The 123706-nt window shown below is 42.8% G+C and overlaps 1 protein-coding gene across 1 annotated transcript; it reads left to right on the forward strand.

Moving 5' to 3' along the window:
• The first annotated feature begins 21328 nt into the window (after positions 1-21328).
• PLCXD3 (phosphatidylinositol specific phospholipase C X domain containing 3) lies at positions 21329-115295 on the forward strand. Its single transcript, XM_039567631.1, has 3 exons — positions 21329-21503; positions 70945-71653; positions 113966-115295. Exons 1-3 carry the CDS (start codon positions 21401-21403, stop codon positions 114120-114122), a joined length of 969 nt encoding a protein of 322 aa, XP_039423565.1. The 5' UTR covers positions 21329-21400; the 3' UTR covers positions 114123-115295.
• Positions 115296-123706: the final 8411 nt, after the last annotated feature.

The following is a 123706-nucleotide window of genomic DNA, read 5'->3' on the forward strand; positions in this document are numbered from 1 at the left end:
TTTTGGAAAGGCAAGAAAGGCTGGTAGCGATTTGTCTGTCACTCTGAGACCTGTTTCCATTCCCCCCAGCAGCAGCACAATCCATGACTAAAGTCAGTCTCTCTCTTGCTCCGGTGAATGGTAGTGTGGTCACCTCTTGCCTCTGTCGTTACAAACAGAGATATATTATGCTCCAATTATAAATTGAAGGAAATTTTTAGTCAGTTATCTGATTTAATTTTTTTTTAAGACCTTGTGGAATGTGGTAGAACAATATTATGTCAGAGAGGAGATGCATGCAATAGTGCTAGTATGCAAACTCTAACATACAGAACAGTATTTAATAATAAGCTTAACATGACAGAAAACAATAAAATTATTAATAATGTGCAACATTAGATTTAGAATTCCTGCTGTTGGCAGTGACCAACTGAACAAAATGTCCCACCAGTGATGTTATCCATCTTTCTTCATTCTTTCCAAGGCATGGTGTATCTCTTCTATACCAGGATGAATGGTGATTAAGTTCTGTGTCCATTGCTTCAGACTCTACGTTTCAGCAGGTAATACAGGTTGTCATGCTGTAGTTGTTTTTTAACCAGTTCAAGGTTCATTCCAGTGGGGGTGGGCAGTAAATCTTGACTGGAAGTGTAGCTAGATTGCAGCAATTCGTGGGTTGTGACAGAATAATCTAATTTAGGTAAAATTACGAACGCAGATGTTTGCTTATTTCTGTAGTCTCTCAATATGGAATCAGGAATAATTCTCATACAAACACATCCCTTTCCAATGTATACAAGCACAGTTCCAAGGATTTCATCAGGATGTATTATTTCAAACTGACAAACATTTTGTTCAATGTCAAGACAAATGTCTTGGGCCTTAATGGTGTTGTTTTCACCAATAAATCCTTGTTGTTCCCATGCAATGCATGCATCAACATGGACGGGTTGTTATTTGTTCCCATTTTGCTGGACCCATACTCTGTGCTATATCAGATAGGGAATAATTCCACAACAATTTAACCCCAGGACCATCATTGGGTATGTGATGCATGCTGAAGCATTGTATATTATTAGAATAAAACCTTTACTAGCTGGTAGGGTCATAGGTGAAGTTAACTGGATGCTACCAAGATGGAAATTCTCTTTGAAATTTATTTGCATTATCTCAGATTACTTCACAAATTTCAGTGGGCAAGGTACATTGCCTTCCCTTATAATTGCTGCTGCAGGAACTTGTATCCACAATTGAGTTTGGATACAACTAACAGGTATTGGTACAGGCTGTACCTAGAATAGTCATTATATAAGTTGACAATCCTTTTCATCAATCCTTTCCCATTGAGGCAATATACCTGATAAGAGCAATTGGTTTCAATTGGTATAAAACACTTGGTACTGAGTTTATTTTGTTTACTAGGACTTCAGCATTCGTGCTCTCTAACAGTCCTAATGCTGTCCCCAGGATACCAGTCGCATCTCCCCTTGATCATTTCAGAGAGGTGAGGGTCAGTCTACAGAACAATGATAACCATCCTGTGTAAGATGTGCTCAGGAATGACAAGTAGACAGGTTTAATTGCAGATATTAATCTGCACTGATAATTCCACTTGTTTGAGGGACCACAAAGGACTAAATAACACTTTTTTTCAGCCTTTATATTTGATCACACAGGGTTCAGTTTTGAAAATTGTGGAGATAAGGTTTCAGCACTCTTAAGGGGAGTCTTGAAAATTTTTACTTTCAAGTAAGATAGGTATGAAGAAGAATTTTGTCAAAAGATAGAGGTGATCCAAAAAATTAATTACTGGACCACGGCAAACTGTATTCAATATTTGCATTGAACTACAGTCATCCTCAACTCTGTACTCTCTTTGTGTCACTCCATGACTAGGACTGTCACAGAGCAGAAGGATTAGGATGCTGTCATCAAGGAATTCACATTAGGATCAAGTTTCACTCACAGCACTGACATACAGCAAGTTGAATTAATTGTATACTGTGACTTGACAAGCACTGGGTAAAACTATGGTCACATGCAACACATGCTATGAAAACATACCAATATCTTTGGGGAGATGTTTAACTCTATAGAGCCCTCATGCTTTCAATCTGCTTGTTAGTGCGGTCACTGATAAAGCCCTCAGAAGCAAAAAGTCACAGATTCATGGATGATTGACTTCTACGAGGCCAACATGACTCTTCATGAGCATAAAGAAGCATTGAAATCTTCAGAACCCTGACTTAGCTTGCACAAGTGTGCTTTGAGTCATAGAATCACCTCAGGCTGAGGTGAAAAAGGACCTCTAGAGGTCAACTGGTCCAACCTCCCCTGCTCACGCAGAGCCACTGAGAGATGGTGGCCAAGGACCACCATCACACAGCTTCTGCGTTTCTCTGAGGAAGGAGCTTCCATGAGCACCCTTGGCTAGATCTGTGAGTTCTCAGTCACTGTGATGGCAAAAAAAGGTTTCCTGATGTTCAGAGGGAAGGTTTTTGATTTGCAGTGTTTTGCTTTGTGCCCATTGTCACTAAGCATCCCTGGAAAGAGCCTGGCTCAGTCTTCTCTGCACCCTGCCTTCAGGTATGGATATACCTTGAAAAATTACCCCCTTTGGAGTATTCTTCAGGTTGAACAGTCTGTTGGCAGCACTTCCAACATTTCTTAATAGGGGAGATGCTCTAGTTCCTTCATTATCCTTGAGAACTTTCGCTGGGTGCTTGCCCATATGTCCACCTCTCTCTCGTAAGGGGGAGTCCAGCAATGGACACAGTATATCAGGTGTGTCTTCCCCAGTGCTGAGCAGAAGGAGTTGGATCAGACCTGCAAAGTCAGCAGAGTAAGAAATGCCTCCAAATGGTTTATTTCTAACAAAACATAGTACTGGGTATGAATGGTGAAGCCCGTGACTTTATAGAAAAAATACAGCAAGGGGATTCTGCTTAATAGCAAGACAACCTAGTGAATCTGGGAAGCTTTTGCTCCCTGAGGCCAGAGCTTGTGTCTTCTGTGTGTAGTTCCTGAAAGCCCTGTGGTGTCATCAGAAGGTCATTGTGACATATGACATCAACCCTTTTTGCAGTGTGGGGCAACCCTGAAGGGCCAGAATGCCTGACCTCCTCCACTGGGGAAATCTACATTTGGGGGAGAATTTGCTGTGCGGCAATAGTGGCAGAACCTGGGGAGCTGATCCTAGTCTGATGCACTCCCAGGCTTCAGCTGCTCTTGCTGAGAGGCCAGAAACTGCTTTCACACCTTCATAATTCCCGCTTGCGTATGTCAGAGAGGTCAGTCAGCTGCCCTGCCCTGAGAGCTGTCACAGGCAAAGACAACTCTGGTGTCATTTGTCTACCCCAGGAGAGTCCCTGGTTCTTGTGGCAACTCAAGCACAGCCTCGAAGTAGAAGAGGCAGCTCTTCAGTGCTTGATGTGGACAGCTTGGCTGCTGTCTGCAGACTGCATCTCTGGATTGTGTCTCCAGGGCAGGCCAGGAGCTTTGTGTCTCTTTGGTTAGCAGATGGCGTTGGAGGAAGGTTACTCAGAAGGCAACACCTCTTCCTCTGCTGCCAGCAACAACCAGGTGCCCCTGGCCATCCCTGGAAGAGGTTTTGACTGCCCAATCTGCCTGGACATCATTGAGGATGAAACCTCCGTGAGCTGGTGTAGACACACATTCTGCTTTCCTTGCATACTGGAATGGGCCTGCATCAGACCTGTTTGCCCGATCTGCCAGGAGCCCTTCCAATACCTCTTCCGCAAGGTGGGAGACAGTAATTATGAGGTGTACTACACCCGCTCCCCCAGATGTAATCGAGGAAGGAGAAGTCATCGCCACTCTGCAGAAAGGAGGAGGTATCACTCTGCAGGGCACCGGCAGCGCAGCTCTTCCAGACGACAGCATGGCAGTGGCCATGCCAGGGACTGGGAAAGGGACCGAAGCAGGTCCCAGAGGCAGAACCATGATGGTCACAGCAGGAGTCAGCAGGCCCAGAGTTATGACCACTCAAGAAGCAGGAGATGGCAGCACAGCAGTGCTCAGGAAACGGATCCTGAAACTTCTCGTGGTTGGGACCAAGCTTCAAGGCATGAACAGGATGTCCCAGTCCGCTCGGGGAGGAGTGAGCACCGTCATCGGGCACAATGGGTCCCCTCCAGGGAATCGTGGGCAACAAGGAGCCGATCTTGGAGGAGGTCCCATGGCACTTGGCACCAAACACAGAGGGAAGAGCAAAGGAGGAGGGATTACAATGAGGGACAATCTGCAAGGCCTGAATGGGATGTCCCCGACTCCTTGGGAAGGAGCGAGCACCGTCAGCAGGCACAACAAGCTTCCTCCAGGGAAGCCCAGGCAACAAGGAGCCGATCCCATCGATCCCGGCAGACATACTGCAGCCCTGAAGGGCACAGGTACAGGTAGCACACCCCACCAAGAAGGGTACTACTGTACGTCCTGCTACTAATGTCACAAATTATACCACTCTACACCAAAGTGGGTTCTACTAACAATTTCAAAAATAAAGTCAGTTCCAACCATCAAGCTTGGAGCATAGAATCTCTTCTCCATCATAGAACACATCTAAAAATCTAGAGACCTATGTAAGGGTGACCAAAGTTAGGAGGATAACAAGCTAGAAGGTAGAAGCTAGAAGAAACACCTTGATCTGGTTTATTCCTAAACCAGAATGTAGTGCTGGGTATGAATGGTGAAGCCTGAGACTTTATATAAAAAAACATGGCAAGGGGATTCTGCTTGACAGGAGGCAGTCTAGTGAGACAAGCTACCTGGGAAGCTTTTGCTCCCTGAGGCCAGAGCTTGTGTCTTTTGTGTGTAGTTCCTGAAAGCCCTGTGGTGTCATCAGAAGGTCATTGTGACATGTGTGACATCAATCCTTTTTGCAGTGTGGGGCAGCCCTGAAGGGCCAGAATGCCTGACCTCCTCCAGTGAGGACAGACATCTGTGGGTGGGGGAAGGATGGACCTCCATCCCATTGGCTGCCTTCTGAGGGCATAGAGAGAATTTGCTGTCCAGCGATAGCAGCAGGACCTGGGGAGCTGATACCAACCTGCCACATTCCCAGGCTTCAGCTGCTCTTGCTGAGAGGCCAGAAACTGCTTTCACACCTTCACAGTTCCTGTTTGCACATATCAGAGAGGTCAGTCACCACCCTGCCCTGAGAGCTGTCACAGGCAAAGACAACTCTGGTGTCATTTGTCTACCCCAGGATAGTCCCTGGTACTTGTGGCAGCTCAAGCACAGCCTCGAAGTAGAAGAGGCAGCTCTTCAGTGCTTGATGTGGACAGCTTGGCTGCTGTCTGCAGACTGCATCTCTGGATTGTGTCTCCAGGGCAGGCCAGGACCCTCATGTCTCTTTGGTTTGCAGTGCCAGATGGCGTTGGAAAAGGGCTTGGCTGAAGGTGGCTCCTTTTCTTCTATTGCCAGCAACAACCAGGTGCTCCAGGCTGAGCGTCCACATAACTCAGAGAATCTAATGTGCCCAATCTGCTTGGACGTCATTAACAATCAAGTCTCTGTGAGCTGGTGCAGACACACTTTCTGCTTTCCTTGCATACTGGAATGGTCCTGCAACAGAGCTGTTTGCCCAGTCTGCCGGGAGCCTTTCCGATACCTCCTCCGCAAAGTGGGAGACAATAACTATGAGGTGTACTCAATAGGGCACTACATCAGCTCCGCCAGATGTAATCGAGGAAGGAGAGATCGTCGCCACTCTGCAGAAAGGAGGTGGCATCATTCCACAGGCCACGGGCAGCACAGATCTTCCAGCAGAGAGCGCGGCAGTGGCCATGCCAGGGACTGGGAAAGGGACCGAAGCAGGTCCCAGAGGCAGAACCATGATGGTCACAGCAGGAGTCAGCAGGCCCAGAGTTATGACCACTCAAGAAGCAGGAGATGGCAGCACAGCAGTGCTCAGGAAACGGATCCTGAAACTTCTCGTGGTTGGGACCAAGCTTCAAGGCATGAACAGGATGTCCCAGTCCACTCGGGGAGGAGTGAGCACCGTCATCGGGCACAATGGGTCCCCTCCAGGGAATCGTGGGCAGCAAGGAGCCAATCCCATCGATCCCAGCAGACGTCCCACAGCCCTGAGGGGAACAGGCACAGGTAGCACACCCTACCAAGAAGGGTACTACTGTATGTCCTGCTACTAGTGTCAGAAATTATTATCACTCTACACCAAAGCGGGTCCTACTAACAATTTCAAAAATAAAGTCAATTCCAATTTGGGATCAAGGATCTATTGTCTGTTACAAAATACATTGGAAAATCGAAAGAGACCCTTGCAATGATGCTGAAGGTTATGAGGGTAACAGGCTAGAAGATTGCATGCTGCTTTTCTCACCCTGTTCTATCTTACACTTACCTGTAAGTATTGAGTATTTCCTATGTGTCTTGGTTTTTGAGACAAAACTTCAGGAGGAAACACTCCGGAGTGAGTGTCTCTTCCAAAGGAAAAAGGGCCTCCCCTTTTCCTCCGCCAATGAGACAAATGTGTCACAGCAAGTGAAAGTGGGAAAAAAACCCCAAACTGTTTATTAACACCAAACAAAACCAGGGTAGAACAGGAAAAAAAAGAAACCTCAAAATATAACAAATTCCCAGAGACGGAACAGACACCTGGGCTCGGACCAGCCGGGGCCACCCCTGCAGGCTGCCCAGACCGGCGAAGAGGGAAGGGAGGCAGTGAGGCAAGGGGAAGGAAAAGGAAAAAAGAACAAGAAAAAAACCAACAGAACCTTTTCCCAGCTAGCTGGAACACAAAGGAAACCAAAAAGCAGCACAGTGCTCCCGGCGCGCTCCCTCCCGAGCCCTGCAGAGCCCCTGGAGCCCTTGGGCCGAACCGTTCAACGCCCCCTCGGGTCCTGGCTCCAGCCCCACCCCCCAGGTCCATCCTAAAGGCACAGAGTCCTCGGGCATTGAGTGGCCAGTTAAGGAACAAAGCGGCTTCATAACGTCACCCCAGGACAATGTGGCTGTGTCTTTTCCCGCTATATTGCATTTCCATACTATCTTCAGCTGAAAAGAAAAGGAGAATAATCCTTTCTGCCCTGGTGCCAACAATGTCAATGTCTTACTGGAAAGCTTCTTGTCCCTCCACATTGCCCATCTTTTACACTTTACCCTAAATATTGCCCAGAATATCTTCTCCTCCTACCAGTCTTCTCTCAAGGTGGCAGTGAAAAGTGAAGTTGGTTTACAATTACTCTGCTGCATCACAGACTACCTGGTATGCTCTGTGTAGAGCCTCACCTTTAATGCCCTCAGTGGCAGTACAGTCTACATACTCCAGATGATATCCAAAGACTACCAAAATCATTGGAAAACAATGGTGGACCCAGAATACTGTTGTTTTCAAGTAAGACAGAAGTGATCCAAAAAATTAATTACTGGGCCAAGACAAATTGCGTTCAATTTTTGTATTGAGCTAGAGTTGTCCTCTGCTCTGTACACTCCATGACTAGGACTGCCACAGAGCAGAAGAATTCAGAATCACACAGCAGAATTCAGATCAGGATCAAGCTGCCTACTCGCTCACTCACAGCACTTACGTGCATGAAATTGCACTGATTGTGAGCTGTTTACTGTTGCAGTCACTTCATCACAGAAGGTCACCAGAGTGGTCAGGCACGATCTGCCCTTTGTAAAGCCATGCTGTTTGTCTCAGATCACCTCCTTGTCTCCTATGTGATTTAACAGTGCTTCCATGAGGATCTGCGACATTATCTTCCCAGGCTCAGAGGTCAGGCTAAGAGGTTTGTAATTCCCCACATCTTCCTTACTTCCCTTCTTAAAAATGGAGCAATGTTTCCCTTTTTCTAGTCACCAGGTACTTGGCCTCACTGCCATGACTTTTCAAATATGACAGGAGGTGCTTGGCAACAACAGCACTCAGTTGCCTCAGGGACAGGATTTCCCTGGGATGCATGTTGTCACTCCATAGACTTGTGGCTGTTCAGTTTCATCAAGTGGTCCAGGACCTGCTCTTTGCTCACAGCTTCAGTCCTCCAACTCCCACCTAAAGTTCAAGAATTTGAGAGATGTGTAAGCCTGACTACAAGCCAGTGAACACTGAGGTGAGGAACTCATTGAGTACTTCAGCTTTCTCTGTATCTGCTGCTACCAGTTCTCCATTCTCACTTGTAAGTGGCCGTTATCTCCTTGTTATTCTTGTTATTCTTCACATGCCTTTGCAAACCCAGTTCTATCTGTGCCTTGGCTTTCCTTATGCTGTTCCTACACACCCAAACCATATAGCAGTACCCTTCCCAAGTCACCTGTCCCTCTTCCACTGGCTGTGCATTTTCTTCTTTCTTCTCAACTCGAGGAGCAGATCTTTGCTCAGCCATGCAGTTTTCTGGCCTGCCTTGCAAGATTTCCTACACAAGGTGATGGCAAGCTCTCATGCTCTGAGAAAAGCGCTGCCAGCTCTGGTCACCCCCCGGGTCCTTAAGGACAGTTTCCCAAGGGATCTAATTCACCAACTCCTAAAACATGTGGAAATTTTCTCTTCTAATGGTCAGGGTCCTGATGTTTCTCCTTGCCAGGCCCACAATCCTGTGATCACGAACTTCACCAGGGCATGGTAACCACAGCCCAGGCTGCCTCCAGACTTAACCCCTCTAATGGAGCTCATCCACATCAGTGGGCACCAGGCCCAGTAATGCTTCTCCTCGGTTGGTCTGTCCAATACCTGGACTAGGAAGTTGTCCTCTGCACACTCCAGGAGTGTCCTGGATTGCTTACAGCTGGCTGTATCGCCCTCCCAGCAGATGTCTGGGTGGTTAAACCCTCCCATCAGGATGAGAGCTGGTGACAGTGATGTACCCTGCAGCCAAAGCAAGAAGGCCTCATCAACAGGCTTCTCCTGATGAGCAGCCTGTTGTGACTTCCACCACCTGGTGTCCTTTCTTGGTCGCCCTGCCCAGCTTGTTCTCCTACTCAGCCCACAAAACTCACCACTGTTACTGCTCCCCTCACCAACAGAAGATTCCTGTGTCACCGAAATCTGCCGTGGTTGCCCGTGGCAACATCCTTGGCACGTCACCCTGCTTGAGAGAGCTGCCTGCAAGTCTCTCAGCTCTTCAATGAACTACACAATCTCCTCAGTTGGAAGGGACCCATCAGGATCATTGAGTCCAGCTCCTGGCCCTGCACAGCCCCATCCTAAGGATTGCACCTGTGAATGTTGTCCAAACACTTCTTGAACTCTGTCAGGCTTGCTGCTGTGACCACTTCCCTTGGGAACCTGTTCCAGTGCCCAACCACCCTACACTTGAAGAACCTTTTCCTGATACCCGACCTAAACCTCCCCTGACTCAGCTTCAGGCCATTCCCTCGGGTCCTGTCACTGTCACCACAGAGCAGAGATCAGTGCCTGCCCCTCTGCTTCTCCTTGGGAGGAAGCTTCAGGCAGCTATGAGATCTCCCCTTCGCTAGGCTGAGCAAGCCAAGTGAACTCAGCAGCTCCTTGTATGACTTCTTTAGGCCTTTGCTTGGGTGTCCTTGACTCCAGGAACCCCCTGCCCTACTCATTCTCATGCTCAGCCCCCAGAACTTACTGTAGCCGCCACTGCTGTCCCTGCTGTTGCTTGTGCCTCACTGGCTGTCCCTAAGCCTTCCTCACTTTTACTTCTTCACAGTTACTTCCTGTAACTTTTGAGATACATTTTACACTTCCCAAGCTTTATCAGACACAGCACAAGAAACATTTATTGCCTCTTATGCATCTTTTAAAGACATTAGCTTAAATGCCCATTGTTTATCATTCTGAGAAATTTTGCCTTCCAAATTCAGGAATGGAGCTGGGTTTCACAGGCTTGATCAGAATATCTTCCTTTGGGCAAAACAAAAATGTTAAAAAAGACAAATATTTCCAGTAACTCCTCCCCTCTTGTCCAGGGCAAGGCTAGTGGTCTTGAATGGCTGGTGCTTGTGATGACTGGCAGAAGGTTTAGCATAGTGGGTTCTGCAGCTCTCCCCACCACAGGGGGCTTGGGAGTTGTGGGAGCCTATGGGAGACACTATTTCAACAGGAGCCACCAAGCTGAGATGTAGAAATTGAAAAGCAAAAGCCCACCAAACACATGCATGTTAAACACATGCATGTTTAACCACGTGAATACTAGCATGTTAATAATTCCTTCTTGTTAATAACGTCTATTGGGTTGATGAGTAGAGGTCCCTATTAGCATGTCACTGTGAACAATACCTGAGTTGAAGAATTCACTACTTTAGAAAAAAAAGTGAATTACAAGGAAATGGGAAAGTGAGGGAACAGTAAGGGTACTTATTTCTGCCAGAGCATCTGCCCAACCATTGCAAGGTGTTTTGTAGGTGCTGTGCTGTAAGTAAATGGATTACAAGAACAATTTGAAACAAATTACTGTTCTTTCTCCTTCCTCCTGCCCTCTTATCTCTCACAGACACAGACAGTTTTAGCAGAGAGATTCATTGCCTTTTCATACTAATGTTTTCAAACATTTTTTTATGTGTGTACATGAAATGCCAGATTTTCCTTCTGCATTTAGCAAGACTTCCTTTTTTTCAAGTATTGGGTGCACAGTAAAAGGACGTTCAGATTATACCAATCTCCTTTTGTGAGGATTTTTTTCCCCGAAGGCATTATACTTCAATCAGCGAACCATTTATCCACTGCTGGCACACACACAACTTCTGAAATCCTTATATTTTTCTTAATTATCCTTCTTCTTTGTCCTACAGTTCCTCTGCATGCAGCAGAAAGAAGGTGGCACTTCAAACCAATCTCAACTAAACTTCTCTAATTTACTGAAAGTTGCTCAAACAGCTTCTCCCTACAAGGAGAACTTCTAGAGTGTTTTATACAAAGAATTATTGGAAAATAGAGTTGTGGTGGTGACTAATAGGTGTTACTCTCTCAGAGTGTTGAAACCCCTTTAGTGCGAGTGGTGAACCACATCTAGCTGGACTTCCAACTGCATGCGTGTGTGCCTGAACTATGTTTTTCAAAATGCTCTTTCTGGCTTTGCTCTTCCTGGGGGCAGTTTGGTTTCAAAGTTTTTCTTTCATTTCATGTATTAAGGACATGTGTCTCCACACACACAAGAAAATTTTCAACCTGAGATCCAAAGTCTGGTTCCAGGGAAGAAAACTGATGTAGATCAGTATTTCTGACTGTCATTTGCAATATACAAAGTAGCTCATGCTTTTCCTCCTCCTTCCACAACACTTGGTCTGTTTGGCAAACAAAACTATGTACAAAGCTCTTGCAATATTGCAGGGAAAGCCAAAACAGCACTTGTGCAGGTTGGCTGTCTCGTATTCAGGCACAGAGTCTCCCATCAGCTTCAGAGGGGGGAGGATTTTAACCACTGTGACTCCTCAGGCTGTGTGTGAGTCAACTTGTTTATCATCCAGACCATTCACAAACCTCCCACTGCTACTTCCCTTTCAGCAGTGGAAAATTCTTCCAAAAATTGAATTCTAAAAATGGGACAGAGTTTTGGTGTTTCTTTCCCTTCATATGGCTTGTGGAATAGCACATCAATGCTTGTGTTCCTCAGATTGTATAAGCTTAACATAACAGTGAGGAAACTTTAGCATTCTACCTTTAAAATTTAGCTGCTGCTGAATCATTTCCACACAGAGATTTCAAACAGAATACTTATGCCTAGAATCAATGTACATTTTCTTCTACTCATAAATACGTGTTTTCTGATTTTGACATGATTACATATGTACACTTGCAAAAATCTGTTGGTTTACACAGAACTGCACCACACTTCAACTGACAAAGAATCCTGTGAAAACGAAAGACTACTTAATAATCTTCAAATTGAACCTAGAACTAATTAAGTGCAATAATAAATACTTTGTTATGTTCTGCCATTGTGCTCTGCTCAGAAAGGTTTTTTCTTTTGTCTGGAGAGTAATGAAACCAAACACTGGGCTTTCATCTCCAGCTTCTTCCACTCCTCCAAATCCATCTGAGCCTTCTTTGTTTCACAGTGCCTTTGCAGGCACTGGGGGGGGTTGCAAAGCTGTTAATTACCATGAGCAAAATACCTTGGATCTCTCCCAGGTGAACAAAAACAGCATGCTCACTGGCTGAATTAAGTTTCTCTTTTCCACAGCAGCAGAAATTGGAAATCTGTTGCTTCACACACGCAAGAAAGAATATTTTAGTGAGGTCTGTATGTCTGTGTGCAGATTCCTGCAGAATTCTTTCGCTTTTCATTGTGTTGTCTGGCTGAGCCCCTACTAACCTCCAGAGGGCCTGGAGCCACCGTGAAGAAGAGTAGACACTGCACATTATAACACAGTCATGTTCTGACCTGTCCAGCCCTTGCAAAAATTCATGTTAAAGCAGCTGGTTTGTGGACAGGACAGGGAATATTTATTTCTATAAAGTACTGCTTTTCTCTATTGCCCTTAAAACTTGTAACTAGAAGACTGAGTATGTGAAAAAAACCCCAGAACAAGTCAGATTTATATTAAGGCAAAGTGATGGTACGCTGAGTTCAGTCTATGTGTCAAGCAAAGGAGCTGCCCAGCACTGTTGTGGGAACCACTGGGGCTTTGTTTTGTCATCGGGGTGATGCTCTGGATTTGCAAGTGAGCCTTGAAACTCAGACTCCACTTTTGATGAGAAATCCTTGTCCCTTAAAAAAATACAGTAGATGACCCATAGTGCTTGCAGTGGTTGTTGTGGGGATAAGGCAGATACAGCCATGCTCCCAGCCCCACACTAGTCTTGCTGGCAAGGGTGCAAGCACTGTTGTTTCCTCCAGCTGCTCATCTTGAATGGCCTCATCCCTCCCTCTGTTGTGCTGCTGGGATCTGTCCTCCCTGTTACCTATTTGACTCAGTTCATGGCCAAAGACTTTTAGTTTGGTCAATGTGTATATTTCAACAGGACTCAGGACGTCAGGAAAGTGCAACCATACTTTAAGGTCTTGAAGTCAAAAAAGCAAGTGCTGAAACCCTCTTTGCTAGACTATAACCACAGTAGGTGTTTCAGTGGATGAAGGCATTATTCTGATTACTAAGCTACTGCATCCAATGAAAAAGGGTAAAAAATTTTTTAAATGAGAAAACACTGCTAAGATACTGTCAGGTTGTCAGAAGCAATGTATTAAAGCCGCAGCCTTTATGAGCTGCTGGAATCCTGCAGCATATGCAACACATAGGAGGGTGAATTGCAGGCTCTCCTGCCTGCTCATGAGCAGAAGAAGGAGGCTGGCCAGAGAAAGACTGCTCCCTCTGTCCTTTGCATTGGTTTATGGTGCCTGTGGGTTACCTGGGGAGATGCCTCTGATCCTATTTAATCCCTCAGCCTATTTAATCCTGATATTTTCTCCAAGAAATTTGGGGAAATACTTTATGGCCTAGAAGCTAAAATGTTTGACTTTGTATTGCAAAGAATAATGAATTTTAGTCTTAAGGGGATTGTACTCGTATTAGGAATTCCTGATATCTTTTATTCACTCAGTGTCATATGGATCATTACAAACTTAATTATCTTGATAATCCTGAGCTGTGCTGCATTTAATGAAACTGTTTTTAACAAGAAGAAAGTCGCGATGAACAGCAACTAGGGCCCAATCCTGCTGGCAGAGAATTCTTTCAGAAACTGATGTCTGATTTCCAATCCCTAGCTAGAAATATTTACAGACTTTTGGGATGGTTCACTAGGTACAGTGCAGACATGAAATTAAGGTCTTAGGTGCATAATTTAATTTGCCATGAAGGCCAAGGGTGAGGCAGCAATTCAAAGCAGAGAGATGTGGAGATGAGTCCAGAAAAACCAGAAGGAGTTAGATGGCAGCAGAACAGACACTCTCTAAAGGAAAAGCAAGACCAGCTCCTCCACCCCATTGTCCCAGAGAATGGATGTTCAGGGGCAGAGATAAATCCCAGAACCTGGTTTCTACACTCTGATTCCTTTCCTTTCTTTGTTACCACCCACATTTTCTGTTCTATTGTTCTGTCTCCTCTCTCACCCTATGTTCTTGGGCTAGAAGAAAAAAAATCCCCGGTTTCAGCTAAGAAGTTTTATGTTGTTGGACCTTGAGTAATGACCACATAGTGTTGCATCACATCACAAAGTGGAGTGGAGAAATGTAGACCATGCAAACGCTGACTTCTCACACATAATTGTCATTTCTCTTTCTCTAGCGTTTGTGCCAACCTCATCCTGCCTCTTGCCCTACAGAAGTCAGATGCACCACCCTTTTGTTTGGGGTTGAGACACTGCCCTGTACCCTGTACTACCCAACCTGCAAATGCCAGGCTGAAATAACTGCACTGCTCACAGTGATCATGGGTGCGTGTAATTAAAAAGGAACATGACCTCTCATCCACTGAGCAGGCACTGACTGCAGCCTGTGAAATGTGGCTGGCATACTGATTTGAGCCATGTGCTAAGATCTCATTAGTCCTGCTGACTATTTTCAACACCTTTTGAGAGTGCTTCATTACCATGCAAACAGCAAGAGCTTGTTTGGAAAGCCTCATCCGGGATGCAGACATGCATCTTTCATGAAACATGACTCCAGTTGCCAAAAGTAGTGATACACAGGACTCCTTTAAACACAGGACTCCTTTAACATATGAAACATAGAACTCTTTTAACATTAGCGCTTTAGTATAAAGTATAGATTAATAAAAGTTGGCTGTTGGCTGCTATACTCGACAGCAACTGCTTTTGCAAGACAAGAAGCCTGGCCCTGGAGGGGGCTGTGACGATAACTGAATAGGAGATGCTATGCCTAACACTAACTGCTCTTGAAAAAAAACAAACCCGAGTGGACTAGGGTGATAAGGGATTGGAATGCGAGCCAATGGGTTTGTCTCACCGCTTGTCTGCAGAGCAAGGGCCTAACCCCTACAGGCTAAGAGACAAGGGGGAAGACGCATGCTAACTGCTGTTTTAATGGCAAATATAAGAACTGTCACAAAAGGGTAGAAAAATGTAATAGGAGAATAGGAATATAATCAATACACAATTATAAATGAAGTATAACAAATATAGCAACAAGTGTGTAATAGTAAAACTAAGTGTGTATTAGCAAAATAGATGTGAAATGTATTAAGAATAGCGTACTGTGTTTGTAACTCTAAGATAAGGAAACCAGTCATGTGAGACCCCTTAGGGCTGTAACTTTAAATAAATGACCAAAACAAGGGCAGATTATGAACTGGTAAATGTATAATTACAAACTTGTAAACGTATAAAAATCCTCTGTAAGATGGCCATGGTGAACACGCACATGGAGGTGTTAACCCCTGCATGCTCCTGGCCTGACCAATAAAGGTGTGCTTTACTTTATAGTACCTTGCTATGGAGTAGATTCCTTTGAATCAGGAGAACTGACCACTGCTAACACTCTGGAGTTCCTGTTGGAAAGTCTCTGTGTCATCCATCATCTTTTCTATTTAAAAATAGAAAATACTTTTCATCTCCAGTGGCTTAGAATATAAGTAGGTGCATCAGCTATTAACCAACCAATACCAGTTTTGCATCCAGTGGATGCAAATTTGGTGGAGTATTTTCATCATCTCACTGATTTTGGACTATTCTTCAACAGGCACAGAAATAAAAATACTTAATTATTGCCTAATATTATTGCCTAATACTTAATAAGCCTAATACGCTTAAGCAGTCATTATACTTCTATTTGCTTTCACTATTTTCTGACTTAATGCAGTTCCCATTTCTTTAAGCATGTTTTAAAAAATGTTTACTGCAGAGCATGAACTGTTTAATTTACTCTTTTAAAAGTAATCATATAGCAAAGTGATGGGAACTATGTAATAGTACGTATGTGCTGCTAGCCATATCAATTACAAAATGCCACTCTAAATATCTTGATGGTAAACAAACTGTTGTAAAACCTGAGAGTTTCTTTTTATAGGAATTAATTTCCATACCTCGACAAATTAAAAAATACTTTAATATCTATTCAGAAACACTATTTTCCTCTTTTCTCTCAGTTTCTAAATACCGTGCATGGTAGTTCTGAACTACATCCTAAATGGCTCACACATACAAGCAGATTGCATCTTCTGTTTCTGGTGGTCCATTCTAAAATCCCGCAAGCACTATCCACTTCTGATTATCTCATCCATTTAATTCCTGCTACTTTCATTGATTTTTCTGTGTATGGACTTGTTTTTATTTACCACTATGTGATAGCCTAATAAATAGTCAATGAAAATAACTTTTTTATTTCACTTGATTTTTTCTTGCATTTTTAACAGTTTTTACCCTGCCTTGAACATTCCTAATCTGTCTGTGCTGGTTACAACCCAAGGGAGATCAGACATCATCTGGACAATCTTCTGGAATGTTTTGTCTATTATTACTTTTTAGTGAAGATTTTAGTTAGACTAAAATTTTCTATTCATACAAAGGGCTGTATTTTCTGACAAAACTAAGTAGTCATGGGAATATCCAACTGCCTCAAAAACTTCACATACTTTTTTGATAGGGCTAGAAAACACAGGAGGGGAGAGGTTGGTTTGGGTCTTTCAATTATTTTTTTTAACCAGAGTAGATATTTTCATATGGATAAAGTCTTTTTTGATCATGTCAGCACTATTTTGGGAGGTTACAAGGATTATGATCAGCACTGAAGCTTCCTTCTGCATTGCCAGTGGTAAGCCCACCGCTAAACTATCTTGTTTAGCTTTTGTTTTCAATAAAACAACAGTTTTCTACCAAGAGAATGTGCTCAAACTCAAATGCTTAAATCAAGATTTCTCTGCAAATTCTTAACCATGTCAAACATGGGACCTTCAAGCCTCAGAGATGCTTATTCATGACAAAATGTTCATGACCTTCTATAGAAACCTTTTAAATGTCATCAGGTTGGTCTAGAAATAAAAAGCAATCCCTTTCTCACCTTTCCCTGTACCAGATTTGCTGACTTTGCTGTGATCTTATAGCACTGGCTATGAGAAAATAGGGTTTTTCATGTTCTGCCACTTCTGCTTTTGGTAATGCCAACACAACCAAACTTGCTTGTTTTTAACCAGGTAAAAAAGTAGCCACTGGTGTGCCTTTAAGCAAGTATTTCGGGTGAGACACAGCAGGATTCTGCTTGACAAAGTTAAAAAAGAAAAAAAGATAAAACAAACCTTCTTCCAGATACCTGAAAAATACTCTTCAGAAAGAAGTAGCTAAGGTGAAACTGATTTTCACCAGAGGACTGGATACAAAGACTCGAATTTGCCTTTTATCCTGTTTATTTCAAGTTTCCAGAATTTCATTAACCATAACAAACTGTCTTGTCAAACACTTTAATTATTATATTTTCTGTATATTTTTGTAATGTCTTTGCTTTAGTTATAAAGTATACAAGTAAAAACATGTCCTGTACCTTTATATTAACCCATCATCTTCACAGTCATTGTAATTTACCACAAGAGAGTTGGGATAATATTAACATCAACCTGACATTTGTCAGCTGCTCAGAGCAAATATTGTTTCTTCTCAGATTCATTATTGGCACAAGCAAGGATGCTCAGGTTTTCTTAGTAAAGAATAACAAATCAGAATACAGAATAAACCACATTTTCTTCTGCTTGAAATTCAGAAACGTTTATTCTTTCAGAAAAAATGAAGCAAATATTATTTTCCTGTTTCCACAAGGTTTCTCACTACTGAGGAATTTTGTAATCTGTTTTGACAGGACAAATACTGCTAAACAGAAATTGCTTAATAAATGCAGGGTGAGATTGTCACAGTAGCCAGGCAAAGTATGAAATGACAACAAAATACCTGTCACGGCTTCTATTCACCCATATGGATATTGATTAAATTATCTCATTCGATCAATATACTTTGACTCCTTGAGATTTTTCATGCTTTTCCTACTTATTATACCTCTTAGCCATGAGAAGTAGCAAAATTGAGAATATCAGGGATCCACTGTGTTCTCAAGTAACAAGAATATAATTGGGAACCCAGCTGCAAACAACTGGAAGGGCTTTACAGCCCAAATGTTACTGATACAATCCCTGAAAGCCTTGAGAATTGCAAACATGGGATGGCAGCCAAGATTTGTTCTGAGAAACTTCTATAACAATAATAGAAATGGGTAGTAAGAAGAAGGAAGAAACCAAACTTCAGAAGAAGAATCCACTGAAAAAGTTCAAGTAGTTAAACAATATTAATTCTTCAGTTCAAAGCCTCATTTTGAATTCATTAACAATAAATTTAAAGTAAATACATCAGATGTAATAGGAAAATCACAGAAATACAATGCCCCATTAAGTATTTTTTTCTTTTACCTTTCAGAATGGAATGTACTTTATGGAATTTACAGGAAAAGATCCTGTTAGTCCTTTGTTATTCACATGATTAAAATAGATGCCAAGAACATATGAAAAAGCAAAGTATCTGACTGTTGAAATGAAAAAGTGTAACAGTGAATGTATACTGTTAAAATGTTATTTTTTTAGGAGAATAAAAACAACAGTAAGTCTTTTTTAATGGTGTAATTAATTTTGAATGCTGAAGGAACATTCCTACTGGCTAAATTACTCTTTTGCCATTCCAGGGAAGCAGAGGTGTCTCTATTAATCCACACTGCAGACTGGAGAGAACACAATACATGATGAACAGATAGCACAACTTCAATTTTCCATCTCTTCATGGCATCTTCAATGAGCTCAGCATTGCTGTGAATAAAAGAGCAAAGATGGTAATTTTTTGCATCTTGGCTCTGCTTTTAATTTTCATTTTACTTGGTATTTTTAAGCTCTTAAATTATTTGATTCCTGGAAGCTACTTTCTTTAACAGTTCGGACTTGTTATGTATAAAGATTTCAGTAATATATCTGAAAATGTGATTTTTTGTTTTTCACTGTTTTTAAACGGGAACAAAAGTTTTTATGGACACTCTGACTTTGATTTACAGGCCGCCATTATTTATAAATCAGTGAAAATTAGTAAAATGACAGGTTCAAACTAAACCACAATGAGCTGCTCTTCAACCAAGATAAACGGTTTGTTTTTTTTTAATTATACAAGCAGATACAAAGACAAATGCTGAAGTCTCATACCACCAAAAAGCTAAAAAAATTACCTAATTATTTGAAGTCAAAGCTTCAAAGTCAGTGTTTCTTAGTTTGCTTGATATTTCTGACTTTCTGTCCCATAGAAGCCTTCTTTCCTATTCCACTTCCTTCCAAATTATTTAAGCCTGTGATTCCCAAATTCATAGAGACACAATGACAGATTGTTATGCAGTTACATTGCATTAGGAACACAGGCAAACCTCTTAGAACATGATTAGTGTGAGACATGTTAGAGTGGACGAGCTTTTATGAAGCAGAGTATCCATGGTTTGAAAATTCAGACGATGAAGAATCTTACTTTGGGCATTAAGAAAAAAGAAGATACAAAAGCTCTAATTATTTGAGAAAGAAAATGCAAACGAGTTTCTAGTCAGCACAGAGAAGGATATTTACAGTTCTTCAGCAGAGTAGAAAGCATTATTGAAAGGTTTTTTTAGATATTATTATACATATTAATACATTTTAAAGTGACAATGAGCTTGCTGGTATTTGTTTTATTTTCCTCTGAGGTATACCCAAAGCTTCAGAGACCATAAGAGATCAACAACAGCATTAACAACATGTTTAACCTTTCAAAAAGATGTATACTTCAGTTTTCCCTCAGAAAAGGTGGGCCACATAGTGAAATGGACGAAAATTTAGCAGCAATTTTCCAGATAACCAGTGCAATCCATGAATCACTTTGCCCCTTAAATAAAAAACCTGAGTTTATTCAAATGTGTTGATAGAAATATTCATTGCTTCTTACTGGAATGCTCTTCAGAAATCTTGAAATTTTTACTAAAATGTCTTCCTGTTCTTAGAAGATGATGTAATATAACATCTTCCACCTTTACGTGAGTAACATCTTCCGCGTTTTTAGCGAGGTCTATGTCTTCATATCCAAAATATGGATTTGTCTTTTTTTTTTCTTCATGTTTGCTAGTACCAGTGATTTTGGGGCAGATTTACATCTTCGTACACAGGATGCAATACTGCAAAAACCTGACAGGCCTTGGTGACTGTTTGCGGTCTCCTTCCCCTTTTTAATGTATTGTTCAAATCAGACTCAACATCGCCCCCAAGGTCAACCATCTGATCACATTTCCCCAGTCAAATCCCACCTTAAGAGCTTTTTTTATTGCAAAAAGCGAGTCAGCAAAATTTCCTTCATTTAAATACCTCAGAAACAGTCACTCAATTTCCAAGAAATCGTGGCTGAAGGAAGAGCTTCTCATCATACTTGCTATGGAAACTTAAGACACAAAGAGAAGGGAGGGCTGTTATTACTCCTTCCCTGAAGTTTTATTTTCAAAGCCAGCTATTATAGAAGCATTTGAGTAAGAACACAAGCTACAGGACCAGAGCTGACCCTCATAAGAATTCAAGGTGAACTGATAAATTGAACCTGTCTCAATTACGGCTCTCTCCAGGCACTGCTTTTGACAGCTCTACCATGTGAACCTCTACACATTTATAAACAACTTTCACGAAAATGGGTAACACTAAAGTTGAAAAGACCAGGCTTGTTCTAACAGTTCAAAATGGTTCACATAGCTTTATCAGGTTCATTCATTCATCCATCTGGAGGCAGCCACACAAATACTTCATTACTGCCAACACTAAGATGTTTCTCCAAAGTCAGGCTGGGGATGAGAATAGAAGATACTACTTTGGATCGTCTTCAAAGAAGAATAAAAAATTATTGCCAAAAAATTAGATTTCCATGGCGTGCTCAACTAAGGCGCACAGTTTTTTTTCATGTGAGTGACCCATTGCAAAAAGAGACGTTCTTAGCAAAGGCAGATGAAGCTGGCAGGGATGCGAGGGATGCCGGGTCCAGACGCGGGGCACTCAGCCGAACCATCGCCAAGGTCAGAGAGATTCTGCTGAGGCCCAGGGACACCAGCCGCCAGCTGGGGCCCCGAGCGCCATCCCAGGCACGGACGCCCGGCCAGCGCCAGCCCCGCGCTCCCGGGGGTTCTGCTGCCGCCCCTGGCCCGGGCCGGGATGGTGGGGCCGGAGCGCTGCGAGCCCGGGGTGCCCGGGGCCGGGGCGGTGCGGACCCGCCACGGCCGGGCCGTGACGCCGCTCCCTCCCCAGCCCCGCGGTAGTCGGGGCGGGATCGCCAGCCGAGTGCCCGGGCCGAGCCCGCCGCTGCCGTCCGGCCGCGCAGCGCCCGGTACCGGCCCCGAGGGCTCTCACGCCGCGCCGCGGGGAGGCGGCGGGGGCTCGGCGGGGCGGGGGGAGGCGGTGCCAGGCGGGCGGGGCCCGGGCTCGGCGGGGCTGTGGCAGTGGCAGTGGCCGGGACTGGGCGAGTTGGAGCGAGAGGCGGCGGTGGCACAGCTGCGGCGGCAGCATGGCTTCGTCGCAGGGGAAGAACGAGCTGCTCTTCGCCGACTGGATGGCAGCGCTTCCCGGCAGCCTGCACAGCACCCCGCTCACCAACCTGGCCATCCCGGGTGGGTGCTCCCGGCTCCCCGCCCCGCGGCCGCCCTGCGCCGGGAAGGGGGCGCTCGGCGCGGTTCAGTGCTCCACGCCGCTGGGGAGGCGGCGCGCCCCGGCCGTGCTGCCACGGGGCTCCGCGGAGATCTCTACCGCGCTGCCGCGGGGCTCCGTGCCCGTCCTTTGCCGCGCTGCCGTGCGCTGCCTGTGCGAGGGGGGTGGGAGCGAGCCGGGCAGGTGCGGACACAGGCGCCGGCGGGACGCGGCTCCCGCAGCCCCGCGCTCTGAGCGGCTGGGGGCGGCGGGTGCGGAGTGCGTGGCTGTACCTGGTGTCGGGGTGAGAAGGGGGCCTGTTCCTTCCTCTACCGCCGAATTGGCCGATCAGTAAACCTCCCCTGACTTAAATGCCACATACTGCCCTTTTCCCCGTAAAGTTGTGCGGCGAGGTCGGTCGGAGCGGGAACGGACGCAGGGCTGCGGCTGCGGGAGGGGAGGCAGGCTGCGGCAGTGTGCGGCTTCATGTCATGTCGCTGTCAGAAAACGCTCGATCTCAACACAATTTTAAATAAGATCAGGGGTGGCAGGTGATGATGCTCAGACTATGAACTCTTTCCTGCCCTCTCAGCATTTCTTTTTTTTTTTTTTAAGATATTAACTACGGTTGTAGACTTAGGCAAAACACATGTTAGAATGCAAACCAGTAATTAATTCAGATGATCTCTGGTTTGAGGGAGCACCTCAAGGTTTTGCAAGACCTCTTTACCAGCATCCTTCCTCTCTGAGGTGTCTTACTGGAATGAGGTTTTGGAGATGCTGAAGCTCTAGTGTCTTTTAAGCTTCTTATGAGAACGTTCACTTCTTGCAAGTTTTGTGTAGTAGCTGCTCATGTTACACCAGTTTTTACAACGCTAAAGATACTTTAAGACAATGTAGCTGATATTTGCAAAAATGTGTTTTCTACAGTTGCATTTAGACACAGGTGTGCCCTTCTAAAATTGCCTCTTAGTTTCTTGCAGTTCACACAAGCTGTGTCTAGCATTTTACTTGCTACACGGAGTGCTGCTGTTGGTTGAATAAATCCTGTATAAAATTCTGTCCCTCCAAGGCATAGGAACCCAGCATCTGCAAGTGTTACATCAAATTCTATTGGATCAAAATCTTTTAGTTTTAATAACTTTTCATTAGCCCACACACTGCAGAATGCTCTTATGGAATATTGGCACGATGAGAAATGAATCTCTTTCAGATGCATGGTGGCTTTTCAGGTTAAATGTATTGTTTTAGAGACTTTTTCCTGGTTTGAGGAGATATGATGAAACATAACTTGCTTCCAGATGCAAAAATTGCCTTTTTAATGCATCACCGTTAAGTGGCTTCCTTTGCTGAAGGAAGCGTCAGGAGGCTGTTACAGGTACATCCATCTCACCAAGATCTCTCAGTTACTTTCTCACAGCCTCTTTCTAAAAACTGTGCACAGTTTTTTGCAGTGGACATTTCTCAGAGCTTTCACAGTAATAATACAACCTTTCACACCTTGTTAACATGTTAAATTAAAAACAAACAGACCAACATAGAGCAGGCTGGGCCAGTTAATCCTAATATAGCATTATGCAGTGGGCAACTTCTGCAGGCTGTAAGTGCAGAGACTGATCCCACGGCAGCACGATTTTGTTCATGTAACAGCCACACACACAGTCTTGCCTTTGGTGAAATTAGCAGAAAAACTTACATGATTTGAGCGGCATAGTGTTAAGACCTTTGAAAATGGTCCTTCTATTAGTGTAAATTGACACAGACCTCTTACCTACCTGTCTCACTTTTTAAATGCCAGGTTTGGCAAGTAGAGTCTTATGGGGAGGGTGGCAATATAGCCCATATGAATTTGTCAGCTAGGGAGCATGGCACACAGATTATAGGTAGCAGTGCAGTTTAAATACTACCTTTTAACATCATTATTATTATTATTATTTTAACATTATTATTATGTTCAGCATACAATGTAGACATACACAATATTAGGTACAAGGGCTAACATGGGATTGATTTAATCCTTTAAGAAGAAATAACCTTTCAGACATTCATAATATTTATTTGAAAGTTTTCTCCCATATGTCTACAGGTGAGCATCAATGATGTGTGCATCATAGCTGTTAACATATAACTAGAATTCAAGAGGTTAATGCAAGGACTGTGTGTAATCCAAACCTTCATGTGTCAAATCTTCATAGTTTTAACTTGTGAATTTTTCACTGTTTGTGAAGCTAGTGTTTACTACTAATGTACTCATAGAAATACTGTCATATCATGTGAACAGCATTTTATTTACATTGCCTTTTATTTCTCTTTACCAGAAGAAGTTAACAGTGCATTCTTTATTTTTTTTTTCCAGCAGGATTTAAACTTCCCTTGCACAGTAGGAATACTGATTTTGACCTTAATTCAGCTGGATGAAATTCAGTTCTGGAGCCAGAGCTAACAGTCAGTCCAATGCTAATGTTGAAGAAAACAAACTCTTAGCTTGAAAATGTTAGAATGAATTTTCCTTTACAAAGGGTGATCCACTGTATTAGGGGGGAAAAGTTTTATTAGAAATCATCAGTACATTTCTCATTGTCTAGAAGGAATGCTTGGAACTGAGGTGATACTCTCTGTTGTCTTTGCACAGATATGCTTGTATCATTGTAACTGTTGCAAAGAGAAGCAAAAACCCCCATAATATTCTGTCATGACTGTATTTAAACAATATTGTTGAAGGAATGTTCTGTTCATAATATTTTTTAAAACATTGATCACACCCTTTTATTGTTCAGTTGCTAAGCTTATGCAGGTACAAATTTATACTACTTACCACCCCTTATACTTTCGTAAATAACAAATCTGTGCTGGATTTTGCTAGTATTTCAGTTAAGTTCTTCTACTCATTTCATTCTCCACAGTTCAAGCTAGGTCCTTTTGTTTTCCCAACTTCAGGAACCTGCGAGATGAGACAGAAATCTCTAATATAACACGTGCCAGCTTTGTCTGTCAGAAACTTTTCCATTTGAATTTCTTCCAAATATGAGGATGATGCATATTCTATGAGGTTTTCTTCTTTCTTTGAGCTGACTGTGTCTGTGTTCTCTATGCTGCAGGTTTTCCTCAAGTGATAATAGTAGCAAATAACACCATACACTTTTTGGAAATAAAATAATCTGTTAGTTTCCAGAAAATGCCACACATATTTAATCTTCTATTGCTATGACAATTAGAATAATTAAAGGATATATTCTTAGGACTTTGGGCCAAGGTGTATGTCTTCTAGTGTTTGCAAACTGCCTCTTATGTTAAAGGATCTGCCTGGCTAGACTCTCAACTGTTTGGCTAATAAAAGATGGAGGACTGTGGATTCTGGTCTTTGCAGGGGGGATGTCTTTCAGTAGTTGGTAAAATGGGCTTTGTCGGTGCCTGTGACACTTTGACCAAGATAAGAAGTAGGTTTTCATAGATACTGCATGTTTATAGGACTGAAATCTTTGTGCCCCCAAGTTCTGCCCCCAGGTTGAGGCTAAAAGGTGAGGTATGGAGAACCTGTGTATTCTGCTGTGTCAATGCACTCTCCTAATCTGAGCTGAGCATATCAGTTACATGCAGTGCAGTAAATAGACATCAGTAGGCAGTATTTCCTTATGAATTGTTCCACTTACTGGTCAATAAACTTTCTTATTGACAGTCTTTAAATATATGTCTAGTTTAATATCAGAGTTTTTGTACAAATAATTTGTGTAATCTTTGTTGCCTTTTCTCCTGGTGCTAATATTCCAAGATTCTGAGAAGTCCATAAGAATAATTTATGATGGAAAAGAGTATTTTCTCCCTCAAGTAATTCATCCCTCAACCAAAACTGGTGCTAGCCTAAGATCAGACGTATGAGCAGTCTTGATGCATGCTAGGGACATGTCTGCCCTACATATAGTGTAGTTAAAATCTTCTAAATGGATTAAAGACCCAGAATATCTCTTGAGTGCATAACTTTGACGAGCTGTGATGCTTCAGGCATTTGTTTCATAGGAGAGTTTCTGATATCCTTGTGCAGGTGCGACCTCTGACTTCAGCAGATGTTCTTGTCGCTCAAGGGTGCAAGATGAACAGTACAATTTTCACGAAAATTATTTGCACAGGACCTCATTGGCTTTCGTTGTTTTTCAGATGAGTTTTGGGGGTTTTTTTGCATTTTTACATATGAAGTTCTTTGTCCATCACCTGGAAAGCAATTTTTAGACATAGCAGAACTACCTTGGCTCATCTTTAAGAAGCAGTTGTCAAGTGAAAATTTTAACATTATCTCTCTTTAGAAGGAGACTTTGAGGCTTGACATTTGTATTTCCCACTATCATCACACTTTGAAAAGAAAGAGCAAGACCTCATAGGGAGTTACTTTACAAAGAGGAGGATGTGTTTTAGTGTCAAATGTCAAAGATGTATTGGGATATTGAACATGGTATGGAGAGACTTGGGAAAAGCAAGTTAATGCAGTTGGAATATTTTAGCCATTTTTGTGAATGATAGCACTGCTGCATTACCATAACAGCTCTGTTTCAAATATTTTAACTTCCACTGTAATAGCTTGCAAATGTTCAAGTGATAATTTTGTTTCTTGGACAGGCATGTCTCATTTTCAGCCCCATGGGGAAATTCTTTCGTCTTAAAAAAGGCTAGAAATTCTTCCTTGTTGGTTATGCAGATGCACAGCATTTTCACTGTTTAAATGTTCTTAGGAAACTCTTTAATTTTGAGCTTGAATAGCCGATGATTTGGACTTGGTTTAAGAGTGAAGGGTGATTGTCTTTGAGAAGTGGGACCTCTTTCACCCTTGTCTTTCTGCTAGCGGTCAGCAGAATACCTCTGCTTCACTTGCCTGGGTCTAATTCTGTACAAAATTAGCTTTGCCTAGAACTGTAAACGAATGATGAAGGTAAACTTATAAATAAAACTATAATGCAAGTTGCCCATTAGCTTTTGACATGTGTATGTACCTAGGAGAGTTCTTTCTTTTTCCGCTGTGCCTTCCATTCCATTTTCAGTGTTCTTCTACCAGAAATAAGTACCTTATGCTTTCTTTTCTGATCAGAAAATGAGCAAATATCCTTATAACTGACCTTCTTTTAGGATAGCTCTTTTTAAATTTGTTGATGGTCTTCTTTTTTACATCAATCACTTTTATCCACAAAACAGTTTCTCACTGGCCTTGCACATGCTAATGTGTGATTTTCAACCCCTTCAGAAACATTTCTGTGTGATACAGTTTCCTGTGGCATTTGCCATTAATTTCTCCTGCTGTGACACGTTTCTAGCACACACAAAATAAAACTGTTTGGTTACTCACACTGCCGTAAAAATCAAACAGTTCAAGCCCTTCGGTTACTTGCCCATCTGCTACCAGAGGTAATTCGAAACTGCCTTTGCTTGGTTTCCCAACAGGGGCTGTTTATTAATCCAGCAGTCTCTGTCCACTGTGTCTCCCGTGGCTCAGTTCCAGCAGAACTGCCTTCTCCGACCTGCCTTGCATCCTGCCACTGTGGCAGGTGTGGCAGAGGGAACAGCTTTGTTGCCATCTGGAATTATTTCTGTCTTTCCAACTCAATGAACTGCTGGGTTTTTTCCTCTCATCTGAACATTTCTTGACTGTTCTGTGTATCCAAACTGCCCTTACCTTCTGACAGTCTCTAACTTTGTGCTTGGTGTGTGTTTTATGTTTGGTAACTTCCTACAGTTCTTACTATAGTGCAACTTGAACTCCTGTCTTTCACGCAGAATGGATCTTCCTTTGAAGATGCTCAACTGTGAGACACACTCAACTGTGTAAGTAGTTTAAAATGCAGGTCCCAAGTAGACAGAGTTATGCAGACTGCAACTTTAAGTCCCTAAGAGTGCTATGCAATCTCTTCTACAGTTCTGTATAGAAAAAAAATGAAAATGTTCACTACTTTTTTAGAAATTAATTGTATATAATTTATAAATACCATTCAGATTTAGTAGACAGATTTGTGTTTAATTGCTCTACTCCTCAAAGAGCAGCCAGTTCCAGGGAAAATGACTTTCGTTCCCATTTTGTCCTTTCTTCAAAGCAGGTTCGAATTATAGGTGCTTAATTTGTGAACATACCTCCTTGTGCAATCTCTACAGTATAGCCCATGGGACACTGCAAACAGTATAATTGGGAAGAAATGTGGTTCAAAACTTGAAGTTTTGGATTTTAATCTAAACTTTTGCAAAGTTGAATGGTTTTTCATTTGACCTACTGTAGCAAACCTTGGTTTAATCTTTTCCATTGTTTTTAACAGCTATATAGTGTCAGCTAATAACTGTACAGAAAGGCTGAAATATATTATTTCATTTTAGAAAGTCCAGGTTTCTATTTTTCTGTCTATTTTAATACCATCTCAGTTTTCACCATAATCTAATTTGGAACAAATTGCTAAAACAGTTTTCAGATGCTTTGCTGTCCTTTAAAATGTCTCTGTTCATATTAAATAAAGTTCCTCTAATCTCTTACCTGGTTAGCTCACATACCTCATGCTTAAATACTTAGTGTTTCAACTGAGAAAATAAAATACTGCAGAATAGATGAAAAAAGATAGAGGATGGAAAGAAGAAATGGATTTCCGTTGTTGTGGTTCCAGGCTTTGCTCTCCTCTGTGTGTGTCACTTAGGATGTTTCAGATGATTGGAGATACATGACACATGCTGCTGCCATCAAGGCAAAAACCTATCCATGAAGTCTGCTGGATTATGAATTTTGCTTGTAATTTAAAAAAGCCCAGATAAAGGGTACTGAACTAATGTAGCCTTCAATAAATTCTGTAGCCTTTTTTTTTTAACAAAACAAACTCCAGTTAGATGAATACTATACTTCATGCTTTACCTTGTTGTCATGCTATCATCCATAGTGTTTTTGTGTTTGAATAGAAGATTTTTAAAAATCCTATTAAACATTTGGCTTTTATTTATACATTGGCAGACATGCAGCTTGGTTTTATAATTATGAAAGATTACCAAACTGTGATTTAAGTTAGAGTGGGAAAAATGTAGAATAGATGAATTATGTGTAGTGCTGTGCAATCAAATTGATGCTTTAGAGCTTCCAAGGTTATTAGTTTGTTAGTTTTGCTAAATCCTTCTGTTAGAACTTGAACCTTCAAAATACACCCTTCAAAAACACATGCTTCAGGCTAGTCTGGGTGTTCACACCAAAACCAAATGGCATCTTTGTACATCTCCTGAACCACCATGTGACTGGAACTGTCTTCTGCTATTTCACTCAGATGCCTGCCATTAAAAGGTGAAAGAGAAATGGAAAAGTTTGACACATTTTCATTAACTGTGAAGCTGCTGAATGATCTTAAGACAGCTGCTAGAAATCTCTGCCATGTTTTCTGATTTGTAGACTGGGTCTGGTAATCTCAAGGAGACCACTGATACGGAGGCTGGCCTTGCTCTTAGGAGGAGAGCTGGGTTAGGAAGTCTGCTCAGTGAGTTACAGAAGATTTCACTGACCCCTGGACTGTGCTTTGGAAGAAAAGGTGCTGTTTTACACTTCTCAAGCTCTAAAAGCTTTTGGTGGAGTATTGCTTTCCATCCATTGTGAATGCTACCCAAAAGTTGCTTTGTCAACTGAGAATTTTGAGCAGGTACTCATTCTAGGTGCTAGAACAGGAATTGCAGGAGATTTGCTATTTTGGGATTAGTCTTCTTTCTTTCTGTTGAAACCCTAAAATTTTGCAAGACTGTTCTAATTGCATAGATCATGTTCACAAATACTGTATCAGAAGCCATGCAAACTGGGGTAGTGGTGTCCCTTCTGTTTCATTTGTGAGGATGCATGTTCCCATCATGTGATCCAAAAATGTGAGACGCTTGGATGGGTTCCCTCAGACTTGAAGTGCCAGCATCTCCAGAGGGGCTCATCTGTGTGTGGTGGCCAGATCAGGAGATCACTTTGCAGCTCCTGCAGGAGGCACATGCCAGTTGCTTTTTCCATTGCTGGAAAGCAATGAAGGCTGTGTTGGCACTCTGCATGGCACTGCAGTAGCCCAGAATCATTCACTGGGGTAAACAGGGATTGGATGAACCTGGTTTTAAACAGGAATTCTGCAGTCACTCCAAGCCACAAAAAGGAGGAGGAGGGTATTGATTGGAAGAGGCAAAAATCTAGCTTGGACACTGAGTAGCGGATGTTGTCATTGTTTGTATTCATCTGTATCCTCAGTGCACTAAAAAAAACCCTTTTAGGGGGGTTGCATTAGTATGTTTTTCGTATAGAAAAGACTTGTATGTTTAAATTCAGAACACCTATACCATGTATGTGTATCCAAATCTGGAATTGTCTGTTTTGGGCCATGTTTGTGTATTTGTTTGTTTGTTTTGTTTTGTTTTGTTTTGTTTTTAATTCTTCAACTTCTATAGTTCCACCTTGTATAGTTCTCTCACCATTTCCATGGTTAAAGCAAAACTTTGCCAGTAGTAGGGAAATATTCAGTTTTGATGAACTGAAATCTGCAAAGCATTGCTCAGTGGGAGTTCCGGCTTCCTCTGCTTCTGGTGAAAAATGGACAGCCGTTCTTTCAAGTGGAGAGATCACCTCAAAACAGCTGCTGTCCAGGATGGGAATGGGGAACACATGTCTAGACATGCTTCAAGGCTTATCTAGGAGTGCAGGCTCTTGCTGTGAGAGGGAGCTGGACGCATGCTGCTAGCCAAGTGTTATTTAGTGCATGTGCCTAGTGAGTATTTTGAGAAACATTTTATAAGTTGACAATACATAAGGAGAAAACAAGCCAGCTTCAGTAATTTTTGGATGTAGCTGTATTATAGGGGAAACAAGCCAAGGGACACTGTGAAGGACATGTACAGCACACGTACAAATGAATGCTGTTGCTTCTAGTGTGCATGAGGCAGGATTTCCTTTAGAAATTGTAGTGTGAAATATGGAGAAAACTGGGATTTCTAAGACCAGTTTTAATGAACTGGCTGGGAATGCTTCAGACTCTTCTCTCTGAAAATAGAGTATGAACCAATAAAATGAACACTGACTTCTTTGAGAGCTTAGGATGATGTGCTGGTGGTACTGCAAAGAAATGATTGGCTTTTGTGCCATTGTGTATTTGGCCCTGCCACATCATCCTGCCCGGCAGGGGTCAGAACAAGTCACTGTAGAGTTGGGTGGTCTGGTCCATGTTAGGATTTCAGTTCCTAGCTGCTTTTTAATATGCTTTGTACCACAGAATTCTTACAGTTTCATTGGAGGCTGCATCCTTCACAAAACCAAAAGTAATCTCTGCTATTGGAAAGTGACTTCAGTTTGCAGGCAAGCCCTGTTTGTACCTGGATAAATAAACACAAAGAGGATTGAAACAGGGTTAAATTCGGTGATGTGAAGGTGGAGGTCTAGGGCCAGGGGGAGAAGTGTTGTGCTGAAGGGCGATCAATGGTGCAGTTAGTTCAGTGCCCTAGCTCTGGTGTCATCTCTGATCTGTACCATGGAAAAGGCTCAAGGACAAAGTGAGAATAAATGAATATTCCCCCCTATGTGTATACATGTACTCTTCTGGCCTGTGTAGTTTTCAGAACTGGATTTTATCTTTATTTGGCATTGCTTTGCCAGATGTACTAAGAGAGACAACATTTCTTAATCTTCAAACCATCTACCCTAGGCTGTGAATGAGCTTGAATTTTCCCATGGAGAAAGAAGATGATGGTGTTTTGTTGTCATTTTTAGGTTTAATTAATTGTTTTTGTATTTCAGAAGGTATTCAGAAGTGCTGATAAAGAAACTAAATTCCTTGAAAGCAGCTTCTCCAAGTCAAGTGAGAGATAATACCTTTTCATTTTGAAATTGCTATTGTCTACAATAGCATGCTGTTCCTGCAATGCAGAAGCCAAGAAGCAAAATGCAATCCCTTTTACATCTCACTTTCCATCAGGTGTTACTTCAGCTCTGTCTTAAGTGTGGGATACAGGCCAGAAATAGTTAGGGGATTTATAAAACCAATAGAGACATGGAGAAATATTCTATGTGGAAATCGCATTTGAAAGTAAGTAGGGACAGGCTAACAGACCTGGCTTTCTGCCTGCTACATTAAAACAGTGCTTACAAGTTACTATGTAAGACAAAGTAATGTGTTTTAAAAATTCACTCCAACTTACAGGCAAACCAGGAAAGATCCAGGAGGAGAGAAGGGAAATACTATGTTTAAAGTGAACTTTTTTCCCTAAGTTCTACTAAGTTCATTGTTCTGGTGGGTTCTTTTCCTCTAGTTTGGTTCTCAGCAGTTTATTGGATAACAGGATTTACTCAGTGAGAGGAGAAATTTTAACAGGAATCTAACTGAGTCTGGTTTCCCACTGCCATATACCATGTGTAAATGCAGATCTGTATGAAATGTCACTAAGTCAGAGCAGGAATGGTATTTTTACTTTGTACACTATGCAGGGTGGAATTGAATCTCCCTCAGTTAGCTCTTGATGAATAAATTGCTCTGAGCAGCTGAAGAAAGCAATGCGGACTAGATGATGAACTTAAACATGGCCCTCTAAACCACCCAATGTAATGCATTTGTCAGAAAGAAGAGTACCAGTTTATGTTGTTTATAGTTTTTAAGTGAACCATGATTAAATAGCTACATGAAAGAAAAAATAATCTATCTTCAGAGTGAAAAAACCACAAGCTTTATAGTTCAGCTTTATCCAAAAATTCCATTGTCTTTGCTTATGACCTAAATATAAATCAGGGAACAACAAGAGAAAAGCAGGTTCTGGGATTTTACCTATTGCATTGCAAAATCAGCTGACATATACACTGTGGTGACTAATGGTGCTATATCAGGCCCTTGTCTACAGAAGAGGAGGAAATAGCATATAGTCTAATTGATTATTTTGAGACTGAAATACCACTAAGTAATATTTTGGGTTTTATCTGTACTGTAATGGTGTTTGAGCTAGGAGGCCTTTCACAGACTTGCTCCTTTTTACTGTAGAAAATACTGTGTATTTACATTTATTTAATAAACATTTATGTAATAACACACTTTAATATTTAGCCCAAAGTATTTCAAAAACAAGCTAGCTTATTTTCGAAGTCTTAACATATCTTTTAAGATATCTTTTAATTGAAGTCTGGAGAACTCTTGGAACTAGAGTAGGTAAAGGTTAAAATTTCTGGGTTTTGTCTCCCAATGCAGATGTAGTGATTTTTTTTCCTGAAATTATTATGGAATTGAGATAGACATTGAAACAGAAAATACTCTTCAAGAAAGGGCTTTAAAATTTGGGTTATTTGAGGCTGTGTATAGTTGTTTCATAACAGCAGTATTGGTCTGTTTTCTGAAGCCGTGGATCACCAAGGCTCATCATGTTTCTTTTGAACAGCTTCTTCCAAAAGACCAGTCCTCTTGCTTTGGTCTCTGATCTAGGCTGGATTTTCATGTTGTATTGCTGTGTGATGGCTTGAAAACATTAGTTTAAGTTATGCTGGGGAGAACAGAAGAGTAGCTGTCAAAAACACTGCATGGATTTCTGTACTGCACTGAAGGTAAGGACTTACAGAGTTTTTGATACCTGGACTGGGCACAGAGAAGAGTAGTAGAGCTGAAGATCCTTGAGACATCACAGTGCAAGTGGCCAGACATGGTGACTTCGACATTAGGCCAGGCAAGTAGACACAGCTCTATACCAGCATGTAAAAACACTGGTTACTGGTGGTGTGGCTGGTCCAGGACAGGGCTTCTGACTTCTGGCTTTTGCTGATGCTTGAGCCAAAGACATAGGCTTAAAGCTTGTCTGAAAGAAATGGTCAGAGCATGGAAAGTGTGTGCATGATTTAACCATCTCCATAGCCTCCATACTAAACACAAATTATAAAGGATTTATTTTCTGTATTATGACAGGATGTTTTCCATGTTTCATTGACAGGAAAACTAAATTACTTGATTAAAATGGGGGATGCTGAGGCAGGAATAGAAAATGAACCTGTGTTATATAGATCTTAATTTAGTGACTTGACCTTTAAACCATGCATTTTCCTAAGCATAGAGGAGAAAGATGATACCCAAAGCTTCTCAAGACAGCAGACACATCTGATTTTTATGCCTTGTACATGACATTAGTGTGCTTTGCACTATGACATAGCAGCAAGGAAAGGAAGCATTTTTCACAGGAAAGCAGCATGTGTTCATCAAATGTGATGGCATACGGAGCACTGCATTGCATCCCGCCTCTGAAGTGGTCTCTGAAAAGAAGGACCAGTCAGAGGTGAGACCAGGCTGTAAGCGGTTTGGCAGATCTCCATGGGTTAGAGGGTGAGCTGCAGGAGATAAGGTTTCTGGCTTCACTTGAAAAGCAAATAAAGGGTTACAGCAGCTCCAGCCAAATGGGAGGTTTGCAAGCTCTGCAGAGAAAGGGAGGCCAGTTAGCAGCACATTCTGAATTACATTAAGGGTGCATGTGGTGTCTTGGAGTTCTATGCAAACACTGCCTCGGCACTGCACTGGATGTTCCCTAGTGCCATCCGGCAGCACTTCTTCCCCTTTCAGTCTGGGAACCACAGACAGCTGGTTTTATCTGTGTCCTTCAGTCACCCGTGCAAAGAACCAAAGTGTGGGATTGTTTCCTGATGTGAAGGTTATTAAGCAAGTTGCATATTGCTGTAAACTTTAATGTATTCTGGTGGGGAGAGAGGCAAGGTGTGAGCACTTGGAAGCCTCATAAGCATTGCCTGAAAGCATGAAGGCACCAGTAGTTTCATCCGTGCTCCCAAAATGATGCAAGAGAGAGAATAAAGTTAAAAAAAAAAAGGAAATAAATATTCTGAAGGCTGGAGGATTGTAGATGAGGCATTTAGGTTACTACTCTAAATCCCTGCCTGGACACTACAGGGTGAGCACTGCCAGATTTAGCTTCATCTCTTTGCAAAGCATTGCTTCAGAAAGCATCTAGAGCATAGCCCAGGAGTCTTTTGTTGGCGGGTTTTGCTTTGAAGACTTCAACAAAAGTTAAAGAAAATGTATGCTCAGAAAGAGGGGACACAGGTATTAATTACACTGCTGTTGGGGAAAATAAGTGAAATTTACGGTAACAGGGCCCACATTTTACTGCTAAATAACAGGATATACCCAGGCATTTCACCAGCTGCTAAGTTTTTTGTGGGCTCTGAAAAGACTATTTTACTTCTGCTGTTCTCATGTGTGTTCCAAAGACATGCATTGCTGCAGTGCCCTTATCTAGTAAATTTTGTACTCAGGACCCCTGTTTGGAGAGAACTGTCTGTATACCATTGCTGCCCAGGCCTTTCTTTAAAAAATATGAGTGTGAGAGAATTTGCTGTGAAGTTTTAGTAAAGTGAGTGATAAATCATGCAGGTAAAAGGTTTTTGCAAGCTCACAGCAGAATGGGGCTGTGTTCTGACAATTTGGTGCTGTGATCAAGCAATATTGCAGTATTGAAATGCTTCATGAGTGCCAAGCTAGGATATTTAAAATGAAAACTGTTGACAAAATTTTTTTATAGTTTGAAATTTTTTATAGTTTGAATTTAAACCAAGCTATCAAATTACTGAAGCCCTAAAATGATGTTTGCCAGGAGGCCTATGCCTGCTGTTACATACTTCTTGCTGCTCTTCTTGGCAGTGAATTCATGATGACTTTTAAAAAAATACGCTTCAAGGAATTTCTTTGGGGATGAAGGGTGGGGCTGATTAACGACTTTGTCAAAACAACAGGTTAAAATTTCTTTATAGTTGTCCTGTTATGTATGATACTTGCTAAAAAATCCAAAATAAATCTTGGTAGCAGTGTTTGAATCCAGTCAATCTGAATGGCTTGCTGGTGAAGGCAGCACTGAACCCGTAAAACTGGGTAGTGAACAGGTTGCTTCTTCATTGCTACCATGTTTGGGTCCTGTTTCATTTAAAATTTAATATTTTAATTTTTAAATTAATATTTCACCAACAACCTAGATGAGAACAAGCTCATTATTGAAATAATACCAATATAAAGAAGCACATGAAAACGGTGGCCTGTATTGCATCACAGAGAAATGAACTTGATTTGGATAAAAATAAACTGAAAGTCAGGGGTTCTTTTTAGAAGGAGGATTTAAAACATGTTAAATCCAGGAAGAGACTTGGAGGGTGGCAGAGGCTGGGATTCTGACAGGTGAGGCAGCTGGGAAGAAATTACCACTGCTGGTGATTTCTGAGCCACATGCTCAGAAATGTGATGTTTAACATAGAGGTGGTGGATCTGGTGCTGCTGCAAATGAGATATGGTATTCACAGAATAAGCTGGGTTGGAAGGGACTTGCCAGGCCCTGCACAGGACCATCTCTAGGAATCACACGTTACACTGCGTGTGGATAACGTCAGATGGATTCCAGGAGCACCGGTCATTGTCTGTTGCAGCTGATGCACCTCTCTGCTGCAGGTTGGCAGCATGTTGGTGAGGGATTACTTGTGAGGGAACTCTCCACGAAACACTTCCAGAGACTTCTTAAGCAATGAAAAATGTTCATCCATTCCTCACTGGTTTCTCTTGAATTGAGATTATGTTCTGGCAGAAAGCATTTAGAAGAAGTAGTTTAGAGAGTAGCAATTAAAATGCATTTATATTTCTTCATCAGGGACAAGTTTGGAAGGGTAGTGTAAATTTAGTTTGCTGCTAATCCATACTGTGGGTGAGTTACCACAACTGTTGTTGTATAAAACTTGGTGCTGTGAATGCCTTGGTTAATGGTTTTCCCATGCTGTATGAAAAGCCTGGGCAGGCACTGGAAGACTGAGTTTTTTTACACAACTTGACTTGCTCCCTGAGCTCTTCTCTGCAGGGGGCATCTTAAATGCTGTCAAAATGCAGTACTCTTTTATAGTGAGTTTTGTGATGAGTAGCTGGTAAAGAGTCTGGTGTCTGGTGATGAGAGTCTGGTAAAGAGCCAGCATCTGTGAACTTGGAGCCTGTGTCTAGGTTGCTGTGTGTGTGGCAGAGTCTAAACTAATTGAATTACAGCCTGATGATTATGCAGAAGTCACTACTTACCAAGCAGCAAATTTTGGATTCTTTGTCTCTTACCAATGAGGTCTTTTATATGAACCAGCCTGCTGATAGCACTGTTCACACTATAAGAAACCTCCCCTAAACTGGAGGAGCGTCCAGATGGGCCTTAATTAGTCATTGGTGTAACTCAGGTAAGAAGTAAACTTATATTTTTGTTATTTGCTGGAGTCAAAGCACATTCTCTTCTAGAAGAAAATGTATCACAGGGAAGACACCAGGAAATACATTAACACTTAAAAGTAATACTACTTTTCAATATACAGTGATACTTTGAGGTTAGCTGTCCCTGACCCATGGGACACACCTGACCACATGCTGTATCAGGGCAGTTCCTTAGCTGTTGTCTGTAGCTCACTTTCCATCAGATTCCAGCTAGGCAGGCTCAACTATTATTTTTGGGTACTGCCTACACTGTCATTGCTTCTCTGGCAGCATTTCATCCTTAACCTCTACAAGATCCAGGCAGAAAATTTGATCTCTCCATGTGTTGTTCTGGGGTGCTAGTCATGTCTTGTGTTGTAGAAATATTCCATAAGAGGAAGACAAACAAAAGGTCTGGTGATGTGGAAAAAATAACTAGTGTCTCCCTTTCTGAAGCTTTTTTTGTAATATGTACTGAAAAAAATTCCTGTTACTTTCAATTTGGACAGTTTCTGAAAATGTGCATTAAAATGCTGGGGTACATCTTGGGGAGTCCACATGATACCAAATTATCTTCTTTTTTAGGCAGCGATGCTGACTTTATGAGCTGTCCCTGTATCTGCAAAAGAAAGAAAGAACCAAGCCAAAACCCCACAATCACCACAGTATTTGTTACTCTGTTCATTCTGCTTAAACAGCCCTTCCACCCTTAATGCAATCCTCTTTTTACCCTCATAAAGGCATTATGCTTTTGAAGGCTGTTCAAGGTTCATGTATGTGACAGTGCCATTCTGTATAAAAGTATGTTTTTGACTATGCTGTTCTCCATAATCTACCCTAGGAAGAGGGTATTACTGTTTAGTATGTCAAAGTTGAATTTCAAAGCCTCAAAAAGAGCAAATGATGAGGAATTGCTTACCCCAGTCATAGGGAAGAGGAGGAAGCTGGCGATACCAAGAGAAGATGCTGAGGTCTTTGCTCTGCCTGTGCATTTCAGCCTCTGTATCCTTAGCTGTCAGTTGAAGATGATGTCCCATAAGTTATTCCATGAGCTGTCCCTTTAAAGCTTTTAATGACACATTTCATTCAGATACTAGAAATTATGAAATCCTGAAGAGACCATTTGCTACATCAAGACCATGAAGAAAGTTGGTGTTAGAGATCCTGTGAGAGTCATATTTTTGATGGAGCTGTCTCTTCCTAGAGGGTATGAAAATGTTTCTGAGTCTGATTAAAGAATATGAGCAATGATTTTTCAGAATGGCTTTCTGGTAGGAATATAACTGTCACAGCATACTCTGGGGGTAGTCAAGAAGTGAAATATAAATGTCATTTTTCTCCATATATATTCAGCTTGAAATTAAACTGCATGTTTTTACCGATGAGACTGCTAGAACAACTGATAGATTGAGAAATCTGTTAAAAGTGAGATCAGAGTTCTTTCCAGAAAAAGCACTCCATCTTAGTATGAGGTTTCAGAGTTGCTGTAGGGTCTATTGAATTGAATTATTCCATGGCTTGAATGGACTTCCTCCATGCAAGGCAACAGTCCAGCATCAATAACCATTACCTATTGTGGCCTTAGAGGTCTGTAAAGAATCCTTGATCTGAAATGCCCTTACTGTTGTTGTCTGTTTTCCAGGAAATGCTGGAGGAAAGGAACTTGGGAAGTAAAAAATGCATTTCTTCATCGGCAGTTGATGAAGGACAGCAAAAAAAGAATAAGCCATTTGGGATGGAATGTAGGCATTCTCTCATTCAAAAATGAAAGTTTTACTTAAGTCATTTGAAAGTGTATTGTTCCAGTAATTGCAAGATATATCAACCCCAAAGTATTTATTTCAAATGAAGACATTATGTTTAAAGTGACATATAAATAGTGTACTGCAATCTCCCCATTGTCCTGCACTCCAGAAGTGACCATATGCAGACTTACAGGGAAGAGCAAGAACAGGGGGAAGCAGATCTGCTAGTTGTTTTGTATACTCTTGCCATTTCCAGCTACTAAAACTGACATAAATTTTGCATTTGTTTCACTGAAACACTTCTAAGTCTTTTGGTGCTGCTGGATGGAGAGATGCATGCGTCTTCAGGACCATGGAAAATGTCCATCTAGTTCTGTTCAGAAAGCCTCTCAAGTCAAGCTCTAAGGATTTTTATTCTGTGAGGTTTTCCATACTGTGAGGGTTTTCTAACTTGTGTCTGGGTCATTTTATGAATAGTGCATTTTTTGTAAAGGATTCATTTGCAGGGAGCTGAATGCCCTGTACAGAATGCTTAACTTTACTGAAAATACACATATTAAGATTTTTCATTGAAAGCTTCCCTTTCTGTGATATCTGAAATACAGATTTTTTTTTTTTTAATTTTGGTTTTAACTGCTTATGTTATATATTTCAGTTTTTGGTGAGTATGGACTTAGATCAGAAACAAGATTTGTGGGATGAAAACTCTTGGCAAAGAGCCAAGATGACCTGGAAATACTCAAGAATTAAAGAATGTTCCAGTTTCCAGTGTTTTAAAGCCACTTCTCTGGTGGAGCTGGTTGTTGCAATCTATGTTTGTTGAACAGCCTATTCTAATATGATTTTGGTGTGAATCTTTAGATGCTGCCTGTTAATCCTGTTGGGTTTTTCTGTTCTGTAAACCAATCATGTAAAATTACTTTCTTATAAAATACTGACTTTCAGGCACTCTTGAACAATAGAATGTGTAAGCATAGATTGATAGTTGAACACACATAAAAAATTAATATTATTTCTTAGTGACTTAAATAATATAGGAAATATTTTATGAAATAGACATGTCTTGTAATTTAGGTCTAACAAAAAAAAGCCCTTTCTGTTACCTGCATGACCTGGAGAGTGTGGTAGTCTCACCACTTTGCAGAGACCTCTGTCAGAAACCAAACCATTATCACTTCTTTTTACTAAAAAAATAAAGTTTCAAAAAATTCTTCAAGAGGCAGAGGCTACTTCTGACAAGGTTATGAAAGGATATTTCACCACAATGCCAAGTTTGCTGTCTGCTTCAGGAAGAATTTCACCTGAATGGCTAAATGATTGCTTCACCTGTATGTACCCTAAAGCACTGAATAATTTTTTGGCTTTTAGGAGCAGAAATTTGGTTTTTAGGAGCCAGAAGCAGGCAGCGATATGTGAAAATACTCACTTAGACATTATATAGAGAATAAGGGGGTGGGACAATATTGCTTTCCAGACTGAACTAGGAGCTATAGTTGTGGCATAGTTAATGAAGGACATTTAATCATGGCTTCAACAATTTCTTATAACTAGATTTTTTTTTCTTACTTTATTTCTTCCCTTCATAGTTATTAGACTTATTTGCCTTACATAACAGATAGTGCAATCACACTGACTTGTAGAATTTTTGCTTTCCTCTTACTGTCTTTTCACATTAGTTGTGATATTTTTCATCTTCAGTATTTTAAAAATCATACTTTTATTTTGTAGCATTAGAATTACATATTTTGTCTTCTAATCCATTTTTGGAAGAAACAATAATGTTTGGTAAGGGTTTTTCTTTGGATATTTACATTTCCTGCAGCAGAATAAGATGTCAAATATGGACTGTTCAGAATGAATTTATAAACATAGACTGTAGTGGGGTAGATTGGGTTAGACAGAACAAGGTGTAGGAATAAGGTAACACATTGTTTTCAGCAGTACTTTATTCAGTTTTTCTGTCTAAAGTATAATCCTTTCATCATCAGAATTGCTTAGGTAGAGCTTTGTTCTCAAGGTGTTTTATAGAAGCTTAAATTCTGAATGCTTATTCATATGCTCAAAACAGGAAAAGTCAGAATGTGAATAGGGTGCAGTGTGGCTGTGACCCTGGTTCAGTAGCTTACAAACATTTGGGAAATAGTAAATTAAAATTACAAAAAGGTTGTTCTTGAATGCACTGACCAAGTGAACTTCCCTGAACGCTTGCATAACCTTTCTTACACAAAGCAATTATGTGTGGGAAAGCAATTTGCGGGAGTTTACTCACCGCTACTCATAGGAGGATAAACTGATGAATCTGACTGATAAATAGGCTGCGAAGTTCAGACAGTACTATTAGCCCCAGCCAAATTCTCTGTTGCAAAGCAAACTGTGGACTAAGATACGTAATATGAATAGTGAATCCTATACTTGGAATATGTGTAAGGACCCGACGTGTGAACAGCTGAGCTTTAACATAGTGAATAAAACCATACAAGCAATATAGAGACAGGGAGCCTTTTCGGTAAGTGATCAGCAGAAGAGTAAAGGTAATGAAAACATTTTAAATTCCTTGTTTATGAGTAGCACTGGCCTCAGAAGAAACAAATATCTGTATATAGTTTTCAGGCTTCCACATGTTTAATGTCAAGTGAAGATTAACAGAATGCAAATATTTTTCTGTGATACTTGGCATATATTAAACAAGTGCTTTTTGGGATTTTGGCTGGCTTGCTCAGGTAACATGGATACATGATTTTACTTCCATGGGAACTGGTAAAAGTTTAAATTTGAATTTCTAAATGCATCTGGAATCCATGAAACTGTGCTCTCAGGAAGTCAGAATTAGGTCACTGCTAAGGTCCACATACACATTGCCCTAAGCTGATCCATTTGAACCTTAAGTAAATGCATGTGGGCTCCCCTGTGAACAAGAAGTTTTTTATACTTTCAAGGCATTTTGAAAGTGACCCCATTCTGTGACCATGTTCAGGGTGCTTCCCTCTTCCCTAATGCGGGGCAGACTACTTGAATTCCTGGAAAGGGCAGTGAGTGAGATTAGTATGCAACAAATGATTGCAAGGATCCATCCCAGCCTTTTGAAGGTGTCTGTGTACGTGTTTCAGGGTACTCTTTAGGCTCACATTCAAAGGAGTCTTGCACAATTTTTAATTCACATACATATATAAATACATATGTATGTAGGAATATTATTTTTAATCTCTGTGTGTGTGTATATATATATATTTACATAAGTGTGTGTGTATACATAATTCATTTGTTCATGACTTTTTCCAGCTGTCAAGTTAGGCTTTCACCTATAGTGATCTGCTCAATTAATTATCCTCTGTGTACAGGTCTTCAGGGTAAAGAGGTTAAAACACAGTATGGCTTTTCTGCTCCGAGTTCATCAGTATTTAATTGTTATACTGGAGCTGGCAATATTCAGTGTCCTTACCCTTGTGTTGGACACCAGCTGTGCCACTAATCTGAGAGGTGGTTATTGAAAGTACCAGAAAGATTAACCTTCTCTTCATCAAATATTGTAACCAGCTGAACACAGAGCTTTGTAGCTTACTTATCTCCTTGAATCTGAGTGAAAGGACTAGCATCAGTCATTCTGGGCTTCAAGACTACTCGCTCACTTTTACTACAAAGAGATGCTTTAGTCACTGGTGTTTCTTTCTTGAATTATAGAAGTTAGCTCTTTGAAACACATTGTTAAAAATGGACTCAGGACCAACCTGCCCCTCTGTCCTCTGAGAAAACTTGAGTATTCTATCTTGGGTGTTTTACTTGAGGGCTTGAAGATCAAAGATCTGCACTGTATTTGGGCACAGGCCTCGCATGCTGAAAGGAGTTATTTTAAATCTTGTTGAATTTGTGCAGTTGCTTAGAACTGTAGAGCCACAGAATAGTTTCATTTGGAAAGGACCTTGAAAGCTGATCTCATCCAAACCCCCTGCAATAAGCAGGTGCATCTTCATGAGCAAACACTTGCCAGAGATGAGCATGGTCTCACTTTGAGTCAGGTCCTCGTTAGATCATCCCTCCATGTAGGAGAGCTGAGGAGGGTTACTCCTCCTGTGTGGGGTACAGGTAGGCCAAACCAACATCAGCATTAACAGAGATTTGAAATTTCTCTCCATTTTTGGCTGCCACCAGTAGTTTTCTTTCTCTTCCTTTGCAGTGTTTTTGTCCGTCCATCTCTTGTCCTTGTAGACTGTAAGATGTCCAGGGCAGACACTGCCTTTAGCTTAGCAAACTTAAGTTCTACACAGGGGTAAGTTTAGTAAAATTTCTAATTCTTTAAAAAAATCTCAATAAACAACAAAACCACAAAACCCCCATGAAATAAACCAAAAAAACCCAAGCCAAAGCCAAACAGGATAATGAACCACACTTGGTGTTGGACTGGTTGCTGGCCTTGTTTGGATGAGTGAGTGAGAGTGGAGATCTCAAGAACTGAAAAATTATCCTGGGCTGAGTCCTGATTGTTTCATAATCTGCTGTTTTGAAGATGAGATAAAATTTTTCCTCCTCAGGAAAGCAGATTTCCCCTTCAACTTATAAAGAGCAAGGTTTCACATTATGTAAGTGTAGCGGGCAGAAACACCGGGCAGAAACACCAATTAGGTGTAGTGGTTCAGTTCGAAATATCCATTACTTACTTATTTTGCTTCTGTGAGATAAGAATTAGGAGAAAAACAAAGCAGGCACAAAACTTAAAAGAATATAAAGAAGTTTATTAACAGACCTAAAAGAAAGGGAAAAAAGTCAGACTAAACCTTCAGAACACTTCTCTTTCTCCATCTTTCTCCCTTCTCCCACTGACAACGTAAAAAAGACAACCCTTGAGATTCCCAGTCAGTTTACCACCTCTATAATAATCTCTTTTTCAGTTCACTTAGGGAGAGTAGTCTCTCTTGCTCATGCTGTGGAGACATCTCCACAAGAACAGTTCCCTTATGGCTTCAGTGTCGCAGCGAGACAGCCGCCCGCGTTGGTTCTCTGCTCACATGTGAAAGTCCCTTCCCCGGACCTAACAAGCTTTCCCCACAACTGTTTTCGAGGGTCCAATCTTGAGCTACTGGGGTACCATTTTAAGGGTGAGCTGTTCAGAAGCAAAGGTTCTCTTCACCTATCTCTGGGAGCATCTTCAGCTCCAGGAACAGAGGTCTTCTTCTTCCCTGGGAGCAAGGGTCTTCATCACTTTCATCTCTCTCTGTTCAAGCTTCTCATCAATTACAGCTACTTCAACATTTGCTTATTTCAGCACAGATACTTTTGCTGACAATTGCAATTTGAATGCTCCACCCCCCATGCTTTCATGAAATTACAACCGGTACTCTGATGTATCACAGTCCATCACCATAGCTTTACAACAGAATTTCAGCTTCTAGGTTTGAAGCATGTCCTCCTTCTCCTCCCTCAGGGTTTCAGCTCTTCCTTCTTCACTGGCTTTGGTGTCTTTATGGTGTTTTCTTCACTTGCGTCCACCTTTCCTCTTCCTCTGACTTGGGAGAGGATTGATGTCTGCAGGCTTCATCTGTTCTGGAGGAAACTTACAAGCACTAAAAGGATTAATCTCACCTGGTCCTGCAGCTGGAATTTGCTTATCGCTGTTGGTCACATGAGCTTTGCCAGGCAGCAGCCTCAGATGAATCTACGGCTGCACTGGAGGTGGGAGGGAGCCAGGCTGCGCCACCTGCACGGAGCAGGGCTGCGGGGCTGCCCCGCATTGAGGGCTGTGGGTGGAACAGGGCTGCACGGCTCCAGGATGGATGTCTCCCGGCTGGCCTGGGCCGAGCAGGCCCCACTGGGCTGTGCAGGCCCCTCAGTTACCTGTCCAAAGGCCAGAAGCAAGAGAGGTTTCCCGGGCTCTGTTTGTTCTTAAACGTGGATCACAGAGGTGTGTCAAGCTTCTTAAGTGGCTTAAAAAGTTGCCAGTATTCAAACTAGCCAGTTGATTTGTTCTGTCAGGTCATAGAGGAAGCTGTAAGCACCTCTTTGCAAGAGAATCACTTCCATGGCTGATGGAGCCTTCTTTACCTATGCTAAACCATGACAGTAAGGTAATCACTTGTTTAGTAGATATAATAATTCGTATTAATCATTGCATTGACTCCACTGGATGTGTATGGATGTGTTTGCATATGTGCACGTATATTTTTCTGTGTTTTTTTCCTTCAGATGACAACTCCCTTTTGAAAGTTCATAAGGGATGAAATTAAACTTTATTTTGCAAGCTGCACAAAGAATATGGGACAAATTGAATGATAGATGAACAAGCTACAAAAGGAAAACCTGTTTAGAAAGTTTTTATGTCTTTGTAAGAAACCCTGAAAAGCTCAACAGTCCTTTTTCAGAGTAAACATTACTACCATTTTCTCTAATTCTCTATTCCTCTCTTTTCTCTGTGTGTGGCAGTGTTGGACACATGGGTGCCCTACACCAGGTAGTGCAGATGCAGTTGAGTGGCAAGAACCCATGTGGGACCTCTCAGAGAACATCCATAAGTTGTGCCTGTTCAGGTATATTATAGGGATTGCTGTACTGTTGGCCAGAAAAAACCAGCATATTTGTCAAGGCAAATTATTTACTAGATAATATCTTTACCTCTTCACCCCTTGTAAATGCCAGGGAAGTTAATTTAAATTGCCAGATCCCATAGTGTCTGCATAACTCTCATTTAAAAGATACATTACGGTTATTTCCTTTCTCTCAATTTATGTTTTCACCCCAACACCTGTGCATGATCTATCTGATTTGGCTGGAGAAATCTGGTAGGGGGAAGAAAACTGGATATGGGAATTGTGTTTTGCTGTGGGGTGGCTTTAATTCCCCAGAAGTTCTTTGTGTGTGAGGTGCAACCCACTTTCCTGCTGCAGGTTCGTACCAGGCACTTAGAACATCCCCATGCTTTGAATTTACATGTTTACAAGATTACACTTCAGTCCAGTAACCCTGTCAGAGACATGTTCCCTGTGAATGACTTGGAGTTGATGCTTTGTCTTTTGTGATGAAACTCTAGGATTTAGGGCCACCAATCAAATGCCATTTGTCTGCTTCCAAGCGTCCTTAGTAGCTAAAACATCGCTTGGGAAAGCACTGTCTCTGTGTGGTCAGCAGTGCAGGGTGAGCTCCTTCAGGACTTCTGACCAGCTTCAGAGGTAACCTTCTGTGGACTGCGTGAATTTTGTCTGTAGACTAAATTGTGTCCTCTGAAGCAACATAACTTTTAGCAATGAAACAGGCCATAGCTTTGGAGGCCTTAGGCAAATTCTATGCCCTTCTAATTTCTTCAGTTAAATGCTTGTCATGCTCTCCAGCTTTGCAGTGTTTTGTAAGGACGTGTGCTGAGGACATTCTCTACTGAATGGAACCTAATAGGGCATTGAAATATTGATGAGTGAAAGGTCAATTTTTAATTCCCCTTCTATCTGAACTGATAGAAATTCAGTGTGCTTCTGTCCAAGAGAATTGCTGACATGTGGTTTAATGCATATGTACGTTAAACGAGCATGGAGCTACAGGATTTTACTTTGCCAAAGGCCGAGGGGTGCTTTGTTTAATAGAAGAAAATCATGGAATTATTTCAGTTGTAAAAGACCTCTATGATCATCAAGTCCAACCATTAACCTAAAACTACAGATTCGCCAGTAAGAGATGTCTCTTAATGCCATGTCTGCCCATATTTTAAATACCTCCAGGGATGCTGACTCCACTACTTCCCTGGGTAACCTGTTCCAATGCTTGCAACCCTTTCAGTGAAGAAATTCTTCCTAGTACCCAATCTAAACCTCCCCTGGCACAATTTGAGGCCATTTCCCCTTTTCCTTTAATTTGTTACCTGGAAGAAGAGGCCGACCTCCACCTGGCTACATCCTCCTGTCAGGGAGTTGTAGAGAGCAATGAAGTCCCCGCTGAGCCTCCTCTTGTCCAAGCTAAACCACTCTACTACCTCAGCCACTTGTAACAAGACCTATGCTCCAGACCCTTTACCAGCTTTTTTGCCCTTCTCTGGACATGATCCAGGACCTCAAAGTCTTTATTACCATGTGCTATTATTTGTAGTTGTGCCAATGTCCCAAATTCTGCTCTTGCGTACCTTTGATGGTCACCATGTAATGGTGCACCCATTGAGCTAAACCAGCTATAAGGCCTTCAAAAGCTCATGCCAGAGATCATATATTAATACATTATTATTGAGCACATCTGAAGAATAATATCATGTAAACACAGATATAAAACTTATGTAGTTGCACGTTCGTTCTTTGTGCTCAATCAGTGGCCTGCAGTCTTGAATACTTGCATTTCTGGTAGTGTCTTGGGAGACCTGTGTCAGCTGGAGTGATGATTGTCTCACTTTTGTCCTCATTTGTGATGGTTTTGCCTGATTAAAATGCATTAATTTTTATTATGTTTGCATTTTGAAATACATGATGATGGTCACAAATCCTGATTTTTATTAGTGAGATAGAACTTGAGAAAATATAGTGGAAAAGAAATGTGAATACCTGCTTTTCATGGTCAAGTATTGTCTCACTGAAATGGATGAAACACAGCTAAAATATTGGAACCTCTTCATGCTCCAAGATAAAGTAACACTAAAAGACTAAAGGACAAAGAACTTCAGAAGGTAAGGAAATGTTTCCTTATGCCCCAGGAATATATATTATTCAGTGACCTCCCCTGTGCCTGACTGAGCCAAAATCCATCAGACTCAGTGGTCAGGTTGTGTTTGTGTTTGAGAGAACTTGGATTGCATTTGCATAAACCACAGACTCTCAGTAGGATTGGCCACAAGGAGAAACTGCTAATGGTAGGTCACCAAAATATCTGCTTTACTGGGGGCTGTCCAAAAGATTGGTTCCATTTACGTATTTGCCATCAAAGCATTTCTGTGAGGCCATCTCTGGCATTTTAAGTTTAGCTACTCTGCTGCCAGAAGAGATAAACTTGGACTGTTTTGCTCTTGCCTTCTTAATGTTTTGGTTTTTTTCCTGCAAAACTGGGGAGATGATTGCTGGTATATGCACAGTAATAAAGCTTGTCAGACACAGACAGTCAGAATTCTTCTGAATTCACATTTAATTTATTCACAGCACAGCATGCAGCAGAGCTGATGGCAAGTTAATGTGCTGCACTTTAATGAGATAACTGTTTGCCTCCCAGGTTTTGAGGTTTATGCTAGTTTTATTTGTCAACCTGGCCAAGGCCATAAGGAATCACAGCTCTACACTAAAATATTTTATTTACTTAGCTGATGCTTTTGCCAGAGGAGAAATCGGTGAAGTAATTAAATAGCACTGTTTTTATTTTAGAATAGGAATTGGGTTTTTTTTGAGTTTACAATATGTCCTTGTTATAGTTCTGGCTCGCAAATACTATCTAGATAAAAATATTCTATTCAAAATTTTTTCCAGTTTTGGTGGAATTAAATTTCCACCTGTCTTTGAATTCATCCCCTCTTCTCATTTCCTTTACAGGTGTATATTTCTGGGGTGGAGGGGCAGGGTGAAAAGTAGTATCAAATGCAAGTGCAAAACCTTCAGTGTGACAGAGAGCTGCAAGGTCTCCCATTCAACAATAGATGATACGGCTCCACTCAGGTTTTGAAATCTAGTTCATGCCAATTGAGTTATTGTGTTACAACTTAGTCTTTTAGCAATGGCTGTTCCTCCACATTAACTAATTGCTGCATCTATAATGAAAAGATGAACCCTAGTCAAGCAAAATGAGGTTATGATGTATCATTAATGAAACCATTTCTGTGGCACAGTGGGAACATGCAGGGGTTGGGAGGCACCAGGGTGCACCACCCTGCAGGTAGCTGTGGGGTTCCAATCCCTGCCAGGATAGGTGGAGAAGAGCACAGTGTGTGGACGCAGTGTCAGTCAGCAGTCCCACAGTCTGAACTGCATGTACTAGTGTAGGTGTCCTCTGAGAGCCTTGCATTAATTTATCTAAAGCCAGTTAAAATGTAATTTGAATCTTGCTTGCACTCATGCCTCTCTTTGGCGGGCTCAGAGTCCATCAATGTATGTTGTTGGATTCAATGATCTTAAAAGTGTTTTCTAATGTAAATGATTCTGTGATTCTACATAGAAACATTGCTTCTGTACACAAGAGTGCTTGGAAAAGGGTCTTTGAGACAGAGCTAACATCTCTTGCGTGTATTAACCTTTAATGTCTTAAACCTGTCAAAGTGAAGGTCAGATTGACCTTTCAATTCACCTTTGCATTATGTTTTCTGCAAAGCTAAAGCCACCTTTTGCAGGAGGAATACAGCCAGGTTAAGAAACTGTATAGTTATCTGTCCATTTCATGCACCCTTTGTGATACAAACCATTGTCTATTTGGCTAAGAATGCATAAATAAATAATTACTGGGAAATAACTGATAGATTTATGGAAAAATGTTGTAACAGACTTCAGTTGAAATAAACCTGATGTTGGCTATAATCTCCTCTTGTTTCTTTGCTGCTAACAGAAGGTTGACAGAATTGAGAGGGATGGGGGGGAGTGTATAGGAGTGGATATGCCACAGAGCATAATCAGTTTTGGGAAGAAGGAAAATCAAATTTTGTCCAGCCCTGTGCTGAGACACTTCAGAAAAATACATGCAAGGTCTATATTTGGAAATATCAAACCATGTTTGGCATTCGAGTCAGGTAATACAATCCATAGAAATCAAAAGATCGAGCCAACCTTGTGGGTGTTTCTTTAAGCAAATTAAGAAAATGTTAATTTCCAGTGCTGTGCAGGTGGGAAGATGCACATAGATGAAATATCAGCACATTTACCAATGTGTAGTGCTTTTTATTTATAAATGTATTTCTCTTCTGTTGGACCATGAGGCTGTGTCTCCCCTTGGATGCCGATAGCGTATCAGAGTGAAAAGTTGGGCATGTGAGCCGGGAGGGCTGGTGGAGGTGACTGGGGGAGAGAGGCTCTGCCTCCCAAAAAGTGCCACCTCTGTACCCTGAGAGTTCACACATCTTCTGTGATTTCTTTCCCATCTGAAAAATGGAACCTTTGATATCAGATCAGGCTTACTTCAGTAGTTATGAACTTGGCAGAGGAAAATGTAAACTTCTACCACAGATTGCTGGGTGTTGTTACCTGTATTGTTAAGAGCTGGCAGCTGAGTTTATTGACCAGGTATTAAGAGGATTAGCTTAATAAAGAACTTGCAGCTAACAAAAAATATTAAAGGCTTAAGATGTGTGGGGCTTTTATTTGTCTCCTTCTGTTGAAGAAATTTTTTAAGGACTTAACTTTAAGTTTGTGTCTAGTGTTGATTCTGACATTGTTATTTCTTGATGCATTCATAGGGTATCCAGGTTAATTTGTTGCTGGCAGTGGGTGTTTTCATCTTAATGAGATATTTTTTCCCTCGTTTTGTCTGTTACCAGATTATTTTGGCAGTGTAATAGGGTTTGCAGTGTAGTGCTTGGTTTTTTTGCATGAATGTTTAAGTGTTTGGGAGCACTTTTCTTGTTTCTGTTGGTTCCTGTGGAGTTGAGTTGGTTGAGTGAAACAGATGATTTCTCAGTGTTTGAAGTTCTCTACTTAGTTGTATATAGTAGTTAAAAATGAGTAATACTTAGAGATTTGGGGGTATAGGTCTTCTGGGCATGGTGTGCAAATTCAAGAAGTGGTAATGTGACTTCATTTTTCTTCATTTTGGACAATCTCCATTCAGACACCAAATTCAGTATCTTCCCATATGCAGTGGTTTCCTTATGACTGTGATAGTCCCAGGCACGTAGGAAAGGTAATAACTTTTGATGACCAGCAGCTATAATTGGAAAAAATTGGATAAACTTTTAGCTATAGAAAGCTTTCTCCAGGCCTGAAATGGAAGCAGCAGACTTCAAGCTATGTACAAAAATACAATCTGACACTAATACTAGTGCCATCTAAGAATATACGCAGTCTGAATAGCTCAGTCTGTGAAACCTTGAAGTGTTACTGTCTGGATACCAAGTGTATTCCAGCCTGGGTTGTGCCGACTGTGTTCCAAGAAATGCTTTCCCTCAGTACATCAAGGGCTGACCGTCTGGGCACTGTTCTCATGTCATGGTGGGAGAAATACTAAATTGGCTTGTGCTATTTTAGTTTGTCAAACAGAAAGTGTTATGGGTGATACACTGTTTCTCCTAACAGGATTTCTGTCTCTCTGGTAGCTTACAGAGAACACTTGGAGGTTGTGGTGGATGTCTCTGAGCTGTGTGAGGCCACATTCATTCATTCCTTCACCACTCATGTACCTCAAACATGCAGAAGAAGGGTGTGTTTCCCTACAGGTGTTCCTGCAGGACCTGTGGCAGCAACTCCGGTCTTGTAGGCTCTCTCTCCTTTTGTCTTTGTGCATGCCTCCCTGCCCACAACACCAAACACTGGATGCTCAAACCTGGTTCCAGAACCCAGCTTGCCTCTGCCCAGCTGGTAAGTCCTGGTATCTGTGGAGAGCTGGTTCTTGCCTGCATCCCTTTAGTAATGGCCTCTGCTCTTGATCCTGAGTCAGCATTTCCCACAAAACACCATCACCTTTTATACTTCGATGTATTACTGAGGTGGAGAAACACTGTTTCAGACTGGGAGTCTTACTCCAGTCAGTCATGGTCTAACCCCAGGCAGCGACCAAGTACCACAAAGCTGCTTGCTCATTGCCCCACTAGCAGGATCAGGGAGAGAATTGGAAGAGTAAAAGCTGTAAAACTCAGATACAGAGACAGTTTATTAGAGAAAGAAAAGCCCACATATACAAACAAAGCAACACAAAGATTTCATCCACCACTTTCTGTGGAAAGTCAGGTGTTCAGCCAACTCCAGGAAAGCAGGGCTCAATCACATATAATGGTTACTTGTGAAGACAAATGCCATCACTCCAAATATACCACCGCTTTGTTCTTCTTGCCAGCTACCTTATATCCTGAGCATGATGTCATATGGTCTGGAATATCCCTTTTGTCAGCTTGAGACACTTGTCCCAGCTGTGTCTCCCCACACCCTCCCATGCTGGCTCCTTGCTAGCATGGCACTACGAAAAGCAGAAAAGACCTTGGCTCTGTGTAAGCCCTGCCCAGCAATAACAAAAGCATCCCTGTATTATGTCTCTGTAGAAGTTTCTCCAATTCCTACCTAAAGCAGAGCAGGCATGCTCCTTGTTGAGGACTTCTTCAGGCTGCCCCATACAGGTGTAACTGCTAAAATTGGACCTCAGTGAGACAGAAAGGAGGTAAAGCTTTCTATTCATTACCTGTCTGCCACAGAGGGGTTTTCAAGGTTACAGTTTTAGACTTTAAACTTCTACATTCAGTGTAGATGGACTTAAATTCTTTGAAAGTACAACTTAGAGCCTCTCAGGACTCTAACTTGCCCATTAGTAATACAGGGATAATATTTCCCTCTCCTTAAATATTCATTAATAGCAGAGATATGTATGCTGGGATACATCTCACCTAATTTTAGCTTCTTCAGTCGAAGTGGGTTGTTTTTTCTCATTTGAAGAGGGAGAAGAAGAATCACCTTCACTAATAAAGTATCTTAGCTTATATTTGTCACAGATATGTGAACAAGGTAAATAGACACCAGAGGTCTTTCACCTCAGAAGGAATTTAGACGACCATTACCAGTTTAGACAAGAGGCTTCATTTTAATTGGTTGAAACTTGATGAAATAGTTGATGTGATAAGCATGGGCCAGCTAAGTGAATGTGCTTCTGTGTCATGAAATTAAATACCCAATGAATTGCTGCTCCTGCAAACAGAACCTCTTCAGATAGGGGAAGTTTTAGTGCTATAATTTTGTAGTGATTTCCTAGTTTGTGATTTATAATGGTGGGGATTCAAATCCATCCTGAAAGTCTGGTGGTCTAAATATCACCATACAATTGCAGGGGCAAAATCATAAAAGCATATCTTTCCTTTGGCTTGGTTTCAAACAGGGTGACATAATTTTTATCAAACTGCCTCTATTAATGCTTTAATTCAGCAAACAGATTGCTAAGTAAGGTTCCTTATCTAGCCAAAATGTCAATCAGAACCGTATGCTCCACAGAGTACTGTACAAATTAACATTTAAACATTGCTAGTGTAGTAATTATTTTGAGCATCTTTTTTTATGACAGTCAGAAGAAAAGGGATGACTTTTCAATGAGTTTCCAGACTCTAATTTTCTCCCTATATAAGTGCTCTACTGACATGTCTTTCCCCTCTGGCTGTGCAGTGTTTCTCTGCTGCTAATACCCAGCTGGGAGCTCCCTGTCTTAGTTATTGAACTGCCACAATAGAGGCAGAAAGGATCCAAACAGCCTTTGTGTATGTGGTTTGAATGTTCAGGGGATTTGATGAATAGACAAACATATGATTTGAATGCTAGGGAGATGATTTGATGGCAAACAAAAGGTCACATACCAGCAAAACTGTTAAATGGTGGTACGAGGGTGGGAACTGCTGTTCTGCTCACTGCTCGTTTTCCTCCTACACTGAGGGCCAGATTCTGCCTCCATTGCAGCTGCTCTTGCTGCACAGGATAGGGGAGCCTTTTGAGTGATGTGCCTGTGTGCAGCCACTAAAAGGAGCATGCAGCAGACAGGGTGGATTTCAGCACAGATTGTTTGCCTCCTATCCCTCCTTATGGGCTGTTGATGTGTGGCATCATACACAAACCCATGTCTAGCACCTACATTCACACTTGCCTTGTCATCATTGAATATGTCATTAACTGTCCAGAGTGTAGTGCCCTTTTGTGCCTGTCTTCTCCTGCTTGGCTGGTGCAAATCAGTCACTGCCACGAAATCTGGCTTGTTGTATGGAAATAAGTGGACTATCTTTTTTCTGGAGTACTTCAAAGGATGCTGACTTGTGAAAGAAGGAAACAATTAGTGTTTAATATGGATTTATACCTCATCACAGATGGGTATGTAAGATGAAATAAAGCAAAAGGTGGAATGTATCTTCTGTCTTTCTGGGTAGCTAAGCACATGGAGCGAGAAGCTCCTGTGCTTCAAGTACACTTCAGCAAATATAGAAGGCATTGTATTGCCAGTGTCTTCTCAGACAATAGAGCTTGCAATTTGAAAGCCTTTCTTCTCAAGGTTTTTTGCTGATTATTCCTTTGCCTTTCACTTACCTGCACCAAGTTTGTTTTTTGTTATTACTGCTTCAGGAAGATTACATTTCACCCAGCAGATTCAGCAAATGAATAAAACTCTGCACTTGAAAACTGAGCTCAAATCAAACTGCCTGGCAAAATGCTTGGAAATCAACAGTGGATGTTGAAGAACTGTATGAGACCTGAACTTCAGGAACACCAACAGCTATATCACTATTACAAAGGGTTGAAATCTTTAATTTCAATTTTAAAATTGTGTTTCTTCAATAGCAGTATTACTGCATGTTGTAGTTAAACACCAACAGGCTTAAAACTGTCTTACTTGGAAGAGCCTAGATGTCATTGACTCACAGCAATAGACAGAATCCCACAAGTCAGGGTGTCAAAGGTCCTTGGGAACAAAAAGACAGAATGATACACCCCAGAGTCTTTTTCAAAAGAACTGAAGATTGGTTTCTGCATCCTGTTGAAATGTATTTGAGGAAAGTACTAGTCCCCATAGCAAAGGAGTGATTTTTTTTGTCTTTTCTTGTTTCCAATGAACAGAGATTTTAATGCTTTTACCTAGTAGTTTGTAAATGATTTTCAGAAAACCAGAGTACATAAGTGGAAGACAGGTATGTCATGATTCATGATGGGAAAAGATACCTTACTTTTGCATTAGTGAATTCTGTAAGAATAAAGTGACTGCGTGTTGATAAAGATGCACAACTGCTTCAAAGCACGTGCATCACAATTTTTTCTAGACAGTGATTATAATTTGTGAATTAGAGCTAATTAAAGTATGTCAGTAACCTAATGTAAAAAATGGCTGATTGCCAGTTGTAGGAAAGATTTTGGAACTTCCTACAAATTTTAATCTTGATTAATATATTTAGATTTAAAAACATGCACTCTGATAAGAGGCATTTATTTTTTGTTTATATGTCAGTGATATTGTTAATAACAAGATTTACAGACTAGGTGTTTTCATAGATGAGAAACAATTTGCCATGCAATTATTTTTATACTTTCTTTTTAAAATACTAAACATTTTAAACGTATGCAAGGGTGAATGGTTTACTGTCATGAGCACAACACAAAACTGAATTTCTGTGAAAAGGCCTCCTCTGATGTCTGTGGGATCTGTCTGATTGCTGACGATGCTACCAGGGTGGAAGGGGTGGGCAATGTCCTTGCAACACCATCTGGAGCATCGTATTCCTGCAAAGGCAGGGTACAGGCTCTGCAGCTGCTGTCGTGGCTGGTTTTGGCTGGATGAACTGGTAGCAGTGCTGAGGGGGGCCTGGCTGCCCCTGGTGTGCATGTGTGCAGGGTGAAGGGTGGTACTGCAGCTGCGCTTTTGTGGGTGAAGGCGACGTTCTTATGGTCCATGATGGGTATTAATGAGAATGTTGGGAAGCTGAATGTCTATTTGCACCAAGCACTGCCCCAACTAAAAATCCAGCAATACCTAACTCCTATATGGCATTTCTTACTAGAACACCTTTAATGGGGGAGAGTGTACTATTACCTCAGTATTGCAGAAATGACTATTAAGTGATGAAGAGATTTCCACCAAAGATGCGTGCTGAATTTGCCTTTCACACCTCACTCTGGATCACAGCTGTGTATTGGAGGCATGAAAGGTCCTGGGAGCTTTGGCTGCACATGCCCTGCAGCTTCAGTGATGTCCCACCAGGAGGGAAGTTCTGCATCCAGTAGAGAGGTTAAAGTTGTGGAAAAGCTTTTTAAACAGAGTTAAATGTGAAGATCTGGGTCTCTAGCCAGTTGGTCCTCTTTAAGGTACTTGCAAGTGGCTTGCTGTATTGTTATTTTATCTAGTAGAGCTGATCTTAAAATGAGTAAATAGGACTTTCTTTTTCAAAATATCTTAGTTACTCAAAATTTTTCCAATTACCAAATTAATATATATCTCTATAACTGAAGGAAAGGTAGAGAGGAAAAAAACCCAAACCACTGATCATGGTGCAACTTTGACAGTCTCCTTGAAAAACAGCACTAGCAGCATTGTGGAACAGCTGCCATTGTGTTTGGGCATGAGGTGCAACCGTCGAACAGAGATACTGTCTGCCAGTGCCATTTTAGTGAAGAATTATTTAAAGATTTAAAGAAAAGAGTCTCCTTCCATGCAAACCCCTCACATCCTTATGCACCTGGGTCAGAAATGAGCAAGTCCTTGCACATATCTTTAAAATATTCAGGATGATATAGAGCTAAAAAGCAGAGAGGAAAGGGATGTTAAGACAGTTTGATCTGTGATATTCCTGACCAAGTAATAAAGGTAATCTCTATCCGGAAGAGAAGGTGACACATAGGTTGTTTGAGAATTCAAAGGTAGCATGGAAGAATATCTGCTAGCATCATCACTAAAGTCAGCTTTACTAATATCCTCACCATTACCAGTATCACCAGCTATGGAATTACTGCAGATAACAATATTTTGACTTCCAAGCTGTGTAAATGTCAGACTGAAGCCAAAGCACTGTTAGTCTAGGTGGACTGCAGTCATTGCCATTATGTCCAGAGAAGACATGGCTTCTTTTTTGGGCATATGCAACGCTCAAACCATTCAATTTTCAGATGATTTGAAAGGCCCTTAGTAAATGCATTTACTAATTTTAAGTTTTATTGAATTAAAGTTAGCTCTTGAAACTTTGAAAACAGCTGAAATGAGTTAGGGGATGACCATAGTATCCAATTACATGTTAAGAAGATACTATGAAATGATGGTATTTTACTTACTGTTAGTATAAAACAGCTAAACTAATAATTGCTTTTGAAGACACAAGAATATCCAGTGTAAATTAGATGTATCCTGAGTCTGGAAAAAGGACAGATCATCTGTCTGTTTTTTCAGTTAATCAGTAGTACCACCTGTGCTTTTTCATTGACTTCTTAATGCTGAAGTCTAACACTAACAGCCAGATCTGCAGCAGTCTAAATTGGCCTAATGGGTCATTACTGATAAATGCCAACTGGGGGTCTGTTGTGGACTGTAGGCTGGAAACTTAAGGAATGAAATAGTATAAATGCTGTCTTATAACTGGTTTCATTCATTTCTTGTAGCTCTCTGTATTGTGCAGTGGCTTATTTGATTGCTGTGTTGGATCCAGCAGGGATGATGTTAGCAGCAAATAATGCAAGAAGGACTTACTGAAATTGGATTGCTGGGCGTTACAAGGTGTTTGACAGGAGTCTAGGTTGATTGATCATGCGGACCTTTAAATTGCCTCTTTAGTGATGGTAGAAGAGATGCATAGAAGACAGGTACTGACAGTTTGAGTTCTCTCTATTCTGTGTATCTTTACTTGTCTTTATTCTGTTTGCAAAATGAAATTAAAAGTGTCTTTATGTTACTGGGCTGGCAAGGACGTACACCAGGTGATGAGGCAGATAGATACATTTTGCAATCCTAGCTAAGACTCTTCCAACAGTGGCACTGTTGATGCTTTTCCCGTATCACAGTGTGGTGGTTGGTTTTGATTGTTTGTTTGGTTTTTATTTCATCTACAGGCTTGTCTAGGTTTTGAAAGACAGGTGTCTGCTAAGGAAGGCAGAGGCCCCCCTTGAAGTGGCAGATATAACCCCTTTTTCCCTCCAAGTTATTATATTTTGAAATCAAGAGCCTTTAGGCGAAGATGTGGGAAATAGGAATAACAGTTCTTTACTATATATATGTATGTATATAACCAGTCAAACAAAACAACAACAACTATGGCAGTAACAGCAAACAATCACAAACCCAGTCCCAGCCTTCTCGGCTGTCAGGCCCTTTCCCCTCGGGTGCAGTTCCGCTCGCAGCCGGCAGGGGCGCTGGCGGCTCCCGGTGAGCAGGGCAGGTGCGATGGTTCCCCCGCGGCTGCAGGGGGCGCTCCGGAGCGAGCTCGGGAAACCCGCGGCTCTGGTGCCCTGGGATCCCGGGAAGGATGGAACAAAGGCTTCACAAACCCCTGGGCAGCTGATCCCGGGCTCTCAGGAACAGCAGGCTGGAACGGCAGGGACGAACGCAAATCCCGGGTGGCAGGCGAGATGTATCCAGATGGGAGAACCCCACGGAGGCCCAGGCGGGCAGGGCGAGCAGGGCTACAGCGTAGCGAAAGCTCGAAGCAGCAGCGGAGCAGGGCAGCCACAGCTCAGTCTCCAGCAGGGCAGGGAAAGCGGCTTTTGGGGTCCCGGCGTTGTTTCCAGCAGGAAGAAAGAACGGCCAAAAAAGAAAGAAGCAGCAGCTCCTTTCTCTGCAGCTTCTCTCTCCGGACGCTCCGAGCGAACTGACCCCACACCCAGGTGTAGACAAAAGAGTAGCCAGGCCCGCCCCACTCCCTTTTTTGTCTTTCTTAAGTACAGCTATTTGTCCCCTAGCAACATGCATATGGGAGAAAATTCCTTTAACAGGAAAAAAAACTAAGACTAAACTAAAACCCCAACAAGGCTAAAGTAGCATCCAAGTGTGACCTGTTTCCTGTCTGTCGATTAGATTGATACCTCTGGTGTTTTGCTATGTTTTCTGTTCTTTTGTGATATATTTTCATGGCTAAAAGCACAGCTCGCCTTTGCTTATATTTCCATTTAGCAGTAACCAAATAAATAGTTTTATTTAAAGTTGTTCTCTGGGTTCTCCTTTTCCATCTGGGTGCATCTCTCTGCTGTTTACCCCTATAAAGCCTCTTGGCTCATTGTCTTCCAGTCTGGGTGCCACCTCACAGCAGGAGGCTATTTTTCTGGCATTGATCTAGTGTTTTACAGGTGTTGCAGTTGCTTTTCTTCATTCAGTGTGTAGCAAGTCACATTTTTATTTTCTGTACCTGCTCCTAGAAAGGATAGCTTACAGTGGCTAAACATGACTGGAGAACTTCCCTGAAAATCTGAGCAGCAAAGTCTGGTGCAAGAAGGGGCTGAGAGGCATGAGGGAAGCACTGTCTGAGGAGGACGTGCTCTGACACCTGCCTTGAGCTCTGGGTGCCAGCATGCTCGGAATGTGTTGTCGCCTGATGGCTCAGGAAGCCTTGCGGCTGACATCTTATGAAAGCCATGACTTGAATGCTCACATACAAAAATCTTTGAATACAACTGTTTTCCTTGTTATGCAGCTGGATGTAAAAGATGAATACTGATTATGTGGAGGAGACAGTAAAAACAGGAAGGTTTTTTCTCTGTAGTTTCTTTCTGAGGCAGTCATGTAAATCAGTGGTACGTAACAAAGCAGAAGCCGTGCTGTTATTTGAGGACCTCTGGGCATGAGAAGGCCAGTGACACCATGGTGTGGTACCCTGGCAGAGGGGTTATGTTTACGGCCAGCTGAATGAGCCTGTGTGGTTCCTTGTGGTGATGCTGCTCCACTTGCCCATTCTCTTGAGTTACAGCAAAGGAAACTGGCTGCGTGGGAACCCCTGGTTTGGAGGGGTGCTCCACTTGAGAATGGATAGCTGATAAATTCCTAAAGTTTAGACTTCAGCTGCTTAGGAATGTTTTTGTGGAGTTTGGCAGGAAAAAGTGCTTTGGGAGAAATGACATAGTGTTTTCCATTGGTATCTCAGGCTCCAAGGGAAATTGCTTCAGTGTTTCCCTCTAGTGTGCATGAAGTTGAACATTACAATGTCTTTGCTTATAGTTGAGGAGGCCTTGGATGAGAGAGACTTCTTTTGGAGCACCTGGTCTCAGGAGACAAGTCTTGCATTTGGCAGATTGGCTAAGGGAGTTATTTTGCTTGTAGCTCTTTATCAAATCTGCCAAGCAGTGCACAAAAGTAGAACAATGTCTGATGTGAATGTTTGAGGCAACCAAATGATAAGGAAAGGTGCATAGCAAGGCCAGTGGTCAAAATATAAAACACCTGACAAGCTTCCCTCTTCCTCCTCATACTTTGCAGTATTTTACATCCTTTTGTTATCTCTCAGGCTTGGCACGGCCAGTCAGCTAAGTCTACATGGACAACTTTTTAAAGTGATATTTTAACAGTGTTTCTTTGTGAAAGCTTTTGCAAACTGATTCAGAAAAGGGTATAATATTTCTCCCATCTGCTTTTTCAGCTTTTCTCCCCAAGCATCAGGTGAACTGCTCAGATTTGCCTCAGTTTTTCAAACTCAGTGACTGAGAAAAAGAAAAAACTCTAGCCTGGATTTCTTGTATGGTAATAGGAAACTTTATCCATACTGTCTTTAGGACATCCCATTATAGAGTTCTGGTAAACTGACTGCCAGTGCACTTATTACAGTGCAGGAAGAGTCCTTTTTCTCTGCATTGCAGGTGTTCTTGCAGCACAGTTTGATACTTGTAAAATTGAAAAATCTTGCCTTTTAAATTTCTTGTGGCGATCCATCTCAGATGGCAGTGGCTGTCTTGTAGGGATCTTAAAAGTAACAGAAAACCTGATTTAAGGGATCATTCTTCCACTGGCTTTGCAATGCAATTTCATTTTATCCAGACACACCTCTTGGTTTTCCTTTTCTTGGCCTTAAAATTATGGGGAAATATGCATGTGCAAGTAGTTTCTGTCAGCTACAAGATCACTAGAACTGTTAAGTAGTGATGCTCAGATTTAGTAGAAAATACTGCACTTTTTTCATTTTGTTGGGTTTTAAAAATTATTACTGATTTTTAAATAGAGAACATAACGAAATAAGAACTTTACTGGGCCTACTAGATGTGTCAATGCACTCATGAGTTAGGAAAAGGTGATATTGTGTATGTCAGAGAAATAAAAAAGGAGATCAAAGAAGAGGGCATAGGCAAGAGATGAGGAAAAGGCAAAATCAAGTATCCAAAAAGTTCTCTGTTGACAAAAAGGTACAATAGGTAGCAAGAGAGATATCACTGTAATCAGAGGCAATTATTTTAAGGGAAATTTCTCACATTACCACGAGTATTAATGGATGTTTTTCATGAAAGTAAATCAAATAAAATATCAAGAAGCAGAGGTTGTCTGATTTGATGCTATTTTATGTGTGAACATTGAATTACCTGTGCTCTTTGTGTGCATGGAGAGGAAGAAATATGAGCACTCTCTTTCTTAGGAGCCATCTCAGGTGCATGCAGTCCTTCCAGGCTGTTCTGTCAATGATAGCATTTGGATTATGAACCAGAACTATGCTCACTGTTGGCAGATGCCATTTTGCATGCTCAGCAAAGCTGCCGGGGATCATCACAGCCTCTCACTAGTCCCAAAGCTATTGGCTCACAATTCTGATTGCCCAGGAGATATGACTTGGATGCTGATGACATACTCAGACTGAGCTGGTGCTGGAACAAAATACGCCCCAAACTATTCCTGGCACATTAATTTTATGCTTAGAATCAGATATACCTCTTCTATTTTTTCCTCCCTTTTTCCTTCCTTCACATTCTTGTCTTCTAGTCCCTAAATTAGGAAGAAAAATAGCTATTACAGTACTTCTGAGACTAGTGTTTAACTAAAATGTGAGATCTGATAGAGATCTCTCATGCATCTGAACACACAGCAGTGAACTTGCAGAGCAAAAAGAAAAGATAGAATACTAGATTTGTTTGCACAGTTCACAGAAAAGCAAAGACTTGAAAGAATTTTCATTTATGGAGTTTGGGTAATAGACAGTAGCTACAGCTCTGCTGCCATGAATTTTATTTCCAAGTGATTAGATAGTTAATTTGTCTTCAAATTATAGTTGTGCATAAAATACAAGGTTATCTGTAATGCTTATTAACGTGATCTAGAATATTCTATTCAGTTTTCATATATGCCGTCAAATGCATAAACAGGAAGACCATGGTAGTCTACATACTACAGCACTCAACCTGCACCATGCAAGCTGTGGTGGTGTGTCCAGTCTACTGCTGAAGTTACAAATTCTTATGGTCTTAAACCATATGTTTGAGGTGCTTGGTCAATCCTGATGTAAAGATTATTTTTTAAAAACTGTTAATTTTTTTTAAACTTGCTCTGCCAAAAATTAAGACTTGATTTACTAATTTTTGTGAGTTTTGGTAGAAGTTTTTCCATGAATCCTCCTGGTTTTTAGCCTGATAGGTGAAGGGAGCCTTCTTCTATTACAGAATTTGTGCTATGTGTCTGCTCACAAAACTTAGTGAAATCATGTTTACACTTCCACCTGACTGAACAAATAAAAATAACTTTTCTAGAGGCTTGTTGTGGGCAAGTTTTAAAAGTTTTAAGCCTTCTGCACCTTATAAAATTTTCAGTGCAGTGCACAAGTGTTCAAAAGGGAGCTTTTTTTATGTGGTATACAGATGAGCAGTGTCAGTGCCTTCCTCTTTCACCTTTTCTTCTGTGTACAGATGAGAGGTTTAGATCACATTTGGAAAAAAACAGTGGAAAAGACACACCAGCTGAATCTCTCAGTTCTCAGCATGATCCTTTCCACTTGTACACCTATAATGCAAAAGTGTTCCCCAAGGTTCTGTTTGCCTTTGAGTGCCTGTAGGAGTTCTGGTGGCCTGACTGGTGCTGGGCAAGCAGTGGGGTCTGGCTCTGGGAGTGGAGAGCACTGCTGCTGCCCCGAGTCTGCCCCACTGCCCTGAGCCTGCCCTGCTGCTCCTGCAGTGCTGGGTGAGGGCTCTGCTGCCCTGGGCAAACAGGAGAATGAGTCTGCTCTGCCATGTGCTGTGTCCTGACGTTGCTGCCCTTTTTCTGGTTTCCAGCAGTGTTAATCTTACATTTGCCTGTGTAAAATCTGCCTTGTTTAGAGCCTGCATCTGATTAACTAGTTATTCACTTAAAGGTGATCTTTTACAATATGTAATCTGGGACTCCTGGAAAGTCCGTGCCATCCATGTACTGCTGCACCATGGTGCCTTCTGAGTGCTGGCTGCATGAAGCCTGCAAGAAAAAGTTTCTTCACCTCACCCTACACAAACAATTACAAGACAGTAAAGAAGTTACTAAGAGGGAAAACGCTCAGGAGGGCAGCATGTGCTAAACTTCTATTAAAGACCAGTTTCTTTAGAAAAATGGAGCTTGTGATGGCCATGGTTGTGAATGTGCTCACACTATTTGGAGAGCTAGAAATATAATTACAGCTTGTTTTTTCTTATTTCTTTACTTTTCAATACAGTATTGAGAATTTGAAAAGTGGAATTAACTGCTGCAGTGTTCTAAAAGGAACAGGAGCTGGTCTTTGTGTTGGCAGGAGGGAACTTTGAGAAACTGCATGTGGGTACTATTCTATACATCAAACGTATTAATAGGAATTGAATAATGAGTAACTTAATCAGATTTATAGCCAAGCTTGCCTGTCATATTGTGATAATTACCAGCTACCCTGGGCCTTAATACCAAGTAGATCCCTCCCCACCTCCCAACCCATTTTATTTTTTTAGAAGTGAGTTCTTTATCGGAAGGAAGCCGTGCTTAGGCAAGGCACTGGTCTTGGCTCAATCCAGTGACCAGAAACACTTGCTAGTGCAAGCACTGCAATATTCCATAAGCTGTTTCTTAAGAAACAACTTCAAATGGTAACATCTTTGGCCTCAGTCAGGAGCAGTTCATCATGGTCGTGGAGTACTGGCAACATCAACAGTAGTAGGCTCCCCTTGGAAGCAATTACAGCCCTGTTCAAATGTACAAAACAAAATGATTCTCAAGAGTATTTCACAGATGATAAGGACATGTAACAGGAACAAAAGTTGTTCTTGTTGCATGAAAATTTTATTTGTTTATAGGGAGGACAAAATAAAGTCATTTCAGGTCTGACAGTTGGTCACTAGATAGGGAATGCCTTTTCCAGACTGATGGCCTACCAGTTCTGCTTTCTTCCTGGCTAAGAAGCTGGTTCAAACAGGTGTTTTGGAGAGTCTTCAATAATCTGTTGTCAACTGTGGATACATTATTTTTATTTCAGTCAGAAGAAGGAGGGATTGGACCGGATGATCTCCAGAGGTCTCTTCCAAACTCAGCTGTTCTGTGAATCTCTGAAAGATAAACTCTCTGTTCTGCATTACACTTAACAAGGAGCAGATGCTTCGTGCTGGGTTTTGAATGTTTTGTACTTTGCCACGTGTAGTTCTAGGCTGTGTCCATCGATCCAGTAGCTGGTGAGTCTGCTGAAGTTGTGCTTGGATGTTTGATGTGGATTGAGCGGCTCCAGCTGAGATGTTTTGGCTGGGAAATGCTGATTTCCACCCATGGCAGAAGTAGCCTTAGAAACCCAGGCAGAGGTTGGCAAAATATAATACAAAGTAGTTCTGGTCACCCTTGCAAGCAAACTGTGTTAAAATGTTTGCATGGTGGTTACTGCACACCTGCCTGGTTTCTCAGATTGTCCCTTTGACACACAGCTTTGCCTTCAAGAGCAGTCTCAATAAAGCAGCACAGTGCAGACTCTCAATGCTGTGTTCCCAGGCATAGGACCAGGGTCTAAGTTACAGTTATGTGCAATTCCAGTGGCTGGTCCAGAGCTCACCTGGTGGTGGAGAGAAAATGCAGGAGGAGGGTGGGGATGGAGGGAGCGGCTATCAGTTCTGGTAAGTAATGGGGCAAGAAGGAAGCAAATGTTACCCTTCATTTTTGTTTCACACATTGTAACCAAGGTCTTCAAGGCAGAATGAGATACAAGGATTGTGCAATTTCTTGGAGTATATCAGCATATATATATATATATATATAGAGTATACATGTACATATATGTAGATTTTTAATGTCATGCGAGTATTTCTGTTCTCATGACTGGTTCAGTATCTGGATTTTTGCATTACCTGAGGTAGTGTGTACCTCTCTTCCCATTCCTTTAGATTGTGGACTCCTGAGTGTGAATAGGTGACTAAGCCCTGTGAACTTCAGCTGGGGTCAGGGACACACAGGTAGTGATGAACACTAGAAGAACAACTGGAAAGCGAGGCAGTTAGCTGTGGGGACACTGAGACACTGGGTAATCGATAATCTCTCTGTTTTTCCCAGTTTTGGTTTTGTTTTCCTGGGTACTGTTGTTACCAAACAAAGCTTTTATCACCCAAGCAGTTTGCATGCTAAAGGGAACTGGACTGTTAAGTCTCAATTGCATTGCTCTTGGCAGCACCTTTTGACTTCCTGAGATGTGCTATGGCTTTGATGAAGAGAACAGTGCTCAGGCATCTCAAAGAGAAGGCAGTACACAATACTGAGGTGCACTGGCTCTAGTGCTCATGACTAGGCTTTGCTGTTCCTTGAAGTGTTAGTGCAACTAGCTGAAGATTCATAGGGCTTCTCCCTTGACTGATTGATTTTTAAGGTCAAAAAAGGCAGGGAGAACAGACCAAATGAGATTGCAGGAACATCTGCGCCAGTCTCCTGTGTACCAGAGGTCATGGACTTTGTCCTAGCTATTCTCTACATCATCCAAAAAACATGTTCTCTGCTGTCAGTCACTATAGAGCCTTCATTGATAAGGATGTCTTTAAAGAAATTATGTGGCACTGCATGTGGCATTTCAGCAATAGTCACAAAGGGATGACATCTCCTAAATAAAGGAAAACAACAACAGGTGAAGTTTTAATGACACCCAAAGCACTAGTAAAAGATTCCACTTCCAACAGCCATTGGATAACTCCTAGCACAGAGATAAGAGATCCATTGAGGAAGAGGAAGAGAGCAATACATGCTGAAACCTGTGAAATGTTGCTTCAATTTGTTTGTGGATTTTTTCTGATACTTGTGGATCTTCAGGGTGTGATTGCTGCTGTCGGGAGCATATTGATCAGTGCTGTTCAATTTCAGGTTCAGTTTACCAGGCTGTATTTGCCAAGGGATGGCCGGAGAGGGCAGGGAAGCAAGGGAAGGCACAGCAAAGTTCAGCTACACTTGTCAGCTTTGTGAATGACATATTTAAGCTTAGCCACCAAAAATAGTAGCTCTGTGTAAATCTCTAAGAGACTGAAGAAACAATTCTGAACTAAAATGCATTCTCCCTTAGGGACTTTTTTCAGCACCGAGCCCAATTACTTTTTAAATCAGGAAGTTAGGCCTCCAGGGAAGCCATAAATATGTCCACAGTGAGCTCTAGTGGGTTAAATATTCCCAATTGCCCTATTACAGGAATCCAGGAAAGAAAACAGTAGACCGTTCTCCCTAGCAAAAGCACTAGCAGGTGTTTTGTAGCAACCTAAGTGATACTGCACAATTTACTCTTTAATATCTAGTTTATGAAAATTTAGTGTCTCAGTGGTTAAAACTGGCCACTTCTGTTCTTTGAATCATGGCTGGTGTGGACATTTTAAGTGTCTCTTGATAATTACTTATGGAATAATAGAATGGTTTGAGTTGGAAAGAATCTTAAAGATAATTTATTCCTACCCCTTTGCCATGGTCAGGTATAGGTTTCACTAGACCAGGTTACAGACACTATCCAGCACTTGGTCTTGGACACTTCCAGGGATGGGGTATCCACAGCTTCCTTGGGCAACCTGTTCCAGTGCTCACTGCCCTCTGAGTAACACTGCCCTTTTCTTGACATCTAATCTAAATCTCTCCTCCTTTAGTTTAAAACTGTTCCTCCTTGTACTATGACTGTCTGTGTGAAAAGTTGCTCTCCCACTTACTTATAAAACCCCTTTAGGTACTGGAAAGCTGCTATTCAGCAGCCATCTCTTCTCCAATCTCAAGAACCCCAGCTCTCTCAGCCTGTCCTCAGAGGAGAAGCACTCCAGCCCTTTGATCATCTTCATGATCAAAGGCATTCCTTTGGACTGGCTCCAGCAGGTCCCTGTCCTTCCTGTGCAGGGACCCCAGAGCTGGATGCAGTGCTCCAGGTGGGTCTCACCAGGGCAAAGCAGAGGGGCAGAATCCCCTCCCTCCCCTGCTGCCCACAGGGCTCTGGATGCAGCCCAGGACACGTTTGGCTCTCTGGGCTGTGAGTGCCATGGCTGGGGCATGTCCAGCCTCTCACCCACCAGCACCCCCAAGTCCTGCTGGGCAGGGCTGCTCTGGGTCTGTTCATGCCCAGCCTGTGCTGATACTGGGGGCTGTCCCTGCCCAGGAGCAGCACCAATACTTGGCCTTGTTAAACCTCATCAGATCCCCATGGGCCCCTTCTTGAGTTTGTCCAGGTCTCTCTGGATGGCATCCCATCCTTCAGGAGGTCTCCTGCCCTGTTTTGTAGCAGACCAGCTTTCTCCTTGCTTTCTTTTGCTGCTGATGTATCAGCAGAAGCTGTCTGTTGCCTTTCCCATCCCTTGCAGGTTTCCCTTCCCAGTTGCGCCCTTCCTAATTCCCTCTGTGCCTTTGTCCTCTGTTCCTCCCAGGCAACCTGTCTTTGCTAAACCTTCTGTAGTGGCTTTTTAAGTTTGATGCCACTCAGAAGTTTCCCTTTCAGCCAAACTTGCCTCCTGCCTTACCTCCTTGTTTCTTTGCAGGGTGTTCATATGCTTTAGAGATGTTGCCTTTCAAGTTCATCCCTTTCTCCTGAGTCTCTTGACATTTAAGGTAATTTAGTTCTTCCAGGCTACCACTTACCAATTTCCTGAGCAAGCCAAGACAGTTGCTCTGAAATCCAGGATCTTTATTCTGCTTTTTGCCTTCATTGATTTCCTGAGTATTTTAAATTCATATTTCTCCTTGTAACCACTCAGTCCAAGGCTGTCATCAGCCTTCATGTCCCTATCCATTTCTTCCTTAATTCATACAACATCAGCAACTTCACTACCTAAAGGAATACCTGCAGAAAAAAAAATTCTTTGATGCTCTCTGGATTTTCTGCTCTCTGCTGTTTTGCTCTTCCAGCAAATTCTCAAAATTCCCCCATGAAAACATGTAATTGTGAAGTTTCTTCCGGTTGTTTAAAGTCTTCATCCACTTTCTCTTCTTGACTGGGCAGTCTGTAGTATATGTGCACCATGTTAACCCCTTGTTTGCTACCCCCATCGTCCTGATCCATGAGCCTTCATCCTTGACTCCTTGGATCAGGGATATGTTGGGTTGTTGAAATACTGGGAAAGCAGTAATATTTTAAGAAAATTTTGGATGATAAGTAAACTGGAGAGAAAATATGTTTGCACACAAGAGGAATATCATCTTTTGTTCCCTGAATGACTTGGGATGAGTCATTTCCCCTCTTTACTACTCCAGGTCTCAGACTGTGAAGTCTCTGTGGTACAGACCTACCGTAACGGAGATAGATGATGTGAAAGAACTGCCATCTTCCAAAGATTGCAGACATAATTGCTTTTGTATTCCTGAATGTAACTTGCATCCTCTCTTCACGGAGGCTGAGGCTTGGTGATACAGAGAACCTGCAAGAACACTTTCCAATGCAAATGTAGGAAGGGAATGACCCCTTGAATAAAAGAAAGATTTGGAAGGAAACATGGTTGCTAAAAGTGTGTTTGTACCGGATTCTCTCATTACCAGGAATGTGGTCATTTTGGGCATGATCATGGAAAAGATCATGCTCTAATTTGCTCTGCCAAGTGTAAAGATTTTGAATTTCTGTGAGTTACACGAGTAAACTGCCTAGGACAACAGGGCAGGATTAAGGCAACAGGAAGTGTAGATGAGTGCATGACGAAAATAAATATTTAATTGACCCATTGAAATTACTTATACATGTGGAAAGACAAAACATTTGCTGTATTTTTTTGTCAGGAGGAATCTTTACATACTTTTGAAAAGCTGACACCTGCTTAATTTTGTGCCAGCCAAGTCAAGCCTTATTTCCTTTTTGTATTATGCTATAGGGCTTCCCTGTTTGGGTTACAAAACACGGAAATTCTCAGAGCACTGTGCACATTTTTCATTACCATCCACATAGGAACAGCTATTTTTAGGCTCAAATATGTGCACGAAGTCTTTAATGAGAAAAAAAAACTTTTCTGACCTATCCTACTTGCAGTGTTCATGTGTTTCTAACTGGTGTTTCCACACACACACACTTCTCTGAGTTTTTCATTACCAGTAGCTAAAAGCTACCCACTGATAAGTTGTTCACCTTAGTTTTCTGCTGTGAGAATTGTGCTCCCTTTCTTGACTAAAGTAGTTTTAAGAAGTGGTTTAAGCCAATATGCACCTACTGGTGGTGCTGGTCAGGTTTAGCCACCTATTACCACAGGCCTGGTTCCTACGGTATATCACTGTGTCCCGCAGCCATAGGGAGGAGGAGGAGAGAAGATCCAACAGGCAGGAATTGAGCAGCAAGATTGATTGATTTTAATTATTTTACAAACTCTTTTATAGACTTTTTTCTTCATAGTCTAACTGGACAAAGGACCAGCCACCCCTTGGGGGTGATTGGCCAAAATCCTAAAACATCCATTATCAAAATATTTTCTACTATACCATAAACAAGACTTTTCAAGGTTGCAGGTGGCTTGGTTGTTTACATTCCCTGCTACCTCTTCTGTGAGAGAGAAAAGTCTCTCATGGACTTAGAAAATAACAAGAAAATCCTCGCTAACAGCATTTTTGTACCTACAGCCGCCACCTTTTCTGCAACTTCAGGTTACCAGTGTCTGCAGATCAGAAGACAAAAGACAAATGGTTTAATTAATCTTAATACCATTTTGAGCCTACTTCTCTAATCAGTTGATCATGTTTACACAGGTACTTAATCTGGCATAAAACCCTACAAAAATAAAATAGACTTCAATGCACAAAGTGAGGGTTTGCAAAATCCATCCCTTGCTAATATCAGTAGCTGTGCTTTGTTTTAAACAAGACTGGATTTACTTTGATTTCTAGATTAGTGCAGGTTACACTGAGCAGAACATTTAATGCATCTCATTGATTTTCCCTGTAATACTGTTGATACACAGGTCACTGCTCTAATAATTTGTTTTACCATTAGAATTCTGTATGTAGATCTAGTCCCCAAGGATATCAATGTGTAACCAGATACTGCATGATCTAATCAGGTTCTGCAAGAAATACATTATCGCTTCAACACTTAGCAGTAGAAAGCTTCATCAAAATGGAAAAATTGTCTAATATTTAAAGCAAAATGCAGTTCAAAGAGACAACCACAAGAAGCAGGTGTGTACCAAATTTAAAGACATTTCTCAGATTAAACAAAGCCAAATCCAAGACAGAGTCTAAGATGTTTTATCATGACTCCATTTATTGTTAAAGAAGAAAATGCTATAGCTGCTGCTTCAGTTTATGGGGTTTATTCCAGTTCAGGTAAAGTAGCATTGCTCCCAGAAATGACTGATTAGCTGAATTTCATTAATGTGATACTTGCTACAGCATGCGTGCTTTGGAAAGTAATTTTGAAAAGCACCTGCAAAAGCTTTGGTAACAGGCAAGTGCTCTGAACTCATTTTGATGTAGGATTTGGATCTCTGAGCGCCTAGTACTGCAGTCCATTTCCAGAATACAAGTCCTGCTGACCTTGTTGGAGGAGTTTTGCAAGCAGTGTGTCTGTCTCAGGCTGAGCAGCAGACCTGCTTGCTGCTGTGAGTCTGACCAGAAGCATCTGCAGCTGGAATAGCAGGAGTGTGGCTCTGCCAGCAGCTGGACAGTGTTTCTGTGTAAGCTGCCAGGTCTCAGCACCAAGTGTTCAGCAGGGTGATGGCTGACAAAGGTGATAAGCATCTCCTAGGGTCAGCTCATCTCTCCATAAAGCTGCATTCTTGTAGATGTCTGAATGCTGAGCATAGTTAATTGGGGCTTTTGTTTTGAGATTGGGGTTTTTTTAAATGGATGTACCTTAAGAGAGAGAATTTTGTATAGTGAAGTGCCACACATATTTGTATTAAACTCTATGTTGTAGAAAATGGTAACTCCTGTACATAGTCATGTTAATTTTTACATCCCATTCTTGTGAAGAGCATGCAGCAGAATTTCTGAATTTTATCAGTGAAATGCAATGTTATCCTTGGCTTTATCTGTTGTACTTATTCAGCAAAGGAAGGTAAAGAATTTTAGAAGTAAATTTAAGAAGGAAAACAACATTCAGTAACCTTGTGGATGACCAGATGAGACTTGAAATAAAGATTAGAAAGGTTATGTTCCTTGGCATTTTTTCAACTCCTATTTTAGCTGGCTATAAAGCTGTGTGTGGAATGATGTTGGTTTGTTTTGGTTTTTTCCTTTGGTTCTACAAACTAGACAGTGCACAATCAGTGTGCAGGGCCAGGCTCTCCTCCTTGGCTCATGGGATTTATTGTGTGACTAGCTTTGCTACCACAATTACTTTGATGTTCAGAGCCCACTGGGTTCATTGAGCCTAAAGGCATAAGCAAGTGCTGGACGACAGTGACTGAGCATCCAGACAAGCTGAAACAGACATTACCTTTCTTTCAAGTTCCTACAAGGTGCTGGTGGGGCAGATGCTGCCAGACAAATGTACTGATGTTGAGAGAAAGGGCAGGAAAGGTGGTTGGTGAGTGTGGGTACAGGTCAGAAATTTATTTTCATTGAGAAAAAACCATTAAAGGCTTTTAATATAGGAGTACAATGCTGATAATTTTTCTCTCTTGTGTTTTTAGGGTCTCATGACTCTTTTAGCTTCTACATCGATGAAGCTTCTCCAGTTGGGCCTGAACAGCCAGAGACAGTCCAGAATTTTGTGTCAGTTTTTGGGACTGTGGCTAAAAAGCTGATGAGGAAGTGGTTGGCTACACAGACCATGAACTTCACCAGCCAGCTAGGGGCAGGTATACGGTATTTTGATCTCAGAATTTCCACCAAGCCCAGAGACCCAGACAATGAACTCTACTTTGCTCATGGTTTATTCAGTGCCAAAGTCAAGGAAGGTCTGGAGGAGATCAATGCATTTCTCACTGATCATCCAAAAGAAGTGGTCTTCTTGGACTTCAATCATTTCTATGGGATGCAGAAATGTCATCATGAAAAGCTTGTCCAGATGCTCAAAGACACATACGGAAACAAAATGTGTCCTGCTATATTTGCCCATGAAGTCACCCTCCAGTACCTATGGGAAAAGGAGCACCAAGTGCTAGTGTTCTACCACAGTCCAGTGGCTGTTGAGGTAGCCTTTCTGTGGCCAGGCCAGATGATGCCAGCTCCCTGGGCAAACACAACAGATACGGAAAAGTTGATTCAGTTTCTGCAGGCATCAATCACTGAAAGAAGAAAGAAAGGCTCCTTTTTCATCTCTCAAGTAGTGCTGACACCAAAGGCTAGTACGGTGGTAAAAGGGGTTGCAAGTGGTCTCAGAGAAACAATCACAGAAAGGTAAGTTTGTGGCTGGTAATGTGTGCTGGATGAGTGTGGGTAGAACTGTTTTTCTAATTCCATTTAAAGATGCTCTAGCAGACCCATTTCTTCCATGCTACTGTGGCTACTCAGAACTTGGCATAATCCTAAAATATTTAAAGAGAAACACATTGAAGGACATGCTCTTGTATCGTGAAAGAAAATCTGCCACTGAAGCCTAATGAGATATTAAGGGATTGGCTTAACCTTCTCTTTTTTCTGAATGCAGGTTTTGCTAATTTGTTTTGTTTTCCAAATGTGTCTTTTTTTTACCTTAAGCATTGAATATCTTGCCTAAGATTTCCTTACTGGAAAATCTTATCTGTGTCGCGGTATCCCACAGCGGTAGGGAGGAGAAGAGAGATCCAGCAGGCAGGAATTGTGCAGCAAGATTGATTTATTTAATTATTTTACAACTCTTTTATAGACTTGTTTCTTCGTAGTCTAATTGGACAAAGGATCAGCCACCCCTTGGGGTGATTGGCTAAAATCCTAAAACATCCATTGTCAAAATATTTTTCTACTGTACTATGAACAAAACTTTGCAAGGTGTTCATAGTTTATAGAACTCTGCTAACATCTTCTGTAAGAGAGAAAAGTATCTCACAGGATTGGAAAGAAGCAAGAAAAATTCTTGTTAGCAGCATATTTGTATCCACATATCCGTATGATCTAGATAATTTAAGCTTTTATTTGTGCATTAGGCTTCGGGTATGGAATAAAAAATTTTTCGTTCTGGCTCACTAGCAAAGCCTGATGCTGCAGAATTTGCCTTTACACACCTCAAAGATGCATAGTTTCTCTGTCTCTATACCATCACACATTGTATCGAAGACAGCAGGACACCATCAAAGAGAATTTGACTCCTGAAAGTCTTTCTTCATTTATGATAGAGGAAAGAGACAGCAGACCATTGTACAGGTTCTGTACATGGAATAGCTTGTTGACAGGCCATTAGTTGTTACATTACAAAAAAAGCCGCCTGTGCAAGACATGCATTATTTATACCATTCTGACTTTGATAAATAACAGCCAATTTTGAGCTTAAAGGCATATATATGTGACTATGTTCTTGACAACTTGGTAGGAAAACTGAAATTTAATGCCAAGACACAAGAGCTATTTTCTTTTTCTCCTTAAAAATAAAGAAGAGTTGCAGAGTGTAAAAAACATTTACAATGGGGGTCACTGGCCTGCTAATGTTTTTCTCTCTGCACAGATGTGCCTGTGACAGGAAGGTCTGTGGCAAGCATATCCTGTTCTATGAGATGAAAGATGCAGTGTCTGCAAAGAAAACATGCCTCATATTTGAGAAAGGTTGAGCTATTTTTATGGCAGCTTTCCCAAGCAACTGTGAACTTGAAAAAATAGGTAAAAACTTTACCTGACATTGTACAACAATGACACGGAAGGTTTTATGAGCAGTGGAACATGATTTAGAAGTGCTACTGCACTTGCAGCTGTTGGTATATCCTTCATCTATGTTTCATGGGCTCCATTGGACTGGAGAATCTCCCTCCCTCCTCAGTCTGAAGAGCACTTCTCTATACTAAAATACCGCTTTGTTGATGGGTTTTACCAAGAAACATCTTGTTGTTAAGGGTTTTTCGCCTGGTAAACATCTTTCTGAGTGTTCTTTAGAACATGAAGTAGCAAAATCAGGAAGCGAACAGGTTGTTCTTAAAGCTTGTTGTATCAATAAAATAGCCATCAAACCCCATTTTCTTCATCTTTGGCTCATAATGTGCTTTTTTGAAGTTGTTTGGAAAATAAAGATTTGAAATAGATGCTGAATATGTTTGACTGAGCTCTGAATGTCCAGAGCCTTTGAACTCTTAGTAGGCCTTTCTCAACAGCAAATCTTGAAATTGTAACTAACTTCAAATGTCAATAAATAATTGGGCTGAAAAACCTGGAAATGTTGTTTTGCCAGATTCAAACGGAGATTTTTCACATGATCCTCAATTTTGTAGTCGTGTCTGCTACATGAGAAGTTGTTTCCTTTTTTGCATATTTCCTTTAGCCATTATGAGAGAAATAGACCTTCAAAATAATCTCCAAGTCTAATATTTAGTCTTCCAAATGTGGTATCTTATTTGGAATTTTTATTTTTAATACAAAAAATGCACTGTATGAAGAAACAGGCTTGGAATGTATGATAATGTAGATAGAAACTGAGCTTGTATTTTGAGTTAGCTGCTCTAAAAGTAAACATCAAATATATTCAGAACTGCTCTTCAGATGATTCTGTTAAAAAATAAATAGACAAGCAATTAAAAGATGAAGTACAATTTACACACTAGAATGTACACAGTTCTCTTCAATCTCACTGCCATAACGTTTCAGTAGCTTAAAATCCATGCAAAAGGTATCAAGACCTATGTTCCAGCTGTGCTGTTTTTGCCACTTTGAACCATCACTCAGTAAAGAGATTATTTTGTCTTTTTCAGAATAAATACCCAGATCAAATCCCATCTTTGTGTCCAGGTAGATAATATATGTGCTTTTTTTGCCAGTTACTGTATAGACTTATGTTATACTGTCTTCTCCTCATTAAGAAATACTGGTGAAGAGCCTTACATTAAGAATGCAGTTATCTTGCTTTTGGCAGCAGTTTTGTAACCATACTTGCATGGGGTTCTCCCCTTCCACTGAATTTTAAAAGATCTGAATGTAAATGAATTAGGTTGAATTTTACAAATAGTTCTGGTGTGGGGGTTGTTTTCCGGTTTGATTTGGGGTTTTTTCCTAAATCAAGTATACGTTTAAGAAATGTTTCTTTGGCATTTTAAAATAAAACATAGAGTAATTTCTTTTGTTTTGTTTCTCCATCTTTACAGTGGCCTTTTCTATAGTGACTTAGTTTTGAAAATAGAGCAAAGTTTAGATCCTCTCAGATGCAGTAAAACATACCAGGTTTTGATCTCTGAAGTTGTTTGTTAGTCATGAAACTGTTTATGAGAAGAGCAGTGGCTACCTTAGAGGGAGAACATGATTTCCATGGTCCTTGGACATCTGTGAGCAGGCAGATGCCATGCAGCAATCCAATCCACACTCCATTCTGCTGTTTTGTAGCTTATGTTGGGAAAGAGCACAGTGAAATATTCCTCTGTAGCCAAGACTGTTGGTTTAATGGCTTTTTATCATGTTTGCCCTGTGGTGGTGGAGGTCCACACAGGCACACTGCAGTAGAGCAGCTTTCCAAGGCAATATATTTCAGAAGGAGAAGGGATGTTATTCTGTAACTTGTTCCCCACAGCACAGATATGCAAGCTGTGAGGCCCACAATAACCTCAATTTAAAAAACAAAACATTTTCACGCTCCTAAGACTCAACTCAGTGAAGATATACCAGGACTGTTTTCTACTGATGTTTGCTCACAGGCTTTGCTGTCATCACAGGTAGTATTCTGTGGTACAGTAATTAGAAAGAAGGGGAAATTATAAAGTTACGAAGCTTTCTGTCCTGCACAAATACAAGAGGGAAAAGCCATTTCTTGTAATGGTCTTCCTAGGACCACAGTTCAGTGTAACAAATCTTGGTATCACTGATTTCACCTTCACTACTTGAATGAGGAGAATCGCTTGCATGTGTGCACATTATGTTTCTTGGATTTGATGAAAAACTTTGAGGACTCTCAATATGTTTCCAGGCTTAACATTCTGTCACACACACAGTTTAGATGCCAAGAAATGCTCTTTAATTAGCAAACAGTATATGCCAAATGAACGACGTTTGCAGTTCTCATTGAACTAACTTCATAGTGAGGCAGCTGCCTTCAGTATATCTGAAAGGTGCTTGTGACACACCCTTTTGATTAGTGTAGAGCTGTTCTTCCTAAAAATCTAGTTTGCTTTCTGATTTGCAGTGAAATTACTAATTTTATCTATGACACTTGAGACAAACATGATACTCTCTTTGTTGTCTCTGTAGTTTAATAATATAGAAGAAGAATAGCTCTCCTTCAGGGGATGTAGAAATCCAGTGGTACTTTTAAAGCTTTCAAAAAATAGAAAGTAAACACATACCCCGCCAATTGTCACTTGATTTCCAAATTAATCTCTAAGGATAATGTTCCCTGTGGCTCACATATGACTAAATCCTTGCCTACCATGCTAAAGCTTCCTCCTTAGCAACCAAACCAAATTAAAAAAAATATATCCTGCACAGGAAAATGAACCTTTTGAAGTGGAGGCAAAGCATCCAATCCACACTATTAACAGAAGGGGTGGTAAGTAGGCCACAGAAGCTGTCAGGAGAAAATCCGTCTCTGGGTACAGTTATGAACTAAGCGGAGTCAGATTTAGCTGGCGAATAGGTGGATATTGTATGAAAAATGATCCCTGAAGTTTCAAGAAGTGGGATTTTTTGAGTCAGTTACTGATGGTGCCACACCTCCGTCAGCTGAATTTTTTAGTTTCTGTGTGGCAGGAAGAGTGGGAATTGATATTTTAATCCACACTTCATACTGACTGATGCCATTCTTAAACTATTTTATATGAAAAACAACAGAAATAGCAACTGTGGCAACTGTATTTTCCTAATTGTCTGCATCCTTCCTGATTGTAACCTTGATGTCTGTCTCCTTTGTGGGCTGCAAGAGAGCAGGAGGCTCCAGTGAGCTGGTTCAGATTTAGGACTCAAGAAGCTGATGTGTCAGCTCTTTAGCTGCTGAGAGGTGAGGGGAGGAGACTCAGTCTCTCACTAATGTGTGTGGTACAAGCACGCCTGACTGCACCGTGTTTGCCTTGGAACACGGCTGTCTTTTCCTTTCTTCTTTTGTTTTTTTTTATTTCCTGACCTCAGAAGGCACAAAATGTCATTCTGGTATATTAGTAGGCAATTCAAAAGCACTCTGGGCAATCCAGACAAATCCTTAGTATTTCTGTTCTTCCTCAAAGTATCCTTAATTACTTTTCCAGTCTTTCTACACAAGAAGCAATCTCTGTGTTTACACACAGAACAGCACAGGGAGATTTCATTGGAAGAATCTATCTACCACGTCAACAGGCCTGCTCAGTAAAATCCTGAATGGGCTGTGTATGTGTAGTGGCATTTCATCATTGGACCGTCTGTCTGCATGAGAATTTTAGTATGGCATTCCCACAGGAAGGGTTGTGTTGTTGTTTGATGGCTTTGGTCATGAACCTGGAATGGTATTAAATTGCCACAAAACAAAGGAGCACAGATTTTTAATAACTTTGCTAAAGTATTTATCTACATACCCACCAGTAGCCTGTGGGATTTGGTGACAGAAGAAGATTGGCATGGTGATCACCAGAGTGACCTCTGTGATCAGTGGCTTGGCTTTTGGGTGTTCGTTTGGGGTAGTTGTCTTGATGTTTTCTTCTGGCAGGTATAGGTGTCTCACAGTTTTTCCCTCTGTTTGATGTGCTTGTGAGTTTTATCATGTTGGGCACCAAAACACCTGCTTACAGTTACAGTATATGCTGTGTGACTGCTTGTAAAGATACTTTATGTTTTCCTGTCACTGCACTCTGGGCACAGTGTGACCCTACACATACAGACAGCAGCAAGTGTTCTTCATCACAAAAAGGAAATGTTCATTCTCTCCCCTCCACTGCTGTAAGCTGTCACTAACATCTACTTGTCTCAAAGATTTCACACTTCAACTTACGGCTGCTGTAGTGAAATTGCAAATGTCTCATTAAGTCAGTTGGGTTTTCTTTGATCTTTCTGCATTACTCAGATCACTAAGGAAACTCAAAAGCTAATAGATGCTAACAAGTGCTGACCCCAGGGAAAATGCATTTGCTAATGCTGGGCCTGATCTGTGTAGCTGCTTTTAGTTCATTGTGAAGGAAATGGTTCCTTGATGGGTTGATGCTTCTGCTCTTCATTTATAAGGTACAAAATGAGCACAGAGATTTACACAAACAAGCTTTTCCAGATGTATTCACAAAATGGTGTTCAAGTTGGTAATAATTTTCTGTAAAGCAAAGATGTTTCATACAAACTTGAGCAAATACAAACTCAGTAGGTATGGCAACGTCTATGTTTCTGTGTTGTGTTAGCTCTTGCATGCTGCAAATCATTGTTTTCAAGACTATATAAGTAGATCTATAGGCACATCCTTGTCAAATTTCAAGCAGAGAACTGGACAGTTCTGGACAAACTATCATGCTCATTAGGTTTGGAAGTTTGAATTTTTAATCTTCTGTAGATGCTCCACAGTCCTAGAGGGGTAGGATGTGAATAGAAATTGTCAAAACAAAATCCTGTCAGCTCTTAAAACCATGTTGAGCATTCTGTATAATTTCTGATAGGTTTGAGCAATTCTCAGCAGCCTCTAAAGCCTTGGAGGGCTTTCAAATGCAATCTGGAGAGAATGCATCCACACTGTCCCTGGAGAGGTCACCTGCATACCCCAGCTTCTGCAGCTATCTCCACTTGGCTGGTAGGAAAGGTTTAAGACAGGACAGGCTGTTAAAGAAGCCTTAGCTACAGAAACCCCTTAAATCTATTTTCAGAATTCACACCAAGCCTGCAATTAATTTCATTAAATGCTTCCCTGTGCTTACAAACAAGTAGCCTTTGCAGACTGAATGAACAGTCTGCCCTGCAGGCTGCAGCCAGGGACGTGTTGGATAAAGCATGCAGAGGAAGCAGTAAGGGATTCTGGCACACTGGTGCCACATTTGTACAAAAGATATCACTGCAACAGGGGGCTGGAAATAGCGAAGGCAGCCAGGCCAAAGGTCTTGCTGCTGTACCACCTTCTGTATGATGCAGAACTTGCATAGTCCATAAAAATGCCCATGCTTTTCTTCTGTTGAAACAGAGGTGGTACAGTTTTTTTCCCTATGAATTTGGTAATGTCTGTGGGTTGCAACGTAATTTTTTCTTAAGGAGCCACTGTCTCTGTGAAAGGTGCTGGTTTCATGAATACAAATCCTGCAAATATCTAGCCTTCTTTTACTGATCTTCTCTTTACACCTTTACAGTTAGGCAAATGTTTTCTAATTCTATTTTCCTCCAGGACTGATATTTTTTCTTTTTTTTCAGGGGATGAGGGGAGGGCTAGGTCTAACACACAAACTTGATGTAGTCAAAGATTATAATAAGAGTTTGTCTGTAATTATAATGATATAATTGCATGTAATGTTCCAGGCTGTACAGTTGCCCTAGAGAGCACGGCCTGTTATATTAAAATGTCTTTGAGTATTTATTTCAGACACTAAGAAAAATAATAAAAGACATATCTATAAGATGCTGAATGATCATACAGTGGGATTTGACCTTTGGCAATATTTTAATACCGTAGCTGTTGATCTGAGGGTCTTTGTAACTAAGCAACTGTCATCCAGAATGTATTATATCATAAAAGAGTATTAAGATATGAAGACTAAGTAGTTAGAGTGAAATAGGAGCCATGGTGAGATGCAGGCACTTTCCTATTGAACATTCTTGTTTTCTGAGCTACAGCACAAAGGATGAACTTTACCATGATTTGTTCCATGGTGGGGTATTGAAACCTGCACTCTGCACTCTCAGCTCTGTGAGCAGGCACTGTTGTGTAGTAAATCAAGTATGATATTAGATCTTGGGTAACAGACATTAATTTTGCAGCTGGACAGCAAAGAAGGACTGCCATGGTTCTTTATTCCCTTCCTTCTTGGATTTAGAATCAAAGACTCATTAAGAAGAGATCTCCAAGATCATTGAGTCCAACCTTTGACCGAATACCTTCATGCCAGTAAACTGTACAACTAAGTGCCATGTCCAGTACTTTCCTGGACACTTCCAGGGATGGTGATTCCAGCGCCTCCTTGGGCAGCCAGTTCCAATCCCTAATCAACCTTTTAGTGAAGAAATTCTTCCTGATGTCCAGCTTGAACCTCCCCTGGTGCACCTTGGGGCCATTTCCTCATGTCCTATTGCTGGTTGCCTGGCGGAGCAGGTCAACCCCACCTTGGTACAACCTGTGCAGCCTTGTAGAGAGCAAAAAAGGCCACCCCTGAGCCTGTTTTTCTGCAGGCAAAACAACCCCACTGCCTCAGCCACTCCTCATTTGACTTACTCTCTAGACGTTTTCTCAGATCTGATGCCATTCTCTGGACTCACTCCATCACTGCCACGTGTTTTTGGAATGAGGGGCCCAAAGCTGGACACAGGATTTGAGGTGTGGCCTCATCAGTGCCCAGTACAGGGGGACAATCCCTGCCCTGGTCCTGCTGGCCACACTATTGCTGATCCAGGCCAGGATGCCATTGGCCTCCTTGAACCACCTGGGCACTGCTGGCTCATGTTCAGCTGGTGGCAACCAGCACCCCGAAGTCCTTTTCCACAGTGCAGCTTTCCAGCCCCTCTGCCCCAGCCTGTGGTGCTGCCTGGGGTTGTTGTGACCCAAGATCAGGATTCAGCACTTGCCCTTGTTGAACCTCCCAGCATTGGCCTCAGCCCTTTGATCTGGCCTGTCCAGATCCCTCTGCAGAGCCTTCCTGCCCTCCAGCAGATCAGCACTACCACCCAACTTATTTACATACTCTGATGTCTGAAACTGGCTTCTTTGCTTTTCCAGTGAGACCTGCTCAAATTACAGCTGTGAGGCAAGGCTGTAATCCCAAATGATTCCTGCAGGTATAGTAGTGTACTGTGTTGCTTGAATAATGGGGAAAGTAACGCAGTTTTGTGCTCGCAGCACGAGCTCTGGCGTGCCCTCGATCAGAGAGAGTCCAGCGGCGTTACTTCTGCGCATCGCAGAAGCGACCTCAGCATCAGGAAAGGCACTGTCTGGGCGCGCTCGCTGGCTTCTTTGTAGGGAGACATGGCAGGAGCCGATGATCTAGGCTCACGTTAGTTCGGAGATAAAGGAAGAGAGAGGGGGTTCTGGTTTGGCTTCCAACAGGTTTATTGTCAGAAGTTTAGCAACCAGAATATGGCAATGATCTTAAACTTCCCGAGAGCCTTTTCCCTCAGTTTTATAGGGGGTTTGAAAACTGCGGGGAAAGGGGAAAACAACCAGTGAGTTACAAAGCAGGGGGCAGAATACAATTCAACAAGATACAATGGGGGAAACCGGGAGGCAGGAGTTATAAAAAAGAACCCATGAACAACCAAGTAAGAGAGAATTTTCCTGAACAAGGGGAGGCAGTTTGGACCCGGGCACAGCCCAGGGGGGATGCGGCTTAAGCTTCTGAACCGCCCCTCAACCCACCCTCCGAGTCTGTGTCTTGGGGAAACTTGATCCGTGGGAGGGTCTGGGATTGATTGGCATCGCGCTGCCCCAGCCCTGCAGTGGGCTGCGTCATAGCAACATCTCCTCCCTTTTTATTATATTGAAATGAGGGAGGGGACTTAAGGGATTTTAAAACCAAACACTTAAAAATGGGAAGGACTAGTAAAATTAACAACACCATAAACAAAACCCATACAATGTCTTTGACAGTGGAGGGAATCCGGCTGCTGAAGCTCCCAGTGCACAGGAGGAGCTGCAGCAGCAGGTGGGACAGCAGCAGGTGGGATGTCATCACTCAGTCAAGGGTGGTAACTTTAGGAAAAGTGTAACACAAATATAATTAACACAAGTCCAATTAACTTAAATAACAATAGCTCCCTTGGGCTCCCCCTCTTTCAATAAAAACAGAGAGATCATTTTTGGGACGGGAAACACAGCAGGGAGTCTGGGAAGGGGAGGGTTTGTTTTTCGGGCCTGGAGGAGGAGTCTTTTTCCTAAGTGGTTTGGTTTTTCTTCTTTTCCAGGCTGTGGCAGCTTCTTTCCTCTGTTTGGCATCTGTAGGTGGTCTCAAAAAGGGTTTGATCCACTTCCCAGGGACTCATTTTGGACTCTCTGGGGTGGAAACACACCCATAGCCTCTACCCCAGGTGACTAGGGGGTATGGGCCACGTATTTGTAAAGTATCAGGGTCCTTTTTTAGGACCTCAGGTCTCTCACTCAGTTTATGTTTGGCAGAGTTTGTGAAGTGTCTCATGATGGGAGGGTTGGGTTCCTCATAGGAACAGTTTAAAAAGTTCTAAGTGAACAATGCTTTGGAAAGTCTTATGATGGGGGCAGCGATCTCATTGCCGCCTTTTTGTTGTTCTCACAGTCTTCTTAGTGTTTGATGTTTTGTTTCCACGATGGCTTGGCCTGTGGGCGAGTGAGGGATGCCAGTGATGTGATCCACACCCCACTCACTCACAAATCTTTTTAATTCTGCGGAGGTGTATGCTTGGCTATTGTAAGTTTTTATTTTCCTTGGTGTCCCCAACACAGCGAAGGCCTGGACTAAGTGGTTGACAACATCTTTGGCCCTCTCTCCACGATGGGCTGAGGCAAAGGTTGCGCCAGAAAAGGTATCCACAGAAACATGAATATATTTTTGGCGGCCAAATTGGGGGAAGTGGGTGGTATCTGTTTGCCATACCTCACAACTGCCTAGGCCTCAAGGGTTAACCCCTTAACCTAATGATGGAAACTGATGTTTTTGGCAGTTGGGGCATGTGGCCACAATAGCTTTTGCTTGGTCTCGAGTGAGGTGGAACATTCGGATGAGCACTGGAGCATTCTGATGGAACACTGCATGGCTCAGCTGGGCTTGCTGGAATCTGTTAGGCAGATTCGCTAACTCGATGGGCATTGCTAGGGCATCTGCTCTCCTGTTTCCTTCTGCAATAAATCCTGGCAGGTCAGTGTGTGAGCTCTCATGCATGACATAGAATGGTTTCTTTCAGTGGGAGATCAGTTGAATCAATTTTGAAAGCAAATTATGAATTTCTGAGTTTGCAACCTCCTTTAGTAAGGCTCTCTCTGTCCTGGAAACTACACCTGAAACATAGGCCGAATCAGTTATCAGATTGAATGGCTCATTTAATCGTTTAAATGCTCTGACCATGGCTGCAAGTTCTGCCACTTATGGGGATCCTTCGACTACCTGCACATCAGACTCCCACTCTGGAGTGCAAGGATCCTTCCAAGTGATTACAGATTTACAAGATGCACCAGAGCCATCTGAAAAGATTGTCAGGGCATTTAATGGGTTTCTGCTTTGAATTTCTTTTGGAATCAGTTTGAAGACCAAAGTAAACAGTCTGTGTTTTGGATGGTGTATAGAAATTTGGCCTGGGTAGCTGTCTAGGGTGAACTGAAGGTGCACATTTTTTTGAAGGAGGTTATCAAGTGAATCGGTTGTCAATGGTAAGTAGATGCATGTAAAGTCAGACCCTGCAAGGGTGAGGAGGCACGATCTAACCTTCATCACCAGCTGAGCTGTGAGCTCCTGTGGTGTTGTGATACTTTTGGATGGCTGCTGTGAGAGGAAAACCCACTCGATGATTAACAGGGGATCACTCTGCACCTCGTCCCATTGAAATATCAGCCTGTGAAGGTATGGCATTTCCCCTAACACAATAAATTGAAAAGGCAGACCTGGGGCGCAGCGGTGTGCCTGCCGGGACGACAGCGCTTCCTGTACCTTACAGATGGACTGTCTCGCCTCCTCTGTTAGATGCCTGGGTGATGTGAGGTCATCTTTCCCTCGCAGGAGGTTGAACAGAGGAGCGAGATCTTCTGTCGTCAGCCCTAGGAGCGGCCTCACCCAATTTATGGACCCGCAGAGCTGGTGGAGTTCCTGCAAGGTCTTAGGGTTATCATTAATTTTGACTTGTTGGGGAACCACAGTCTGTTCATGGATTTTCAGTCCAAGGTATTTAAATGGAGAGGTTTTCTGGACCTTTTCAGCCTGGATTTCAAATCCATTTGCCTCTAAGGCCTCGATTACCTTCCCCAATGTCCAGTCTAAATAGGATTGGTTAGGAGCACACACCAAAACATCGTCCATATAGTGGAGCACTATTGCCTTTGCTGCTAACTTTCTGATGGGGGACAGAATGCGAGCTACATACCACTGGCAGATGGTGGGTGAGTTTTTCATGCCTTGGCAGAACTCACTGGTAGCGCTGCATGGGAGCCTTTCGGTTGATGGAAGGTACCGAGAAGGCAAACCAGGGTGCATCGTCTGGGTGTAGTGGGATCTGGAAGAAACAGTCTTTAATATCAATGACTGCTACCTTCCACTGCCTGGGGAGCATGGAGGGTGAAGGCATTCCGGGCTGCAGGGGTCCCATGTCCTCAATGACTGCATTTATTTTCCGCAAGTCCTGTAGGAGGCGCCACTGGTCTTTCCCCAGCTTTTTGATTACAAATACCGGGGAATTCCAAGGCTATTAGAGGTTCATATTTCCTTTTTCAATTGCTCCTCCACGAGTGCGGTGAGCGCCTTTAATTTGTTTTTTCAAAGGCCACTGATCAGATATGTTTGTCAGAGATCCAATTTAATTTCTGGAAGGGGCCTCCGCAGTGGCCTTTACTAAAAATTTGGGGTTGAGATGGAATTTCGACTTGAGCTCCCCACTGGGACATGAGATCCCTGCCCCACAATGTAAATCCAGAGTCAATTACAAAAGGACGGACTGATGCTATCTGTCCCTCTGGACCCTCAATTTGGACAACTGCCTTGCTTCTCTGGGCAGATATAGATCCCCCACACCCGTCACGATACCTTCTGCCAGCTGCAGCTCCCAGTGTGACGGCCAATTGTGGGAAGAAATGACTGTCACGTCTGCTCCCGTGTCCATCATTCCTGCCAGGCTGATGTCCGAGCCTTGGCAAGACAGTTTGCAATTAAGCATGGGTTTGTCGTTCCCAACTACCTCAGCCCAGAAGACAGAGGGGTTGTAGTCCTGTGGCGGACTACTGGGCATGAGAATAGCTTGGGCCACAACCTGGTTAGCAGCAAGAAAAAGGGAGGGTTAACACACTGGATGTTGGTAGTAAACAACCCTTGTGGCCCCACTTGAACAATTTCTGGTGTAACACAAATGTCAGCTAGTGTGTGTACAACATCTTTTAACACAAACAATATACAGTCTCTCAGATTCTCACAACTCACATTCTCTGGGGTGTTACCAAGTCCATTTGAGTTGCAGTGGTTGTGGTAACAATTTTTCTGGTGGCAGTTTTTTTATTTGTTCCCCTGCATGGCCCTGCCAAACCACACAGTCCTGTCAGTTTTTTGGCTGCATCCCAATGGCGGCAGGCAATGTCATTTGCCCTGGGGAGACAGCTCGGAAACCCTGATTAATTGGAGCCAGGACTTGGCAATTTTGGGCTAAGTGCCCTGGTTTGCCACACGTGTGACAGACCCAATTAGCATTTCTTTTGTCCTGAGAGGCTGTAGTTTCAGCAGTGGCTGCAGTTCCTATTAAATTCCCCCATGTTTTTAAATTTGGCTGGTTAATTGGCACTAATGTCATGCAAGCACGAATCATTTGGTTTAGGGTTGGTGGAGGATTGAATGGAAGACCCAAAATCACTCTTTTACAAGCTTCATTGGCATTAGTTTTTTGCAATTTGCGTTATAATATGCTCTCTTGTTTTTGGATCTTCCACTTGTCTTTCCACTACGAGCCTCAGTTTATCCATAAAATCAATAAATGGCTCATTTTGCAGTTGCCGAATCTCTGTATAATTCAATTGAGGCGCTAATTTAGGGGGCATCTAAGAACACTTGCTCTGCCACTTGCTTTACAGCATTCAGGACTGGCTCTGGTGTATTTTGAGCCTGGCTCTGTGGCTTGACTAATAACCCCTCACCGGTAAGGTGATCCATAGAAACCATTGCATTGTTTGGATCCTGAAGTAAAATTGGAAGGAGCTCTCTTAGTCGTTCTCTCCAACTATCATCCCACATTTGAAATTCTGATGGGGAAAGCAAGCAGGGAAATATGCCTTTGATATCATGTGGCACCATCACTGCAGTAGTGAGGGTTATCTGCAGGAGGTTCTTAAAATACTGACTTTCCCTCCTAAAATCCTTCTGGGCTTTGCAAAGCTCTTTCAGCCCTGCAGGATCAAGAGGTTTCCATGTGGGATTATTGCCTGCTCTGTCATAGGTAACAGGAGCGGCAAAGGGATAGGAGGGGGCTGAGGGGACTCCCGGACCCAATTTCAAGACAGCGTCGGTTCCGGTTTCTACCCTGTGGGAACCGGAATTGGGGGTCGTGGGAACCAGGAAGTCCTCCACAGTGGGCAGGATTGGAGGACAAGGAGAAGTGGTCACAGGATGAGCAGCGATTCATGACGCAGGGGGCAGTACCCGACATGTGGGAGGAACCAGAAGATGTTATGTCTGGGGGTGGAGATAGGAAAGGGTTGGGGGGATGAGGGTGAAAGGGATTGCGGGAAGAAGAGGGGGGAGGGGTGGTCTGTGCCATGCAGTCTCCCCCATTATGTAGACATATGGAGTAGGGGGCGGATAATGGCAAACAGCATTTAGAACAGTTTTCTGGGCTTACAACTGGGGAAGAGGGCGAGGGATACGGGGTTTGGGAAGGGGTCGAGGCAGCCTGGCCAGGGTGGTTGAAAAGACCAAGAAGGGTCAGGGAGAAGGTAGCAACCCTGTGCCTTTGGGCTTTTTAATCTTTTCATTTTTTTCCAACGAAGGGGAAGTGGGGTGAGGGATACGAGGAGAGGAAGGAGGGATATGGGAAAAACTGGGGGTCGGGTTTTGTGCTTTTCTTTTACTTTCCGGTCCATTTTATGTAAGTCTCTCAATACCAAAACTAAGGGGAGATATTTTTCTCCAGAGGTGTCTCCTTTCCAGTTTAAATCAGTAATTTTATCACTCACAGCCTGCCAGAAGGCAGGTGATTTTAAATTTGTGGGAGACGCTTGAAGAAGGCAAAAGAAAAGCCAGCGAACCAACTGTTTTATCAAACCCTTTGAAAATTTAAACCCACTAACTTCAAGGGATTTTGCAACTTGGAGAAAAACCTCTTTGGCATTAAGAAAGTTTTGAACCCATGGCTTTCTCAACACTTTTTCCACCTGCCACCCGCAAAAGGAAAAAAGAAACAAAAAAGTCTCAGGGACCGGGGATACTCACACAAGTTTCAGTTCAGCACAAATCAGCACAAATTCACAGTTACAGGCACCCGGTCCCGAAACTAAAAACACGGGTGGAGTCCTCTGAAGCTCGGCTGCTCTCCGAGGTCAGTTCAGTGCAAAATCAGTGGGAGTTAGCAAACTTCTCTCAGGGCACCACTCCTAAAACAGAGCGAGCTGCACCAAGGGGCGTTGGCAGCTCCAAAGTCACTTTTTTCGCTGTCCACCGACAGCCACGATGTCACAGGGATCCACTTGTATGAGCCCCACGCTTGGATGCCAACCTAACACAGTTCTATCCTCACTGCACAAGCTCTGGCGTGCCCTCGATCAGAGAGAGTCCAGCGGCGTTACTTCTGCGCATCGCAGAAGCGACCTCGGCATCAGGAAAGGCACTGTCTGGGCGCGCTCGCTGGCTTCTTTGTAGGGAGACATGGCAGGAGCCGATGATCTAGGCTCACGTTAGTTCAGAGATAAAGGAAGAGAGAGGGGGTTCTGGTTTGGCTTCCAACAGGTTTATTGTCAGAAGTTTAGCAACCAGAATATGGCAATGATCTTAAACTTCCCGAGAGCCTTTTCCCTCAGTTTTATAGGGGGTTTGAAAACTGCGGGGAAAGGGGAAAACAACCAGTGAGTTACAAAGCAGGGGGCAGAATACAATTCAACAAGATCCAATGGGGGAAACTGGGAGGCAGGAGTTATAAAAAAGAACCCATGAACAACCAAGTAAGAGAGAATTTTCCTGAACAAGGGGAGGCAGTTTGGACCCGGGCACAGCCCAGGGGGGATGCGGCTTAAGCTTCTGAACTGCCCCTCAACCCACCCTCCGAGTCTGTGTCTTGGGGAAACTTGATCCGTGGGAGGGTCTGGGATTGATTGGCATCGCGCTGCCCCAGCCCTGCAGTGGGCTGCGTCATAGCAACAGGAAAGGGTCATTTTTTCCAGTGTGCTCGCTACTGTTTCCCAAGGTTTGAGGGGATATTGAAAAGAAACTTGCCTCCTTGTGAGCAGGCTTTTTTCTCAGAGCAATGTTTATTGCGATGTGTCTTGAATTTGCACATCTTATCAGAGAAAAGCAGCTCCAGGGGCACCTCTCTGTTCCCTGCTTTTGGCTGAGACAATGCTGAAACAGCAAGGACTTGGCTCTTCACAACTTTTCATACTCTCTCAACTATCTGTCCAGCTGTGTGGGGCTTGTGCCAATCACTCTGTGTCAGAAGGAGGATCTGCCTCTGCTAAAGGAACACTGTTGTCACATCCCTTCCTTAGCCACTTATCTTCATCTCTCTCCTCCCACACATGCTCTTTTTACTTAGATTTGCTTTTTTCCTCTAAGCTGTTGCAAGTAGTCAGCCCAGCAAGCTTCATTTCTACTTCAGCTAACTGTGAGGTGATGGTTAGGGTTTGGGTAATTAGGGTGAAAATATAAATCTGAAGCCAGACTGTTACCATCAGCCTTTAAAGATGGTAAAGATTTAGGAAAGGATATTTTGTGCCCAGGAATGCTGTCTCAGGCTATTGTCAAGTGCCAGGCATGTGATCCTGAAGCTCATTGTTGGAATGTCATCAAGGTATTTGTGTGTTGTCCAAGCCTGGTGCTATTTCCATGAAGAGTAGGAGCACATGGCATGGGGTGTGTCTGTGACCAGTTTGGTCCATCTATGAAGCAGCCTTCTGCTTAAGGTGAAGGACAGGACTCAGCTGAGACAGGTGAGTAAGGTCACTGCTGTGGCATTACAAATGAGAGCCGTGCTCCTGCCCTGTTTTCACACCAGGCACAGTGAGGTCTTCTGAGCCTGTTGTTAATTGCAGCTCAGAACATTTGGCTGATAATGATCTATCTCACCTAGTGGCATTTGCTGCTGGTTTCCTCTCTCCATCAGACAGTGTTTCACTGCTGTTGGTGTCTGGCTGTACTAGAACAGGAGACACATAAATCCAGCTGAATGGTTTTCTCTTGGTGGAAAGCACCCTCATTTGAGCTCTGCAATCTGAGGAATTTTTGTGGAGGTATTCATTCATGTGATGAACATCTGGTTTGGTGGGGTTTTTTTCCTTCTAAGCTGTTTCTCATAAGAAATACAGGTGGATTGTTGTTTGAGAAATATTTTTCAGCTCTGGAAGGACATTGCTTTGTCCTTTAATAACTGGAAGTATGAGTATCCAAAAGAGATCTACAAAGATGCAGAAGAGTCTAGAGGAGATACTATGAAGAGTGGCTGAGTTCACTTGGCTTGTTCAGCCTGGAGGAGTCTCAGAGGAGACCTCAGAGCAGACTGGAGCTTCCTCACAAAGGGAAATGGAGGAGCAGGCACTGGTCTTTCTATTCACCAGCAACAGGACCATGGGAATGGCATGAAGCTGTGTCAAGAGAGGTTTAGGTTGGATATCAGGAAAAGGTTCTTCACCTAGAGGGTGATCGAGCCCTGGAACAGGGTGCCCACAGAAATGGTCACAGCACTCAGTGTGGCGGAGTCCAAGAAGAGTTTGGACAATGCTCTCAGGCATGTGGTGTGACTCTTGGGGTTGTCCTGTGCAGGCCAGGAGTTGGATTTCAATGATCCTTGTGGGTTCCTTCCAAGTCAAGAAATTCTATGACACCATGAAATAATGTGTTTTATGGAGTGACACTCAGGATCAGTTACTGTAATTCCCTCTCAGTAACCTTCTGGACTCCTGTCCTGCCAGCATTGACTGTACCAGCTGCCCAGCTCTTCTGAGAAGAAAGGGTGTATCTCTGGAGATACAGACTCATGCCTGCTTGTTGAATGTTTTGTAAATGGTCTGTGTTTTTCTCCAGGCCACTCTTTGTGAACTCGTGTTGTCTCTTAAGTAACATCTCTGTTGATGCATGTTATACCAATGCACTGGGTCACACTGATAGAGGTTGAGCTGTCTGGCAGATTTACCCCAGTCTGTGAGGCAGAGATATGCAAGGTCTCTCTGCCTGGTCTTTGATGCAAGACAGGTGCTTAGCTGAGACTGACCATCAGCCTCTAGTGTGAGAGTTTTATTGGAGGAAGAGGACTGCAGCAGCTCTGTGATGAATGTGCAGCTTGGTCTGTAGTCCACAAGAGGAGTGTGAGCTAGTGCAGGGGATCTCATCAAGCACCATGCCTGGCTGATGTGGCAGGTCTGCTTTTCCTTGTGCTGATGAGGCAGCATGACTCAATGTCATGATGATGGAGAAGGGAATGACTTCTCTTGGCAGCCTTTCCTCCCAGATATCTGAAGTGAATTGATATTAAGGCAGGGGAGTAAAACCACTGTAAGAGGAAGATCAGATTTGTGTTCTTTTTAGGTAGTATCTAAGTACATGAGACCTGATGAGATGCATCCCAAAGTCCTGAGGGAATTGGCTGTTGGAGTTGCCATGCTGCTGTCCGTGATGTTTGAAATTCATGGCAGTCAGGTGAAGTCCCAGGTGACTGGAAACGGGGGAAATGTTGTACCCATTTTTAAGAAGGGTAGAAGGGAGGACCCTGGGAACTACTGACCAGTCAGCCTCCCATCTCTGCCAGGGAAGATGGCGAAAGGGATCCTCATGGAAGTTACACTAAGTCACATAGAGGACAGGGAGGTGATTCAAGACAGCCATCACAGCTTCACTGAGGGCAAGTATTTCCTGGCCAACCTACCAGGCTTCTATGGTGGAGTGACCACATCACTGGACAGGAGATGTCATCTGTGTCGACTTGTGTAAAGCCTTTGACATGGCCCCCCGCAACATCCTTCTCTCTAAATAAGAGAGATATGGATTTGATGACTTTGGTGAATGATGAATGGCTTGGATAGATATCCAGAGTGTAGTGGTTAACAGCTCAGAGTCCTCCTTATGGACATCAGTAACAAGAGGTGTCCCTCAGATGACTTTTAAAGATTCATTTCAACCCAAACAGTTGAGTTATTCCATGACCTCTTTGCTATAGTGTTTCTCAACCAAGTATCTCTCTTGGCTTCTCTCCAGGGGGATTTTACTTTATTGCTGATGCATGCTCTGTAGTCCCCTCGTAAATTTTTACAAGATATATAATGTATTTTTCAGTCTACCTTTTCCCTGATGGTTGGCAACCATGGTTCATTGCTGTGGAGTTCTTGTTAAATAAAATATGAGATCAATTGAAAAGTTATCAGTATTACTGGAAACATGAGACTTCTCACAATGTCTGCCTATTTTTAGTGCTGATCAGAACCAGTAAGAGTGCTCCAAGTAACCAAATAAATTTTTGTTTTTAAAGCTAATTTGAGACCACATCAGCGGTATATTGTTTAATATTTTATTTCCTTTGTTAGGAGTTTGGTCTGCAGTTGTTAGTATTTTAGATGTGACATTAAGTGCATGTTTGTGTGAATATTTTCAACCCAGAGATTACAAAACCATTTATTCTTTTTCCTATCAATGCAGCTTTTTATTGAAAACTGCAGGTATTTTAAAGTCTACTCTTTTTTTTCCCAGGAATTCTCCTTTCAGTGTTTTTCCCCAGGGAAAAGTCTATTTTAGCAAAATGCTTTATGTCAAAACATTCAATTTTCACTCCTATTAATTCTGTCTTGTCTTTAGATTTATGTTAAAGTCTTAATTGCAATATTTAATGCTGTTTCTATATACACAGCTTTTCATTTTTAAATTCAGAAATAGGTCTTGGACTTTATTTCGTGGAAAGGCCAACATTTTGGTTTTGCTTTCTAATATGAAACAAAATCACATTTTACAATGCTGGAGTCTATCAGAACAGCAGTTCTTGGTTTCAGGATCTTTGCTTTAGATCTATTTCATACCACAGCAGATATCTAGCACTGAAGCATTCAACCTTTGCCAACTCTTGGTATCACTGTTTATCAAGTGACATCTTTTTCTCTCATTCCTAATATCCATTTTGACTTTGCTCATGACTATTAGAACCTGCAGTTTTATCTGCTATCTATAAGGTGCATACCACCAGCCAAGCAATGCAGCAGTATTATTAAGTGTATTAATTAACCTGGTGTGCCTGATAATAAACACCGTAGGAGGATGGAGTTCTTCAAGGAGACTCTATTGTCTAAGTAATATTGTGCTACATTTCAGGGTCCTTTACTTTTTTTGCAGGAGAAATAAATCAGAATCTGTCTTTAATTTTTCTCTGAGAAAGTTCAACTGCTTTATTTTGGCTAAATAAAGAAGCTAAATGGCCCAACTACCTTCTCCAGAATCTAAAATTATTTGAACTCAAGGCAGACAACATGTTGGCAGATAGCCTAGAGGTAGTGATTCAGGACTATGCCATGTGGAAGAGTCTGACTCAGCTTTTTGACTGATCTGGATGTCGCTGCCAGTCATGTTATGCTGCCACTGATGGTATCATCTAGACTTTTCAAGACGGTTAGCTATAAGGTTGAGTTAAAAGGAAAGATTACTATTATTGTTTGATTACAAAATGTGCCAGTAATGAATGCTAAAAAGGGTGTCTCAGAGGTTAGCAGAGCTATCTAACAGAATGAAAGAAGCAGATATTATTTCCTCCATCTCCCCAAAGCCTTCTCTTCTCTAGGCAGACTAACCCCAGCTCTCTCTCATGCTGTATTCATAGGAGAGGTACTTTAGCTCTTTGATCATCTTTGTGGCCTCCTCTGGATCCACTCCAACAGGTACATGTCTTTCCTGTGCTGAGGACCTCAAAGCTGGACATAGTGCTCCAGGTGGGGTCTCATGAGGGCAGAGGGGCATAATGACCTCCCTTGACCTGTTTGTCACACCTGGTATGGCCCAGTGAAGCTGGTAAATAATGCATAATGCAGTTGATAAAGTATTAAGTAGTGTATTATCAACTGAAATAGACTTTGGAAATCAGAAATTAAGTTACTTTTTAGAAGTACCAGTCTGTAGAAATGGTAGCATTCCTCAAAGATCCTGGTCATCTGTAATTTTGCCACTAAGGACCTTGAATTCTGTTATAAAGAATAAGAGAGTTTGCTGATAACACAGAATAAGAGACTGTCGTTTTAACTGAGGAAAGCTGAGGGGCAACATACAGCAAAACCTGGATGCCTGCAGAAGACATGAGATGAAATTCAGTGGCATAAAATGCAGGGTGTGCCGGTTTGGCCAAATCTAGAAATACATCGTCTGAGAGAAGGCGGGTCACAACCATCCCTCCCCCACCAGGTTCGGGAAAAAAAAATTTTCCTCGAAGGAAAGTGAAAGAGATAAAAACTATCTATTTAACAAACACACGTGTTGGGGTTTTAGTTTAGTCTTAGTTTTTTTTCCTGTTAAAGGAATTTTCTCCCATATGCATGTTGCTAGGGGACAAATGGCTGTACTTAAGAAAGACAAAAAGGGGAGTGGGGCGGGCCCTGGCTACTCTTTTGTCTACACCTGGGTGTGGGGTCAGTTGCTCGGAGCGTCCGAGAGAGAAGCTGCAGAGAAAGGAGCTGCTGCTTTCTTTCTTTTTGGCCGTTCTTTTCTTCCTGCTGGAAACAACGCCGGGACCCCAAAAGCCGCTTTCCCTGCCCTGCTGGAGACGGGCTGTGGCTGCCCTGCCCCGCTGCTGCTTCGAGCTTTCGCTGCGGGGGCTGTAGCCCCTGCTCGCCCTGCCTGCCTGGGCCTCCCGTGGGGTTCTCCCATCTGGATACATCTCGCCTGCCACCCGGGATTTGCGTCCGTCCTGCCGTTCCAGCCTGCTGTTCCTGAGAGCCCGGGATCAGCTGCCCAGGGGTTTGTGAAGCCTTTGTTCCATCCTTCCGGGATCCCAGGGCACCAGAGCCGCGGGTTTCCCCGAGCTCGCTCCGGAGCGCCCCCTGCAGCCGCGGGGGAACCATCGCACCTGCCCTGCTCACCGGGAGCCGCCAGCGCCCCTGCCGGCTGCGAGCGGAACTGCACCCGAGGGGAAAGGGCCTGACAGCCGAGAGGGCTGGCACTGGGTTTGTGATTGCTGTTACTGCCATAGTTGTTGTTGTTTTGTTTGACTGGTTATATACATACATATATATAGTAAAGAACTGTTATTCCCTATTTCCCACATCTTTCGCCTAAAGGCTCTTGATTTCAAAATATAATAACTTGGAGGGAAAAGGGGTTATATCTGCCACTTCAAGGGGGGCTCTGCCTTCCTTAGCAGACACCTGTCTTTCAAAACCTAGACAGATCTTGGCGCCCAACGTGGGGCCTGAGGGCATTAAGAGATAGAGGTGAAAAAGGAATAACAGTTCCTGGATAACTTTATTTTGTGTGCTGGATATTGGAACCTTGTTAGGCAGCACTATGTGGTCTAGTTTTACCCTGGTTTGGGTGGCATGTGGCCGTGGCTATATTCTTCCCTTTGCAGCTCCTTACTTGAATATGGGTCCTCTGACTAAGGCTACCATTGCTGTTATCCAGCTTGCGTTATGGGTCGAGAAGGTGAGGAATTAATGGGTTTTTAACTTCCTCCGGAATGTGGGCACATGGATAAACAGCTATCACACACTGAGCACATGTTTTTGGGGTTATGTTAACAATGGTACCTTCTGTGAGGAAATGACACCAGGGGAAGTTTTCTCCCAACCCCCTCAACCAGTTCTTTGGGCCCACCCCATCAATTTTCGAAGGGTTTAAATTCCCTCTGAATACTAACCATCTGCTGCTGATAGGTCTACTCTATTTAGCATTCAAGGATAAGTTGAGATTGGCTTGGATATCTACCCGGACACCAGCCCCAGAGAGCAGAGTTCCTACCCCAGAGCCTGATCCTGCCCCAGAGCCTGACACAGCCCCAGACACTAGAGATCCTACCCCAGAGCCAGAGCCTGCCACAGCCCCAGACACTAGAGATCCCGCCCCACAGACTGATGCTGCCCAACAGTCCACCTCAGAAATGACTACCCAAACTGGGTGGGGGTACTGGCAAAAGGGATGCAGGAGATGTGCCAAGAGATGGGTCAGGTGCGCCAGGGGATATGCCAGGAGATGGGCCAGGTGCGCAAGGAGATGTGCCAGGAGATGGGCCAGGTGCGCCAGGAGATATGCCAGGAGATGGGCCAGGTGCGCCAGGAGATATGCCAATTGTTAAGGGAATACACCTCCTCAGCTAGTGAAAAACCCTCTCCCTGCCCCAAAGAGGGCGAGTCCGATGGTGCAGCAGTGGAACCCACGGATGTTACAACCGTCCAGGCTTCAGCTGAACCACAAGGACAACCACAGCCAGCAGCAGTCGCCCCTGTGCAAAGGAGGAAGTATAAGACCAAATCAGTACGACCAGTTAATGATGATGGGCAACCAGGGCCCTCACAACCAGCAGGAGAGCCAGAGCCAGAGATCATTACTGAGTCCCTGTCGCACGACAGTCTCCGTGCTATGCGAAACGACATTGTGCGAAGGGGGCGTGAGCCTTATACCACCTGGCTGCTTCGGGTTTGGGACCTTATGGGCACAAAGTGTGCAACTGGATAGTGGTGAGGCAAGGTATCTGGGATCGTTGACCCAGGACCCAGGTGTGGACCAGATATTTGTGAGGGAGCCAGGGCCTCTCTCTCTCTGGGAGCGGCTCTTAATGAGTGTGAGAGAAAGGTTCATTCACAAAGAAAGAATGCAGGAGTATCATCATAGAATGCAGTGGAAGACACTCGAGCAAGGGATCCAACAGCTAAGAGAGGTGGCAATATTAGAGGTACTCTTTGGGAAGGATGGACAGCATGATAATGACCCCGATAAGGTCAGGTGCACAGGACAGATGATGTGGAACCTGGCAAGGCTAGGGCCATCGCAATACACCACCTTCATTGCAACGATTGATGCTGACAATACCCGAGAAACAGTGGGCTCTGTTGCCAACAAGCTCAGGCATTATGACAGCATGATCAATGGCCCGCTGAAAGCTCATGTCTCTGCTGTGGTCCAGGACCTCAAAGAGGAGATGAAGGAGAAGATGGAGGAGATGAGGGAGGAGATGAGGAGGGTCAGTGTGGCACCAGTGCGAGTCACAGGCCCCCAAGTCAGAGCCCGTCGTCCCCCTGCGAGAGAGAGAGGGTACACCCCACGAGCTGAGCTGTGGTTTTTCCTGTGTGAGCATGGGGAAGACATGAGAAGGTGGGATGGGAAACCCACCTCTGCCCTGGCAGCGCGGGTGCGTGAACTCAAGGAGGGAGGCACTAACCGAGGGGGTTCCGCTAAGGTGAAGGTAGCCTCAGCCTCCCGTGACCGAGCTGCCAGGCATTACAGAAGGGAGGATGATATGTCGGATCCCCTTGAAGGTACCTCGAGCATGTACGCCCAGGGAAAGAATGATAACCAGGGCTAGAGGGGCCCTGCCTCTAGCCAGGAAGAGGCACGGGAGAACCGAGTTTTCTGGACGGTGTGGATCCGATGGCCTGGCACATCAGAGCCACAAAAATATGATGCATTGGTTGATACTGGGGCACAGTGTACTTTAATGCCATCGGGACATGTGGGGGCAGAACCTGTATCCATCGCTGGGGTGACCGGGGAATCACAGCAGTTGACCCTTTTGGAAGCTGAGGTGAGCCTGACTGGGAAGGAGTGGCAAAAGCATCCTATCGTGACCGGCCCAGAGGCCCCGTGTATTCTGGGCATAGACTTCCTCCGGAATGGCTACTACAAAGACCCAAAAGGACTCAGGTGGGCATTTGGGATTGCTGCTGTGGAGGCAGAGGGCATTAGGCAGTTGAACACCCTGCCTGGACTATCAGAGAATCCTTCTGCAGTTGGGCTCCTGAAAGTGGAAGAGCAACGAGTGCCAATTGCCACCTCGACAGTGCACCGCCGGCAGTATCGGACAAATCGAGATGCTGTGATCCCCATCCACAAGATGATCCGCGAGCTGGAGAGTCAAGGGGTGGTCAGCAAGACCCACTCACCCTTCAACAGCCCCATCTGGCCTGTGCGCAAGTCTGACGGAGAATGGAGATTGACTGTGGACTATCGTGCCCTGAATGAAGTGACTCCACCATTGAGCGCTGCCGTGCCGGACATGTTGGAGCTCCAGTACGAGCTGGAGTCCAAAGCAGCGAAGTGGTACGCCACTATTGACATTGCCAATGCATTCTTCTCCATTCCTCTGGCAGCAGAGTGCAGGCCTCAGTTTGCCTTCACCTGGAGGGGCGTGCAGTACACCTGGAACCGACTGCCCCAGGGGTGGAAGCACAGTCCCACCATCTGTCATGGACTGATCCAGACTGCACTAGAAAAGAGTGAGGCTCCAGAACATCTGCAGTACATTGATGACATCATTGTGTGGGGGAACACCGCAACCGAAGTGTTTGAGAAAGGAGAGAGAATAATTCAAATTCTCCTGCAAGCTGGTTTTGCCATCAAGAAGAGCAAGGTCAAGGGACCTGCCCGAGAGATCCAGTTCCTGGGAGTAAAGTGGCAAGATGGACGACGTCAGATTCCCACTGAGGTCATCAATAAGATCACAGCAATGTCTCCGCCGACCAACAAGAAGGAAACACAAGCTTTCCTAGGCGCTATAGGTTTCTGGAGGATGCACATTCCCGAGTACAGCCAGATCGTGAGTCCTCTCTACCTGGTTACCCGCAAGAAGAATGATTTCCACTGGGGCCCTGAACAGCAGCAAGCCTTCACTCAGATCAAACAGGAAATTGCTCACGCCGTAGCCCTTGGCCCAGTCAGGACAGGACCAGAGGTGAAGAACGTGCTCTACTCTGCAGCCGGGAACAATGGTCTGTCCTGGAGCCTCTGGCAGAAGGTGCCTGGTGAGACTCGGGGCCGACCACTGGGATTCTGGAGCCGAAGCTACAGAGGGTCTGAAGCCAACTACACTCCCACAGAGAAGGAAATCCTGGCAGCTTATGAAGGAGTCCAGGCTGCCTCAGAAGTGATCGGCACAGAGGCACAACTCCTCCTGGCACCCCGACTACCGGTGCTGGGGTGGATGTTCAGAGGAAAGGTTCCCTCCACGCATCACGCCACCGACGCTACTTGGAGCAAATGGATTGCCCTCATCACGCAGCGCGCCCGAATTGGAAACCCAAGTCGCCCTGGGATCTTGGAAATAATTACAAACTGGCCCGGAAGGTGAGACTTTTGGGTTATCTTCTGAAGAAGAAGAGGAGCAGGTGACACGTGCCGAAGAAGCCCCACCATATAACGAGCTACCAGAGAGTGAAAGACAATACGCCCTCTTCACTGATGGTTCCTGCCGAATTGTAGGCGCTAGCCGGAAATGGAAAGCCGCTGTATGGAGCCCCACACGACAAGTTGCACAGGCTACTGAAGGAGAAGGTGGATCGAGCCAATTTGCTGAGCTCAAAGCTGTCCAATTAGCCCTGGACATAGCTGAAAGAGAGAAGTGGCCAAAGCTCTACCTCTACACTGATTCATGGATGGTAGCCAATGCTCTGTGGGGTTGGCTGGAAAGGTGGAATAAGGCAAACTGGCAGCGCAGAGGAAAACCAATCTGGGCTGCTGAAGAGTGGAAAGACATTGCCACTCGGGTAGAGAAGCTATCCGTGAAGGTCCGTCATGTAGATGCTCACATCCCCAAGAGCCGGGCTAATGAAGAACATCGTAACAACAAACAGGTAGATCAAGCTGCGAAAATAGAGGTGTCCCAGATAGACTTGGATTGGCAACATAAAGGAGAACTGTTCCTAGCTCGATGGCCCATGATGCCTCAGGTCATCAGGGCAGAGATGCCACCTATAAGTGGGCACGAGACCGAGGGGTGGATCTAACCATGGACAGTATCTCCCAGGTTATCCATGATTGTGAGACATGCGCTGCGATCAAGCAGGCCAAGCGGGTGAAACCTCTGTGGTACGGTGGGCGATGGTCCAAATACAAGTATGGGGAGGCCTGGCAGATTGATTACATCACACTGCCTCAAACCCGCCAAGGCAAGCGCTATGTGCTCACAATGGTAGAAGCCACCACTGGATGGCTGGAGACCTACCCTGTGCCTCACGCTACTGCCCGGAACACCATCCTGGGCCTGGAAAAGCAAGTCCTTTGGAGGCATGGCACCCCTGAGAGAATCGAGTCTGACAATGGGACTCATTTCAAGAACAGCCTTATAAACACCTGGGCTAGAGAACATGGCATAGAGTGGGTGTACCACATCCCTTACCATGCACCAGCAGCTGGGAAGGTTGAGCGGTGTAATGGACTGCTTAAAACCACCTTGAAGGCACTGGGTGGGGGGACTTTCAAAAACTGGGAGATGCATTTAGCAAGAGCCACCTGGTTAGTTAACACTCGAGGTTCCACCAGCAGAGCAGGCCCTGCCCAATCTGAACCCCTACAAACAACAGACGGGGATAAGGTTCCAGTGGTGCACATGAGAGGTATGCTTGGAAAAACTGTTTGGGTAAAGTCTGCCTTGAGCAAAGACAAACCCATCCGTGGGGTTGTTTTTGCTCAGGGACCAGGTTGCACCTGGTGGGTGATGCAAAAGGATGGAGAGACCTTGTTTTAGGGTGAACTACCCATGGCTCTGTACCTGTACCAGTATCAGCATGTATATTTGTATATAATTTGGGTAATGCATAGATTTATATGGTTAAAAAAGTTAAGTTTCATGTAACATGTTAGTATGGGAAAAAATTCGGGGTGGATAATGTTGGGGTTTTAGTTTAGTCTTAGTTTTTTTTCCTGTTAAAGGAATTTTCTCCCATATGCATGTTGCTAGGGGACAAATGGCTGTACTTAAGAAAGACAAAAAGGGGAGTGGGGCGGGCCTGGCTACTCTTTTGTCTACACCTGGGTGTGGGGTCAGTTCGCTCGGAGCGTCCGGAGAGAGAAGCTGCAGAGAAAGGAGCTGCTGCTTCTTTCTTTTTGGCCGTTCTTTCTTCCTGCTGGAAACAACGCCGGGACCCCAAAAGCCGCTTTCCCTGCCCTGCTGGAGACCGGGCTGTGGCTGCCCTGCCCCGCTGCTGCTTCGAGCTTTCGCTGCGCTGTAGCCCTGCTCGCCCTGCCTGCCTGGGCCTCCGTGGGGTTCTCCCATCTGGATACATCTCGCCTGCCACCCGGGATTTGCGTCCGTCCCTGCCGTTCCAGCCTGCTGTTCCTGAGAGCCCGGGATCAGCTGCCCAGGGGTTTGTGAAGCCTTTGTTCCATCCTTCCCGGGATCCCAGGGCACCAGAGCCGCGGGTTTCCCGAGCTCGCTCCGGAGCGCCCCCTGCAGCCGCGGGGGAACCATCGCACCTGCCCTGCTCACCGGGAGCCGCCAGCGCCCCTGCCGGCTGCGAGCGGAACTGCACCCGAGGGGAAAGGGCCTGACAGCCGAGAGGGCTGGCACTGGGTTTGTGATTGCTGTTACTGCCATAGTTGTTGTTGTTTTTGTTTGACTGGTTATATACATACATATATATAGTAAAGAACTGTTATTCCTATTTCCCACATCTTCGCCTAAAGGCTCTTGATTTCAAAATATAATAACTTGGAGGGAAAAAGGGGTTATATCTGCCACTTCAAGGGGGGCCTCTGCCTTCCTTAGCAGACACCTGTCTTTCAAAACCTAGACACACACGGAAAAAGGATAATAATGCTAAATAATAAAACCTCCCTCTCTGCTGAGAGAAACCTGGGAAAATTTCAGAGTCCTTCCATAGATCTCTCTCTCCCCCTTCTTGGAGCTGGGACTGGGTGGTGGGCCCACCTCCAGGGCCAAGGCCTCGATGGAAATTCTTCTCGATGTATTCTGATGTTGAAACAGTCCAGCAGAGGGAGAAAAAAAGGAAAAAACAAAGTTCCAAGAAAACAAAATTTCAGCTCTCCATCTCTCTCCGGAGAAAGAAAAAAGAGCTGGAAAAAATGGCCGAAAGCAGGCTGGGTGCCTTCCCCACTCTCGCTCTCCTGCCACAGCTGAAAAAAAAGTCTCTATCTCTGTGTGACCTTGAACAAGCTGCAAACTGCTTTGAAGAAGTTTTGCTCAGGTTTTCCTCCCCCCTCTCAGGCTCAGTTTAAAGGCAAAGAAAGGCACAAAATTAATTTTCTGGGCATAGGGCAGCGATAGGGGATACACATCACAAAGTCACCCCAAGACACAGGGTCATATTGATGGGAGCATGCTCTTATAAGACAGGATCTTACCAGCTGGGAATGCCAGGCACGGTAGCTGCTGTAGCGTCACCCACGGTTGGCTAAATCTTAGGCCTTGGTGGAAACTGTGTGGAAGAAAGGGTGGTATCCTCTTGTTGTGCACCTAGACATTTACAGCATGCACAGAAAGATACTCATACTACCATCTGAGGTGTGGGTAGGATATCTTTTTGGATGCTCAGTGCAATTTTGGTCATCCATGCTCTGAGGAGTAGATAAAACTGGCACAGCTGCAGAGAGGGACTATTAACTAGAATAAACAGGGAGTGAATTGCTGAAGACGTCGAGAAAGCTTGTCTTGTTTATCCTGGCACAATGAAGCCTGAGAGGCTCTGTGATTACCTACTCTCTGTAAATATCATGGGAATAAATACCAGTGAGGGAGAACAGATTAGACTAAGGGCCAGCATACTTACAAGAGCAACAGGTATACACTGACTAAATAAATTTAAGCTGGAAGTGAGAGAAGGGCTCCTTAGAGTGAAGTTTTCCAGCAGTTTTCTAGCTGGAAAAGTGGGAGTGAGAAAACTGACTGCTTTTAAGATGAGCATCATCAGCTTTTGAAAGAGGAACAGAGTTCACTAGTTGGCAAGTTCCTCCCAGACATTCTACAGGAGAATGTCATGGCTGCTAACCTCCCTTACCAGAGGCAGCTATGCATGGTCTTGTCCATGGCATTTGCTTTGTCACTGGAGATGGGAGGACAGGACCTCACCATGTTCTGCTCCCCACTGGTCTGCTTGTGGGAGCCCTGGGAGCACTCCGGTCTTGAGACATGGGATGGGGACTCCCACCTATGGGTGGGGAAACAGGTGCTCTTGCGGGTTTCATTCATGACCCCACTGGTTATTGAGAAGTCAGAGAAGTCTGTGTTAGGGACACAGTTCCCCAAGGTGAGACCACCTTGGAAGAAAGTTAACCTGGTGAGCCTGTCTCCCCCCGCTGTAAAAGAGCACTGTAAAAGAGCAGTGACTATTCTGTAACATCTCCTGGGTACTGTATTTTGGATAATTATAATTGGCATAGTAAAGGGTTTATCATATGAATGCTTTAGGCTTGTTAATTCTAGGTTGTGAGAAAAGTTAAGTAGAAAGAATGAGGAATAGCTCTGGGAAGGCTGCTCCTGGTAAATGATTCACAGCAATGCCCAGGATGCTATTTAGGAGGATAGTACCTCTGGGATCCAGCTGATTAACAAAGCTGGTTTAGCTGTGGGAGTCCAGAGCTAGAAGCCAGAAGATGTATAAATTATAATAAGCAGCTCAATCCTTCTCTGTGGAAAGATGAAGCAGTTTTTGTGGAGGAGTTAGTAGGTGTGTGCCTGTGGCCCAGGCACCAGGCTGGGGTTGTGGGGCACAAAAGCACTAGAAGTGGCCATGAGAGCAGAGAAATAACCATCCTTATTATATGTGCTGTGTATCCATTTGGTACATGCCTTGCAAGGGAAATGATAAAGCCAGCCTTGCAGATGAAGGCTGGGTGAAGAAAAAAATAAGACACCAGGAAGCAGAAGAAGTGATGCCTCAGGTGGAGAGATGTACAGAGAGGAATTTGTGTGCTAAATGAAATGTGCTGGGAAAACAGAACTGTAAATGTTGTTGATTCTATTTGTCAAATGGGACTAACCTGAAGACTAGTTGTATTTGAAAACACTTATGAATGATATTTTCTATCTTAGTATTTTAGAAATATTGAAGTGTTTTGACAGTTTTAAGAGACCAAAGAGTGAGAAAAGAATGTTTAATTGGCTACGCTGAATATGAGCTACACATTTAATATATTTTTAATTAACTAAAAAACTGTGTGTTCCTATATCATTTTGTTTCCACCATCTAATTTTCTGACTTGTTTTAATCACAACATCATTCAAATCAGAGCTGTAATTATGCCCAATTTCTGTTACTTGGATGTGCTGCCTGAAATCCTTACTATATTCTTTGCGTCTTGCTGTCCAAATAGCAGCAGGGATGAAAAACTATTTCCCTTTTTCAGAGGTAATTGTTTCTCTTACAATTTTCCATTTAAACTTTGTTAGGTGGATTGCTTCATTGTAGTCTGTTTGCTGAATGTTTCATGAATAAAGCACGTTTTCACCTTTATTCTAAACACTAAGAAAATATTAAACTCCTGGGAACGATGTAAGATGCACCTCTTTACTGCAATTTTCTCTTTTATATATGGTTATTTTCCTTGCATTTTTCACCTTTGCCTTCCATATGAATTATTCTACATATATCTGTCTGAATAGTCTATTGCAGAATATTCTGAACTAGGTACTATGGCAAACAGTCGCCTGCAGATTTGTACTTTTTGGTTGTCTCTGTATTCAGTAGCAAAGAATTCAAATATTGTTGAGATTCACTTTTATTTCAAGGTATCTGCAGGAAGAAACAGTTTTGCAGGCTACACTATTATTCTGAAAAAAAATCCATGTTTTATCTATTTACTTAAGTAATTTAGATTTATTGTAGTAATGATTTCAGTGGAAACTGTACGATGATGTGTGAAATTCTGTTACAAGTTGTATACCAGAGAAATAGTGCTGGCAGTCAGAAGTTTCTTAAATAAACCTTGCCCTCCACCTAGCTGCTCTGCTTTCTCTGCTAGTGTTACATACCTTTTTACTAACTTTCCCTGTTACTCAAAAGTGGGATTTTTGTAACCACTCTGCTAATTCATCTGTGTTCCAAGGCTCTGGGCAGGGCTAAATGCTTTTAAAAATCACCTCTTCTCCTTTGATGTGGTAGATTCTCTTTCATTGTTCTCCATGTCAAATTTCAGAGTATTTCCTCTGTGTACTACCTATTTTTTTCCTCTCTAAATCTCTGTCTTCTTTATTGAATCATTCAAATTTTATATTTTCAAGAATGTGATTTTTTTAACAAGGAAATGAGCCAGCAGCAGCAAGTGAAACTCTGAAATGGTTGCTGAACAGTTCTATACCTTGAATTCCCAGCTAAGTTCCTCAGCAGGACAGCTCTTTGAAAGGTCCCAGATAACACATGGTGGCAGCTCTTGGAGAAGACAAAGCCCTTGGCTGAGTCTGGTGGAGGAAACTTTGGCTGTGAGTTGTCTGGTACTGGCTACAACATATGTCTGTGACAAAGCAGTTCCGGCTCTGCAGTCTGATTCTAACACCTGATTTGAAAGCTTTAATACAGGTGTAGTGGTTTGGTTCGAAATATCCATTACTTACTTATTTTGCTTCTGTGAGATAAGAATTAGGAGAAAGCAAAGCAGGCACAAAACTTAAAAGAATATAAAGAAGTTTATTAACAGACCTAAAAGAAAGAAAAAAAGTCAGACTAAACCTTCAGAACACTTCTCCTTCTCCCACTGAGAATGTAAAAAGACAACCCTTGAGATTTTCAGTCAGTTTACCACCTCTATAATAATCTCTTTTTCAGTTCACTTAGGGAGAGTAGTCTCTCTTGCTCATGCTGTGGAGACATCTCCACAAGAACAGTTCCCTTATGGCTTCAGTGTCACAGCGAGACAGCCGCCCGGGTTGGTTCTCTGCTCACATGTGAAAGTCCCTTTCCCCAACTTAACAGCTTTCCCCACAACTGTTTTCGAGGGTCCAATCTTGAGCTACTGGGGTACCATTTTAAGGTTGAGCTGTTCAGAAGCAAAGGTTCTCTTCACCTATCTCTGGGAGCATCTTCATCTCTAGGAACAGAGGTCTTCTTCTTCCCTGGGAGCAAGGGTCTTCATCACTTTCATCTCTCTCTGTTCAAGCTTCTCATCAATTACAGCTACTTCAACATTTGCTTATTTCAGCACAGATACTTTTGCTGACAATTGCAATTTGAACACTCCACCCCCCATCCTTTCATGAAATTACAGTGGGTATTTTGATGTACCATAGTCCATCACCATAGCTTTACAACAGAATTTCAGCTTCTAAGCTTGAAGCATCTCCTCCTCCCTCAGGGTTTCAGCTCTTCCTTCTTCACTGACTTTGGTGTCTTTATGGTGTTTTCTTCACTTGTGTCCACCTTTCCTTTTCTTTTGACTCGGGAGAGGATTGATGTCTGCAGGCTTCATCTGTTCTGGACAATCTTACAGCACTAAGAGAGTTAATCTCACCCAGGCCCCGCAGCTGGAATTCGCCTCTCACTGTTGGTCACATGATCTTTGTGGGGCAGTGGCCTCAGATGAATTTTGGCCGCGCTGGGCGAGGGCCGGGCTGGCCGAGCCGTGCCGCAGGGCTGCCTGCACGGAGCAGGGCTGCGGAGGGAAGAGGGCCGCGGAGGGAAGAGGGCCGCGGAGGGAACAGGGCCTCGGAGGGAACAGGGCCGCGGAGGGAACAGGGCCTCGGAGGGAAGAGGGACACGGAGGGAACAGGGACACGGATGGAGCAGTGCCGCGGAGGGAACAGGGCCGTGGATGGAGCAGGGCCGCGGAGGGAGCAGGGCCACGGAGGGAAGAGGGCCACGGAGGGAGCAGGGCCACGGAGGGAACAGGGACACAGAGGGAACAGGGCCACGGAGGGAGCAGGGCCGTGAAGGGAACAGGGACACGGAGGGAACAGGGCCGTGGATGGAGCAGGGACATGGAGGGAGCAGGGCCACGGAGGGAACAGGGCCGTGGATGGAGCAGGGCCACACAGCTCCAGGGTGGCTGTTTCCCGGCCGGCCCGGCTCGCACTGAGGGGCTGCGCTGTGTGTCCAGCGAGCAGAAGCAGCTGAGATTTCAGCCAAGCCGTGCCGTGGCTGACCCAGCTGGGCCGCGCCCTGGGCTCCCAGTTACCTGTCCAAAAGCTGGAAGAAAAAGAGCTTTCCCGGGGTTTGTTCGTTTTTAAATGTGGATCACAGAGGTGTGTCAAGCTTCTTAAGTGGCTTTAAAAAGTTGCCAATATTCAAACTAGCCAGTTGAGTGGTTCTTTCGGGTCTAGAGGAAGCTGTAAGCACCTTTTTGCAAAAAAGCACTTTGGTGGCTGATGGAGCCCTCTTTAACTAAAAACCCAAACTATGCTAAACCATGACAACAGGGATTCAAGTGTAATGGGTATATGAGTAAATCATAACTCTTTTTTTAAAGAACTAGAAGATGGGGGAGGAAAAAACCCCAAACCTGTAGCTGTTCCCTTGATTGGTGACAGATATTTTGTTCTGTAAAGCAGAGGTTTTCTGTTTCACAGAAAGGGGAATAAGTTCCAATTCCTATTTCCCTATCCATACATATTGTCACTTACATGAATTTCTTAATGTTTCTTGAACAGTCAGATTTCTACGTGGAACTGGGAGCAGGACAAACTGTCTCAAGCAGATAAAATATGCCTTGTCCAGGTGCCTGTGTAAATGAGTGTTCAGGTTTTGTGTTTGTGCTACAAGAGGTTGAAAGGAATGATGACTGAGCACCACTCTGACCTCCCTGATCACCACTCTGTGATCTCCAAGAGATAACTGATTAACATAGAATCATAGCGTGGTCTGTGTTGCAAGCAACCTATTAAAGGTATCTCATGCCAGACCCTGCCATGGGCAGGGATAACTTCCACTAGACTTGGTTGCTCAAAGCCCCATCCAAACTGGACTTGAACACTTCCAGGGATGGGGCATCCATGACTTCTCTGGGCAACCTGTTTCCATGCCTCACCACCCTCAAGGTAAAGAATTTCTTCTTAATCTAAACCTGCTGTCTTTCAGTTTGAAGACATTCCTCATATCCTATCACTACCTGTCCTTGTGAAAAGTCCCTCTTCGGCTTTCCTGTAGGCCTCATTTAGGTACTGGAGGGTGCTCTATGGTCTCCCTCTCTTCATGCTGAACAATCCCAATTCTCTCAGACTGTGTTCATAGGAGAGGTACTCCAGCCTTCTGCTTCAGCCCATCATCTTCATGGCCTCCTCTGGACTTATTCCAACAGGTTCATTTCCTTCTTATTTTGGGGACTCCAGAGCTGGATGCAGCAGTCCAGGTGAGGGCGGAATCCTCTCCATTAGCCAGCTGGCCACACTGCTCTGGATGCAGCCCAGGTTGGCTTTCTGGGCTGCAAGTGCACATTACCGGGTCATGTTGAGCTTCTTATCCACCAGCACCCCCAAGTGCATCCCTGCAGTACTTCTCTCAATCCCATCAGCCCCCAGTCTCGGGGGTTGCCCTGACCCATGTGCAGGACCTTGCATTTGACCTTGAACTCCATGAGGTTTGCACAGACCTGCCTCTCAAGCCTGTCAGGTTCCCCCTGGATGCCATCCCTTCCCTCCCGTGTGTCGACTGCCCCACGCAGCTCAGTGTCATCAGCAAACCTGCTGAGAGTGCCTTCAATCCGACTGTCCATGTGACCAACAAAGATGTTAAACAGCACCAGTCCCCATACCAACCCTTGGGGAACACCACTTGATACAGCTTTCCATCTGGGCATTAAGGCGTTGACCACAGTTCTTTACGTGTGACTATCCAGAGAATTCCTTATCCACCAAGTGATCCATCTACCAAATCCATGTCTCTTCAATTTAAAGACAAGGATATCATGACCATGTCAAATGCTATGCACAACTCCAGATTAGAGATGCAGTTGATAAGCTTCTCTTAATTTGATCTGCTGAACCACTGAGAAAAACCAGCCTTTGAACAGAGACATCCTCATAGCAAGTAGTATTTTTCCTTTCAATCCATAGACTATTGTGTATTTTCCGTATTAGGGTAACTACATGTTTTACAAGGCCTTTCAGTCGTAATGTAAAAGATAAATGCCATATTTTGTATGGCAGCAGCTCAAACTTTTAGCTCTGGCTTTGCCACTTCAATTCCCTACTGCATTAACCAAGAGAGTAGCCAAAATACTATGTCCTTAATGAGATCTTTTATACTTCAGAGTCCACTGAGTCCTTTTCCTACTGCCTGTATTCCTAATGCTATTAGTTAATGCTCTAAGTGCAATGGCTAAAAACAGGGAATCAGGGAAAAATGGGATGCTGAACATTAATTACCTCCAGAAACCACCATTTGCTATTAAATATCCCATTGCATTTTTGTACAAGATGTAGGTTTAACAAATTCGGCTGAACTGGTTTTTGAAGGGAGGGCAGGAATATTCCTTTTGAGCTCATTTCTGCCTCCCTTTATAAATGAAACCCAGAAAGGCAGCACCAGTTCAATCAGAGAAGGAAGATGTTTGGCCCTTGGTGACACTGCAGAGTATGCTGCTAAGATAATTACATTGAAAGATGCATCTGACCCCAGCATGCTTGTCTGTGTCATGTGTATAGATGCATTTCCAAGTTGTATAAAGCAGCTGAGGATCACTGAATTAAAGACAAGTTTTCCAGAAGAATAAATTCAAGGTCGTTAGATACTACTGTAGGTAGTTCTTGCAACAGGGCAGCTCACGTGCAGTAATGTTAATTCAGGATCCAGGGAAAGAAATTCCCACCCAATGCTGCCCAGATTTTATGGTTTGAGTCAGTCTGACCTTGGTGATGCCAATTTTATGACAATGCTACTGCTGCCTAAAGAGGATCCTAGGGGTATGGAAGTGCATCTGAGGAGTTCCTTTCCAGCCTTTTTGTGCTGAGCTCATGTAAATCTCTGTGCTTGAGTTAATTTGATCCTTGTTTGTCACATTTCAACAGTTAGGAAGGACCTGTTATAAACTAAAACTTGTCAATGAATTAGGGACAGAGGGAGAGCAAAACCACTTGTTTTGTTTCTGTTAATTCAGACCATTTCCATGTGCTGTATTAACTTTGTCTGTACAGGTCTATTAGCACAGCTGAGAGAATTGTAAATTTTATCAGGGAGTAAAAATAAATGGCTGGCATATAAAAGCGGAGGACCTTTTAAACTAGTTTTACCATAGAGAAAATTATGGTAGAATGATGTAGTGTAGAATGGTACCTAAGGCTTATCGTTCACAGGGGAAGTTATTTGCAGATGCAGAGTAAATCTTTAGCAGGAGCAGAGTGAGGGCATGGTGAACGCCCTTGAGCAGCGTGCCATAATGCCATTATTTCTGGGTACTCCCACTGAAGCTAATGAGGATGCATAAGGATATCTATATAGTGGTGCTCTGAGTACAGAGAAAGGTTGTGACATCTCCCTCACTGGGGGCTTGTAAATAGATTAAATTGAACATTTACCAGGAGTGATCTGTATCACTGATCTTTGTGTAGTTGATCCTGTTCAGGGTGGGCTGGATGAACGTGAATGACTTTTCAAAGTTCTTTCCAGTCGTGATTTTCATGCTTCAGTGACACACGGGTAATCCACTGCTCCCACTGAAGCAGTGAATTCTCAGCATCCTTGAAAAGCCAAGGTGAGCATATGCTGAATTACAGCTCTGAAATTCAGTGTTCTTGCAAACAGTGATAAAATTGAACAGAGAGGGGGGAAGTTAAGGAGTATAGGGATTCTGATTCAGGCTCGTGTAAGCACAGCCTCCTGCAGACGGGTGCTGGTTTTGTTCAGCAGTAACACCTCTTTGCAAAAGACTGCAAGGAGTAGGGTGTGTGCTTCACTGGAGAGGGAAGAAATGCCACGTCAGTTTGCCCTGTTCAAGGAGACCTGCTGCAGTTCTCACTGGTGTTACTGGTAACGGGCACTTAATGCTTGGCAGCATCACACCCTGTGAATGGGACCAGTTTCTCACTGTGGATTAGGTTGTACTGACTCCCTGCACTCCAGAAGAGAACCTGTTCTGTGCCTTTAATGATCAAACCCATTAAATAGTGAATAGACGTTCTGTTTTGTGTTTGAGTGGCTGCTTTTCCTTCTCCTCTCCCGTGAAAGCTCTGCGGAGAGGAGCGGCTGTTGCGCCATGGGAGGTCCTGTCTTAGAACACAGCTGTCATTAGTCTTCTGTCACATTGTCAGGCTTTCATGACTCAGGCATTAAAAAAAAACCAGATAACCAACCCTCTTTCTGAACTAAAATAGCCTAAGAACAGTTTTTTAAAAGCAAATTTTAATACAGCTAATTAGATCATATTTTCTTTCTGAAAGCTTTTAATGGGACTCACGATTTTACTGCTTGAACTGAAGCTACTTGGATGCTTAATTATTATTTATTAAACAAAATTCAATACCACTGAAGTCACTTGAGAGCTTTGATAGATTTTAAAAAAAGAAGAAATACATCTTGAATACTCAGTAGCTTTAAAAAGGACAATGCCTGTTTTGTAGTTGAGGTCAGTATTTCTCAGCAGAGCTCCTTTAATTCATCAGAAAATGGTTCCTGAAAGAAGAGAACAACTTAAAAATAAATATGTGCACATTTCTGCCTATATGAGCAAGCAAGCAGAACAGGGAAAATAGAGGTAATAAAAGAAGTGTCAAAGCTGAGCCTAGATTTTACTATGTTGTAAATGAAAATCTTTGTAGCAATGCTATATGAGAAAGTACGTGGCTCCTCACGAAAAAAAAAGGCTGAAAATGGTGATGTGGGACATGTTCGCAGTCATGATGTAAACCGTCCTGATACCCAGGTCATGCCCAAATTATGAGTGCCTCTGACTGATATAGTGAGATACTACCTGGAGATAAAAGCTTAGGTCTCAGAAGAAATACAGCCACATAAGTATCTCTGTGTGGCTTTGCACTGTCCAGCATAGGTAGGTCCCTATTACCCAGATCTCCACTTTCCCCCTTCTCATGCAGTCTTTGGCAGGTGGAAAGGCTGCTCCAGAAAGCTGCTGGGCATCACGGGTGGTGAATTGGATCTGTCTGCTTATGCAGAGGGGCAGTGATGGTGGCTGGGGCTGGACCACAGCCCTTCCCGTGAGGTCCTTCCACATCAGTCAGTCACATGGCTTTACTCCCGCCATCCTGGTAGTGAGGGGCAGCAGTCTGGTACCTCCTAGTTTCCAGTTAGCAAAAAGAAATTAGATACTCTACATATTCCTTCAGGCCAGAAAATTTATCACCAAGATTACTGATCTTAATCCATGGTCAAACCCAGGTAACATGCCATTCCCCTCCTTCCCTGCCAGTGCTCAAGCCCTCCAGCCCTGTGTCTTTGCACTCCCTACACTATTGGTACCACTAGCTCCTCTGCTTCCACCAGGGATGTGGAAAAGCAAGTTGACTTCTGATGCTGCTTTGTGGGGCAGTGCTGCACTGGCCTGGCAGGGTTGGATCTGTGAAACTCCAACCTAGGTCAGAGGAGCTGCAGCAGGATGAAAAAAGTGCCTCAGGTAGTGAAATGAGAGGACTTCTCTCTTTCTCCTGGCACAGGTCTTGCAGAGGAGCACACCTACTCTCCTCCCTGGCTCTAAGCAAAGACAGGCAGCATCTTCTGTGCATGTGGCTCTGGGTTACATAGTGGCTTTGGAACCCGTAGGGGTTAGAAATTATTCCTTTTGAGAACTGGGATTGTGGCTATAAGGGCTGGACTGTACCAGCTGTGGGAGGCACCTTAAAGCATGGATATTCTCCATAGGAGAGCCAGGACTTGCCTAACACAGAGGCAGTGATGCTCTTAGGGTTTGCAGGCTGAGAGGCTTGTGTGTAGATGCTTGGGCATAAAATCATTCCTTACCAACCTAGCAAGATGGATTGGGTTTGCGTGGCATGGTTTTGGTAGCAAGGGGTGCTATAGGGTGGCTTCTCTGAGAAGTTTCTAGAAGCTTCCCCCATGCTTGACAGAGAACCACACAAGAATATCTATGAAGACCACGGTACATACTGGGCTTTTGTGAGCTCAGTCATGTAGGTGGTTTATTCTCCTGACTAAAACCCTTGGTGAGAACAATCACTAGTTTGAGGCACAATTTGGAAATTACAAGGCAGGGTGAACAAGGTTTGTACTGCTATCACAAAGGCACCCTGAGGACTATTAAAGCAGGCTTATTCTAATAATTATTGTGAGCGTGTGACATATTTGTGCTGAAACAGAGCAACATGTGGTTTCTTAGTGTCATTGGTGTAATCCACTTTCAAGATGGCACTAGGGGAGGAAGATGATCCATATGGTTTTGTATTAATTTCTGTCATAAACAGAGCTACAGAGCCTAGATCAAATCTTTAAGGTCAGTGGAATCTTTTCTTCAGCTATCTCTTTTCTACAGGATTGTGTTACTTGGTTTTGCTATGGAAATAAGCTTTTTGTTTGATCATGTGATTCATTTCTGACTTTAAATGCTCTCTAGTCTCATGAACAAAAGATTTCCGTGACTTTATCTAGCAATTTACGTATGAGCAGAGGGTCATGCAACTGTGTTCTGTGTGAAATATCAGTAAAACAAAAATAACCCGTTCAACTAACCAAGCCAACTGCAGATGAAAAGGCAAGGTAGGCTAACTTAAGATAAAGCAAATCAAAAGGAGGCATGACTGTTTGGTGGAGTCTGACTTACTAAGAACGCATTAAGAAAGGAAAACAGTATTTCAGTCAATAAAGGTAAGTGTATGGATGGCAAACTCTATGGCGTGAAGAAAGAATTACATCAGAACTAGCTTCAGAACAAGTAAAAGACACCAAAATAAGTTAATTATGCCTCAAGGGGGAGTAAAATATCAAGGTCATCAACTTATGCAGGAAGAAGGAAGGAAAAATATGTGCCCACCTACAATGAATCAGTTCACCTTTAAACCTGAAACTCCTTGGGCTTAAATAGGATGGTATTAAATACAAAAAGTAACATACTGCCATCTCGTAAATTCAATCTGGTATCTCTGTGCAGAGTTCAGCAGTACCTTTCACATGTGAAGGTGCAGTAGAGTTTACAGCTACTCTGAGCTGCCTTTTATCACCTTGGTGGTCTGTGCTGTTCTGCTGAGATCTGTCTGATTGCTTGCAGATCTTTTCAAGCACTCCAGGCATTGCTGGGTATTTAACACCTGACCTGTGCTCTGTTACAGTTCTACAGAGTGCAGCTTTTCAGGATTACATAAACTTAAATCTGAAGGTGTTGGCTGGGTTCACAAACAGCAGAATGCTTGAATTTGGTTTTATGGGCTGCTGTGCATAGAAGTGCTTCAGTCATACTGAATCAATGACTGAAATAAAATGTATTGCTTATATGTGGATCTCACAGATTCAAGTACATTTTGGTGAAATAAAGCCTTAGTATTCTCCTGTGAAATCATAGAGAGGAATTTTAGCTGCTTGGGTTTTATTCTGTATTAAATTATTTTAAAAACTGACTGATTCTAGTAGCCACTGACAAGTACAATCTCTCTCTGCTAATAGTTCTTTTCTTTAGATCTGTTTTCCCAAAGCTTTTGAGAGAATTAGGTTCAACATGTTCAGCTTCATTTAGATTACTGTCAGACCAAAATTTTCCGTGTACCTTGTGTCTGTGCAAAAGGCTGCACAATATGCTGGTTTAGGGGAAATCACATATTTATAGATCTTAGAGCAAAGGGAGAACACAATGTTCATCTAAACTGACTGCAGCCCTGCCCAGACCTTAGGTTCTTTTATTTAACTCAGCAGCTTGAGGTTGACCAGGAGTATAATTTTGGAACTATACCCAGGCTTGATTTAAAGACTCAAAGTGCTGCACAGTTTGCCACAGTCATTGGGATTTTGTACCAATGGTCAATTACCCTTTCTCTGAAAAATGCCCTTTCTCTGAAAAATGTGTACCTTATTTTTTTGGAACTCTGGTAACGTCTTTCTTCTAAAGACTGGATTTTGCTGTTTGGCAGCCTCAGCAGGACTAAGGAGCCTTTTATTTTTCTTATAGATATTTGTTGTTAGTTTGTATTTTCACAGAAAAATACCAGAAAAATTTCTTTATACTCAGAAACAGTTAGGCAGATATCTTTTATACCCCAGTATTCCTGTGCTAAGGATTTGACATAATTAAAATGCGCCATCTTAGAAAAGAGTTGATGTGACTATGGTGCTTTTTATTTCAGTTACTAACTACGGATTTCTGATTAATTAATTCATGGCTTGGGTATCAATACTGGTGAAGAAAGAGTTTTTGGTATATGCTGTACTTCTGTAGGAATCATGGTTGCTTCTGTGTTCCTCAAAAATACTATTTTCAACATTTCCTTGAGTGTGTCAAACATGCTTTGCAAATGGCTTGAGTTCTCAGTGGCTTGTTTTTCCATAAAAAATTTCCTTGGAGTCATATGGCGAGATGATATCAAAACGTATCTCGTCCATTCCCTTGTGCGTAGGCAAAATCAGTAATTACTCTGAGCCTGCATGATCTTCCTTCCATTCTTTTCTACTGAGAAGTTGAAGTACAATCAACATATTATTTCCTCACAGAATGAAAATTTAAAAGAGTTTTTAAAAAGCTTGAGCAGTAACCTGTATCCTGTCTGACTTGGTTTCTTTCCTTTAGAAACGAAGTAAGATCAGTTGGAGTCGCTGTCAGTAAATCCTGCCTCGATGCATTTGTCTTGCTGATTTATGAGTAATTATTGTTCCTCTTCTCTCCTTAGGGCTCTTCCTGCAATGATGGAGTGGGTCCGAACTCAGAAAGCAGGAGAAAGTGGTGTGAATATTATCACTGCAGATTTTGTAGAACTTGGTGACTTTATCAGCACAGTCATAAAGCTCAACTATGCTCTGGATGAATGTGAAGATGACACTACTTGATAATACTGTGATATGTGTGTTGTTGCATTATTCAGAATTTGAAAAAAAGATTGTATTCTAAAAGGATTATATTGTAACACACTCATTTTCTTGTAACACACTGAGGTGTTTAGGGCTTTAGTGGGTGGGCATAATGGAAATGTTTTCATCATTTATGATCATTTTTCATATTTGTGTTTCATGTGAAGAGCAAAACTAAACATGTTTACAGTGTTTGATAAAAGAAGGCCATTTACAGGTTCTCCATGAGGTACCAAATGTGATTCATGTGTCTTCTGTGGTTATGAACAGTGCCAAGAAATTTGTTGTTTTCAGAGCAAGGGGATGTATATATTGTCCTCTTCCTGCTCAGAGCAGGATTCTTCGTGGTGTGAGCATTGCAGCAGGAGACTGAGGACAGTATATCTGGCATGAAAATTTTAAGCTGCTACATTTCATCTGTTAGGTAGTTTAACTGATCACATTTATCAATGAGCTGCAGGTTTAAATGCCTTTGTGATGTAAATCCAAAGTCATGCTTCTAACATATGCATAATCAGTGGACAGTAAACATGATGTACTGTGTAGCTTGCACAAAGCACAGACTAAATCCTGCTTGTTTTTCATTCTCAAAATGGGGTTCTCCAATGTCTCTGCCTCAGGTCAAGTCAGCAGATACGTGATACTGGCCTAACTCTAACTGTAATCACAGAATGGCCTGGGTTGGACCCTTAAAGATCATCTAGTTCCAACCGCCTGGCTGTGGGCAGGACACCTTTCACTAGACCAGGTTGCTCAGAGCTCCATCCAGCCGAGCTTTGAACACTTCCAGGTGTGGGCCATCCATGACTTCTCTTGGCAACATGTTCTAGTGCCTCCCCACCCTCACAGCAAAGAGCTTTTTCATAATATCTAATCTAAACCTACTCTCAGTCCTTGTCCTGTCACTACATACCCTTGTAAAAAGTCCCTCTCCACCTTTCTTGTAGGCTCCCATCAGTATGGCCAAAATTAGGTCCCTCCAAAGCCTTCTCTTCTCCAGACTGAATAATCCCAATTCTCTCAGCCTTTCCTCATAGGAGAGGTGCTTCATCCATCTAATCAACTTCATGCCTCCTCTGAACTCACTCCAGCAGGTCCCTGTCCTTCCTGTGCAGGGACCCCAGAGCTGGATGCTGTGCTCCAGGTGGGTCTCACCAGGGCAGAGTGAGGTGGGCAGAATCCCCTCCCTCCCCTGCTGCCCACAGGGCTCTGGATGCAGCCCAGGACACGTTTGGCTCTCTGGGCTGTGAGTGCCATGGCTGGGGCATGTCCAGCCTCTCACCCACCAGCACCCCCAAGTCCTGCTGGGCAGGGCTGCTCTCAGTCTGTTCATGCCCAGCCTGTGCTGATACCGGGGGTTGCCCTTGCACTTAGTTTTGTTTAACCATATGAAATTCCCATGGACCCACTTCTCTAGCTTGTCCAGGTCCCTCTGGATGGCATCCCATCCTTCAGGTGTGTCATCAGCACCACTCAGCTTGGTGTCATCTGCTAATTTGCTGAGGGTGCACTCGAATCCTTTGTCTGTGTCATTAACAAAGATATCAAACAACACTGGTCACAATATCAACCTCCAAGGGACAGCTGCTGGTGGATATTTTCCCTGGTTCCAGCAGGAACACAGTTAGGCCAGCTTTGAGCACCACTTCTTCCCAGGATTAATCTTAAGTAAGAGCCTGATCCCATATCCATTGAATTTAATAGGGAAACATCTGTGTTTAGCATGGATTGAGCATAATGTAAGTGAGTTATCTGTACTGTAAGGTATGCAGTATTTTGTCCCATTGTGGAAACCTGACTTCTGCAAGACTGAAACTGCACTTAAAAATAGGTGCAGTCTAAGCTTCTCTTTAAGGCAGCTGTTAACAGAACACTTTTCCACTGATTTCAAAAAATCAGTGCCAGTTTCATCAGTCAAAAGTTCCTGTACTAAAGAGTGTAGTAGTTCAATTCTAGCTAATAGCAGTACTCTATTGTTCTTAAATTGTCTGTGGGATATAATACTGCAAAACATAAGATTGAAAATCTACTGAATGGCACTGTTCTAGCAACAAAATCACTGATCATCCTAGTTTTAAAGAAACATATATAAAAAGTATATGGAAAACTTAGTAATTTATAAAATGAGAGCATTGAAACTGTATGACACCTAACTGGATAAAATACAGGCTGTCCTATCTCCTGGACACATCAATACACAGGTGCACAACTTTGGAAAGTAAAACATCTCATCTGTGCAAAACAATAGATGCTATAACATCTTACAAGGAAAATGCTCCTTGAAATATTGCAGGGATTTATGGTATAGAATTAAGATCAAATTTCTGTCGATATTACTAGAACTTTTGGTTGAGTGAGAGGAGAGAATGGCATCATACTGTCCTTTGCTATTTTCTGTCAGATGATAATGTCTACTATCTTCCACCAGAGTTTAGAAATTCAGAAATGGTCATATTGAACAGATGGGTAACAAGAGCATTATAGGGGGTTTGTTGGTTTAGTTTAGGGAGTGGAATAAAAAGAACACTTCCTGCTATTTTGTACTGAGAGGGTGCCTTGGAAAAAGTGTATGCACATGTGAGTGTAGAATAAAAAATAATTTAAGTGGATATGTAGTATATTGACACATTTAAATGTATGTGTATAACACAGACATCCATGTACACTTGCATAATGATATTTAAGGTTCTGGACAGGATTAGTATAAATTTGTTTAAAAAAACCCATGCAGCTGTTACAAAGTCATGACGGCTCTTTCAGTAGCATTCTCTTCTGCAGAGGTTAGGACTGTAAGAGTCATCCCCAGTGAAATCTGTGATCTAAGCCAGTTAGGTTTTTTACAGCATTTAAATTTTATCCAGACTGCCTCAAAAATTTACCTAGAGTCACAACTCATGGTTTTGTTGAACAAAGGGTATGACTTTAATGCTTTCACCCACAATTAAGCAAGTTATAGAGTTACTTGGCAGACTATGTTTCTGGTTTCCACAGGCTCTCCAAGTAAAATTTATGTAACAGACATGTAAAATGAAACATGAAAATTTATTTTTAAACCCACACCTATGTGGGTGTCCTACATAGAAATGTGAAAATGTTTGCTTATTTATAGACAGTGTGGTGTGAAATGCTCTTTTTTCCTTTTAGCTGGAGTTGGTTGTTTCCAGACTCCTCCTGTGATTCTTCAGCTGCTTAAATATAGTCAAAAGAGTTAATCTATCCTTCTAATATAGTAAAGTGATCTGAAGTCTTGGGTGGAGTGAAAATTAGGTTTCTTTTTTTTGGATTCTGGCTGAAATTCTTTTGCATCTGAGAGCATCAACACCAGGTTTCTGCTGGTACCCCGTGCTCAAACACACACGAGACACACCAGGCTTTTTGCTTGCTCAGAGGTGTACTCAAGGCAAATGCTTTGCTGTATTTTAAAAAGTGTATGTGTGTGTACTTATATATATGAATAAGTATAGAGCTATCTAGAGTTTGTTAGCATTGTTATGAAATGTTTGCTTAGTGTCGGTTTTATTGTAATTCTCATTTGGAAATAAATAGAAAATAAAAGCAAAGCAAAAAAAATTCCTCTGACAAGAAACAATAATAGACAATTGTATCATTTGTCCATTAATGGGGAAAAATACTAGCAAAATGTTAAAATTCTGGTCAGAAAAATATGTTTTCATTTAGCTGTCAATCTTTCTATTGGAGAAGCACAGCACTTTATGGTAGGAACAGGTAAACAAACTTGCCTTAATTACTAAAAGAAAAAAGTGCATGTGGGGATATACTATCCATGCTCTTCTGAAGATTTCATCTGTGAGGGCCTAAAACTGTAAGTCCTGATAGAGATGCACTCCCTGTTGATGTTGTTTGGGGATCTTGCCAAAAAAGAACAAGCCAGAAAGTACTATGCAGCACAACTGGACCATTCAAGAGCCCAGTTTTGCCACCCATATGCAGCTAAAACTGTCTTTGATTTCAACCAGAAATGTGCTTGCAGGGTTGGGTCAGATGTGTTATTCTGACCTTATTAATTTGGAAGGTTTCTTCACATGTATTATGAGGCATCTTGCATGGGAAATTAGTTGTCTGTAATCATTCCATCAAGGAAAAATACCTGTCTACACTATTGATCTGTATAAGCATCTGCTTAATCAAACTGTCATGTCATTCACTGCCAAAACATTTTTTCTCTTCCTCTGCTTATTTTCCCCCTCACTATGTTCATGATGCATAACTCAAGTACTGTTGTTTTCTGGCAGTTTCATGTGATTACTCGATCCTTTCTTTTCACCCATACTTGAAAAATTGTGCCTGTGCTGCACACACAGAGTGTCTCAGCTATGTAAACCCATCTGGCTCAATTTTTCAGTTTACACATGCTGAGACATCTTTGTTCTGTACTGATCTAACCTGCAGAAATCCAGTCCAAACAGGAGGTGGTTCCTGGAGTGCAATTCCTGCCTTGTATGACGAGGGGTAAATCAGAATCAGACCACAGGAGCATAGTTTTAGAATTAGTGGGTTATTTGCATTCTTTTGCTGTTGGATACATTACTGGTTTTGTAGGTCCTGCCATTTCAAAACATTCTTTTAAACATACACATGTATGTATATACAAATATATATGCATGCATGGCTGAGAGGGAATGAATGATCCTGTATGCTGGGCTCAATCTTTCTGTCTATACAAATCTAGACAGTTTCTACTAACTTCAAAATGGTTACTCAGCCTTTACCCTGAGATGAGAGTGAGCAGATAGTCACTGTGCAGTAAGTATAGGCTGTGTTGCAAAGGAAATTTAAAATTGTGGAGCTTAATTCCTCAGAATAAATAAAAGAAAGCAGAGTGCCCTGAAAACACAGTTCCAGTGCTGTTTATCCTCAATTTAGTATATGAAGCACTAGTTATTAGCAACTGATTAGGCTATTGGATGATTTCAAGAGTTCAGGTAACACCGTTTAAAAGTTTTAAATTCCTTTTCAGTGAAGTAAAAGCTAATAGTGTATGACGTATTTGCCATATTTCAGTGGTAGCTTCTGTGTTGCATACAGTCAGTGTTCTGAATTGTATATGTTTACCCAATGATGAGGTTAAAATATGCTGTATAGTATGCGTAATGTGTTGATTACAAGTATTTGGAGTTCAGTGGTCTATTTAGTTTTTACTGTGTTGCTGTTTCGTAGGTATGTGTGTATATGGGATTATGGATTGTCTACAGTGTACAAGGAAATAATAATTAATCCTAAAGGAAAAGGGCAGTTATGTGACCTGCCTTAATGCATTAGGATAATATTGTTAAATCTCATAGTTATCAGTTCTGTTTCAGATGTTATGAAGGGTTGTCCATAGAGCTGACTCCCTCACTTTTTGGCACGAAGGAGTTAAACTTGAAGTTACTTGGAGCTCACTTACATATTTGTAAATAAAGAATAGGATGTTTCCTGATCAACTGCCTTGATTGTACAAGGTGGCAAAGACGTGGTTTCCAGTGTGTTACAGATCAAATCACTTCTGCGCACACACAACTCCTGCTGGTGTCAGTGGGAGTTGTGATCATGTAATTGAGTGGCCTAAAATTCATCTTCTGGAATACAGTCATGATAGGAGGATGGGGATATCCTGGCTTTAAGGAAGTGCCTGGATGCTATGCAATACTGCTCATGTCCTGTGTTGGAACATAGCTTTAAATTTGCAGGAAGAGCTTTGAACTTTGCTCCAGTGTAGGTTGGACCTATCAAAAAAAAAAAAAAGAAAAAATCCTTAAGTAAAAATTATGAATGTCACAGGCTGATCGGTGTGGCCTGGCCTGCCCAGGTACAGTATTCTGCTTTCAGGAACTGTGTCAGCTTTAAATAAAAAAAGCTGTGACAATTTCCCTGTCCCTGCAGGACCTACTTAAGAATCTCTACATTGCCTACTGGTATGACTCCTGTACTATTCCCACAGCCAGGTCTAGCTCTCCCTTCATGGCTTATGTTTAAGATGCCTGATGCATGATGCCAAGGGTAATTAGGAGAGAGGTACTAACTAAACAGAGAGTATCTACCTTGTGCCTGGTGGGTTGGAGTAGGGTGCCTGCCCTCCAGCAGCACATTTGGTATGAGGTCAGATCCACCTGAACAGACTGAGGCAAGGGACAAGTCTGATTTCAGACCCTCTTCCATTGTCCAGTCAAAATGCAGCATTTCCCACTTCCCTCCTTTGCCTCTGCTTGGTGCTGCTTATCTGGACTTCTGCATGCACATCCCTTTACCTGCCAGCTGTGAATATTAGATATTTTTCAGCCTCAGTACACCATAGCAGTCCATAGGGTCGTGTAAGAGATTAAGTGTGTGGGGCTAAAAGATGGCAGTGAACGTTGTCTGATGTCCCAGGATGGTTTCTCTCACACTCCAAGTTAGGCACACATATCCTCTTAAACAGGCATCACCTTGGCCAATGAGTATCTCCTTAGAGGGAGGTGCACTTGGGGTTTTTTTTCTGCAGTAAAATGGCATGTACTAATCTCTTCCTTTAGCTTTAGGTCCTACAAAGGTCAGTTTGATTGGAAGAGATTCCTCAAGTAGCTGTAACTAGTTTTGCTGTGAAGCAGGGATCCTTAAAGCAGAATCCTGGAATTATATGTAATTACTACTACTGAAAATAAAAATACGTGGTTAACAACACAATTTAAAAAGAAAAATAAAAATTATGTGGGCTTGCCAGGATGGTTAAGTTTTTGACTGCCTCAGTCATCAGTAGTTTAGTATCATCTAGGTGATGATTATTAGCATTAGTTATTGCCACACTGCCTCCTGACACTGTTCAGGGTCTCTGTACAGAAGCCTTATTATTCCCAGTGAGCATTAATGCATTTGAATGACTTGTCTCCATTTTGGTGGAAAGGACGATTGTGTAACATTGAGAACATGGAGCTCCCTGTGTGTTGTGCCCACAAAGGTTCACAGAGCTGCACCTTCTCGTTTTAGGATCTGTTTAATGGTACTTTAATAAATGTTGTGTTAAAAATGCCTACAGTTCTGTATAGCAAATGTGAATTTTTATGACAAGAATGTGTATTTAGAGTAAAAAAAAAGTAATATGAAATCTAGTTTCTTTGTATCCAGTGAAACATCTAATAAAGCTCTGGTACCTGTATTCTTGGTTTATGGCTTCATTGCTTCATTTAAGACTTTTCATGTAGGAGGCTTTTAAGCACAGTTTGGGGTTTTGGGGTGGAGCCATATATTAGACACAGGCTGTGCTGTTATGTTAGGGGTTAGGATCTTGCAAAGGTTTTAGAAGGTTGGTTTCTTGATAAAAAAATCACCACATTATTTTCCTGCAGTAATGGGAAGGTTTGCCTGTGTTCATTAAACACTTGACCCAAAATCTGAACAAACTCCTTTTCCATGTTAGTTCCTAACATACAGGGACTGCCCTGTGAGGGCATTGCTGTGGGAATGTCCTTTTCCCTTGGTTGTTACAGGAGCCCTTCAGTACCACAGGATGCTGCAATATGTTCATGCTGCCAGGGCCACTGCAGACTCTCAGCCACCTCTTTTCCCCAGTGGGGCTCTCCAGACCCAATTTGCCTCAAGCACCAAAGCACAAGACCTAGCTGTGTAGCCTGCTGGCTCGTGCTACTGGTTGTATCTGGAACCCAGGGACTGCACTTCCAAAATGTCTTGTTGTCCCCTGAGCCCTCCCGGCATTGCTGGCCACAGCGAGCACTGCTCACCATCGAGGCAAACCAAACCCTGCTTGCCTGCAGGTGCAGTGGAGCAGGCTGGCTGCTGCCCCAAGTCTGGTTCCAGGATGTGCCAGTGAGGAGATGAGTCCCTCCATCTTCTCCCTGCTGTCTCCTACGGGGTGTGGGGACCCCCCTCGGAAGGGGACACAGGCAACTTCCCAGCATGAGCACTCTGTACACAGGAGCACGGCCAGCAACGCAGAGTCCCGCAAAAGTGTGGTGTGGCATGCTAAAACCTTAAAGCCTTTCTGCATGGCAGAAGCTTTAAGTTTCATGTTTGGGTTATTTTATCTTCCTAGCAAGGCCAGAAATTATGTTTTCCAGGACAGACTTCTTTTGCTCATCTCTCCTACTGCGTCCCAGGCAAACTGAGCCCAAGTGCCCTTCTACTCTTTGTGACCTCTCACTTGGCCCAGGTGAAGTCAAGTGCAGGCTGCCAGGGTTGCAGGAGAAGAGGTCATGAAAGATGAGCAAGTCTCTCAGTGAGTCCCTGCAGAAACCCATGAATTAAATTTGCCTGCTGCTTAAAATGTCTCCCCACTTCTTCCTACCCCACAGGTACTGTCTTACCAACAGGAACATGTTAATTGCTCAGTACACAGAATAAATTTCCCACCATTGCTGAAGTGGTTACTAAACAGTAAATGTAGACTTTAGTTTGGATCAGTATCAATCAACAAAGTTTTTATCTCTTCTTTAAAATGTTGGAAGTAATACCAAATTTTCATATGGTTATTAAAAGCTAGCCAACCTGCACGCAAAGGAGTAAAAATCTGTAGGTCTTGGCAGTCTAGTGCTGCTGGACTAGCGGCACAAATTGCAGTAGGAGCTGGTCAGCTGGAAGGGGCATCAAACACAGGGCTTCAGTTTAGCATGATGGCTCTTTGTGCTTTTAGTCCCACATCCAATAGCAAGTGTTGAGGCTGGATGTACTCTACAGGCATCCCTGCTGGGAAGGGGCAGGAGGGTGTGGGGGTGGGGTTGGCACAGGAATATGCCCACAGAAGCTGCCTGCAATCTTGAAGACCCAGCTGCTCCAGTGTCCAGCAGCATTTTATACCCTTTAGCAGGTCAATATGCACCAAAGTCAATGCAAACATCTCAGCTCCCCCATCTCTGGAATATATTGCTTGTGCAGTCACACAGACAATTCCTCCTGCAACACCCACCTGGTGTTCCTATCTTAGACAAACTACACTGAACATCAGAGACCTTGGAAAGGGAGAGGGGCTATTCTGGGGAAGGGGAGGATGCACTTGAAGACCCAACCCTCTTGTGTCTCTATCACAATCACACAGATTCAGCCCAACCTGAAAGTATGGCCTGAAAGACATACCTGAGCACTTTCCCCTTCAAACAAGAATATTTGAGCCAGATGAAGCCATGGAAATAGAAAAACTTAAAGACTGAACAATAATCTGCAGGCAGGTAGGAGTTTGCAGTGCTTCTTGCTAGCTATTGCTCCTTCACAGCTTTCTGATTAAAAGGAAGAGAGTTTTTAAAAACTCCTTGATTTACAGGATGCACATGCTCCTTTCCCATTAATGTCATGCCATCTATGCAGATACATTCTGTTTCCTTGTTCCTGTATAGTTTCCAGGGCTGCAAGCACCACCCTCATTAGCAAAACTATTGTCTGAACAAACCACTTCCATTCCCTGAGTAGCCATCACGTTGCTGAAGCTTGAAGCTTGTAAAGTTTTCAAGGAAGAATTTGAGGGCATGAGCTGGGGTGTGTTTCGGATATGTCAGGTACCACACTGGTGAAATAGCCAGGATAGATCCTACCTAGGAGTACAAAAGCCTATTATTATTAGAGAGCAGTCTAAGTCCTAT

Source organism: Corvus cornix, chromosome Z (genome assembly GCF_000738735.6).
Source record: "Corvus cornix cornix isolate S_Up_H32 chromosome Z, ASM73873v5, whole genome shotgun sequence".
Classification (NCBI taxonomy): domain Eukaryota; kingdom Metazoa; phylum Chordata; class Aves; order Passeriformes; family Corvidae; genus Corvus; species Corvus cornix.

Excerpts from the sequence above, each read along its gene's own strand:
- PLCXD3 (XM_039567631.1), top strand. The coding sequence starts at position 21,401 with ATGGCTTCGTCGCAGGGGAAGAACGAGCTGCTCTTCGCCGACTGGATG. Across the intron at positions 21,504-70,944 it reads CACCAACCTGGCCATCCCGG|GGTCTCATGACTCTTTTAGC; the intron begins GTGGGTGCTCCC and ends TTGTGTTTTTAG. Across the intron at positions 71,654-113,965 it reads AGAGAAACAATCACAGAAAG|GGCTCTTCCTGCAATGATGG; the intron begins GTAAGTTTGTGG and ends TTCTCTCCTTAG.